This window comes from Pituophis catenifer, unplaced genomic scaffold, assembly GCF_029215685.1.
Source record: "Pituophis catenifer annectens isolate HBS135680 unplaced genomic scaffold, rPitCat1.0.hap2 SCAF_14, whole genome shotgun sequence".
NCBI lineage: Eukaryota > Metazoa > Chordata > Lepidosauria > Squamata > Colubridae > Pituophis > Pituophis catenifer.
Genome location: NW_027256894.1, coordinates 18,247,075 through 18,381,565, shown reverse-complemented (window position 1 = coordinate 18,381,565; position 134,491 = coordinate 18,247,075). Strand labels below are relative to the sequence as shown.

At 41.8% G+C, this 134,491-nt stretch overlaps 3 protein-coding genes across 5 annotated transcripts in view; all 3 read left to right on the top strand.

Annotated features, from left to right (window-relative positions):
* The first annotated feature begins 22,215 nt into the window (after positions 1 to 22,215).
* MYO5A (myosin VA) lies at positions 22,216 to 70,071 on the top strand. 3 transcript variants are annotated; one of them, XM_070953745.1, is made up of 38 exons: positions 22,216 to 22,292; positions 22,980 to 23,136; positions 25,112 to 25,255; positions 26,171 to 26,252; positions 27,053 to 27,160; positions 28,439 to 28,545; positions 29,461 to 29,726; positions 30,428 to 30,509; positions 30,777 to 30,917; positions 31,971 to 32,096; positions 32,453 to 32,536; positions 34,132 to 34,290; positions 35,621 to 35,718; positions 36,519 to 36,605; positions 36,700 to 36,808; positions 38,185 to 38,396; positions 40,645 to 40,801; positions 42,381 to 42,620; positions 43,458 to 43,706; positions 44,058 to 44,151; positions 44,336 to 44,484; positions 45,499 to 45,612; positions 46,450 to 46,593; positions 47,717 to 47,770; positions 48,946 to 49,173; positions 50,066 to 50,074; positions 51,094 to 51,194; positions 53,161 to 53,241; positions 56,842 to 57,040; positions 58,160 to 58,253; positions 60,744 to 60,890; positions 61,734 to 61,888; positions 63,209 to 63,298; positions 63,518 to 63,668; positions 63,990 to 64,272; positions 66,212 to 66,386; positions 68,604 to 68,684; positions 69,528 to 70,071. In XM_070953745.1, the coding sequence occupies exons 1-38, from the start codon at positions 22,231 to 22,233 to the stop codon at positions 69,678 to 69,680; spliced, it is 5,172 nt and encodes a 1,723-aa protein (XP_070809846.1). In that variant the 5' UTR covers positions 22,216 to 22,230; the 3' UTR covers positions 69,681 to 70,071. The 3 variants fall into 3 exon arrangements, with proteins under 3 accessions (XP_070809846.1, XP_070809845.1, XP_070809847.1); XM_070953744.1 differs by lacking the exon at positions 50,066 to 50,074; XM_070953746.1 differs by lacking the exon at positions 53,161 to 53,241.
* Positions 70,072 to 82,261: 12,190 nt separating this feature from the next.
* Positions 82,262 to 123,164, top strand: MYO5C (myosin VC). The gene is made up of 38 exons (XM_070953794.1): positions 82,262 to 82,404; positions 84,925 to 85,081; positions 85,860 to 86,003; positions 87,448 to 87,533; positions 88,577 to 88,680; positions 89,250 to 89,350; positions 90,514 to 90,779; positions 91,237 to 91,318; positions 92,175 to 92,315; positions 93,703 to 93,828; positions 94,759 to 94,842; positions 95,630 to 95,764; positions 96,497 to 96,594; positions 97,836 to 97,922; positions 98,400 to 98,511; positions 98,789 to 99,000; positions 99,556 to 99,721; positions 100,514 to 100,660; positions 100,750 to 100,914; positions 101,854 to 101,947; positions 102,586 to 102,649; positions 103,572 to 103,752; positions 104,267 to 104,360; positions 106,254 to 106,317; positions 106,421 to 106,501; positions 108,525 to 108,705; positions 110,608 to 110,701; positions 112,031 to 112,094; positions 113,052 to 113,214; positions 114,404 to 114,491; positions 114,606 to 114,704; positions 115,835 to 115,989; positions 116,285 to 116,374; positions 117,525 to 117,675; positions 118,847 to 119,129; positions 120,477 to 120,651; positions 121,396 to 121,476; positions 123,012 to 123,164. Exons 1-38 carry the CDS (start codon positions 82,277 to 82,279, stop codon positions 123,162 to 123,164), a joined length of 4,896 nt encoding a protein of 1,631 aa, XP_070809895.1. The 5' UTR covers positions 82,262 to 82,276.
* A 5,941-nt stretch (positions 123,165 to 129,105) lies between these two features.
* The window catches only part of GNB5 (G protein subunit beta 5), a 22,012-nt gene continuing 16,626 nt past the window's right edge, over positions 129,106 to 134,491 (top strand). The window contains exon 1 of the mRNA XM_070953489.1: positions 129,106 to 129,234. Within this exon, the coding sequence (XP_070809590.1) occupies positions 129,123 to 129,234 (112 nt within the window). The 5' untranslated portion in view covers positions 129,106 to 129,122. The remainder of the gene's footprint in view (positions 129,235 to 134,491) is intronic.

Sequence of the window (134,491 nt, the reverse complement as noted above, 5' to 3'; positions counted from 1 at the left end):
ACACCCTCTTTGTAGATACAATAACACATTGGGATCTGACGTACTTGTAATTTTGGTAAAATGAAGGTGCTGAATTCCACCTGCATAGCTAACCTTAGCTCTTTTAATTATTTGAATAGAAATATCTTCTATTTACAACCAGACGAATAGGGTCTATTCTGGTTGATAAAACGGCCAAGTTGAATGTAAACCAACTTTTACAAATTGGGGTTTGATAGACCTTACTAAACTTTTATGAGAGCTTCAGAATTTTTGGAAATGTGTGGGATGGGGGCCAATGTCATTAACTTGAGTATGAAAATATTACACTAAGGGAGAGCACTGTAGCTATCACGTTTCTGCTAAGAATCCAGTCACCTGGTTAATCTATTTGTAAACTCTCTTATTTTTTGGCCTAATCTATATTATGCTACTAAAATTCTCCTGTTTTCACCCTCCAGTTGGCTCAAATGGTTGGTTGTACCGGAAATTTTTTTGAATCAATGTACCTCAAATCTGCCAATTTAAAGAACGCATTAAAAATTGGGACCGGTTATGCCTATGGAATTGAAATTTCCAATGTTCACACCACTTTTATGTGCTGAGTTTTGGTGGTTGCAGCATCCCTTTCGTCATGTGATTATTATTTCAGATGCCCCCTGCTAGCTTTCTCGCAAGCAGAGTCAGTGGTCAGTAGAGGGGGTGTACATAAATGCACTAACGTGCCTATTGTCCCTGTCATTGTATTTTCTCCTTGTTCTCGTTTTTGTTTTGACAAATCCAATAAATAAATAATAAATGGGGAAGCCGGCAGAAAGTCAGAAGTGGCTTCCATTCCTGGTGTATTAATACCACAATTTCTGAATCAAGGTACCTCAAATCCGCTAGTTTAAAGGATGTAGAAAACATCCAAAAGCCATCGCTCCTAATGGAATCTATACAATGTTCACACCAGTTTTATTTGCAAACTTCTGGCCACTGCAGTGTCTCACAGTCACGATACACTTTTGAGATGACAGCATCCAACATCAGGGTAAAAAAAACCCAACAGCTTAATTATGCCTTGTGGAAAGGAGGAGGAGGTCATATAGTCAACAAATAAGACCAAACATCAGGAAGTGGTCACATCAGACTATTTTCTCTCAAAAGGATGACTCAGTGGGTCATAGGTTGTCTGGTCTTGCAATTTATTTTGTGGGCTTCACTAAGAAACCTAACAGGTGGACTTTGTTGGATTAAGATTAGTGGAAGCCCAGTCTTTTGTTGAGCACAAATTGGCCATGTGTACATAACATAACCACTCGTGCTTGGCTTGCTATACAACAGGGGACCTCAAACTTTTTAAACGGGGTCAATTCACGGTCCCTCAGACTGTTGGGGGCCTGGACCAGCTGGGTGGGTGTGGCTAGGTCATGTGACTGGGTGGGCGTGACTAGGTGGTCATGTGACTGGGTGGTCATGGCTAATTTAGCAGTCCATTAAACAATACATGCAGATTAAACTTTGTTATGCTCCTGGGGATGGAAAGCAGATTAGTGAAGAGATGTGGCTGCCTTGGAGTGAGTGTGTGAGAGCTTGTTTTTGGCCTCCTGGGGCCTCCATGCGTCCCGTTTTTGGCCGCCTCAGTCTCCAGAAGACAGGTGGGGGCCAGCGGGTAGGTGGGGTGATGTGGGCTGGGCAGCCTCGTGGTCCCGCGTGGGCCAGATTAATGGCTTCGGTGGGCCATGTTCGGCCTGCGGGCCATAGTTTGAGGACCCCTGCTATACAGTTTTACAGACCCAGCCTGTGAGATTGATTTATTCAAGATATTGTTCAAAAAAAAAAAAAAAAAAAGGACTGGCAGCAGGTGGCAGCACTTATCCATGACTGATCTTGAAAAGTAGGGTTGAGTTTGATGGCTACTTGGAGACTACATAACCCAGACAGCAACAGTAAGATGGGTGCATACGTATGTCTATGGCTTATTTCTTGATCCTGCTGAATATTTTCATAGGTTAATGAACTGAAGACTGGAGGAATCCCTGGTTTAGGATGATGGAGGAACCATCCCAACACAGGGATGTCTCAATCAGGTTTTTCAAGTAGTCCTCGACTTACCATCATTTATAACTCAGTTTAGTGTATCCTCATCGTCCCCCCCACCCCCCCAAATACAGGTAGTCCTCGACTTACAACCACAATTGAGGCCAACATTTCTGTTGTTATGCGGGACACTTAAGTGAGTTCTGCCTCATATTACAACCTTTCTTGCCACAGTTGTTAAATGAATCACTGCGGTTGGTGAGTTAGTAACCCGGTTGTTAAGTGAATCTGGCTTCTCCATTGGCTTTGCTTGTCAGGTCGCAAAAAAGGGGATCCCGTGACCTTGGGACACAGCAACGGTCAGAAATATGAACCAGTTGCTGAGCACCTGAATTTTAATCACATGATCCTGGGGATGCTACCAAGGTCATAACTCTGAAAAAACAGTCCCAAGTCAATTTTTTTAAGTGCCGTTGTAACTGAATGGTCACTAAATGAACAGTTGTAACTCAAGAACTACCTGTATTAAGGGCACGGGGCAGGAAGGACCCCCTCGCAGGCTGTCTCACTGGGTCTGATGGAAGATTTCTTTTCATTCTTGAGGAATTGAATAGAATAACAGAGTTGGAAGGGACCTGGGAGGTCTTCTAGTCCAACCCCCTGCTTAGGCAGGAAACCCTACACCACTTCAGACAAATGGTTATCCAACATCTTCTTAAAAACTTCCAGTGTTGGAGCATTTACAACTTCTGGAGGCAAGTTGTTCCACTGATTAATTGTTCTCACTGTCAAGAAATTTCTCCTTAGTTCTAAGTTGCTTCTCTCCTCGATTAGTTCCCACCCATTACTTCTTGTCTTGCCCTCAGGTGTTTTATTATTTATTTATTTATTGGTTCGATTTATATGCCGCCCTTCTCCGGACACTCAGGGCGGCTTACAATACCTTAAGCAATAGCCTTCATACTTTTTGTATATACCTGCTTAGTAGGGCTTTCGCCCCTCCCCCCCCAAGCGGTGTCCTTTTTTTAATACAAAGTCAGCTTACTGCCCCCACAATCCGGGTCCTCATTTTACCTACCTCAGAAGGATGGAAGGCTGAGTCAACCTTGAGCCTGGTGAGATTTTGAACTAGCAGTAATTGCAGGCAGCTGGTGCTACTTAACAGCACTTTAGTCTGCTGCGCCACCAAGGCTCTTTGGAGAATAGCTGGACTCCCTCTTCTTTGGGGCAGCCCCTCAAATATCCGAACAGTGCTATCATTGTCCCCCCTTAATCCTTCTTTTTTTTTTTAAAAAAAAATTGATTTATATGCCACCCTTCTCCGGAGACTCAGGGCGGCTTACAATGCGCTAAGCAATAGCCTTCATCCTTTTGTATATTTTATACAAAGTCAGCTTATTGCCCCCACAAACTGGGTCCTCATTTAACCTACCTTAGAAAGGATGGAAGGCTGAGTCAACCTTGAGCCTGGGGAGATTCGAACTTGCAGTCATTGCAGGCAGCAGATGTAAGTGGATGTTAATTAGTCTGCTGAGCCACCAGGCCCTCTTCATTAAACCAGACCCACCACCCAATTCCTCCAACCCTTCTTCCTATGTTCCACCCTCCAGCAACCCCCTCATCACCTTGCTTGCTCTTCCCTCCAAACCTTTTTTTGAATCCCTCCTTTCTCATGAAAGGTTCCCATTTTATGAGGGGGGGGTCGCTTCTCCAGCGCCCCCACCCAAAACGAACGAGGGAGGCTTCCCTGACCCCCCCTTTCCTCCTCCTTCCCCCCCCCTCCCCACCGCCCCTACGCGACCACCCTCTGCCTCTACCCGGAGAAAAGGGGGGGAAAAAAAGAGGGTCTCTCCATCCGCCCGGGGGACGGCGGCGCGCACGCTCGGGCGCCTCCGCCGGTACCCAGCATGCCTGACGAGGCGGAGGCAACGGCGGAGGGGCCGCCCGCACCTCCTCATCCTTCTCTCTCGGCGCATCTCAGGTAGCGACATGGCTGAGGGGAGCCAGTAAGCCGCCTAACCGACCGACCGACCGCCTCTCTCTCTCTTTCTATCTCCCTCCCTCACGTCCGCCCCGCCTTCGGCTCCTCCAGCCGGCCCCGAGGCCCGACCGACCTCGGGTTGGGGAAGACGGCGGCGGAGGCAGTGGAGGAGGAGGAGGAGGAGGAGGAGGAGGCGGCGGCTGCTCCTCCACCACCACCACCATGGCGGCCTCCGAGCTCTACACGAAGGTGAGGGCGCGCGCGCCCGCGCGGCAGGAGGAAACCAGGCCCTGCCCGGGTGACCGTTGGAGGTTGCCTGGCAACGCCGTGGGGGGGGGGGGCGCAGAGGGTGGGTGGGGGGGAAGAGCGCCCCCAAAGAGGTAGCTGCTGGCTCCCCTCTTTTTTTTTTGACTGGGGGGGGGTTTCTTTCTGAGGGGGGGCTTCTTGGCCGTAAGGAGGGAGCCCCCCCCTTCCCTTCTCTCCCCATCCTTGCTTGCATGCGGCATGGTTTCCTTGCTCTTGATGCCTCATTGAATAATACATATATTTTTATAATGGGCCTTCCTTGGTTTTTTTTTTTGTTTTTGTTTTTTTTGTTTCGTGTGGTGCCCAATTTTGGATTGCATATCCTCCTCCCCCCCTCCTCCATAAAACGCAAAGCATGGCAACCTGCCCCCCCCCCCTGCAGTAGCATCTTTCCGCCTGCATCTTAACTGCCTGTGTCCTCCATTTATTTTGCCTCCATCATTATCCCTGCTTCTCTCTCTCTCTTTTTGCATATCCGAATGCAAGGGGTTGGAGCATCCTTTTTATACCTTTTTTTTAAAAAAAAAAACTTATTTAAGGGCTTTCGCACCTGCATTTTGCAGTTTTGGCAGGCCCTTCCTCAAGATTCCTCTCCCTCCCTCAGAAGCGGTTGGGAATTTGAAATCGCTGCCCTAGAAAGATTTAAAAAATGCATCATTCTGTGCATTGGGAAAACTAGTTTTTTTTTTTTTTTTTTAATGATGGCAGTTTTAGGAGGAATAAAATCTGCTTCATCAGCCCATGGATGGAAAAGTGTCTTTTGTTTATAATAAGGCTTCTTTGAACTACCGGTTTTTCTGTTCTGCTACATAAGCGTGAATCATGTTTGATTTAATTGTGTTTGTTTATTTCCAGTACTTATAACGCGGCCTGCTCCCCAAGGACTCTGGGTGGTGTACTGTGCAATGTTTAATGAAAAGAAAAAACTGACATTAAAGAACTGCATCCAATTTAATAGAAAAACCCAAAATTAGCCACAAAAGAAAAGCAAAAATAGTACCCAAGACAGGCATGCATTGATAGTCACGTGGGACCAAAACTGTGTTCAATCAGCACTCAGTTGTTTCTGGAATTGCAGCAAGTTGGGAGCTCCAAATATTGCTGAAATGAAAATATTGGTCGACCATAAAGTGGGGGCTGTTTTAGAGAAAGCCTGCCTGGTGAACGCCACAGGGAAATGAAACTTTTGGGTTCTCTGAATAGCCAGGCTGGATGGGGAGATATATGTAATTTTGGCCTAATTGCAATGTCATTGTGATCTTTTTTTATTCTGTTCAGGAATAAGTTTTGTTGTCCTTGGTGGTAGAAGTAGGAATTTTAGTTTCTTAAGACTGTAAAACTAGTGATAATCTGTGTCTGGGAATGATGAATAAGAGATTGATGTTACTACCGATAAAAAAATATTTCACAACTACAAGGTTTTGATTTTTGTGCTATACATTGCTTGCTTGCTGTTATAATCTAGACAAATCTTAAAACAGAAATTATTTAAGCAGGTAAAACCTGCTTATTTCCTTTTTTTTTTTTTTTTGGAACTCCCCATTCTTTATTTCTGGGGGCAATTCTTTCTCTTGTTCCATATAGTTGAAGATGTAGATCTGTTTGTTGGAATAAGAAAATTACTTGGTCTGTAGGATGCTACAAAAAAAGTTAAGATGGCAGCTGTGATGGTCAGTGGCAGCTATGACTGTTTCTTTTATTCATACAGTATGAGAAATTAAAATGCATGAACAGTTAACTTTTCAAGAGGTGGATTTAGCGATGGCCCAGGGTTCTGTAACTTAAGATGCTGTGTTCATCTCTAGAGATTCTCAAATTTTTCTTAAACTCTTCTGTTAGTATTTTTGCTTTTCTTCATTTGCAGCTGTTTAGAGAATTGCAAAGCCTAAACAAATGGTAATGTAGAAATGGCAATTTGTTTTTTCTTTAGGGACGTATGTTACATTAATTAATTTTGGATTAGCATATTACAATTTAGTTAACTAGTGTACATCAGATCACTTTCTTTTTATTTTACTTGTTCCTTTGTGCCTTTTGAAAAGGATTTTTCTGGGGAGGTGCCTTTGAATCAGTCTTGACTCCTGGTAAACTGCCTGGACAAGTCCATGAGGTTTTTTTGGCAACATTTCTGGAAATGGCTTGTCATTGCCTTCTTCCTAGAGCTGGGAGGGAGTGACTGGCCCAAAGGCATCCAGTTGTTTCGTGCTCATATTTATCACAGTTAACTTTGCGCCTACAAGTTTACAACTCACATTTTGCCCAGTTTTTTATCTGGTGCCTTCGTCTACTACACTAAACTGGCTCATTTTGAAAAGTTAGGTTAACTCAATTCACAGGTCCTGAAGGATGCGCAACCTAATAAATTTTCCAATCACTTCATTTGCAGCGATGTTGCAGTCTTTTAGCTTGAATTGACTCCATTCATTAGCCAGCCAAGCTTTTGTTCTTTGAGTACATAAATTGGAACTAATGCAGTTCAACATAAAAAACAGGAACCACATCAAGTGAAAAATCCCCTAACTACTGTGGCAAGGCAACAAAATCCCTCTACTTGTGACATTGGCTTTCACTAAGTGACAGATGGTGCTGATCTGTGGGAAGTGGAATAGGGTGGTTTTATTTTGAAAATAAGGCAAGCCATTTAGCAATTAGATTAGATTAGATTAACAGAGTTGGAAGGGACCTTGTAGGTCATCTAGTCCAACCCGCCCCCCCGCCGCCCAAGCAAGAGACCTCACACTATTTCTGACAGATGGCAGTCCAGTCTCCTGGAAAGCTTCCAGTGCTGAAGCTCCCACAACTTCCGAAGGCAACTTCTGTTCCATTGGTTGATTGTTCTCACTGTCAGAAAATTTCTCCTTATTTCCAGGTTGAATCTCTCCTTGTTCAGTTTCCATCCATTATTCCTTGTCTGGCCTTCAGGTGCTTTGGAAAATAGCTTGACCCCCTCCTCTCTGTGGCAGCCCCTCAGATATTGCAACACTGCTATCATGTCTCCTCTGGTCCTTTTCTTCACTAGACAAGCCCTGCCCAGTTTGTCAACTGAATCAGTCTCTAATCAGAAGTCAGTGAGGTTTGCACCCAAGTACATGGGGGTGTGGTATAGATACCTTCTTTGATAACCCATGTAGATTAATTGTGTTAAGAAGTACTGGTATATGCAATCATATATTCTATTTCAAAGGATATTTTCAGATGCCTGTTAATTCACCGGTTAAGAGACATTGTGCAGCTAACATTTTTCTTTAATGGATTTTTTTATGGGGATAGTGGCTGGTGATATGCAGATGAAAGAAGCAGTAAGAAAATGGTTGTGAATGAGGCGGGATCAATATTTCTGTAGCCTGGAAGCATCCAAATCTTACAGGCCCTGGCCTAAGGACATTTGCATGGAAACTTTAATGAACTAAGATTCCTGATGGTCTGTAATTTAGAGCATCGCTACAACGGTGCAATGGATAAAAGCATTCAAAGCTTTAGGCGTTTATTTCTTTAACCAGATGTTTTAGCTCAGCTGACTAGTGTGGCCTATTTGTTTCAACAGAAGTTGCACATGTGCTTAAGATCTAAGATCAGATTTGGGAGATGGAAAATGTCAGAAATCAGCTAAATATTAATGATTAAGAGGAAAGCAGGACAGTTGTGGACAAAGGCGCTTTTGTTTAGTTTTCTCCAGTTCTTTCTCTTCTATTCCTCTGTCTCCAGGTATTGCAATGGTAATGATGGTGATGATGATAACGTTTTGAGACCATCTACCTCCCAAAAGGCTTTGGACAGCGGTACCCAGAAAAGACCAAATACAAAACATGTACATCTGGAAAACTAAAACAACCAAATATACCCCAAACCAATAAAAAACTAACAAAGGCTCAGTAATCTCAGACTTGGGTGCAGAGCCACATTTTAGCATCATAGCCTGAGAGAGTTATATAGCCTGCTATATAAAATTGCAACAGCCGGTAGGATAGAGACAAGCAGTTAGAGAAATGGGGTGCGAACACAGTTTAACAAATGTAAATGCAGTGTGTTGGTAGGCTAATAAGTTGAAGTTATAATTTCTTTCTAAAGGAAAAAAAACACACCCTTTCTATTCATTAAAGAAAGCCATGCAGACTAACCCTGGCATTTTGGTTGATAAAAATTTGTCTTAACTATGCGGTTTATTCCAAGGAAAGTATGATGAACATGGGCAGAGCTGACTTGATGAGAGGCAGCATTTTATTTATGAAGAAATCATCTTGCTTTACAGGGCATTTCATGGGAAATGTTTATTCATATATGCTGGGCAGACCAAAATCTGCAATTTCAAGAAATCAGCCCGGATGTACTGCCTTCCCTTTCACTGGAATTCTTTGGAACAAATATCCTCGTGTTTGTGAATATGTGCAAGCACATCTCAAGAGGTACACTTCCACAGATCAAGGCCTCATTTTAAAATACGTTAATTAGAGAAAACACCTAAACATTATGATTAGAGCCTCATGAAGTGATAGCAGTCCAGATAGTCCTTGATTTACAACAGTTCATTTAGTGACTGTTCAAAGTTACAACGGCACTGGAAAAAGTGACTGTTTTTCAAGGTTACAACCTCTGCAGCATCCCCATGGTCACGTGATCAAAATCCAGATGCTTGGCAACTGGTTCATATTTATGACCTTTGCTGTGTCCCAAGGCCACAGGATCCCCTTTTTTGTGACCGTCTGACAAGCAAAGCCAGTGGGGAAGCCAGATTCACTTAACAACCGGGTTACTAATTCACCAACTGCAGTGATTCACTTAACAACGGTGGCAGGCAAAACTCAACAAAGTTCTCAGCAGCAGAAATTTTGGACTCCGTTGTGGTCGTAAGTTGAAGACTACCTATAATGTCTTGCTCATATGGACATCTTCAGTGTTAACATATTTGCTGCAGACCAGGGGTCTCCAACTTTGGCAACTGTAAGACTTGTGGACTTCAACTCCCAGAGTTCCTCAGGCAGCTTTGCTTTGCTGGCTGAGGAATTCTGGGAGTTGAAATCCACAAGTCTTAAAGTTGCCAAAGTTGGAGACCCCTGCTGTAGAGAATCACAGCGTGAATGGGGAAGGTGTGAGCTCATCCATGACTTTGCCTAGGAAGTATATTGACTAGTTGATGCTCTGTGAAATGACAGCAGCTAGAATTTCTCATCTGTTGCATGACTGCCAAGAAGTGGGCCATTTATTTTTTTAACATGGTGCAGAGTAGGATGTGGAAACGTGTATTTTTACATGACAGTATGTTTGTTTTTTGTGCATAGATTATATCTGTGTAAAGATTCTCTTAAGAGTTTAAAGAGCCTATTTTTAAAAATCTAGTCTTGTAGCCTGTGTCAAACGCTTTGGCATTTCTATAAAAATACACATTAGCATTTATTTTTTTAAAATCTCTTGATCACCTCCAGCAAATTAATTTAGTTTGGGGTGTGGTAGGCGATTAATCGTTAACTGCTGAATAGACTCAACTATCAAAACTGTTTAACCACTCCCTTCTCCTTTTTGATGCAATCCGTCCTATGAATCAGTGCTTTGCAAGATGATTTGATACAGCGCTTTAAAGGAGATTGAAAAAGGGAAATTCCAATTTTTTTTTAATGTTCCCATGTATAGACTTACAAAAGTATAGGATGCTGAAGCCATGCATGTCTGATATTACCACCATGGTTATAGATATACATACCCTGTTTCCCCAAAAATAAGACATCCCCTGATAATAAGCCCAATCGGGCTTTTGAATGCATGCACTAAAATAAGCCCTCCCCAAAAATAAACCCACCCTGAAAATATTTAAACGCATGCACAGCTGGTTCACGCCATTTCCTCTGGTTAGGGTTAGGGAGACAAAGCTGGAAATCAGGTAAGACAACAAGAGGAGCCCCATTTTGCTCCACCGCCCCAAAATAATAAGACTCCCCGAAAATGAGGCCAAGCACTTATTTTGGAGTTCAAAAAAATATAAGACAGGGTCTTATTTTCAGTAGAAAATACGGTAGAAAAAAATTACCTGTAGAAACATGTACTCTGCTGCCACCAAAATATAGGTGAATAATAGCAACTATGTCTGTAGCCAACCTGGCCATCAGAAAGATATATTTACTTATAAAATATAGAAATACAATATATACACTGCTCAAAAAAATAAAGGGAACACAAGCAGAAGACATCCGAGATCTGAATGAATGAAATAGCCTTATTAAATACTTTGTTCGTTACATACAGTAATTTTGTGTTCCCTTTACTTGTTTGAGCAGTATGTCAACTACTGTTGATACAGTAGATTTAGGGGATGGCATCAGGGGTGGGGCTGCTGGGGGTTTGCAGGGGTTTGGGAGAACCTCTAGCTAAGATTCTGTGCAGTTTGGAGAATCCCCAAATCCCACTCCTGGCTGGCCCCGCCCACCCGTCCCCTCCCCTCCCAGGAGTCCCCACAAGGACTGTTTTGGATGCAGGTAAGTGCAGGGTGTGTGTGGAGGCTCGGGGAGGGCGAAAAACGGGCCTACTGGAAGTTTAGGAAGGCCAGAAACAGGCCCGTTTCCGGCCTCCAGAGCCTGGTGAGGCCGTTTTCACCCTTCCGGGGGCTCAAAAAAAGCCTCCAGAGCCTGGGGAGGGCAACCCCCCCCCCCCGCCATGGTGCAGGAGGCCGACTAAGCTACGCCCACTATGGCCACGCCCACCCAGCAACCAGGCAGAGAACCCCTTGCTAAAATTTTTGAAGCCCATCCCTGGGTGGCATGTGCGAGCAAGAAGCCAAGATTAAGGCAGGTTACTGAATATGAACACTTTAGCTATTAAATCTCACTGTTTCTAGGAGGGGGGAAGAACAAAAGTCTCAGTGCCGCCAACTTCATAGGAATGGTGGAAACAAATTACCGCTGGGAGCAATGTTTTTTTGAAGGTTAGCATTTGATGACTGTCACAAGACAGCGGGATTTTGCCATTCTTCCGAGAGGCACAAGAGAGCAAACACTCCGGCTTTTTGTGCTGGGGAACGTTTGGGAAGAACTCTTGGCAAGGAAAGGATCTGGCTGTCTGACAGTAGCTATCACTCAACTGATCCTTACGTAGCTTTGAGAGTGGCTAGCATCACTTTGTCCGCTAGAATCGGCTCAAACCCACATGGCTTACTAGAGGCCAGCACCGAGTAGTTCTTAACCCCATGTCTTGCTTACTAAGGTGACAATGATTGCTGCCCAGATTAGCAGAAGTTTGCATCACCGCGAATACTGGAAAACAGTGGATAGTTTGAACCATATGTACCTTCAAGTAAGTTAACCTTCTAATTGTTATGGATGGGATTTAGTGCTAGATCTCGTTATTCAGAGATCATAACCTCTTTGCCAAGGTGGCAGTCCTGTTTAAAGTTGCACAAGGAACTGGTTGATTCACTTGCAATGGATCGTACCCAGAGGGAATATAATAATGCATGTTATGGGAAAAGTACGGAGTATAGTTTTAATGGAAGAGAATAGTATATTTTGGTGTGCAAATTTAGCAACGAGTGTTCTAGAGATGAACTGTCTTTTTGTTGTTGTTTTTTGTTCTACCTATGGAAACTGACAATTTTGGAATAATTTTGGAATGATGTTTCCCAGTTTAGATTGGCAGAATCTAATGCTGTATGCAAGGATATTAATATACTCCGATTTTTCAGAAAATGATACTACATATTTAACTTTATATTAATGATAGAGGATGTTGTTTTTTCCAGTATTAATTTTGAATATGTCCTTGCCTCAAATTGCTACCCTGCAGTGCGTTAGCTCTAATTTTATGGGATTTTATGGGAGTTGCAGGAATTAAAGGCCGTGGGGAGCACCAGTTAGGGAAAAACTATATTACAATTTATTGCAAAGTAATTACTGTTGAATATAGTGGGACTTATTTACAGAGACACCCACTACTCTTATTATATCGTGGGTTTCTGTTCTGAATGCTTGATGAGGTTCCTGTTGCCCTGACAGCTACAGAGAAAATGTTGTGTCTTCAAACTGGACAACTTTCTAGTTGGACAACAAAGGAAGTTTTATTTGACAAAAGTTTTTGCCTAAAGATTCATGTGAGAAAATGTGATGAAAATGTAATCGTTCTTCTAATGTTTCTAACCTTGATCTGAGGGTAAAACTCTTCCTTCTAATGATTTATCATTTTTTTTTTACATCACATGCCTTGTTTTCTTCGTTGAAAATAAGGCAGTCCTGAATGCTCCCAGAATAAATTAATATCAGCGATGGGTGTTCTTAGCCTTAAAAAAGGGTTGCAGCTTACATTCTGATGTGACTTCCTTGGGGGGCTTCAGTTTTGCTTTTCCTATTGCCAATCTTCTAGATATAAGTCTTCAGTCTTCTTCCTGTAAAGTTGGCAAAGCAGTAAAACAAGTTTATTTAAAAAAAATAAAAAAATTTAGTCATGTAGAAATCTAACACGGTTTGCTGCCTGTATTTTTTTTCAGTAGAGGAAGGCTTTTTAAAACTACAGGTTGAAGTAGTACAGCGCACTCAACAATGTTTCCTGCCTGAGCAGGGGGTTGGACTAGAAGACCTCCCAAGGTCCCTTCCAACTCTGTTATTCTATTCTGTTCTATGTGAACAGAGAGATAGCTTAAAATTTTCCACCTCCTGCTGCAATAGTTTTCCGTTTGCAAGAAGACGGTGGGGTAGTGCTTTTTCTTCCTCCTTTTCTCTACTAAATTGTGGTACAGATTTGCTAATCTTCTGTCTTCCCGTTCTTGCAAATTTAGCAAGTTAGATATCTGAACCTTGCAATCTGAACCCAGGGTGTGCCATAATTGAAGGACAGCAACTCGGTTTCAGCCAGAATTGTGTTTTTATGCTTCTTTTTGAAATAGCACTTTGTCTTCTGGCGATGAACTGTCGCCTTCTCTACATTTATGCAATCAAACCTGAAAGGATAATCATAGTGCCCCATGATTATGCCAGGCCAACAATGCTGGCTGGGGAATTCTGGGAGCTGTAGTCCACACATATAAAAGTGGCTAAGGTTGAGAAACACTTGCCTTAACTTCTCTGTGCCACACTGGCTCCGTTGACATTTTTTTGCTGCCAGAGCAAAACTTGTCTCCTTTACTTCCTTAGCGTTCTTTGCCCTCAAATGGCCTAATTTCTATTAAATGTTCAAGAAGGCAGGTTCTGCCTTTGGAAGACTGAAGTTTATTGAGTCTAAAAAATGGTGGGGGTAGGGTTTGATAGCTGTGAGCATGTTACTACTACTTTACATATTGTATAAAATGATGCAGAGGTGGATCGTGTTGTGGAAATTATGTTTGGAAGGTGTAAAACAACATAATTTGGACAAAGGGGGCCAGAAACCGAGCTGAAATCGCGATAATAGTGCTGACAGGTGCTGGATCCAGTGGGCTTGATCCCCCCCAAAAAATTATTTATTTTTCATGTTGGAAAGAGACCTTCTCTGATTGCTAGAAGAAAGGGAGACATTGGCTGAAACCCAGGGAAAGCATTCCCAATGTATTCATTCGTGCTTAATTTGGTATGGAATGTTGTTATAATGCTGCTTTGGACTTGAGTAGCTGGTACTACTTGTAGTTGAGTAGCTGAGGATACATGACTGTTTTTCTAACAATAACGTTTCTGGATATGTCCTGATTTTATATGTTAACAATGTACCTAAATTATTGAGTACAAACGTAAATTTGTATTATTCAGTTGCATTTGTTACTAACGTTGCTTTTTTAAAATCCAAAATGATGTTTAAAAAAAATTAGCGATGCCCTTACACTCCTCCTGTGGGGGGTTTTTTTAGTTGATTTGCGAAGCGTATTGCACCCTGTTTTTGACAATTCTGAGTTTAAAAATACCTATTTTTACCACCACTGGTGCCTTTGAGAGATGCATGCCTCAAGTGAGTCTTATGATGCGAATGTTTTGGTGGATAGTTTGGTCTGGTGATTTGCTCATATGATCTTGAAACGCAAGAAAAAATTGCTTTAACACTCTTGTTGTTTCGGTGGAACAGAATCCTGCTGTCAGTCCTCCTTTTATCAAAATTTAATGAGTTTACAGTTGAAAAACTTCAAAGGCTGTCTCATCGTCTGGTTGTTCCAAGAGTTTGTAAGGTTCAGCGAAGAATACTAGATGCCATTTAATTATTTTTTTGGGGGAAATCCCTCTGTGTATTACTTATATCAAGTTATTCTTTCCATGAGATAACTTAAAGAGTTTTTCAAGCCTGTCTGATATTTCTGGCAATTATGAAATTGAAGTTCCTTGAAGTGACTTCTTAAACTTCTAGTGCAGAGGTCTTTAAACTTGGCAGCTTTAAGACTTATGGACTTCAACTCCCAGAATTCTCCAGCCAGCATAGCCAGCAACCAACATAGCTGGCTCGAGAATTCTGGGAGTTGAAGTCCAAAAGTCTTAAAGCTGCCAAGTTTAAAGACCTCTGTTGTAGTGGATGTTATTACCTTAAAACAAGGGTTTTTTTTTTTTCATTTTTTTCACTTTTTAAAGAAAAGTCTTCCAATTTTTTGAGGAGTAGATGATTTTCAGAGGAATAAATATTGGTTTTCTTTTCTATTGCAGACCAGATTAAAGTCTGAGGGAAAATCTGTGCTATTCAATGGCTATTTGGTCACGAACCACCTTGAGTTACAAGCATATAAAAATGGTAGGATAAAAGTAAAACAATATTAAAAATATTTCTACAACTATTTCTCAGGTTTTGAAGCAAATATTTCACGGATCCTTTGCAGGACATTGCTACCCAAGCAAGCTGCGTGCAGTATAGGCAACAATATATAAACCCAAGTTTGATTCTCTTAGGTGGCATTGGTTGAAATTCAGGTGAAAAAAGAGAACAATTACAACTCAGCCAACTCCTGCAGCTTAATTATTAAGAGGATTCTTTGCCGCGGTAGGAATATTAACGCAGGAACCCAGGTGATCAAACTCGCACACCGTGAGCATCTGTTAATGGCAGACCTTATTCCTTTAAATATCTCATGTAGTGGGCGCAGTGGGTTTTGGTTGTCTGGTTTCTATGGAGATGTGTTCCCTTGGTCCTTGTTGTTGCAACTGGTTGATGTCGTGGTTTTCCCAGCAGAGATGCACAAGATTCCAATGTTGTGGCATTAGAGCAGTGCTTCTCAACCTTGTCCACTTCAAGATGTGTGGACTTCAGCTCCCAGAATTCCCCAGCCACCATATGCTGGCTGGGGAATTCTGGGAATTGAAGTCCACACATCTTGAGGTAGCCAAGATTGAGAAACATTACCTTAGATTATTGGTGAGAATGGGATTGGCAATTAACATTAGCAATGGTCCAACAGAGCAGGACTTCGAGACAGAAATATAAGGCCCCACGTGCATTTTATTGTATTTATTTATTTATTTATTTATTTATTTATTTATTTATTTATTTATTTATTTGTTCGATTTATATGCCACCCTTCTCCGGAGACTCAGGGCGGCTTACAATGCGTTAAGCAATAGCCTTCATACTTTTGTATATACCTGCTTAGTAGGGCTTTCGCCCCCCACCCCCAAGCAGTGTTCTTTTTTTTATACAAAGTCAGCTTATTGCCCCCACAATCCGGGTCCTCATTTTACCTACCTCGGAAGGATGGAAGCTGAGTCAACCTTGAACCTGGTGAGATTTGAAGTCGCAATAATTGCAGGCAGCTGGCAGCTAAGTGCTATTTAATAGCATTTTAGTCCACTGCTCCATCAAGGCTCCTTATTCCCCCCCCCCCCCCGCTTTGTCCCAAAGGCTTTTGTGGCAAGTCATAATATGAATGTGGCAAGTCACCTTCTCTTAACATATTTATTTTTCTTTTGTCAACCAAAGATAAAATACATAACGGGAAAACTGTTTATGGAGATTCTCAGTCATCCAGGTTCATGGTTATCCCCAAGGTGCTTTTTCAACTTTCTGGTTTTTCTTTGAAGACTTTTCACTTCTCATCCAAGAAGCTTCTTCAGCTCTGACTGGATGGTGGGGAATGGAAGGGTTTATATTCCTTGCAGACAGCTGGTCATTTGCATCCTTTTAGAGTCATTGAGGCCACTTGGAGGTTTGTCTGTATCCTCAGGAAACAAGAAAATCCAGTTGTCTCTTGAAAAAGCACCTGTTGGAAGAAATATCCTTCTAGGTTCAGCTCCAAGTGGGGAAAAAGACACTAGAAACATGGAGACTGCTTGGAAAGGTGGTTTAATGGTGGACAGGATCACATGGTTTGAGTTCCTGAGCAGAAAAGGGGCCGAGATGCTGCGATTCCCTGGGTTTTATACCCTCTCTGGCTTTGAACTTCTGGGGCCCAGAAAAAGTATCCTGATTGGTTGTCAGACTTCCAGGGGGCGGGGGTCTTAGCTAGCCTTGCTGGCTGATGTAATCTCCCCAGGTGCCGTGTGGTGAGTTTCTGTTGCTAGATGGGTCCTATTGTGTTGCAGATGATGGTCCATTGACAAAGGTGGGGGGAGGCAGGAAGCTGCTTTGTCTTTAAAACATGTTTCTCCATTTCTCATCCAGGGAAATATAATATTCTGCCTTTTTAAATATTTCCTAAAATATTTCATTCTTCTAGGAGAGGGGTGGGTGCTAACTTTCTACACACCTTTGGAACAACTGTGACTTGGATGACTGAGAATCTCCATAGACAGTTTTCCTATTCTGTATTTTATCTTTGGTGACAAAAGAAAAACAACTACGTTAAAAAGAAAATGTGACTTGCCACATTCATATTCTTTTCCTAGGATTGTTAGATGTGATATTGATCCTATAGGTAGGTAAATAAGACTGCCTCGAATGCCAAGTACCGTAATTTGTAAAGTCTGTGTAGCCCATAGTAATTAAGCTTTGGGGGTTTTTTTAATGGCGCACAGCGAGCAGAAAATCTGTAACAGCATGATCTGCAATTTCTTTTAGAAAGGTTTTAAGTTCTTTGTTCCCTACTGCCGTTCTATGTTTCAAAATTCCCAGAAGGTTAAGACATATGCAGTAGTGGCGGATATCTGTAGCTCTGGTGTGCAATAAGGGTGAAGGTTTGTTCTCCGAGCTTGTGAATTGGTTTCCTAATGTTTCGTTACCAGGCTAGGCAACATCTTCAGCGGAATTTAGGGGATGTCAGTTTCAGTATTCCGAACTGGTTAAGACATATTTCAGTAAACCTGTACTATTCAGGTACTATTTTCCAAAGCCCCTGAGGGCAGGACAAAAAGCAATGGGTGGAAACTAATCAGTGAGGGAAGCAACTTAGAACTAAGGAGAAATTTCCTGACAGAACAATTAATCAGTGGAACAACTTGCCTCCAGAAGTTGTAAATGCTCCAACACTGGAAGTTTTTAAGAAGAGATTGGATAACCATTTGCTTGAAGTGGTGTAGGGTTTCCTGCCTAAGCAGGGGGTTGGACTAGAAGACCTCCAAGGTTCCTTCCAACTCTTGTTATTCTATCTATTTATCTATTTATCTATCTATCTATCTATCTATCTATCTATCTATCTATCTATTTAATTTATTATTCATATTTCTATGCCACCCACTCTCCAAGGACTCTGGGCGGCTTACATCAAAGACAGTATACTAAATAGCATATTGCCCCCAACAATCTGGGTCCTCATTTTACCCACCTCAGAAGGATGGAAGGCTGAGTCAACCTTGAGCCGGTGAGATTTGATCCGCTGATCTGAACTAGCAGTCAGCTAAAATAGCTGCAGTACTGCACTCTAACCACTGCGCCACCTCGGGTCTATTCCTTTCAGCTACAAAGAGTTTTAACATCCATTAATAAATAGAAAGAATGAAAGGTCTTGGATCTTCTTTTTAAAAATTATTTTTATTTGTACATTTTTCTTTAACATATATAAGTATTTAATAAACAGTATATTGTCTGGGTCATTTTATATATACATAATAATAGTGATGGCAATATTCTTTGCTTGTATATAATAGCATTCTTCCGATTTTTAATTTCTATTTTTATTATCTAGCCATTGGTAAAACAAATCTCAAGTTAAAAAATATTCTGTGTCGTCTTTATACTTTATCTTTAATGTTAACCTATCCATTTCCGCACAGTCTAATATTTTTTTGATTATATTTTCATCTGGAGGAGTTTCCTCATTTTTCCAATATTGTGCAATTCTTGCTGCCTTCAAAACATGCAATATTAAATATACCGTTTCCCCCAAAATAAGACATCCCCTGATAATAAGCCCAATCAGGCTTTTGAGTGCATGGCAATAAGGCCAAGCGCTTATTTCAGGGTTCAAAAGAATATAAGACAAGATCAAATTTTCAGGGAAACACGGTATATTCCCTTTATTATATATTTCTCGCGAAATACTTAAAAATATTTCTGGCTTTAAATCTTTATGTTGCTTTATCATTTTCTCTAGCCATGTATTTTATTTCTGTCCTTTTTTTTTCTTTTTTTTTTTTTGCCTTTTGTCTCAGAACTTCTGTGGGCTTTATCCTCCTACCTATCTTTGCTAATATTTGCTGGGGCTTTAACTGATTCACCTTTTGGATGGGGTGGATGTATTTCGTTGTGGACTTTACTTATCTACTATGCAGTCCAACACATTCTTGTTCAGTTTTTTTGCAAACTGAGTTTGAGGGGGAGATGTAACTCTGAGTTTGGTAAAAGAAAGATGGAATCTTTTAAAGGGATTTCTCTGGAAAATGAGGACCTAAAATGGAGTTTTGCCCAGCCAGTGGAGAGCCCAAATTTGGTATTAATTAAGGGAGAAAAAGATCAGAAATACATAATATTGACTTGAGAGAGGAGCTGCAAATGTTGGTTGGTAAGTGTGGTTATGCTCCTATTTTAAATTCCTTCAAAACCAGTTAACTGTTGTAATTGTTTTTTTTTGTTTTTTTTTAGTATGCGAGGATTTGGATACCTGATTCAGAACTAGTGTGGAAGTCGGCAGAACTTTTGAAAGATTATAAACCAGGAGACAAAGTCCTGCATCTTCGACTTGAGGATGGCAAGGTAATGTTAATTTTACCCTTATATTTAGTAAGGTTTGTTATACTTTGATTCTGAATTCTTTGGTTTTATGATATGACCCTATTTATTTGGAATTTGCATCACCTGCTACCAAAGTCTTCCAGTTGGCTTTAAAGTATCCCTAAAATAAAGTAAAATAAATAAAATAAAAACCATTAAAAGAGTACTTTATTAAAAGAGTACTACAGAGGAATTATTGAGACTCTCATCTGCACCTCTATAACTATCTGGTTTGGTTCTGCAAGTCAACAAGACAGACACAGACTTCAGAGGATAATTAGAACTGCGGAAAAAGCAATTGCTACAACCTGCCTTCCATGGAGGACCTGTATACTGCACAAGTCAAAAAGAGGGCTGTGAAAATATCTACAGACCCCTCGCATCCTGGACATAAACTGTTTCAGCTCCTACTCTCAAAACAAGGCTATAGAGCACTGCACACCAGAACAACTAGACACAAAAACAGTTTTTCCCCCGAACGCCATCACTCTGCTAAACAAATAATTCCCACAACACTGTCAAACTATCTACTAAGTCTGCATTACTATTAATCTTCTCATGATTCCTATCATTCATCTCCTCCCACTTATGACTATATGACTGTAACCTTGTTGTTGGTATCTTTAAGATTTATATTGACTGTTTCCCTATGACTATCATTAAGTGTTGTACCTTATGATTCTTGACGAATGTATCTTTTCTTTTATTTACTCTGAGAGCATATGCTCTCAGAGTAAATAAAAGAAAAGATACATTCGTATCTTTTCTTTTATGCACCAAGATAAATTCCTTATGTGTCCAATTGCACTTTGTCAATAAAGAATTTCTATTCTATTCTATTCTTTATGTACTACTACCTTGTTTCCCCAAAAATAAGACCCTGTCTTATATTTTTTTGAACCCTGAAATAAGCGCTTGGTCTTATTGCCATGCGCTCAAAAGCCCGATTGGGCTTATTATCAGGGGATGTCTTATTTTGGGGGAAACGGTATAAACCATAACAACCAACTTGAGAAAAACGTTTGTAAGCTGCTATAGAAAAACTTTATATCTTTAGGATCTCTTTCTTAGATGTGTGAATTAAAAGTTTCTTTTTAATTCACACACCTAAAGAACGTTGTGGAAAAAAAACTACAAAATGTTCTCCAAATGTAATTTATGTTATTTTTGTTAGGATATTGAATATAAACTTGATGCTAAATCTAAGGACCTACCACCCCTGCGAAATCCAGATATACTTGTGGGTGAAAATGACCTGACAGCACTCAGCTATCTTCATGAACCTGCTGTTCTCCACAATCTCAAAGTTCGATTTATAGACTCAAAACTCATTTATACATATTGTGGTAAGCACAGATCCTCTGAAGTCTCTCTCATGTTATTCCTCATTAGTGTTGGTAGGAAAGTGGCCCGTTCTAGGCCAAGAATAAAGAAAAATTGCAGTTCTGAAAAAAAATATATTTCTTTCACAACTATGGGGGCCTGAGTTTATTTTTAAAATCGTGAAACCTCTATGTCTTCGCTGGTTGCATAAAACCGCAATTATGCAATGATTGCGTTTTTCCAGTCTTGGCATGGGTTGGTATCAAGTAAGTTTGTAGAATAGACACGATAACTGTCACATATACTCAGGCATGAAGCTTACCTAAATTTGTAGATGCTATTTTAAACCTTTACTGCATGATTATTGAGCAAAGTCACATGACACATCTATGTTTTCAGTTGTTGGGATGATCTGTGCATGCAGTGTGTGTGCATCTGTGACACAGTTATAGATCTTTCATCAGTTTCTTGAAAGTTGGTGCAACAAGGGAAGTTCTTCTAAAAAATGGGAACATCTTAAAAATGCATGAGAATTAGGAAGAGATTTAAGCAGAGTTTGTTTAATAAACTTTCTATAATTTAACTAAGGTTTTCATATGCCTTTTCCCTTCTCTATAGATTACTATTCCCGTTCTGTTCTTTACAAGTCTTCTTGATTTGTCGTTTGTATTTCCAATAGCCAGTTTAGCCATTTCAATTCTTTCCTGCCTGGTCCTTTAGTTCCCTCTAGTGTTCATTAGCAACCTTCACCGAGCCTCCTCATATGGGTTTAGTTCTTTTTTAGTTATCTCTCTCTAGTATAATGATCTATATTTATATAGTATAATGAAAAACATACCTGTTTTTCAAATCTTACAGCAAAAATAATATTCCAAATCTCTCTGGTCTCCCAATCTGTTTAGAACTTAATCTTTTTGCTTTTTTGCAAACTGTATATTATTTTGAATTCTTAAAACCCCATTTAATTTTTTTTTTAAATTCAGAGAAAGTAAAATCAGGTATCTAATTAAATCCACTATTTTGAAGGTCTCGAATATCCATAAAGTCGTTAAATTGAACATTTCCAAATGTTTTTAGAAAGTGAGTTAGAGCTTAGAATCCTTACTAAAGTGTCCTTATCAAAGGCTCTGTTGGTGCTGAGAATATAGATTTTGGCTCCTGGCATTCAAATCCATGGGGAACTATTCTTTTATGGTCTCCTCGTGAGGAGTTGGCATTCAGAGCAGTTGTGGGTGATCTCCTGTTCACTCCATTGAAGGACTGGTCTGCCTGCCGGTCCTTCATTCTTTGTAATAGTCATTGCTCGCTCATGGAGATGTCTCTAGTCAACCATGACTCACACTGGAAGCCCAGTCTCCTACAGATGACCACTCAAATTACATTCTGTATGATATCAGCTACATCATTTAGCCCATGCACTGACAAAGTATAAGGGGAAATACTTAATTATTGTGGTGGTTGCAGTTTAACATGGGCGAAATCTTTCCTGAATTAATTCCACTGCTTTTCCCTGTCTTTGTTATTATTTTGTTTCAGGTATAGTTTTAGTTGCCATCAATCCTTACGAGCAGCTGCCTATCTATGGCGAAGACATCATCAATGCCTACAGTGGCCAAAATATGGGGGACATGGACCCCCACATCTTTGCTGTGGCTGAGGAGGCATACAAACAGATGGCCAGGTTTGTGGGATGGGGGTGTTGGCTTTTCACCAACTAGCTTTGTGGAACGAAGGGGGTTGTTGTCATGATAAATATAGTTGTTGTGGCCCGTCGGCTGCCAGCAGAGTTGGCAGCAGACTCAGACGAGGAGGAGGTGGAGGGAGAACCTGGGGCAGCTTCGGAGCCTTTGGAAGGCTCTGATAAGGAAACAGCATCAGAGGCAGAACCAGGGCCTTCCGTCCTCCCCCAGGTGGAGAGGCAGCTGTCTTCAGGGCCTGAGCTGAGTGACAGGGAGGAACAGAATGGGGCCCATCCCAGATGCGTGTATGCGCAGAAAGGAGAGGAGAGGAGAGCAAAGGAAAGCAATAAGCCGGTTCTCAGGGAGAGGCAGATGCAGACGATAACTAGCCCCTACCTGGCTGGTCATATCATCACCGCTACCGGCTCGGCGGAACCGGGAGGAACCCACCACTGCACATGACCACCTAGCCACACCCACTCAGTCACATGACCACCTAGCCACGCTCACCCAGCAGGTCCAGTTCCCCCAACAGTCTGAGGGACCGTGAATTGGCCCCCTGTTTAAAAATTTTGAGAACCCCTGAGTTATAGGGTTTCCTGCTTGAGCAGGGGGGGTTGGGCTAGAAGACCTCCAAGGTCCCTTTCCATCTCTGTTACTCTGTTAAATGATTTTTGCTTCTATTTCAGAGATGAACGGAACCAGTCCATCATTGTAAGTGGGGAATCAGGAGCCGGGAAAACCGTGTCTGCCAAGTATGCCATGAGATACTTTGCCACCGTGAGCGGGTCTGCAAGTGAAGCTAATGTTGAAGAGAAAGTGTTAGCTTCTAATCCTATAATGGAGGTAAGACCAAAATATGTTTTTTTTTAAAAAAAAAAAAACAACGAAAAATTAGAGAGCAATTTTGCCACTGGATGACTTGTTTCCCCTTTACTGCTTCAACCATACTGGATTGTATATCAGATAACTGATTTAAAATTTTAGGGGCTAACAGTTTGTGAAGGAAAACAGGAAAATGTTGAAAAATATAAGGAAAAAGAGAAATGGATGGGGAGGGAAAGGTTATATAATATATATATATATAAATAAATATATAAAGGATTTACATACACTAGCCTGAAGATGATAGATCTATATTAGTCTCCCAATAGGCAGCAAAATGCTAGCTTGCTGTCTGAAGACGCCTAAGATAGTGGATGTGATTTCACTGAGCTATGGCTAAAAACTTGGTTTACGGTAGGAAAATACTTGGCTGAAGAAAAATACATACATACATGCATACATACATATATACATACATACATAACATACATACATACATACATACATACATACATACATATATATATTCTCCCTGATGATATACATACCAGATGCAGAATATTCAGGAGATCTACTGACAAATCCAGCGTCCCCTTTTTCTTGAATGTTTCAAAATCTATTTTTTTTCTTGTTTTAAGCATTTCTTGAAACTCAAAACCAAAAGTGGAGGTGGCCCTAATGCAACTTTGTCAGTGGTGTTTTTGATGTATTCAGAGCTCAGGTAATTCTGCCTGGTTTGCTGTGCTGTGTGGAATTTGCAAGCAACTTCACTGAGTAACGATTAGTAAAAATGTATACTAACCAATAGGCATGCCGTGTGTGCATTTTCACTTTTCCTTCTAGGTGTATAAAGATTCCTGACCTGATAGGGCAGGGGTGAGCAACTATGGCAACTTTAAGACCTGCGGACTTCAACTCTCAAAAATCCTGAGCCATCATAATTTAAAACATGCATTAATATTTATTTTTTGACCCTATGCAAATCCCTTCACTACATCCCTGGTGATGTACAAATGCAATCATTGTTATCCTCCACCCTCAGTCTCCAACAAAACCTCTGATTCAATCTTAGAATGAAATAGCCCATGTTTGTGAGTGTAGGCTGCACTGTCACTAACATGCAGTTATTGTTAACAAAAATATATGGATGCATTTTCTGAAAGAAGGTCTGTTGGGGTAGTGTATACTTACCTTGTACACAGTTTTTAGTAAAACAATTCGTTGTGCCCACACAAAATAGATCTGCTTGTGTCTAGTAATATTGTATGCATGTGAATATGCTAACCGGAGACATGGTATAGATTACATTAGGGCAGGGGTCAGCAACCTGTGGCTCTGGAGCTGCATGTGGCTCTTTCATCCCTCTGCTGCGGTTCCCTGTCGCCGGTCGGCTCCACAATTGATAGGGCTTTTGGTTAGGACAGGTAGAGGAAAAAGGACGCCATACTAGGAGACTCTATGGTGGGGGAACCGGACTTCCCGGCGGCAGGGGAAAAAGGACGCCACGCTAGGAGACTCTGGTGGGAGGAACCGGACTTCTGAGCGGCAGGGGAAAAAGGACGTTGTGCTGGGGAGATTCCATGGTTGGGGGAATCAGACTTCCAGTCGGCAGGGGAAAAAGGATGTCGTGCTAGGAGACTCTCTGGGGGGGAGCCGAACTTCCGGTCAGCTCCAGAATTGAATGGGGGCTTCCGGTTAGGACCTTTGTGGCTCTTTGAGTGTTTAAGTGTGCCGACCCCTGAATTAGGGGTAGAGGCCTCGCTTTTAAATATGATTAAAAATTGGCAATTGTTAAAAGAATAATTCTCAAGCATGATGTAGTCTGTCTTTCTTTTTGGATATGCACATGTGTTCTCAGAAAACCCTAATCTTACAAGAGGCATCCTCATCCCATGTGTGTGAGAAAGAAGCATTTCTTAAGGTGCCGTTTATAATGGGACTGGTTTTTTTTTTTAAAAAAAAGTTTTCTGACCCTGTCCTCTTTCCTTCTCTACAGTCTATTGGCAACGCTAAAACCACAAGAAACGACAATAGCAGTCGCTTTGGGAAGTACATTGAAATCGGTTTTGATAAGCGGTATCGAATCACAGGGGCTAACATGAGAACTTACCTCCTAGAAAAATCGAGAGTGGTATTCCAGGTAAAGTGGATTCCACCTTATTTTGAAGTTGCATAATGGATGAGTTGGGGAATAAAACTTTGTATCTGATGGGTTACACCTGGAGTGGGATGTTGTTTGGTTTTCCTCACTGCAATCTAGAGTAGGAATGGTTAATTTAAGGAAGAAAGGTACCGTATTTTTCGGAATATAAGATGCACCTTTTTCCCCCCTAAAAGGGGGTGAAATTTTAGGTGCGTCTTATACACTGAATGTAGCCCTGCCCACCCACTGGCCCCCACCCTTTGGCCTCTGCCTCGCAGCAGTTACCGCCTTGCAAGCAAACAGCAAGAAAAAACAGCTCCTTTCAGCTTCAGCACAGCCTAATTAGCACAAGTTGATTGGATCGGCCTCCCAACTCTCAGCTGATTTGTTCTCAGCTGTTTTGCTCAGGGCTCTGCTGCTTGCTGCAAAGAGGTAAATTGCTGGAGCAGATTTTTTTTTTCCTTGTGCTAATCAAGCTATGCTGAAAACGAAAATGAAAGTAAAGCAGGCTGTTTGCTGTTTGCTGCAACGAGGCAAGATTGCTCAGAGGCAGATTTCTTTTTCTTCTTTTCCTCACCAAAAAAGGTAGGTGCGTCTTATACTCCGGTGCGTTTTATACTCCGGTGCGTCTTATACTCTGAAAAATACGGTATCTGTACATCTATTGTTCCGGAGGGAGTCTCAAGAACCAGTGGAAGAAATCAGAAGGGAGCAAATTATGGGTTGTTTTAGTCAAAACTTTCTCAGGATAGTACAGTATGTGTCATACAGAAATTCATCCATGGTATATACTATTTCTGTGTATGTATTTGTGTGTAATTCATTTGTTCCTGGAGACAGCTGTCTGTGTGGTTGCTAAGAGTCAGCACTGACGTGCTAGTTCATGTCAAATATAATCTGTTTGCATTAAAGGCGGAAGAAGAGAGAAATTACCATATCTTCTATCAGCTTTGTGCTTCTGCGGCATTGCCTGAATTTAAAGCTTTGCGGTTGGGTATGTAACGGTATCAGTTGTACCACATTTTGGCATTTACCGAAGTACTTTTATTATCTATTAATGACCATCTGTCTTCCATGTGCACCCAGTGCTATCATATTATCAACATTTTACCAGTAATAATTTAAGAGAAATCGTTATTTGCTTGATCCCTCTGACTGCATCGGATCTCTGATTTTGAACTTTGAACTTAAATTGGGTTTGATTCCAGGAGAGTCTAGTTTAATTTTTATTTTTTTTAATAATTTCAGCCTTCAAAGCAAGGGGCATAAATTCTTAATAATGAACAACTAGTCAATTTGCTTGGCTGCAGTTACTTGACTGTTGCATGAAAGTCGTAACAGCATTTTGAAGTGTGTTTTGTTATAAAAAATAATATTGTTTTTGGGCTGTTGGTTTTGAGCTCCGAGCTTGGCAATTGGGTTGCAAACGTTTTGTCGCCATTCGAGGAGACTTCGTCAGTGCGCTTTGAATTGTGCTGGTCAGAGGAGCACAATTCAAAGCGCACCGACGATGTCTTCTCGAATGGTGATAAAACATTTGCAAGCCAATTGCCAAGTTCGGAGCTCAAACCAACAGCCCTACCAACCAGTAGTGGGTTTCAAATCCTGTTGCTACCAGTTTGCTTGTGGGTGCACGTGCGCCCACACAGGCACGCAGCGCTTCTGCGCCTGCACAGAAGCATCCGGGCGGGTGGGCGGAGCCTCCAGCCACCGCTACCAGTAGCAACCCATCACTGTTACCAACCCAAGCTATTAATATTCAAGTACATTTCAATCTTGTTTTTGTTCAAATAGGGAATGCAGGCTATTTTCACTATACAAAACAAGGGGGAAGCCCAGTAATTGACGGAATTGATGACGCTAAGGAAATGCTTAACACTCGACGGGCTTGCACTCTTTTGGGTAAGCACGCAACTCTTCAAGTTGCTTCACTTAGGATAACTAACCCAATGTTGCATATTATTATTTGCAAAAAACCCCCCAAAACCTAAAAGGGTAAATAGCTGCTTAAGAGAAGGTTCCACTTACAGAGCATAATAGTTTGCAAAATGCAAATTGTTCTGGAGAGCTTGCTAACTACTATTTGACATCTCAAAGGCACCGAAGAGGAATGGAGGAGGAGCAGATGTCTGTTTCAGTGACAAATAGCTTGGCTTTCTGTGCAGCTGACTTTCTGAGAAAAACAAGATTTGAAGCACTGTAAGGCTGTCGTATTTATTGCTTGGTGCAAAACTCACAATTCTTTCACTAAGCGCATATGCCTTGTCGGTGGATAAAAATACGCAGTTATGAAAGTATTGGTGCATTGCTTTGAATTGTAAAAATGCTGCAGTGGTCTACTTTAATTATTCAAAAATGTGATGACATTAGCATAAAAACCATTTGTAAGAAGGCAAATATTAAAGGGGGGCTTATAAAGCAGAGACATCACCCTGCCAACAAAAGTGCGTATAGTCAAGGCTATGGTTTTCCCAGTTGCAATGTATGGCTGTGAAAGTTGGACCATGAGAAAGGCTGAGCGCCAAAGAATTGAGGCCATTCGAACTCTGGTGCTGGAGAAGACTCCTGCGAGTCCCTTGGACTGCAAGGCGATCCAACCAGTCAGTCCTAGAGGAGATCAACCCTGACTGACCGCTCTTTAGAAGGCCAAATCCTGAAGATGAAACTCAAAATACTTTGGCCACTTAATGAGAAGGAAGGACTCACTGGAGGCGAGCCTAATGTTGGGAAAGATTGAGGGCAAAAGAAGAAGGGGACGACAGAGATTGAGGTGTCTGGATGGAGTCACTGAAGCAGTCGGCATGAACTTAAATGGACTCCAGAGGATGGTAGAGGACAGGAAGGCCTGGAGGAACGCTGTCCATGGGGTCACGATGGGTCGGACATGACTTCGCAACTAACAATAACAACAAATGTAGATACATAGGAACATTTATAGTTTATAATGATAAAAAAAACCTGTTTGCATCTCTTGCAAGTGGGAGTCTGCAGTCTGAATACTGGATGTGGCTGTAAATTCTTGCCTTTTTGGTAAAAAAATAAAAGGGTGACCACCTCACTCAGTGATGAATTGTTACCTTATTATTAATTATACTTTGTATTGTTCTTGTTTAGGTACTTAATAGGTTGTTGTTAATCAAGGCAACTTTTTTTTTAAATCTTCCCTCCCCAATACAACAGGCATTGTTGATTCCTGTCAGATGGGAATTTTCCAAATCCTTGCTGCTATTCTTCACTTGGGCAATGTGTCCTTCACATCTCGAGATGCTGACAGCTGCACAATACCTGTAAGATCCAAAATACTTTAGATATTCTCGATCCTATTAATATTGCTAACCTCCCTACTCTTCCTTGTGTATTTGTGTGGTAGTTGTCTTGCCAAAATGGAGATAAGATAAGATGCATGTCCTCCATCTCTTCTATTTTTGTTTTCTTTTTAGATTCCTTCTCATTTTGCTTCAGAGTCCATCTTTCCAACTGGAAAGACTTTCTCTTTAAATCTAAGGCATGGTAGGGGGGGATTTTGAGTGGTGCGGTGGTCTAGGGGTGAAGTTCTCACCTCACAATCAGGAGGCTGTGAGTTCGATCCTAGGTAGAGGCAGATATTTCCCTCTCTGGGCACAATGAGAATATATTTGCTGAACAAAGCTCCGCACTGGCGACAGGAAGGGCACCCGGCCAATAAACACTAAGGTCCATTCTGACTCCACCCCATAAGGGATTATAGGTTTGTTAAAAGAAGAGGATGATGGTAAGGAGGGATTTTGGCTGTTTGAAAATATTTAGATGACTATGTCAGAGTGTAGGCAGCATAACTAGTATTATGAGATAATCCCAGGAGCAAAACACAGCACACAGAGCCTTTAGATAAATAACAGTGGTTTTATATACAGCTAAATATTTGCAGCCTTATACATGGTTAAATACCTTTATCATACAGCTACTGATACACAGAGAAGGAAACGCCCTCTAATGACTTCCCTTATATAGGCAGCTTCTTACCCAGCTTCTTAAAGTGGCAGTAACTCTGCTGCCTCAGTCCCATTGCATCAGCTTCCAGTTGCCTCCGCTTACAACCTCTCATCAGCTTACAGCTATTAACTTTTCATACCCTGACACTCCTCCCAGTTAAAGCTGTACATCTGATAATCTGAGGAATTGTTACGAATACATGTTGTTTTCAACTCTTATGGTCCTTGTAGCCTAAACACGAACCCCTCAGGATCTTCTGCGATCTCATGGGAGTGGAATATGAACAGATGTCGCACTGGCTTTGCCACAAAAAGCTTGCTACTGCCACAGAGACCTACATCAAGCCAATTTCCAAGCTGCAGGCTATCAATGCTAGAGATGCTCTTGCGAAGCATATCTACGCAAACCTTTTTACCTGGATTGTAGATCATGTGAACAAAGCTTTGCAGTCCACTGTGAAACAACATTCTTTCATTGGCGTATTGGACATTTATGGGTGAGTGGTTTCCGTCTCAGTATTTTCATCCAGTTTCGTACCATTGTAATGATTTCAAGTGGTATAGTAGAAAAATGATAGATTCAACCTTGAGCTATAACTATTTTCCTTCATTGATAGATTTATCTAAAACAATATCTTGAAGTTTCATAGAATCAGGTTACATAACAGACAAACAAAATAGCTTACATCGAGAAGAACTGTTTTTTTCCTCCCTGGAAGGAAGGTAGACATTGGGTAAATATTTTTTGTTTGTTTGTTTTTGTCTTGCCATTCCTTTCCATTTTAATACAGCTGAAATAATTTTTTTTAATCAAGTTTTATTGATTTTATTGATATTCACCTGCATATTTTTATGAACAGAGTATTGGCCATATCATATCTTATACAACTTATCATATCCAAATACATTTTACTTACAGTTTCTGCCAAAATCTCTTTCCAAGTTTTTTGATCATATCTTAATATTTCTATGTTTATTTATATAACAAACATCTTCATTCACCCTCAAATTCTAATTTCTCTTTTTTTTTACTCATATTTATTCTCTTTTATTTTTTAATTATTCATTCTTTATCCTAATACATTTAAACATGTATTCGGGACAGCTGAAATAATTCAGTTGAAGCTTTTACACGTCAGCCTTGCCACGGGTTCGTTGAATACTTGAAGATACGCTGAAAGTTGATTTTATTTTTCAGGTTTGAAACATTTGAGATCAACAGCTTTGAACAATTCTGTATAAATTACGCCAATGAGAAATTACAGCAGCAGTTCAATATGGTAAGTAAGAAACTTGGGTTTTTTGGTGTAATGCTCTCCACCCACGGCTTAATTATCCACTTAATAATCAGATTTTCTGGATTAGTGGTTCAGAAGAAAATCTTTATCATTTTCTAGAGGGATAGCTGTGTTAATCTGTTGCATCTGGCAAAACTGGCTGTCCGTTTCAATTTCTGTATCAGCGTTAAAGCCCCAGGAAAAAACACAAAATGCAAAGTCAGTACCGTAACCTTGCCCTGATGATCCATATTCCTCCCTCGCCCACAGCACGTCTTTAAGTTGGAGCAAGAAGAATACATGAGGGAACAAATTCCTTGGACCTTGATTGATTTCTACGACAATCAGCCCTGCATTAATCTCATCGAGGCCAAACTGGGAATTCTGGATTTGCTGGATGAGGAATGTAAGGTAGGTCAGTCCAGATTTCCCTGTAGAAGAATTTCCGCAGAAAAGCAAAGCAGAAAGAGTTAACCTGCAATTACTGCAGGTTCGAATCTCTCCAAGGCTCAAGGTTGACTCAGCCTTCCATCCTTTCTAAGGTAGGTAAATTGAGGACCCAGTTTATGGGGGCAATAAGCTGACTTTGTATAAATATACAAAAGGATGAAGGCTATTGCTGAGCACATTGTAAGCCGCAATCAATCAATCAATCAATCAATCAATCAATCAAATGAATAAATAAATAAATACCCATTTATATCCTCACCGGTTTAGTGAGATGTCTTTTTCATCTTGTTCGGCACAATTTGCCTGATGGTATGTTCCGTGAGTCGCGTGGCTCCTGCCAATCCACAGCTTCCATAAGCTTCCATTCCCATTATTTGAACGCAGTATGGGGATGACTCTCACCCTGGTCATCACTTCGTTACCCTCCTACCATCGGGAAGGAGATATAGAACCATAGCCAGCCGCACAAACAGGCTGAAGAACAGTTTTTATCCGTGGGCTGTCAGTCCCCTGAATGAGAAATAACATCATAACTACGTAGTATGATGGGACTGGAGGGCCGGCGCAATGTGTAACATGTTCACACTGGTGCAATAGGACTGGGTGTTTTGTTAATATGATTTATTGGGTTAGGGATTTGTTTGTCTTCACTGTGAGTTGTATTGTGTTGGGGGTGCTGCACTGAGGGAGCTCCACCAATCTCATTGTACCTATGTTGGGCAGTGACAATAAAAATTTGAATTTTGAATTTCAGTAGCTTGAGTTTTGCCCGGGGTCATTTCATGTGTCTCTTTTTACTAAACTCTCCGAGATAGAAAGGGGTGCACGGCTCCCCTTTGGGCAGCACTAAAAAGCCAATTAAAAATGTTACAAAATTCCTGCACAGGAAAAAAAGGGAATATCTCTTCCTTTCGCAAGGGCACCTTTTCTGTTACTACTGTTCACCCCCCCCCCCCCCGTGGCTGTGTTCCCACCAGAAATGTGAAGTCACCTCCCCCTCTTTCCCTTCTCTAGATGCCTAAAGGTTCAGACAACAGCTGGGCCCAGAAATTGTACAATACCCACTTAAATAAGACGGCACTTTTTGAGAAACCTCGATTGTCCAACAAAGCTTTTATAATTCAACACTTTGCAGATAAGGTAAAGGATTTTGTTTCCTGGGTGATGATGTGGATATTACTTTTTTCTTGTACTTGGCTTGGTCTATCAAAAGATCTTTTTGTAGTTGTTATTGGGAGGAATTCTTTAGGCAGAAAATATTTGACAAGCAATTCAACCAAGCGAGTATGCTTTGCGTTGAGTATGATGGCTTCCTTTATTAACTACCGCAGTCGGAAACATTGGCAAAGCTTACAGATTTAAATCTGAAATTGGAAATCTCATAAAACAGAAGACTTTTGTGCTTATCTGGGTATACCCTATCTTTCTGGGCCACTGATTCCATACTAATAATGCTATAACCATTGTTTGGTAAAATTGGATATTTGCATTTCCAGGTGGAGTACCAGTGCGAAGGATTTTTGGAAAAAAACAAAGATACTGTCTATGAAGAACAGATCAATGTTCTCAAATCAAGTAAGGTTAGTGTTGAAATGATCCTCCCTGCCACTTCACTTAACCATCACAATCCTATAAAGACTGAATTTTCGTCATCGTTTCTGATTTCAGCCCCTACAGAAGAGCAGGATGTATTCTAACCAGTTACAGCAATGAATAGGTACAATATGACAGTTTACTCCTTTCTGAACATATTATAGGAAACTTGAGAACATAATTAAAAATCAGAAAGGAAGCGTACTTTCCTCCTCCTTGTCTGATTTGGGTTACCTTTCTTGGAAGCTTACAGACTTCTAGGCATTTGAAAATAATTCTCTTCCCCTGTAATCTCTTCTTTAATGGAAAATTGTCCTGCTGTCAACTCGCAAAGCATCCCTGGCCTGTTCTCAAGTTGCCATAGGCAAGGGGGATTAAAACTTGGGCCACACATTTTCTGAATAGTTTTTATCCCAGAGCTATAATTGCACTCAACAATGAATTAAAAGGCCACCATCAGTGAGCTGTTGGACAGTTTTACTTGGTCTGTTGTGTGAATGTTTGGGTGGTTTAGGAGTGGAGAATTGTGGTGGGTGGGAGTGTGTTTGGGGATTGTTATGTGTGTTGGACTTGGTCTTTGGGTGTTAAATGAATTTCGTTGTATGGGTATACTGTGTATACACGTACAATGACAATAAAGTTATTTATTTATTTATTTAAACTGACAAAGCAGCATGGCAGCCAAAAACAAAAGCGCATTCCAGACATATCTCTCTCAAGGCTGTCTCCCAGGGTTACCCACAGCGGCTGAAGGGGAGTGATCACATGGACGCGAATGGGATTGATGACACCCTGGGGGGAGGAGGGAAACAGGGTCATGATTGGGGTGTAAATTACATGAGGTCAGAGTTGGCTTCACTTGGAATGTGCCAACATGAAGCTTCTAATAAATAACTAGATTTCTTTTGAAGCTTAGCTCAAGGCTCATGATTTAATTAAGGCATCTGTTGGAACCTGACACCTGTATTTCAGTGAAGGTGCCAATTTTTCTCACAATTCACAAGGCAAAAGAAAAAGGAGCGAGAAGTACTAGGTGTCAAACTTCACAACTGTTAGATTGAGCAACATATGGACAGTTTCTGCAGCATTTACTTGGTGGAAGAGCCTCTCTTGATCTGTTTGTGGCTGCATGATTGGAAATAACTTTTTGCTCTGATGTAAGCCTAAAAGATTAGGAATGTCATATCTGCAGCACGCTTGGAGTGAGTTAAGCAGTGTAGATAACTGCTCTGCAGGAACAGTGGAGAAGGTCTTGCATCACCAAGTTCTCCTTGTCAGTAAGCTTTACAGATGCTTCTAATTGGCCTCCGTGTGGCACAGGCTCCTGGGCCAGCTGCGCCATTGCTCTAATCTAGAAAAGGCCATTCTTACATTCTTGTGCTCATTTAAATCAACATGCTTTATAAAGCAAAGCTAAACTACCGTATTTTTTACAAGCATCTGGAAAGCAATAAAACCAACCCACGAAGGATAATCTCTTTTGCCTTTGGTTCCCCTTTTTATTACATTACCTCAGGGAAAAACTTTCTCTTTCCTAACTCAGAGGTGTCCTTTTTTAAACAAACTCTTGCGTCTGAATCAGTTTAAGATGCTGCCTGAGCTGTTTCGAGTGGAGAAGACCATCAGTCCCACCTCAGCCACACCATCCGGTCGTACCCCATTGTCTCGAGCGGCCGTGAAACCAGCCAAGTCAAAAATGGCCCAAGCAAGCAAGGAACATAAGAAAACCGTGGGGCATCAGGTAAAGGAAACATATCGTATTTTTTGGAATATAAGACACTCTGGAGTATAAGATGCACCAAGATTTCGAAGAGGAAAACAAGAAAAGATACAGTTTTTGGCCTCCACGGGTCGCGTTTTTGCCCTCCTCAACCCACAGGAGCACTCTGCAGGCTCCTTCCCCCCCTCCCCCCCAAAAGAGGGTGGAAAAGTTACCGAATACAGCCATTTGTATTATAAAATGGGCCTGTTTTTGGCCTCCCATGCGTTGCATTTTTGCCCTCCCCAGGCCCCAGGAGCACTCTGCAGGCCTCCCAAACCCTCTGTGCATCCCATTTTTGCGAAAAACGGGCCTGTTTTTGGCAAAAACGGGACGTGTAGGGCAGGTCTTTGGGAGGCCAAAAATGGCTGTATTTGGTATATAAGATGCACCAACATTTCCACCCTCTTTTGGGGGGAAAAAAGTGCATCTTATACTCCGAAAAGTACGGTATTGCATTTTTCTCTGCTCCGGGCTGTTTTTCTGGATTGTGCAGCCCCACATTACTCAGGGCTGTCCCTCGTGACAATGGAGGATGAGAGAAGAAACATTTTCTGTAACCTTTTGTGGAGAAATAGTGAAATTTTCCCCCCACAGTCTACTTCCACTTTTTAAAATGATCTTTCCTTGTCTATTAGTTTGCCACTGCAGATACACTTTCTAGTAAAGTCTTACAAAGAGCTCAATTAAGGGTTTAGGATTCAGGTAATCCTTGACTTAATGACTGCAATTGAGCCCAGAATTATGGTCGTAAGTTGTTGCAGTCGTTAAGTGGGTTATCACATTATCAGTTTACTGCTGGGTTTGTTAAGCGAGCACCATGATTGTTAAGCAGGTGTGGCAGTCATAAAGTGAACCTATTTTCCCCAGTGGGTGTTTTTTTGCCAGAAACAAAGGAAATGCTGTTTAAAAAAAAAAAACCCTACAGAAAACCATGGTCATGTGACCATGGGATGCTGTAAGGAGCTGCTTGTCAGGTGCCTAAAATTCAATCCTGTGGCCATGTGGGGCAGCCATGGGGCCATCAGGACTTCAAAAGTGGCTCATAAGTAGCTCTGGGGACGTCCGTCATAACTTCGAACAATCACTAAGCGAGGATTACCTGTACTTCTTGGACTATGACATAGGTCTGATCTGGATTTATTTCAGTGACGAATACAGATACAGACTGACTTAAAAAAAAAAAAGTAGAGTAGATGATTTGTCATTTATGTGAGAAATGGCTGCACGGAGAGGTTTCAGTCTAAAGAAAGAAAAAATGCGTCAGTGGCTTCCTTGTACATTTTTTCCCCCTTTTCGATCTTTCCTATAGTTCAGAAATTCTCTGCATCTCTTGATGGAGACCCTCAACGCCACGACTCCACATTACGTTCGGTGTATCAAACCAAATGACTTCAAGTTTCCATTTATGTAAGTTTGTGATGCTGTCGTATTTGCCCTCTGAACGTATATTGTGTGTTCCGACCCAGGCTTCCCCAAAAAGCACGAAGCAGAATCCTGGTCCCGACAAAACCCCTTTTGTTAAACAAACAGTGGATTCCTCTCATTCACCTTCAGCCAAGTCTTTCAAGGGAGAATTTACAGTCACAGACTTTACCTGGCTTGGAGAGCTGCCAGGTCGATATCTTCAAAACTTGGCAAGGAGCCTCGGAGAGTCACAAACCAATTAGGCGAACTACAAACTCCCTCCCGTTTCGCTCCTCTTTTATTCCCTCTGGCCATTCATCGTCCACCTGTGGCCTTATTCCCAAGTCGACCCTTGTTCTTTAGTTGTTCCCTTCGTCTGGCAACTTTGCGCATGCGCACACTGGGAACAGGCTACAGCAGTTCATCTGCTTCACTGATGTCTGACTCTGAAGGCAGCTGATAACTGGCATCCGGCCCTGGCCCTCTCTCTGCCTCCGATGCAGAGCCCTCATCAGAGCCTTCCCCAGACTCCAGGACTGGCCCATCTTCCTCCCCAACCTCCTCACTGTCCGAAGCTGCTGCCAGCTCCTCTGGCTGCTGGCGGGCCACAACATTGTGTTAGAGAAGAAAAAAAAACCCAAACATTTGCTCAACAAATCTCTGCTAGAGCCATTTGGGAAGTCAACTTATTTGCAAATTTTTGCTATTCTTTGGGCAACTCATCCTTTCCCTCACAATAAAAACTTCTGTTCTGTGATCACATTTGTGTCATGAATGACTCTGTACTGTGTGTTTGTATGTAGGTTTGATGAAAAGCGGACTGTACAACAGCTGAGAGCTTGCGGTGTGCTGGAGACAATCCGAATCAGTGCAGCTGGTTTCCCTTCAAGGTGAGCACATCACGCATCAGATGTGGGGGGGATACAGTTTGCATTTCGAAGGTCTTTTCTGATTGGCTAATGTCACCTTGCCTCTTGGAACCAGGTGGACCTATCAAGAATTCTTCAGCCGCTATCGTGTCCTGATGAAGCAGAAAGATGTCCTCAGTGACAGGAAACAGACATGCAAGAATGTCTTGGAAAAGCTGATTCTGGTAATGGATTTATGGTGCTTTAATGCCTGTAAAGTTAGCCCATGCTGGATGGATCCTTGTCATTTGAAGGATGAGCAGTAATGTGGTCTCCAGTCTCCTCTACCAATGTGCCTCTTAAGAAGAAGAAGAGCACAAGAAGCGGAGGACATTTTATCAGGAAAATACCGTATTTTTCAGAGTATAAGACGCACCTTTTCCCCCCCTAAAAGGGGGCGAAAATTTAGGTGCGTCTTATACACCAAATGTAGCCCTGCCCACCCACTGGCCCCCACCCTTTGGCCTCTGCCTCCCAGCAGTTTACATCCTTGCAAGCAAACAGCAAGAAAAAACAGCTCTTTTCAGCTTCAGCACAGCCTAGTTAGCACAAGTTGATTGGATCAGCCTCCCGACTCTCAGCTGATTTGCTCTCAGCTGTTTAGCGTAGAGCTCTGCTGCTTGCTGCAAAGAGATAAATTGCTGGAGCAGATTTTTTTTCCCCTTGTGCTAATTAAGCTATGCTGAAAACAAAACTGAAAGTAAAGCAGGCTGTTAGCTGTAACGAGGCAAAATTGCTCAGAGGCAGAGGGAGATTTCTTTTTCTTCTTTTCCTCACCAAAAAAGGTAGGTGCGTCTTATACTCCGGTGCGTCTTATACTCCGAAAAATACGGTAGCATCGTATGAAGACTTCTTCATCTTGATGCAAATGAGTTATCACACTTCCCCCCCAAAACTGCTTTCAGTTCCTGGGGAAAATGTTAGAACTGCAAATTAGAAAAATCCAATGTGTCGCGTGCAATCTGACCTTTGCCCGGGGTGTAGAAATCAAAGTACAATCAGAGACTTAACAAAGCAACCATATATATGTTTATGCAGAAATAGTTCCCTCCTCACGTTGAATTCAGTGGGGCTTGTCTCAGGTAAGCGCATATATAAGATTGAAAATCCATCCATCCCATGGCAGCTAAATGGGATGAAAAATCCTTTATATGTCCCATAGAGAAGATGAATTAATTTAGATTCCTAATTAAATCTTCCTTTTAAACTTTGACACTTTGGTATATTGATATACGTTTAACCCGCCTGCTTTTTGGGAAACTCCGCACGTGCTTAGAATGAATTCCCTAACATAGAGTGAATAATTAACACCCTCAATTTTCTTAACAATCTGAAATCATCACGACGTGTTAAGAAATAGAACGGCACAATCCAGCTGTTTTGATCCTTAAAAAAAAATATATTTTTTTAATATACTCTGCTGCTTCTGCATAACATCACCTTCATGATCTTGTAAGATACTTTTAATCCTTCTATTATTGAATCCGCTCTTGTCTTTTTATTTATATTGCAAAGTGGGTCAAGTTCCGATACTGATTAAACTTTTCTTTTCTGAAAATAGGACAAGGATAAGTACCAGTTTGGGAAGACAAAAATATTTTTCCGGGCTGGTCAAGTAGCTTATTTGGAAAAAATAAGGGCTGATAAACTGAGAGCGGCTTGCATCCGTATCCAAAAGACTATCAGGGGGTGGTTGATGCGAAAGAAGTACCTGCGCATGAGGAAGGCAGCCATCACCATTCAGAAATACGTCCGTGGATACCAGGCACGATGGTAAGCTGATCTTCCTTAGGATGGTGTGCTGTAAATAGTTTTGATAGAAGAGAATATATGTAGCTCAGGGTTGAACTGTGGGGTCCTTGGTGCTCTCTGAGCTTGCTTGTTTTCTTGTAGACGTTTCATTACCCAATTAGGTAATATCATCAGTGGTAGAAGGGAGTGGGGTTTGCTCTCTTTTTATATATTAGTAGCTTGTCCTGTCAGTATCGGTGGGAGTGATCTTGGTGGTTCCTTGATTAAGTTGTTGTTTATTGTTAGCTTGTTTGTGTCAGTTGGTAGTTCCTTGATTGGGGTACTGTTTACTTCTTGATTATTGATCTAGTGTAAATAATTCCTTGCTATCTGCTCAGTTTCCCTGAAAATAAGATTATTATAGGCTACATATTGAAAGGTAGGCCTGGGCCATTGGATATTTCAGAAGACACATGTGTTCTGTTTTATTTATTTATTTATTTATTTATTTATTTAATTAATTAATTAATTAATTAATTATTTAATTTCTATACCGCCCTTCTCCCGAAGGACTCAGGGCGGTGTACAGCCTAATTAAAACACAGACAATATTTAAAAATAATTAAAATTATTAAATAGTAGGCCCAATTTATAAAACCCCGAATTTAAAAACCCAATTTAAAACCAATTAAAATCTTTATATTGATAGCCCAGCCTGGCTATGTTTTTGCTGCCTGCTTGGAAAGCAAGAAGTTGTAGAATGCCCGGTGGAGCATAATACAGGGTAGATGAACTATTTTTTGTTTGATTAGGGGCATGAAAATTAGTTACACGCTTGGTGTAAACCGAAAAACACATAATGAAAACAGTATATTAATAGCTCCTAGTCATATGTATTGTCTTATGTTCAAGGGCTGCGAAGACTAATTCCTAACTGGGATGCAGAGATATTTCTTGAATGCCTTTGAAGTGTTTGGTTGGCCACTTTGACTGATGCCCAATTAGATGATTAGATGCTCTAATCGAACTGTCATCAGGATGCAATTCTCTGCTGCATCGTTGGCATTCCCCCAAAATAACGTGTGATTAGCCAGATTTTATCTAAAATAATTTCCTGAGTCTTTATACAAAATAAACTCGGAGAGAGAGAGTAGCATAGAACGCTAGATCCTTATCTTTCTTCTATTGTCAGTCCTCCTATGTGAACTATGAGCTAATTCCGCTTTATTATAAGGCTACATTAAGAGAAGCCTGCAAGTCTGAACTCACACACTTCCCATCACCATTTTAAACCATCTAATCAATTTGAGCAGGTCCATCCTAAGTTTCTTTCCCTGATCATTAAGTCCCTTCTCTTGTCTGGCTGTTTCCTAGGCAGCATCTCTTCTCTTCCTTCCCCGAGATCTTCCATACTTGCCATTATATTTATTCAGACTATATGCAGGGGTGGGCTTCAAAAATTTTAGCAAGGGGTTCTCTGCCTGGTTGCTGGGTGGGCATGGCCATGGTGGGTGTGGCCTAGTCGGCCTCCTGCACCATGGTGGGAGGGGGCGTTTTTGTCCTCGGGCTCTGGAGGCTTTCCTCGAGTCTCCAAGAGGGCAAAAACGGCCTCCCCAGGCTCCAGAGGTCCTCTGGTGGCCGGAAACGGGCCTGTTTCCTGAACTTCTGGTAGCCCTGTTTTTCACCCTCCACTTACCTGCATCCAAAATGGGCCATGTGGGGACTCCCGGCAGGAGTGGGGTGGGTGGGGCAGGGCCAGCCAGGAGTGGAATTTGTGGGTTCTCTGAACTGCACAGAATCTTAGCTAGAGGTTCTCCCGAACCCCCAGCAACCCTCTTGAAGAGATTGTAAAAAAAAAATGCTTTTAAAGCCTCTGACGATCCCAGCTGACTTGCCTGATCAGCAGAGGCTTCTTTTCCTTTTAAAAACATTTTTTCTATAACCTCTTTGGCCGAAGTGGTTGTAGAAAAAATGCTTTTAAAAGCCTCTGATGATTCCAGCTGAGTGGCACGATCATCTGAGCCTCTTTTTTTACTTTTAAAAGCATTTTTTCGGCCAAAGAGGTTGTAGAAAAAATGCTTTTAAAAATAAAAAAAAAGCCTCTGATGATTGCGCGGCTCAGCTGGGCAATGAGGGGGGGGGAGAGGAATTTTTGCTACTGGTTCTCCGAACCACCCGCCTCCATCGTTTCCAGGTTGGGCGATCCAGTCCGAACCTGGAGCATTTCACACCTGATTCCAATACAATAAATTAATTTCTGTTCCCCTCTCTCCCCCATTTTCTTGCTCAGCCTTGCAAAGTTCTTACGAAGAACCAAAGCTGCCATCATCATCCAGAAATTCCAGCGCATGGATGCTGCCCGAAAACGGTATCGGCACATCCGAGCAGCTACCATTACTCTCCAGTCGCACTTGCGAGGCTACATTGCCAGGAAGAAGTATCACAAGGTAAGGACAAGATCTTGGCTGCGATTTCGAATCCTCCCCAAAAGTTATGATCCCACAATACTTTCTTCCAGAATGCGGTAGAACGCATACGTGCTTTAATGTTATTTCTGTGGGTCCATTTCTCAAGATTGAGATCAGGGCCCTTGCAGACTCACAGAGAAGAAGATTAGTGGTGCAAAACTTTGCAAATTACGTATCCCATAATACATAATGTGCAAATCATATAACCTATAATAGATATTCTCTCTAATCCTTTTCCAATTTGTTCGGTATCCTTTGGGGTTAGCTGTTGACAAAAACATAGCTATACTCCTGACATACCGACATCCAGAATTATATTTAGTGGGTTTCAACACATTCTTATACCTCCTTATTTAAACCAACTCCCCTGTTTTGTAGTTGAATCTTATTCTGTAGGAGAAATTTCACCGTGTTCTGTTAGATTGCAAAAGCCTTTAAAAACTTCTGTTTCTGAATCTCTGTGGCTTTGCAAGAATTTCAAAGGTGGTTCAGTTGTGTTGACGGATCATGTCTTCTGACACATCCAAGGTGTTCCGGTAATTAAAGATGATTTTGTTCTGCATAGCGTATTCTTTGCCTGTGGAAGTTTTTGCAACAGCTGTCTTGTGATTATAAAAACTGGTATGGAAAATAATTACGGGGCCTGTAAGAAGAGTTGAATCACCTGCTCACCTGTTCGGAGGAGATTCCTAAATGAGATTCTGTTGGGAGGCTCACAGTTTCACAGGGATCTCCACTGTTCCAACTCTAGAGATGCTGTTTTGTAAACAAACGAACGCGCTTAGGAAAGTTTCTGATACTTGAATATTCTTTGGATTTGCTGGGATTATTTGTGTCAGCCTGAGGACCCACAGTAGCTGTCGAATCAAGGTATTTCTAGAGCATTTGAACAGAGCAATGACATAATTAACAGCTGGAAATATGCTGTTGTGCATCCTGGTATAACTCAAGCATAAGAAATAATATTCAGATGACGGGGCTTTAAACGTGAAAATAGAGAAAGGCTGGTTAATGTACTATTAGAAAGCAGCCTTGTCTAAATTGTTTTCCTGATATCCTGAACGAGAATGGCGTTCTTGGCCAGCAAATCAAAATTTGTGGTCACATGATGGATGAAGGATCTTGAATCTTTCCTAATAGCTATATTCCTTTTGGGAGTTTAAATGCTTTATATTGATTCTGAGTATTAGTTTCGTATGAGGTAGGAACAAACTAAAAATACCAAACTGATTTAATTTATCAACTTGAGTCGATCACTATTGGAACGAAGCAATATTTATTTGAGTTATTTATAAAATATGAATGTTTAGTCTATGACTTATGGCATGAATAATTTTATAATTTTAGCCTTGGGTGGCAAAGCAAGCTACCCCTATAAATTGGGAGGAAATATTGTTTCCTTCTTAGTTTTAGGGTTGTTGTTTTCTATTTTAATAACTTTTCGCTTAGCCACAACTCACTTTCGCTGTGCTGTCAATTAATTGTCCCCCGTAGCGAATGTCAATCAGAGATCTGAAATGCAGGGAAAGGATGCTCAACCTGTCTTTTAAATGCGCAGATGCTTTGGGAGCACAAGGCCACCATTATCCAAAAACATGTGCGCGGCTGGCTAGCTCGCTTGCGCTACCACCGGACTTTGAAGGCAATTATTTACCTGCAATGCTGCTTCCGGCGATTGATGGCCAAGAGGGAGCTGAAGAAGCTGAAGATAGAAGCTCGCTCAGTAGAGCACTACAAGAAACTCAACGTCGGCATGGAGAACAAGATTATGCAACTCCAGCGTAAAATTGACGACCAGGTAAAAGGATGGACAACTGTGGATTAAATGAGCCACGGTGGCATGGATGGATGGATGGATACATGGATGGGTGGGTGGGTGGATGGATACATGGATACATGGATGGACAGTCAGACAGGCAGAGATGGATGGATGGATGGATGGATACATGGATGGGTGGGTGGGTGGATGGATACATGGATACATGGATGGACAGTCAGACAGGCAGAGATGGATGGATGGATGGATGGATGGATGGATACATGAATGGATGGATGGATGGATACATGGATACATGGATGGATGGATGGATGGATGGATGGATGGATGGATGGATGGATACCTGGATGGACGGATGGATACATGGATGGACGGAAGGATATATGGATGGATGGATGGATGGATACATGGATGGACGGATGGATATATGGATGGATGGATACATGGATACATGTATGGACAGTCAGACAGGCAGGCAAGCAGAGATGGATGGATACATGGATGGACAGATGGATGGATGGATACATGGATGGACAGGCAAGCATAGATAGATAGATAGATAGATAGATAGATAGATAGATAGATAGTTACATACATACATACATACATACATACATACATACATACATAAAGAGACAGAGATGATAGAGATAGAGATATGTTTATTTCATACTCAAAAGGCAGACTTGATGGATCCCTAGGTCTTTTTCTGCCGTCAGATTTCTATGTTTCCAAACTGAAAAAATAGGGATGGGATGGTGCGCATCTCCTAAAAGGAGACAAGATGATCCATAAATATTTAGCCTGTATCTGTCGTCCTCTGATGATTGACCTGCACTCTTTGGGGTTTTTGTTCAGACACGAGACTCCAGGTCCCTGGTTGAGAAGCTAACTAGCTTAGAGGCAACTTACACTTCCGAGACGGAGAAGCTGCGGAATGACATAGAGAGGCTTCGGATGAGTGAAGAAGAGGCCAAGAATGCCACCAATCGCCTCATTAGCCTTCAAGAGGAGATCGGCAAGCTGCGGAAAGAGCTGGATCAGATCCAGACGGAGAAGAAAACGATCAAAGAAAAGGCGGATCTCTATAAACAGGAAACAGACAAGGTAAAATCGTTTTGTGTAAACAACTCCACTCGGCAGCGCAATAATTCTTGAGAGCAAACCTCCCTTTTGGTTCACATGGGACTTCACCTCACCCGCTCACTTCCCCAACCCAAATGCCATGCCCCCTCCTCCCCATTATTATGGCAGCCGATAGCAAGCATGCATCAAAGGAGAATCCCATGCTGGAGATTCGGCTGGCACACTGTCCTAGACTAAGTGGAATACTGTGTATACATAAGACTGTGATAACGATACCAGCAGCCTCATTATAAACTTAGCAACTAATTTAATTGGAATCATACAGAGAGAAACTTATGGCCAAAATATTACAAAACTTCTTTTTTTTTTTAGCTGGTGCTTGAACTAAAAGAGCAAAACACACTTCTTAAAAAGGAGAAAGATGACCTGAATAGCCGCATCCAAAACCAGGCCAAAGAAATTACAGGTAAGTTCAGCTCAGGAATTTACTGACTGGGTTTTTTAAAAAAACTAGTTTCTGTGTCTAAGTAGGCCTGTGGATCTGAATGTGGGAATGCTGGGAAATAGGGAAGGAATCCCCATTTCTCCCTTGTAGAGAGAAAGCAATGGGTGAAATCTTACTTTGATTTTTTTTTTCTTTTTGTTTGCAGAGGTCATGGAGAAAAAGCATCTCGAGGAGACAAAGCAACTGGACCTAGACCTGAACAACGAAAGGCAGAGGTATCAGAATCTGCTCCAAGAATTCAGCCGGTTGGAAGAGCGATATGATGACCTCAAGGATGAGATGAAGCTGATGGAGGTGAGTGGACCAGATGCCAAAATCAGTATCAGACTTGGGTTTGGGAACAGATGCTTTCCAATAGCTCCTGAGAAATGGGAATGGGCAAAGACGCACCTACCTTTTTTGGTGAGAAAAGCAAAAAAAAGAAATCTGCCTCTGCCTCTGCCTCCCAGCAATTTTGCCTCATTGCAGCAAACAGCCTGCTTTACTTTCATTTTCGTTTTCAGCATAGATTGATTGGCACAAGGGGAAAAAAAACTGCTCCCAGCTATTTCAGGCTGCAGGGATTGCCATTGCCTATTGCTGCGCGGGCCTCTGCTGCTTGCTGCAAGGAGCCGCCTTGAGTCTTCGGAGAAAGGCAGCATACAAGTTGAACAAATAAATAAAGAAATAAATAAATTGCTGGGAGGCAATTTAACCTCCTTGCAGCAAGCTGCAGAGGCCCGCGTAGCAATAGGCAGTGGCAATCCCTGCAGCTTGAAACAGCTGAGAGTCCGGAGGCCGATCCAAAGGACAGTCAACTTGTGCTAATTAGGCTGTGCTGAAGCTGAAATGGTCTGTTTCTTCTTGCTGTTTGCTACAAGGAGGTAAATTGCTGGGAAGCAGAGGCCAAAGGGTGGGGGCCAGTGGGTGGGCGGGGCTACATTTGGTGTATAAGACGCACCTTTTAGGGGGGAAAAGGTGGGTCTTATACTCAGAAAAATACGGTATATCTCTATAATCTATCTATCTATCTATCTATCTATCTATCTATCTACCTACCTACCTACCTACCTATCTATATTTCTATCTTTCTATCTTTCTTTCTCTCTCTCTCTCAATTAAATTGTGAACGTAGTGAATAAAGAGGGCATCCTGAATCTTCTTCCTTCTTGCTGCTTCTCCATCTACCTTTATTCATCAAAGACTCTTGGTTTTTCCTCTATAAGTTTTCTAAATTCTCTCTCCTTCAAGAGATGAAAGAATGAAAGTGCAGGAAACTTTTAGCCCATGGAAGCACCAAGTTAATGCTGGCGCTCATTCCCTTCCCAGACTATTTCCAAACCGGGGCACAAGAGAACGGATTCCACCCATAGCAGCAATGAATCAGAATATACTTACAGCTCTGAGTTCGCTGACGCTGAAGAGTTTCCAATGGGAACAGAGGTAGGGTTGGAAATTTTTTGTGATTTGTTTGTGAGTTTCCTTGGCTCAGGATGCAGATTTTGTCATCATCTCATCCGTTCTGGAGATCATTTTTGAATATCCAGAAATGTTCCATGTATTAATTGCGTGATGGCTGAGTCAGATTTTTAAACTGTGCTTTAGAAACTTCTCAATATTACAAAGAGACAAGAACTTGGTGTGTTCATAATTTGTATTGGAGTCTTAACTGTCAACCTGTTGTTTTTCTTTCCATAAAAATAAAGCAGAAAGCCATAGACAACCAAAGGTTGATTGTGGACCTTAAATTGTGAACTAGGTTTCATTTTTAAAAAAAGTTTTAGGACTGATACTTTTTAAATTAGAGTTGCCTGATCGGTAGAGGCTTTTTTTCTTTTAAATGCCTCTGACGATCCAAGCTGAGTTGCCTGATCGTCAGAGGCTAAAAAGCTTCTGCCGATCAGGCAACTCAGCTTGGATCGTCAGAGGCATTTAAAAGAAAAAAAAGGTTTTTCTTCTTTTAAAAGCCTCTGACGATCCCAGCTGAGCCGCGCGCTCATCAGCCGAAGAGGTTGTAGAAAAAATGCTTTTAAAAGTAAAAAAAAAAAAGCCTCTGATGATTGTGCGGCTCAGCTGGGCATGGGTGGGGGGGCAGGGATTTTTGCTACCGGTTCTCCAAACTACCCACCTTCATTGCTACTGGATCGGGCGATCGGGAGCATTTCACCCCTGCTTTCATCTTTTTCCTCATGGTAACAAACATCGTGTAGATCTGTCCCTCCTTCCTGTAGCTGGGAAACTTTCTGATCTCCACCTTTCCCCGTTTGCCCTGTAAATCAGGAACCGAGTGAGAAAAAGGCACCGTTGGACATGTCTCTCTTCCTCAAACTGCAAAAACGAGTGAAGGAGCTGGAGATGGAAAAGCAGTCCCTGCAGGATGAGCTAGAGAAGAAGGAAGACCAAGTTCTGCGGGCCAAGGCCAAGGTAAGGTGGAAAAGATCACCCATCTCCTAGTCCGGGTGATGGTGACAGTTGGGATCCCATGCCAGCAATGATATTCCATTCGGCAGGTGGAAGGTAGGTCCATGATTCTCTCCAGGGGAAAATTCCGAATTAAAAGAGAATATTTGAAGCTCAGGGTTGAAACGAAGGGTCCCCGTTGCTCTCTGAGCTTGACTGTTTTCTTGCAGACATTTCATTACCCAGCTTGGTAACATCATCAGTGCTAGAAGGGCTAGCATAAACCCCCCTCCATTCTAGCCCTGATGATGTTATCTAGCTGGGTAATGAAATGTCTGCAAGAAAACAACCAAGCACAGAGAGCACTAAAGAGTCCTCAAAATTCCAAAAGTAAGTAAGGAACATGCAAAGCAGAGCCTTGGTGGCGCAGCTGACTAAAGCACTGTTAAGTAACACCAGCTGCCTGCAATTACTGCAAGTTCAATTCTCACCAGGCTCAAGGTTGACTCAGCCTTCCATCCTTTCGAGGTAGGTAAAATGAGGACCCGGATTGTGAGGGCAATAAGCTGACTTTGTATAAAAAAAAAACACGGCTTACGGGGGGTGTGGGGTGTGAAAGCCCTACTAAGCAGGTATATACAAAAGTATGAAGGCTATTGCTTAACGCATTGTAAGCTGGCCTGAGTCTCCGGAAAAGGGCGGCATATAAATCAAACCGATAAATAAATAAATAAGCACAATTAGTGCTTTCTTGCAGTTGTCCACTCCTTAATTTTTGTTGGTTTGATCCATTGATGTTATAGAAGCAGGTCAGAATATTATTATTTTTTCTTACGGTGCTTTGTCTCATGACTTTACGAACTTTAAAAGATGTCTTAATCTAGTTTTTACCTGTTTTCTTAATGTTGTTGATACAGTCAGCAGAGCTACCAATGATGTTTTTAGTAATTGTAACCGTTTGAAAATCACTCGCCTTTTCTCTCTTGCCTGTAGAATTCAGTCCATTCTTAAAACCTTTAAACATTAAATAAACATTACTAATTATCTAAAAATGAATACATTGAAATATTCATTTCTTCTTGATAGGGTCTGCAATGTTCTGTTTCTAAACGTGCAATATTTTTGTTTCTGCTTTGAATTTTTCCAGGAGGAAGAAAGACCTCAGATGAGAGGAGCAGAACTGGAATACGAATCGCTTAAGGTTGTGAAAAGTATTGTATTTGGAATTCCTGAATCTTGTGCGTTACCCTCCCCAAAATAGGCTAACTTAGAAAAACAGATTTAAATGATATTTACTGAACTTTTTTAAAAAAATGTCCCAATGCTTCATCTACATACTATGGTATAAGCATATGTGGAAGTTGGAAGCCGGTAGTGATTTGGTCATTTTAATTATTAGCCTGAGACACACTCACAAAAGTACATGGAATTTGTGATCCATCCGTGGATCTGGAAGTGCCAACATTTCTAGACTACTTTTCCACTCTAGGCATGTTTAAAGTCGCTGTTTTTCAAACTTGGCAACTTTAAGATTCAACTCTGAGAATCCTGGCTGGCTGGAGAATTCTGGGAATTGAAGTCCGCACAGTTGAAGTTGCCAAGTTTGAAGTTGCCAAGTTTGAAAAACCCTGGTCTAAGTGTTTCCGCCCTGAATATTTTAACTGGTTGCCATTCCTTTAGTGGGGGGGAAACAGACAATACAAACACAAAGACAGGTCTCTTCTGACAGCCCACAAATTCATAGAGTTCTTTAATGGAAAGCCAGGGGTTTCCCTTGGATTAAAGTAGACCTTTGTTTGTGAAATATATAAAAGTCAGGCAGGGGTGGGATTCAGCCGGTTCGGGCAAATCGGATGTTAATTTTAATCTGGTTCGCTGAACCGGGATAGTTGCAGGGACTGGCTGACCCCCACCTACCCCACCCCTCCCGCGAGTCTCGACGTGGCCCGTTTTGGATGCCAGGTAAGTGTAGGGCCTGCACAGAGGCTCTGGGAGGGTGAAAAACGGGCATCCTGGAAGTCCCAGAAGTCCAGAAATGGGCCCGTTTCCGACCTCCAGAGCCCAGGGGAGGCCATTTTCACCCTCCCAGAGCCTCGAGGAAAGTCTCCAGAGCCTGGGGAGGGTGAAAATGACACACACACCCCGCCGTGGTGCAGGAAGCCGACTAGGCCATGCCCCCAGGGCCACACCTACCCAGCAACCGGCAGAGAACTGGTTGCTAAAATTTTTCAATCCCATCCCTGAGGTCGGGACATCTTTTATCAAACCCATCAGTAACTAAGATCGGCTTCTTTACCTTGATCTTGATTTCTCTTAGAACACTTGGCGAAGGAGGACAATTGTTTTTATTGTTTCCTCCCATCTTCTGCCCCGCAGCGTCAAGAGCTTGAGTCAGAGAATAAGAAACTAAAGAACGAATTGAACGAGTTGAGGAAGGCCCTGATGGAAAAGAGTGCTCCAGATGTCACGATGCCTGGTGCCCCAGCATACAGAGTCCTTTTGGACCAGATGACCTCTGTCAGTGAAGAGCTGGAGGTCCGCAAGGAGGAAGTTCTCATCCTGAGGTCTCAGCTGATGAGCCAGAAGGAGGCTGTGCCATTCAAGGTGGATCTAGAAACAAAACTGGTTGTATCATCCACGTTCATGTTAGGTAGTACGATGGCAGGTTACATTGCTTCTTTTCTCCCGAAGTACAATCCAGAATCAAACCAAATATTAGCATGGATTTTCTTCTGTAGCTTTTTAGTGGCGCAGGCTACGTGTGTAATCTCTTGCACTGCAGAAAGCTATTCCTTCTCACCATTGAGTAACCACTGCTCTTCATCAACTGTTGTATTAATTTATGGCATGTTAAAAGGGGGGGGCCAGCATGCTCAGTTCCTTACCATTTGGTTGCCACAGTCATCTGGAATGGCCTTTCTGAAGCTTTAGAGCAAGGATGTCCAACCTTGGTAACTTTGAAACCTGTGGAGTTCAACTCCTAGATTTCCCCAGCCAGTCATGCTGGCTGGGGAATTCTGGGAGTTGAAGTCCACAGGTCTTAAAAGTTGCCAAGACCCCCGTTTTAGCAATTTCCAACAAGAAACAATTTCCCTTGAAACGTGTTAGGATAGCTAACAGATCAAAAGAGCCTGGTTTAGCTCTGCAGACTAAAGCACCGTAATTAACATCCAGCTGCCTGCAATTACTGCAGGTTCGAATCTCCCCAGGCTCAAGGCTGACTCAGCCTTCCATCCTTTCTAAGGTAGGTAAACTGAGGACCCAGTTTGTGGGGGCAATAAGCTGACTTTGTATAAATATACAAAAGTATGAAGGCTATTGCTTAACACATTGTAAGCCGCCCTGAGTCTTCGGAGAAGGGCGGCATATAAATCAAATTAAAAAAAAAAAATGCTGATGCAGTTGCATTTATTCATCAATCAGCTTTAATTAATGAGCGTGTATGTTAGATAACTAGCCTGTTTCTTTATTTTCCTGCTTGCACACGGATTACCAGGATGATAAGGTAACGTTGCTGCAGATAATTTTATTTTTAATGCTGGAACCCTTGTAACCTGCCATGTGTCCATTTTAATGCATTCAAGCAAGCCACGGAATTGAGCCCATAAAAGTAACAAGGAATATTTTGATCTGCGGTACATTCTAGTTGTAGTATTTATTTATTTTTTTACTTTGGCAGTAGCTTTCCTAAAATAAAAACATCCAAAAGAAAAAGAAGGGGCTGTTATAGCCTTTTAGGTAAACAAGAAAGATCAGGTCCACACCCAAAGATTCAATTAAACTGATTTATTGCTCAAAGCCTATGCGCAGGAATCTTCTCAACTAATGGTCAATACCTGCTAAGAGTTAAGTAAGGGTCTGCAGCACTCGAGGGGGGAGGGGGTTGAACCAGGGGTGAAATCCAGCAGGTTCTAACAGGTTCTGGAGAACCGGTAGCGGAAATTTTGAGTAGTTCGGAGAACCAGCAAATACCACCTCTGGCTGGCCCCAGAGTGGGGTGGGAATGGAGATTCTGCAATATCCTTCCCTTGCCATGCCCACCAAGCCACGCCCACAGAACCGGTAGGGAAAAATTTTGGATTTCACCCCTGGGTTGAACTTAGTTCTCTTGTGACTACATAGGCATTCTAGGCTGATTCCTCCTTTTCACTCCACCCCCGGTTCTGCCATCTCTTCTCCTACATCAAGAAACTTTTTTTTTTTATTGTGTTGTTGTATCTGTCACAGCTTTGAAACAGCCCTGGGATATGTAATTGAGACAGAGTGCATGGCTTGGCCAGAGATCAGCTCGGGAAGTTCATGACACAATTAAGATTTGGACTCAAGCCACTTCTTGATGTTGCTCCAACCCACTTAGAGCAAATTGCTTTAGCAATTCCTCTGGAAGAGCAGCGTAGACAAGTCTTACATTAATGATAACTAAATAATGATTGTATCACAGTTTATTTGCTGCTGAGACAAGCCTGTACTTAAAGCATGTACTATTGAATCGTTCTCATTTGTTCTCCCATTGATTATTTCCAGAATACCATGACAGACTCTACAATTCTTCTGGAAGATGTTCAGAAGTTGAAGGACAAAGGAGAGATCGCTCAAGCTTATATTGGACTGAAGGAGACAAACAGGTACATGACTGAAAATCTTGAACTGTTGTCTCCCAACATTAATCATTATCTCTATTTTTTTCTCTCTCTCTGTCTTTCTATCCCTCCTCCTCCTCCTCCTCCTCCTCCTCCTCCTCCTCCTCCTCCTCCTCCTCCTCCTCCTCCTCCTCCTCCTCCTCCTCCTCCTCCTCCTCCTCCTCCTCCTCCTCCTTTCCACTCCTATGGGATGTACAGAACATTTCAATTGTTGAACTGCTTTGAATTTGAAAAGCCCCTTCTTGTATTTGAAACAGCGCATTTGGAAGTGCTTGTAACTTCAGATATAATAACCTGAGCCCTAAACCACTTCCAAAATTATCATAACAGCCCATCTTGAATATGGGAGAGCCGCTTCAAGCTCCAAACAGGGTATTTTGAATTCAAAACCTTTTAGACATCTCCAGCTTACTCCATAAATCTTGATTTTTTTTTAAACGTACACATTTTGGGTCCCTTAGTATGAATCTCTCTAAAGGGCAAGATGGTTTTAGTGCCTTCAGCTTTCATAGGAAAATAAATCTTAAATAAGCTTGAATTAGATGTTTGAAAAGCCTTTTGTGGTTTTGATACAACGTTCTGAAATTTGCTAAACCCTCGTATGAAAATACAGCTTAATTCTATGCCTTGGTTTTATCTCTCAGCATTGTTCTTATAAAGGGGGGGGGGGAACCCCCTTTTTAAAATACAAAATTGTTCCAGTGTTGGAAGGAAGCTGGTAGATAATGTAGGGCACTGGCACTTCCTCTTGCCAGTGCCCTACATACTTTAGTTGCAGTATCAGACCTGCCCTTAGGCAGAACAGCAGTGAAAATACTTTCTGATTGGCATCATTGCCCAGAAATATTACATTGGCCTCCTGTCACAGTGAATAAATAAATCTGAGAAGATTCTTCCCTTCCTCAGTTATTTGTGCTGTGTAAAATCCTTATCTGGATATAATGAGAATGTGGCTTATTTGTTTGGGTTTAATGAATCTGGAATAAAGCAGCCTTATCTGAACACATCTTATCATCTGGATTGCCCCCAGGTTAACTTTTACAACTGCATTACTTCTATAGTAATAGAAGCAATATACAGTAGTGGCCAAAATTGTGGAAACCTTTTGGGAAAAGTGTATTTTCTAAAACTAATAACACCACTTTTTTTTGGAGTGGTACCATAAAATTATATATCTATGGAAAGATAATTTAATCAAGAATGTAATGCAATAACTTTTATGAAGGATTTGCTTTTAGAACAGCAGTTACAGTATAAAGAAGAAAAGTAAAACACATAGAAAAAATGATATATACAAAAATTATCACCATGTCAGTTAATGCTTAGTTGGGTAACCTTTAGCATGAATTACGGCCTTACGACATCTTCCCATAGAGTGAACCAAGTCTTTTAGTATTGCAGCTGTCATAATGTGAAACCAAGATTGAAGGATTGCTTCTATTAACTGGGTTTGATTGCTGGGTCGCTTCTGACTAACAAGTTTCCTTAGTCGGCTCCATAGATTTTCAATTGGGTGAAGGTCTGGGCTATTCCCAGGCCATTCCAGCAGTGGAATAGGATTATCTTGAAACTCAAAAAAAAAAAAAAAAAAAGTGATGTTCTTAGCCATTAAACCTCAAAAATGCACTTTCCCCAAAAGCTTTCTACAATTTTGTCCACTACTGTATAGTTCTATATTCACATTGGAGCAAGTCCCAGTGAAATCAGTAGATTTAGTTAGGTATTAGGATCTTGGGGTTTGATTCTCAATAAATTTGTACAAGATTGGTTGAGTTAAACATCTTGGAATTATATTTACTGAGACCAAAAAAAGATACTTCTTTTTGTCCCCTAATTACACTCTTCCGCTTGCATTGTCCTTTTACTTAGCATGTCCCATCATTTCCATCACGTGTCCCTTTTATTTTTGTTTTTGTTTCTGCATTTAAAAAAAAAACATTTTGCTTGGAAGATCATCTCCTCAAGACTGTCATTTGCTGAACGAGGATGGCGAACTGTGGCTGGTATATGAAGGGCTAAAACAAGCCAACAGGTTACAAGATTTCTCAGGATGGGGGTGTTGTTCCTTTAATTTGCATTCTTTCTTGCTTTCTCGTGTCACTAACATGCTGTGGAGCTGCTTTTGGCAATTACATTCGATCCAAATATGTTTGTTAAAGGAAAAAAAAGAAGAGAATGCATTTATTTATGTGTTAACAAGAGTTATATACTGCTCAGATCAATATGGCTTTGGGCATCTAAGCCTCATATTAGAAAGAAGTCCAGTATTAGGATCGATGTCTCTAGGCTTCTCCTGGCATGTGTAAAAATTTAAAAAGTAGAGACAGAGTTCATTTATAAGTTGGAAACTTCATCAGGAAAGGACAAGTGAGGATATGATGGAAAGAAGTCCATCACAGCCAGTAAATGCAAAATCTGTCCATGCTTTCTGCTAGATGGGAAGAAGAGGACCAATTTTGTTGTTCTGGAATTTTTTGGAGTATAAGACACACTTTTTTCCCTCCTAAAAGAGGCTGAAAATTTGGGTGCGATTTATACTCCGGATGTAGCTTTTTTGAAGCTTTTTTCCAGCCCTAAGGAATTGCTAGATCTACCTCCGACTCTCAGCTGTGCTTTAGAAGCTTTTTTTCAGTGAAGCGATCTTCCCCGGCTCCCTCCTACTCTTAGCTGTGAAGTTTTTTTTCACCCCTAACGTGCTAGCGAGTGAAGCAATTTACCTCTGACTTTCAGCTGTGCTTTAGAAGCTTTTTTTCAGTGAAGTGATCTTCCGTGCTTTGCCTGCTCCCTCCGACTCTCAACTGTGAAGTTTTTTTCCAGCCCTAACGAGGCGCTAGCGAGTGAAGCGATCTCTGTGGTTTGCCTGCTTTTTTCATTGCTTCTCTCTCCAAAGATCAGCTGTGCTTTAGAAGCTGTTGTTTATCCCCAAGCAGGGGATAAAAAACAGCAAACTAATGTGCTGAAGCTGACCAGATGAAGGATGCTAGCCAGATGAATACTTGGTAGGCAGTTTTTTTTTTTCCTATTTTCCTCCCCAAAAACTAAGCTGCGTCTTATACTCCGGTGTGTCTTATACTCCGAAAAATACGGTAACACATTCTTCTCCTGTGGAATTTTGTTTCTTTATTTGGAAAGAATTTTTTTTTAGCTTGTTCCACTGGCTTCACTGTCTGGACGATTTCCATCAAAATATTTAATAGAGAACGGAGACAGAGGAACTACAGTACCTGCTACTACAATTTATGGGTATTAGGTGGGCCTATTTCTCAGAGAGTCCCTAAAATCTTGGTGTCAGCTAGAAAAGATGGCAAATCAAACTTTAAATATTGATTTCCCAAAAAGAATGCAGAGTCCAAAAACAGAAAGATAAAGTTCAAAACGCATAGTCCAGTACCTGTCCTAAGATTAGCAGGATGAAACATACGAATAAACCTATTATTTGCCTGTCACTTTAAGTCATTCCAAATAGCTATCCTGCAGACCATTTCCAAAAAATCAGATTCAGGCCATTTTGAAAATCATCTCAACGCAGTATGTGCACCCTGTTCTGTAAATAAAGCCACTGAATGCATCTACTTACTGGAGAATGGGGAAGTCAGTTTTTAAATATATGCCTATATTCTCTAAAGTGTTACTGTTTTGTGCTATTTTTGTAGTCGAGTGATAATGAAAGTTTCATTTTTAGCTCAGCTAAACAACACTCAAAATGCTTTTGCCAAGAATGCCAACTTAACCAGTCTCTTTCCTTTTCTTGTACTGCTAACAAAACATGTACATTTAACTGCATCTTTTTGTAAGTTTGCAAGAAGCTAACTTGGGTGGGGGGGTCTATGCTGCAGGGAAAGCAGTGGAGAGGTGGCTCTGCAGCTTCTTTGTTTCTTGTCCCCGTGCTCTAGAATTGCTAGAAGGTTCTAGAGCAAATGGCAAAGAAACGAAAGGTAAATTATCCACATTTACCTTCACGTGCTTAGTCGATGTAGCTCTTAGCTGATCTGCTTAGACATATTTAAACCCTGAAAGGCTGTGTCTGATTATAGATAGCCTAGTTGAGATATGCACCTGTTTGTAGGAAATGCAGTGCTAGCATTAATAATGATTGTTTATTTATTCTTTGTACGTATTTATTTATTCTTTTCCTCCCACAATTGACATAAGGTGAATCAATCATTGGTTCATCCGCCTAAGGTTGTGCAACAAATCAGTAGCACAGTATTTTTTTTCTTATTAGTTTCTTTAGGGCCTTTGGATCTGCAATAATACCCCTTTTAAAACCAAAGCTCTGAAAATTTTTCAAAGCCTATGATCCTTATGGATCATTTTTGCTTTTTTTTTTAAAAAAAAAATTTGGTTTATATGCCGCCCTTCTCCGGAGACTGAAGGCGGCTTACAATGCGCTAAGCAATAGCCTTCATCCTTTTGTATATTTATACAAAGTCAGTTTATTGCCCCGACAACTGGGTCCTCAATTTACCTACCTTAGAAAGGATGGAAGGCTGAGTCAACCTTGAGCCTGGCGAGATTCAAACCTGCAGTAATTGCAGGCAGCTGGTCTTAATAACGGTGCATTAGACCACTGTACTACCAAGGCTCTTTAGTTAGGATACTTCTGTTTCACTCCGAGCAGAATAATCCCGAAGAATAGGGACTGCTTAATAGATACGTTTTAACGGTAATAAATTTCATTGCCCCTTTTGCTTGTAGGAAACCAGTTATAGGTCTCTAAAGGGCTAGGGTTACTTAGTAATTCACTGGGGTTTAGGGACCAGCGTTAGTCTAAGATGTTAGGTGTTTGAGACAGAAAATCGAAATACTTTCTAGGTCTAGGATGATAAAAAATGTAGCAATAACCAAATTATATTTATTTTGAATAAACTTCAGCGTAGCTGGTATATGCAATCCTATTGACTAATTGTTAGAAATTGTGGATTTTCTGCCCTCCCAATAGCGCCCCATAGATTTCCCCCACACACACACACCTCAAATTGTCCTCTTTGCAGTAGATATGGCTGTAAGGCAGCATTTACAGCAGCCTTAAGCTTTGTGTGGAGTTCAGCACCTGGAATTGCTAGGAGGAGAATTCTTCTAGAAGCTTCTTACACTTGCTGAGATTGAGAAGCAGCTCTCCAGAAGGATCTACTGTACCTGCTCAATAGTTTTGTAGCTCAGCTACCTTGGAAAGAAAACCCGAACGCCCAAACAGGCTCATGCAGGATCAGCCATAATTCTGCTGCATGGGTGAAGCCACTCCAGCCAAGGTGCTTTTTCAAAAGGCAACTGGACTTCCTTTTTCCTTGAAGACGTTTCGCTTCTCAAAGAAGCTTCTTGGAAGACGTTCGGTGAAACGTCTTCGAGGAAAACCAAACTCCAGTTGACTTTTTTAAAAAAAAAAAAAAAAGCACCTTTGGGACAACCTGGATGAATCACAATTTCCATGGTCAAGTCAAGCAAAGTTTCAGCCTCAAGACACTCAAAAGGGTTTAAAGAGCGTTCTTCTGGTTTTCTTTCTCTCCTTGATCAACCGGTCGCCTACTCCTATCAGCAGCAATCGAAATGCCCAATCTGTGATGAGAAAGTCTTCTCTGCTTTTTCCTGACCTTTCTTTCTCTCTTGGCCTTCCTCAATTGGCTTCTTGTAGGCTTCTGGAAACTCAGCTGCAGGCTCAGAAGAGAAGCCACGAGAATGATCTGGAGGCCCTCCGTGGAGAGATCCAGAGTCTGAAGGAGGAGAATAACCGCCAGCAGCAGTTGCTGGCCCAGAACCTCCAGCTGCCCCCAGAAGCTCGGATCGAAGCCAGTCTGCAGCACGAAATCACCCGTCTGACCAATGAAAACCTGGTAAGGGCTTTTCATAACTCGGTAGTCCGAAAAAGCCAGCTGTACTTCCAAGGTTTCGGGGAAGAGGACAAAGAAAGGAGATTTGTTGAGGCCTTGAAGACCTAGCCATGGCTTTCCAAGCTGAACTTCAGGCCTCATTTTGAAGGATTGTGTTGGGTCTTCTGAGGTTCTTTTGTGTTTTGGAAGTTCTAAGGTAGGGGTGTCAAACTCACGGCATCACAGCAGTGTCATGTGACCTATCGGGACTTTTCCCTACCTTCGCTTAACCGGGCGTGGGTATGGCCAGCGCGTGATGTATGGGCCGTGGGCCAGGAGTTTGACAGCCCTGTTCTAAGGCCTTATGTAATTGTTCTCTTTTCTTTCTTTTTTTTTTTTTAAAAAAAGCACCAAATTAGATGTGTTTTCTGTTAGTTGCAACATGTACACGAATCCCAACAAAGCATCTGCAGCTCACTAATTTTCATGCCATACCTTGGAGGGAATCTTGGAGTACTTTCCCCCAAGCGATGACCCTCCAGAAGTCTTGGGAGGCTGCAGCATGCAGAATCCCCAGGAAGCACAGCTGGTTGTTGGGAAGATCAAGTGAGACGTGAGAAAATGGGCATAAGAGAGCATCCTTTTTAGTGAATTCTCTCTTATGGGTCTGCTTTTCCACTGCAATTTCCAGTGGAACATCACTAACCTTACGATTAAAAAAAATATGGAAAGGACCAGATTATTTTTGTCTCAGCAAATCTATCCAGAATAGGAGCAGGCCTGAAGTCTGCCAAATGTTCCTGAAGGTTTCATGATGACTACCAGGTGCTCCATTTCCTTAGCCCTGTGGGAGAGAAACTGCCAGAAACCAGTATACTGGATCTGTTGCATCTCTTGAACGAGGTCACACAAATCCTCTGTCATGCTGCATGCATTTCAGTCTCTCTCTCTTAAAAAGCAAGATTTTTATATAACATCTAGGCCGCGTGCAGGCTTACCAATATTAGCCAGATGGTGGCACTGCCTTCCAGCTGTCCCGAGTTTTCTCTTACGGCACTTAACAGCACCGGTTTCTGTTTTGTCTGTTGCTTTTCTGGTCCTTTTTAGCCTCTCACCCGTTTTGTCCTCAATTTTGTTGGGTAGGATTTATTGGAACAGATGGAGAAACAGGACAAGACGGTTCGGAAACTGAAAAAGCAGCTGAAAGTTTTCGCCAAAAAAATTGATGAGCTTGAAGGTATAGTATTTGCCTGCGGTCAAAGTGGTTTCTGCTTCTAAATATAAATACAGACGTACCGTATTTTTTGGAGTATAAGACATTTTTCCCCCTAAAAGAGGGTGAAAATTTGGGTGCATCTTATACACCGAATGTATCCAAAAATGTGAGGCATGGAGGAGGCGATGGTCTGCAGCAATCCCTACAGCCTGGAACAGCTGATTGGAGGTGTTCCGGAGCCGATCCACCTGCCAATCAGCTGCTCGTGTTGAATCAGGCTGCAATAATGTGCTGAAGCTGACCTGGCTGTTCGCTATTTGCTCCAAGGACTCACAGAGTTTGCAGCAACAAGCAAAACACAAGCAGAGGAGAGGAGTTTCAGTTTCAGTTATCAGTACAGCATGCAGCTTTAGAATAGTTGAGCTAAGCCACGCCCAGGCTCCTTGCTTTCTCCTTCCTTGTTGCTCACACAGCAAATACTGTTTCCAAACCGTCTCACACACTGACAGGACGCTAGCCAGATGAATACCCATGGATGCTGGTAAGCGGAGGCAGATTTTTTTTTCCTTATTTTCCTCCCCCAAAACTAAGGTGCATCTTATACTCTGAAAAATATGGTATTTTTCTATCTGTCTGAGGCAAGGATTTCTGAAGTTGCTCACGAAAAATACAGCGGCATTCTGTAATAATAATTAAGATTGGGTACATTGAAGGAGCTGCACAGGTTGTCCTAGGAGCTGTTTGCAAGCTGATTAGGAGAAGATAAACATTCAGCATATTTTTTTTACTTACCAGATTGTAGCATTGTCTTTGGTTTTTTTTTTTTCTTTTTTGCTAAACGTTCCTTGATCAGCACTCCCGTTCTCTTGAATTTCATTTATTAGAGGTTACAAAAGGAATATATGGAGTTTTGGATCTTTCCCCTGCAGCAGCTCCATAAGATAGAATTTCCAATAAAAGAGAGTATTTGTAGCTCAGGGTTAAGCTGTGGGATCCTCGGTGCTCTCCGACCTTGGTTATTTTCTTGGAGACGTTTCATTACCCAAGTAGGTAACATCATCAGTGCTAGAAGGGAGTGGGGAGCTAACCATCTCATGGCGAGATGGGCAGCAAACAAACTTACTAAATAAAAAAATAAATAAAACTAAATCTAATAAATACTGGCGCAAGAGAAAATGATGCTTTCCCAACTAATCCATCTTCGTAGAAGATCGGGCCTGGTGGCTCAGCAGACTAAAAGCATTGTGATTAACACCTGCTGTAATTACTGTAAGTTTGAATCTCACTAGGCTCAAGGTTGACTCAGCCTTCCATCCTTTCTAAGGTAGGTGAAATGAGGACCCAGATTGTGGGGGCAATAAACTGACTTTGTATAAATATACAAAAGGATGAAGGCTATTGCTGAGCACATTGTAAGCCGCCCTGAGTCTCCGGAGAAGGGCGGCATATAAATCAAATTAAAAAAAAAAAAAATCAGATGCCGTGTTTTGCCATCTAAGGCAATCTCATTAAACTGTTCCCAAGTTTAATGCTCGTGGTTTGCTTCATAACCCAGTCTGCATTCTTCACCTGATTGTATTTCGCCCTTCGTAAGGCATTTTCCCAACCACACACCCGAGGGGGAAAAATGCTCTCTTAAAAGATTACATTAAAGGAGTGGCCGAGAACAAATCATTGCCTTCCCTTTGCCACGCTAAATATAGCCTGCTGTGTTGGCTGTGCAAGTGTGTTTCAGCTCCTGAGTTCCTGAATTCAACAAGGTATGCGGGCAGACCAGGAAAATGTCAGAGCTATGTAGAAACTCTGGATTCAAGAAACTTTCTGTTATTGATCTGCTGCCGGTTAACCTTAGCGGTTTTTCCAGTTGCTGTGTGTTATATTTATTGTCCTAGACTGACACAAAGCCAGGTTAAGTTTCTGGCTGATCAGCATTCCAGAGCATATTTCTGATTTTAGCTCGCCTGGTGAGGGCATTCCTTTAGCACTTTTTTTTTTTAACAAAATGATTGTTTCCAAGATTTCCTTAAGAGGGTTTTATAGATCCATAGCCAAGCCTGCCTTCCTTCCTTCCTTCCTTCCTTCCTTCCTTCCTTCCTTCCTTCCTTCCTTCCTTCCTTCCTTCCTTCCCCCTTCCTTCCTTCCTCCCTCCCTCCCTTCCTTCGTTCCTTCTTTCGTTCCTTCGTTCCTTCCTTCTTTCTTTCTTTTCCTTCCTCCCTCCCTCCCTCCCTCCTGCGGACTTCAGCTCCCAGAATTCCCCAGAATTTCTGTCTGGGGAATTCTAGGAGTTGAAGTCAATGGTCTTAAAAAGTTGCCAAATTTGGACACACCTGTTGTAGAGCTTTACGGGTGGTTCATAAACAACATGTACTTTCTCAGCAACAAGCAAACCTCCTAATGGATTGTTACTAATTCATTAACTTTCAGGAAGAAAACTCACAGTTCAGTCAGTGCCATCTTTCTGGAGCAAATCTTTTGTTCACCTCCTGTTCCCTCTTCTTTTCCTTGATTTAGTGGGCCAGATGGAGAACATTTCACCTGGGCAAATCATTGATGAGCCCATACATCCTGTGAATATTCCAAGGAAGGAAAAAGACTTCCAAGGAATGTTGGAATACAAGAAAGAGGATGAACCCAAACTCGTTAAGAATCTTATTTTAGGTGAGAGGTCTTTCTGCTTATAAAATGCGCCGTGTGGTGGTTTTGCAAACATATGTCGCTTTTTTCCATTATGTACAATGTAGTTGTTAGTCTACTGCACAGCAGGTTCCCTTTTCTCCTTCAGTAGCTTTACGCTCTTCTGTTCTATAATAAGCCCAGATAATTTTTTAAAAAGTTGGCGACTGCACAATGGAAAACAAACTTGGAATAGAATCAATAGCATCCGTTTAAAAAGAACAGAGAAGTATTATTACTTGAAAATACTTTTTTTAAAAAATTTTTTTGCCTTTGAGTCAATCTTGGACAAGTTCTTGGCAGCTTTTTCAGAAGTGGGTTGCCATTGCTTCTCTCTTAGGGCTAAGAAGCACTGGCTGAGTGCCGCAATTGGCTTCTCGCCTACGGCAGGACAAGAATTCGTATTCTCCTAGTTGCCTTAAACCACTTCTGGCTCTTTGCCGTTTTATTAGGGCATTTTAAATACACTGATTCAATATATAGGGGGCGCAATGACTCAGAGCTTCGGTTCGAGACCCAAGTGCCGTGCAAAGGGTTGAGCTCCCGTCCCTTCCTCCAGCTCCTCCCCGCCTGGCAGTTCGAAAGTCTGCAAATGCGAATAGATAAATAGATACCACTTTTGGTGGGAAGGTAACAGTGTTCCGTGCGCCTTTGGCTGGCCAGATGACCACAGAAATGTCTTCGGACAATGCTGGCTCTTTGGCTAAGAAACAGAGATGAGCACTGCCCCTTAGGGTCAGACACAACTGGGACAGGGGAGATCTTTGCTTTTAAATACAACAGTCTATAAATCCCTGTGTTCCTCTTTGTGACTTCTTTCTCCCTCAGACCTGAAGCCTCGTGGAGTGGCAGTAAATCTCATCCCAGGGCTGCCAGCTTACATTTTGTTCATGTGTGTCCGCCATGCTGACTACCTTAACGATGATCAAAAAGTGAGGTCCTTGTTGACTTCTACGATTAACGGCATCAAAAAAATTTTGAAGGTCAGTTTACGGTTTCAATTGAAATGTCAGTCCGGAGTTGATTTAAAAATACTGTTGATGAGCTCTGTATCATACCTACTCCGTCATGAAAATGCGACAGGCATCTAAAGTATTTTTCTGTTAGAATAATAAAGGACAACTAGCCCAGTGGTGAAATCCAATTTTTTTTTCTACCGGTTCTGTGGGCGTGGCTTGGTGGGTGTGGTGTGACTTGGTGGGCGTGGCTGAGGAAGGATATTGCAAAATCCCCATTCCCTCCCCGCTCCGGGGGAAAGATACTGTAAAATCTCCATTCCCTCCCCACTCCAGGAGAAGGATATTCCCACCCCATTCCGGGGCCAGCCAGAGGTGGTATTTGCCAGTTCTCCGAACTACTCAAAATTTCCACTATCGCTTCTCCAGAACTTGTCAGAACCTGCTGGATTTCACCCCTTGAACTAGCCCCATCTCCATTTGTGACCCAGATTCCGTGATGCAGAAATTGATTCAAAGAGAGTCTCCACAAAGGTGTTTTTTTTTTTAAAAAAAAGGCAACTGGACTTTTGTTTTGCCTTGAAGACGTTTCGCCTCTCATCCAAGAAGCTTCTTCAATTCTGATTGAGACTTGTTGGATGAGAAGCGAAACGTCTTCGAGGCAAAACAAAAATCCAGTTGCCTTTTTTAAAAAAGCACCTTTGGGACAACCATGACCTGGATGACTTGAGAATCTCCATAGATAGTCAAAGAGAGGCACGCAGAATCCTATCTAGAATCTAATGCTATGTAGAAGTGCTGTAACTTTTGATTTCGCAAAAGAAATGTTCCGTTTTCAATAATTTTGCATTTTGAACTTCCTTTAGTGCACATTGCAAATAGAATAGGAATGGGAATGGAATAGGAATAGGAATAGGAATAGGAGTGGAATGGAATGGAATGGAATGGAATGGAATGGAATGGAATGGAATGGAATAGAATAGAATAGAATAGAATAGAATAGAATAGAATAGAATAGAATAGAATAGAATAGAATAGAATAGAATAGAATAGAATAGAATAGAATAGAATAGAATAGAATAGAATAACAAAGTTGGAAGGGACCTTGGAGGTCTCCTAGTCCAACCCCTGCTTAGGCAGGAAACCCTACACCACTTTAGACAAATGCTTATCCAATCTCTTCTTAAAAACCTCCAGTGTTGGAGCATTCACAACTACTGGAGGCAAGTTGTTCCACTGATTAATTGTTCTAACTGTCAGGAGATTTCTCCTTAGTTCTAGGTTGTTTCTCTCCTTGATTAAGTTTCCACCCTTTTCATTATTACTGTTCCGTATTTTTGCTTTTAGAAAAGAGGTGACGACTTTGAAACGGTCTCCTTCTGGCTGTCGAACACATGCCGATTTTTGCACTGTTTGAAGCAGTATAGCGGTGAAGAAGTAAGTTCTCCCTTTTGGTTTATTTCCGTCGGTGAACGCGCTTCAAAGGTTTGAAGTGGGAGTGACTGTCATTCCTCCAATAGGCTTAAAGAAAGTTAACCATACTGTTCTTCATTAAAAGGATTTTTTGAAAAGTCGTTATCCTCCTCGCCTGTTTGAATACGACAGCATAAAACACATTAATACAAACTTGGCTATTTTTTTTCCCTCTCCCTGCAGGGATTTATGAAACATAACACGTCTCGTCAGAACGAACATTGCCTGACTAATTTTGACCTTGCCGAGTACAGACAAGTATTAAGCGACTTGGCCATCCAAATTTACCAGCAACTCGTTCGAGTGCTAGAGAATATTTTGCAGCCAATGATTGGTAAGGCAAAACCGAACGACATGAGAGAATGTCCAGTGGATTTTTTTCCCCCTACGTAATTAAGAAAGTCATTTTCATCATTTGGATTGGTGAAGACTTGCCTGTTTCAGGAGATTCTTTATTTGCTTAGTATGTTTGCTTTCATTTTAGTTTGGGTTATGTTCTTGTGCCACAGTTGTTTTCTCGTCAATGGTGTTCTTACTTCCTTATTTTCAAAGCGCCATCACCGTTTATCCCTGTTTCTCTTGTGTTTTGTTTGTTTGTTTGTTTGTTTTCAGAAAGTGTTATTCCTCAGCTGAATTTATGACCTCCTTTCCTCAGTTTCAGGAATGCTGGAGCACGAAACCATCCAAGGTGTGTCCGGGGTGAAACCCACCGGCCTGCGCAAGAGAACCTCGAGCATCGCCGACGAAGGGACCTACACCTTGGATTCCATCATCCGTCAGCTGAACACCTTCCACTCCATCATGTGCCAGCACGGCATGGATCCTGAGCTGATCAAGCAAGTGGTCAAACAGATGTTCTACATCATTGGGGCCGTGACCCTCAACAACCTTCTGCTGCGAAAGGACATGTGCTCCTGGAGCAAAGGAATGCAGATAAGGTGGGGAGTCCTCTTTCGGAATTTTAAGTCCTTTGAGACACATTTCTTGGCTGAGCAGGGAGTTATTTCGAATCAGCTGATCGTTTCGTGTTCTTAACCCAAAGGTCTTACTGGGCTGTTTATCAAAGCAGGCAGGTCTCTAGCTGTGAAGGTTGGCCTCCATATTTCTATGCGGAATGAATGAATGATGCATGAATGAGTATTTCCGAAAGCATCCCTCGGATAAACAGTCACTAAACAGGGCAGTCAGTAAGCAAAGGCTGCCTGTAGTTTGAACTCTAACGTTACGCTCTAAATGGGATATCCTGCCAAATAACTTTCTTTTCATATGCTGATGAATAGAATAGAATAGAATAGAATAGAATAGAATAGAATAGAATAGAATAGAATAGAATAGAATAGAATAGAATAGAATAGAATTCTTTATTGGCCAAGTGTGATTGGACACACAAGGAATTTCTCAGTGTACATAAAAGGCAAGATACATTTGTCAAGAATCATAAGGTAAAACACTTAATGATAATCATAGGGAACAAATAAGCAATCAAATCATATTAGGAAACTGTCAATATAAATCGTAAGGATACCAGCAACAAGGTTACAGTCATAGTCATAAGTGGGAGGAGATGGGTGATAGGAACGATGAGAAGATTAATAGTAGTACAGACTTAGTAAATAACAACAACAGTCATTGATTACATTTAAACGCCGCCTGATTCTTGGCTGTTCTTGGTGACTTACAAATTGTTAGAAATGGGAAAAAAACCCCATAAAAGGATAGTGCGGGCAGGGAAAGCACACAAATAGTCTATTGACTAGCCCAGGGGTCAGCAACCTGTGGCTCTGGAGCCGCTTGTGGCTCTTTCACCTCTCTGCTGTGGCTTCCTGTCACTCAAAATATGTGTCACAACCGCCAATGTGCAACACCCGCTATCATGGGATTTATTGAGCTTTTCAACCCCCGGTAGGCCAACCATGGATAAATCCAAGAAAAGAAAAGCTTCAGAAGGAAATAGAGCGTTTAATTCAACTACGTATGCTAGTTTTGTGGCCACTTAAGAAATAGTCAGGCACGGGAAGGGTTTTGTGGCTCCCGGTGTTTTCTTTTCTGTGGGAAACGGGTCCAAATGGCTCTTTGAGTGCTTAAGGTTGCAGACCCGTGGACTAGCCTATTTAAAAATCAGAATTGCTAAACAGACTAGTATTTTTTTTTTTGTCTGAATCAAACCGTTTCCCCCGCTAACTATAAAAGAACACAAATCGATGGGAAAAAAATTCCCTCTATCAAATTTCACACCAGAAAAAGTAGGAATTAGGGAATTTTCCTTCCGTGTTTAGTCTTCTAAAGGTATTCTGAGCATTCTTGTCCACCACAAAGAGCTTCTGTTTCCCTCGTAACAAACATTTTTGTTAATAATTAACCGAGTACCTCTTGAAGGGCTACTGAGCAAGCATGCTTTTAAAAGAGCCTTGATAGTACAGTGGTTTAGTGCACCCTGTTATCTACGCTTTGCCCAAAAAGGTTGCAATTTCAAAGCACGATTGGCGCATGTGCTCCTCCTTGAAAAGCTGCAGATGGGAAACTGAGCCTTGGTAGTACAGTGGTCTAAAGCACCCTGTTATTAAGAACAGCTGCCTGCAATTACTGCAGGTTCGAATCTCGCCAAGGCTCAAGGTTGACTCAGCCTTCCATCCTTTCTAAGGTAGGTAAATTGAGGACCCAGTTTGTGGGGGCAATAAGATGACTTTGTATAAAATATACAAAAGTATGAAGGCTATTGCTTAACGCATTGTAAGCCGCCCTGAGTCCCCAGAGAAGGGCGGCATATAAATCAAATTAAAAAAAAAACAAAAAAACGATTTCCACTTAGGCAGGCTGACTTTAAAAAGTTGTTAAAGTTTTTGATTTTTTTCTCCCCCAAACACATCAAACCTGTAGGTACAATGTAAGCCAGCTGGAAGAATGGCTTCGTGACAAGAACCTGATGACCAGCGGTGCGAAGGAAACCCTGGAGCCCTTGATCCAGGCTGCTCAGCTGCTACAAGTGAAAAAGAAGACCGATGAGGACGCAGGGGCCATCTGCTCCATGTGCCACGCATTGACTACTGCACAGGTAACCCTCTTCTGGGACAAGAGCAAGAAAGAGGATGAGGGGGCTGGAGGCTAAAAGGTATGAAGAACGGTTGCAGGAACTCCGTATGTCTAGTTTAATGAAAAGAAGGACTAGGGGAGACAGGATAGCAGTCTTCCAATATCTCAGGGGCTGCCCCAAAGAAGAGGGAGTCAAGCTATTCTCCAAAGCACCTGAGGCCAGGACAAGAAGCAAAGGGTGGAAACTAATCAAGGAAAGAAGCAACTTAGAACTAAGGAGAAATTTCCCGACAGTGAGAACAATGAATCAGTGGAACAACTTGCCTCCAGAAGTTGTAAATGCTCCAACACTGGAAGTTTTTAAGAAGATGTTGGATTTGTCTGAAGTGGTGGATTAGGGGACTGGAGGCTAAAACCCATGGAGAACGGTTGCAGGAACTGGGTATGTCTAGTTTAATGAAAAGAAGGACTAGGGGAGACAATGAGAGCAGTCTTCCAATATCTCAGGGGCTGCCCCAAAGAAGAGGGAGTCAAGCTATTCTCCAAAGCACCTGAGGGCAGGACAAGAAGCAACGGGTGGAAACTAATCAAGGAGAGAAGCAACCTAGAACTAAGAAGAAATTTCCTGGCAGAACAAATTAATCAGTGGAACAGCTTGCCTCTAAAACAGTGTTTCTCAACCTTGGTAGCTTGAAGATGGGTGGACTACAACTCCCAGAATCCCCCAGCCAGCAACGCTGGCTGGGGGAATTCTGGGAGTTGAAGTCCACCCATCTTCAAGCTTCGAAGGTTGAGAAACACTGCTCTAGAAGTTATGGGTGATCCAATACTGGAGGTTTTTAAGAAGAGGTTTATTCTCTTCTTAAATGGATAACCATTTATCTGGAATGGTTTAGAGCAGGGGTGTCAAACTCGATTTCATTGAGGGCCACATCAGGGTTGTGTTTGATCTCGCGGGGGTGGGGGGGGGCAGGCTAAGCATGGCCAAGGTGGGTGTGGCCAGCTCGACGTCACTTGTGTTGGGGGCCCCTATGGTGGCCCAAGCACTCTGCCAGCAAAAATGGGATCCCGAGCTCTGTTTCGGCTGCGATGGCCTCCTGCAACCCTCTGCCAGTGAAAACGGAGCTTGGGAGAGTCGCACGTGGTCCTCCCAAGCTCCGTTTTCACTATCAGAGGCACTGCAGGCCAGTCCTTTGCTGTTTCCAGGGCTAGATCTAAGCACCCCGCGGGCCGGATCCAGCCCCCAGGCCTTGAGTTTGACAGTTCTAATTTAGACTTTCTTGCTTGAGCAGGAGGTTGGACTACAAGACCTCCAGGGTCCCTCCCAACTGTATTATTCTGTTACACCATCCTGGCTGAGTTGACTGCACATTTCACTTCCCTCTGCCCTTTTGCTTTTCTGGTGGAATTAGCGTTTACTGCTTGCTCAGCTCAGCAGGGTGAGCCATATAACAGTAACCGAGTTGGAAAGGACTTTGGAGGTCATCTAGTCCAACCCCCTGTACTAGGGATTCGAACTGCTGACCTTTCTGATCGACAAGCTCAGCGTCTTAGCCACTGAGCCACCTAGTCAGGTATAAAAATGCAACGATTGAAAAGGATTGAAAAGGAAGAAGCTTTGCAAACAGCTCTGCCAAATGTAGACGACATTGAAGAGAGAGACATTAAAAAACAACGATCTCCATTTTGTTTCCAGGATTTATTTCAAGGAAAAGAACAGAAAGATGCTCTTGGTTCTTTTAGAGGGAAGGATTTATTTTTTTAATCCTTCGGAATTGATGTCTATTTAGTATAATTTTGACCACTTGTGTTCCAATGTTGCTATCCGCTGAAACAGGGTAGACCCAGTGTTGGGATTCAGCTGGTTCCATCCGGTTCGGGCGAATCGATAGTGGCGGCTGCGGGAGGCTCCACCCACTCGCCCGGACATCATAACATCCCATTTCTGACCTCTACACATGCGCAGAAGGTCCTACGCATGCGTGGAGGTGGCACATGTGCTCACATTTGTGAACCGGTAGCAAAGTGAATACCACCCCTGGTATTTTTTTTTTTTTTAATTCCTACAAAGTGATTTAAGATTTCAGGCTGAATATAGATTTCATCTTAGTTAAGAGCGCTCCTATTGCAATCACGCCATGATTAATGTCTCCCGTGACTTAAGTTTTAAAACATTTGTTGGGGGTAAATAGCAGTAATCCGTTTATCTTCCGTTAATCTTCTTCTTTTTTCCTTTTAGATTGTGAAAGTGTTGAACTTATATACTCCCGTTAATGAGTTTGAAGAAAGAGTGTCTGTGTCTTTTATCCGGACAATACAGGTAAATTTTTTTTTGTCTCTTCTCACAGATTGCATCTTCTGATATTACCCTGTTTCCCCAAAAAGAAGACCCAGCAGGAAAATAAGCCTTAACATGATTTTTCAGGATACTCATAATATATGCCCTGCCCCCAAAATAGGCCCCAGTTAAGATCATCAGCCAGACGGACAAATTTTCGTTCCCTATTTCCCTGAAAATAAGACCTAACTGGAAAATAAGCTCTAATGCAGGGGTCTCCAATCTTGGCAACTTTCAGACTTGTGGACTTCAATTCCCAGAGTTCCTCAGCCAGCTTTTTTTTTTTGCTTTAATTTATAAGCCGCCCTTCTCCGGAGACTCAGGGCGGCTTACAATGCATTAAGCAATAGCCTTCATACTTTTGTATATTTATACAAAGTCAGCTTATTGCCCCCACAATCTGGAACCCCAATTGAGCCCCAGATTTCCGTTGCTAAGTGAGACCTTGGCTAAGTGAATTTTGGCCCATTTTATGACCTTCCTTGCCTCCGTTGTGACATGAATGACTGCAGTTCTTTAAATTAGTGACGCGGTTGTTAAGTGAATCCGGCTTCCCCATTGACTTGGCTTGTCAGAAGGTCGCAAAAGGGGGTCACGTGACCCCAGGACACTGCAGCCGTCATAAATATGAGCCAGTTGCCAAGCATCCGAATTTTGATCACATGACCATGGGGATGTTGCAACGGTCGTAAGTGAGAAGAAAGGCCATAACTCACTTTTTTCAGTGCCGTCGTAACTTCGAACGGTCGCTAAGAAAACTGTTGTAAGTCGAGGACTACCTCCATTTAAATAAGATGCTAACAAGGTCATTTCTTCTCTTTGCAGCTGCGTATGCGAGACAGGAAGGATTCTCCTCAACTCCTAATGGATGCTAAGCATATCTTCCCGGTCACTTTCCCGTTCAACCCTTCCTCTCTCGCATTAGAAACTATCCAGATCCCAGCGAGTTTGGGCCTAGGATTCATCACTCGGGTCTGAATCAAGAACCAGAGTTAAGCTGTCGACCATCAGTTTCTACTTACAATCTCTTTAACGATGAAAATAAATAAGAGTCAAAAGCCATGGGGAGGGTTGAGAAGGAATAGAGGGAAAAAGACTGGAAGGGAATCGTGTAGATGCTGTAAAATCGCATTGCCGAAACCCGGAATGCGTCACCATTCTCTCACCACCGGAAGCTGATAGAAACGCATTTGCGCATTTGTACAAATTCACTCGTCCCGTGCTGAGGCCTACCTAAAGCTTTTCAGGTTAAGAAAAAACATCAGTACACACCTTAATGTTTCTCCCACCTCCCACCCCCACTTGGTTGCAAGCTGTCTTATATTTGCATTGTAAACCAAAAACAGTCTGTGACTGATAAATCACGATGGGTTTTCTTTTTTTCCTTTCCACGTTAAGATTAAAAAAAAAAAATTATAATGTGCCTCTGGTGGCAAAAAAGAAAAGAGTGTGAAGAGGAGTATTTTCCGTTTTAACGGCTCTGAGAACCCCTCCCTATATTCTGTATTTCACACGTACACTTATTATTAATTTTTTTTTTTGGTAGAAAACAGTCACCAGATTGTTTCTGTGTCTCCACTGAGTGGAACGGTGTCATTCCAGTGCGATGGTAGTGAGTGTGTTACCTCCAATCCATAATGTGTTCCTGATTCTCGTGTTGGTCAGGAAGCTAAAGCTGAGGATTTGTTAAAGCTCCTTGTAAGATGTTTCAGCATATTAAAGTCACAAGTGATTTGCCAGTTATCGGGGAACAACCAGGAGCTAAAACCAGGTGCGATTTTCAGAGAAGGATGGAAATATTTAGGGGTAGCTTCTGTGTATGTGTGTATAAACACAGACACATATATACATATATAAATATATATATTTCAAAGACCTGAAAATTTAACAAGAGACGGGCAACATACAGTATCACTCATCAGGCATTTTGCCTGTACAAACCATAAAAACCATTGAAATAAATAGAAATAGTCATACTCTTAGAAAGCACCATTCATTAGGACAAGGTTAAATAAGTTTTTGTTTTAATAGGTTTCAACCTGAGAGATAATTGATCAAATCAGTTGATTGCCTCCCTATTTAAGTCAGTGTGTGGCATAAATGGCGAATTAATGAAAAATATTTTGATTTACATTCTGGTACAATAGAGCTGCTTATTAGTACTGTTTTCAAACCATATCACAATTGTTGCAGTCTGTGGTGTTCTTTTAAATGTACAATACTTTTTAAAGGAGCAGAAATGCAGGTTTATAAAATCACTGTAACTTTAATAGTCCGGTCTTTTAATAAGATTTATGCCAGTGTCAAGAACTGGAAACGATAATTTAAGCACAATCTCAGAAACTGGAACCCGTTTTCTAAAGTCAAAAGAACCAACCCAACAATATTATATTTTATATTTATTTATTGTTTTGGTATATGTTGCTTTTCATTTTTTTTATTTGCCGGATGTGTAATGAGAGAGTGTAATATTTATTTTGGAGGTTGGGGAAGAGGTTTTTTTTAATAGGGAAAGGGTTCATCTAAAATACACCTCAAACATTTAATCCTGGAAAAGAAGCTATTCCCCTACCATTAGCACCACTCCCAATCTTAGGATTTTCTTAAAAGCTTGCTCCACATTCATTTTTTTAAAAATGTAATGCTATCCCTGATTTGGACCCATTTTATTAAAAAAATAAAATAAAAAGGAAATATTCATGTTTTGTTTCCATGGGAACATTTCATTTGGACACATTATGAATATAATCTGATGAAAAGATTTTGCCGAAATCTCTCAGGCTGCAGATACAATAGTTGTCATGATTTTCTCCAGTGTGAAGCTGACATTTTGAAATATTTGTGGACCTTCACTTAAAAGTTCTCCAGGCTCCCTTAAAATAATAATAATAATAAATTAAAAAACCAGGTACGGTCAGTGATGATCAGAAATACAAAAGACGATATTACATATCCTAAGCCTGCCACGCGCAATATTTTAATTTATCCTAACAATTGAATTATGTTTATTACCAAACATATCTCTGCTGTAAATGCACATTATTAAAACGGTCTAGTACTGGACTTAATTTCTCTGTGCACCTAAAAGATGCTGTCACTTGAAACAGGTTTAAATAGGTTTTCATGTGCGAAAGAGATGTGACTGACAGGGACACTGTTGAGGTAAATAAAAGAGGCCTGATTTTGGGGGCCCTCCCCATTCTTTTTGTTTTGTTTTATTGTGGGAAGGGAAGCAAATGCTCTTTGATTTTTTTTTTTTAAAAAGAAATATTCAGGTACTCAAGTATTGCCTTTAATACATGTTCTTTATTTATGATACATTAATAGGTCTTTACTTGAAAATGTGCATTTTCTTTTATAACTGGCACTATGTTTACAAAAGTGACTAAGAGAGTATATGTCCCTCCTAGGATTACTTTAAAATGCTCTATTAAAAGATACACTTCCTCTGTGGCTCTAGCCAGTTGGGGCTTGATACCACAAAGGAGCTGAAAGTTGAGGTCCTAGAGTGGCCATTTCCACCCTAATGGTTTCCTACATGATCTGGACTTTATTCTCATAATCTCCCAGCCACAGGTGTAAACTAGTCAATTTCCTGTTTGTTGTGTGGTCAGTTTCTCTGTGTGTGGGTGTGTGCTGTGCAGTCAAACAATAGGTGTCCAAAACACCCTTCTTGGAGAAGGCGAAAATGCAAAAGAATAAGAGTTTTAACCAGTCATCTTTAGGGCAATAATGGAGCATCAAATAACGTTTCAGAGACTCTGAATCTGCTTTGCTGAACTGGTATCACCATTTGGCATCGGCAATTGGCCTGGGGGGGGTATTTCCCCCCCCCCAAAGTTTTACACTCACGCTCCCAGCGAGATTTGCCACACTAGTTGTGGATTATGAGAGTTCCTGTTCAGAATCTTAGATGGCTACTCAGATGGCAAAATACACTTAACTTCTCAACTCTCACTGGATTCTTAGCATTCTGTGCAACAGACACATCCAGATCTTGGCAGCTTTAAGACTTGTGGACTTCAACTCCCAGAATTCTCCAGCCAGTCATGCTGCATGGGGAATTCTGGGAGTTGGAAGTCCACAGGCCTTAAAATTGCCAAGGTTGGACATCCCTGCTGCATAATGAAAAGGCTGTAACAGAAATTATGTAAGGGGACAGCACTACTTTTAAAATCTAGCAGCCCAATTAATTTTCCCTCCAGGGTATCTTTCTACTGAGCCTCTAGAAGTACTGGAATCCTGCCTTTTCATTTCAACTGAATAATTGTTTTTTTCAAGAATTTGACAATTCCAAAAGCGATGATGAGATATATGGTTTTTAATTTTTCATTTTGTTTGTATAAAAGCCTTATTGTATCTTGTTTACTAATAAGAGTGATGAATGCCTGTTGGCATTATCCTCCGACTGCGTAATCTGATTAAATATATCTTTCTGTCACATTAAAACCGAATGCTGCTTTCCATGTTTTAAAGGAGTTCCGAGTTTAACTGTGCTCTGTAATTCATCCAACACTTTACATATCAGTATTTTACGTGCAATTTTTATGGGTCTAATATTTTACTGTTACATGCTAGAAAACCAGCTGTTTTCAAGTTAGAATTTGTAGCATCTAAAACAATTCGAGTTTTGCTTATTTTTGCCCTCCCTTTAAAACATGATCATGTTGTTTTAATGTGAAAGTGTTGCCCATCTCTTTTACTTTTAACTGCTATAATTTCCCGTCCTTCCCCCAAGTGTGCTTTTGAAATGTATAGACCCAAAATATTCCTCCAATATTACCTCATTAGGTTTCAGATAGTTTTTGCTTTTCTTCCAACTGCTCCTACAATTGTCATTTTGCAATTGGAAGAATGTTTCTCGCTTAGTCTGGAACAATTTTTGTTTTACGGAGTGTTGCAATCCTGGGCATCTTTTTAAAGCCCCCCAAGAAAATTGCAAGTAAGGATTAAATGCACTGTATTCAAAACACGCTTGCTTTGATCATACAGCTTTTTGCTTGCTTGCTTGTGCTGGACCTATTTGTTTTCAGTGCCCACCCCCAGAATATCCCAAGAGGGCTGGGGGCATTGATTTGTCTGTTTCCATGTGTACAAAGCTTTGTGCATCAGACATCGGTCGCAATAAATTTGCACTATTCATAATAGGTCTTTCCTGCTGATACAAAGGGGTCAGCTTTTGTGGGGCAGGTTGTCCCACAACATCCAATCTCACCCACAGCAGATTTTAGCAAAATAAACAATAATTTCAGGTCTACATACGGATACAGAGTATTCTCGATCCCAAATAATGTGGGTTTTTTTCTCAAAGCACACTCTTCAGTTAGTTTGCTGTCTCAACCTGCTGTATCTTTTTTTTTTCTCCCTTTTGAGACTTTCAAAACTGGACGCATTTCAACTGTTGATTTTCTTTTGTAATCGCTTGATCATTGTCCTTTTAAACTTGCAATTCCTTTTGAAGCAAAAACAACAGGGTTTGAGGTCTTTTACCCACTTAGGCGTAGATAGAAACCAAAATGTTAATCCGAATGACTTAAGCTTGGAATTGTCATGGTGTCTGACATAATTAATAAATGTATGCTTCATAAATGCTGTATCTTTAGAAGAAATGTCCAAATAAAAGGAAACACTAAAAAGTCTTTTATTTTTCAGTCTCTTGTATGAAAGGTTATCGTTGGAGGGATGAGATTCAGCAATCATGGAAGGCATTTCGGTATCCTATCCATTAACTCATCTCAATGTGCCTTGGCTCCAATAAATGGCTGCCCCTATGAAAATCGATCCTTTAAAGATGCTTTTAAAAAGTCCTATATTCCAAAATGCCATTGCTTGCATTGGATACCTGCATTCTCAACCTTGGTAGCTTGAAGATGGGTGGATTCAACTCCCAGAATCCCCCAGCCAGCAGCGCTGGCTGGGGGATTCTGGGAGTTGAATCCACCCATCTTCAAGCTACCAAGGTTGAGAAACACTGCGCTACAGGAACCAACACATTTGGTATCTGGAACATCTGAACTAATTTTGGATACTTGTTGGAACATCGGGAAATGATGGTTCTGGGCAATTCGAAAACGTGCATACTTTTTTATGCCAGTTTGCTGGGGAGTGGCGGGGGAGGTGATAGGCCAGCTTTGCTGAGAGGCCACTTGTCTTACGTACTGTATATTGGAAGCGGTGACCCTTTTGAGATCTGCATGCAACGAAATTTCATTTTAATGTACGCCGATTAGTGTACATTCAAAGCGACAATCAAGTCTGTCTACCATCTCTACATCCATATCTATCTACCTCTACATCCATGTCTGTCTGTCTCTCTCTCTACATGTCTGTCTGTCCATCCATCCATATCTATCTCTACATCCACGTCTGTCTATCATCTGTCTGTCTGTGTATCTGTCTGTCTGTCTACATTCATGTCTGTCTATCATCTGTCTGTCTCTACCTAGGTAGGTACCTAACCTATTATCTACCTATCTACCTACACACCCTACCCTACCTGTCTGTCTGTCTATCTTAGTGGTGAAATCCAAATATATTTACTACCGGTTCTGTGGGCGTGGCTTGGTGGGCATGGCAGGCGAAGGATATTGCAAAATCTCCATTCCCACCCCACTCAGGGGCCAGCCAGAGGTGGCATTTACCAGTTCTCTGAACTACTCAAAATTTCCACTACCGGTTCTCCAGAACCTGTCAGAACCTGCTGAATTTCACCCCTGATCTATCTATCTATCTATCTATCTATCTATCTATCTATCTATCTATCTATCTATCTATCTATCTATCTATCTATCTATCTATCTACCTACCTACCTACCTACCTACCTACCTACCTACCTACCCACCCACCTACCTACCTACCTACCTACCTACCTTATCTATCTACCTACCTACCTACCTACTACCTTACCTACCTACCTACCTTATCTATCTATCTATCTACCTACCTACCTACCTACCTACCTACCTACATCCATGTCTGTCTACATCTCTGTCTGTCTCTCTCTCTCTCTCTCTCTCCCTTCTTTCTCCATCCATCCATCTCTCCATCCATGTCTCTATCATCTGTCTGTCAATGTCTGTCTGTCTGTCTGTCTCTCTCCCCCTACCTATTATCTACCTACCTACCTACCTCTACATCCATATCTGCCCATCCACCCAACCTACGTATCCTCTCCTGCCCAGCTTCCCTTCGCTGAATTCCCAGCCGACCCCTCCCCTCTTTCCTTCTCCCCGGGCGTCCCGAGGGCAGCTCCCTCCTCGGAGGCGGCCAGCGAGGAGACAAACGTGGCGCTCCGGCTGGGAGGCGGCGGCGCGGAGCCCCACCTCCGGCCGGCGAGAGCGGAGCAGGCAGGGCGCGCACCTTCCCCGCCGCCGCGATGGCGCTGGCGCTGGCCGACCTCTACGCGCAGGTAGGAGGCAGAGGCGGCGCCGGGGGCTCCTGCGGCCGGTCCGCCTTGCGGGGAGCCCCGGCGGGGTCTCCTCGCTCAGCCCCGGGGAGGCTCCGGCTGCGGGCGCGGCTGCCTTCCCTGCCAGCTGGCGAGAAACGGGCAGAGGCCGGCGGGCGGGCGGGAGGGAAGGCGGGCGCCGCGCCGTCCGGCTCAGCCATCCGGGAGGAGGCGGGCGCCGCGGCAGGTGGGACGGAGCCGAGAGGACCGTTTGGAGCGGCGCTCGGCTGGACCGCTTAGCGGGGAGGGAGACCCCGGGCCCTCTCCCTCTCCCTTTTCTTTCTTTCTTTCTTTCTTTCTTTCTTTCTTTCTTTCTTTCTTTCTTTCTTTCTTTCTTTCTTTCTTTCTTTCTTTCTTTCTTTCTCTCTCCCCTCTCTCCCTCCCTCCTTCTTTCCTCGGTCTTCCTCCTTTCCCCCTTTTCTTTCTTTCTTTCTTTCTTTCTTTCTTTCTTTCTCCCCTCTCTCCCTCCCTCCTTCTTTCCTCCGTCTTCCTCCTTTCCCCCTTTTCTTTCTTTCTTTCTTTCTTTCTTTCTTTCTTTCTTTCTTTCTTTCTTTCTTTTTTCCTTTCTTTCTTTCTCCCCTCTCTCCCTTCCTTTTCTTTCTTTCTTTCTTTCTTCCTTTCTTTCTCCCTTCCTTTTCTTTCTTTCTTTCTCTCTCTCTCCCTTCCTTTTTTTCCTTCCTTTCTTTCTTTCTCCCTCTCCTTTCCTTCCTTCTCTTTCTTTCTTTCTCCCTTCTTTCCTTCTTTCTTTCCTTCCTTCCTTCCTTCCTTCTTTCTCTCTCTCTCTTTCTCCTTTCTTTCTTTCTTTCTTTCTTTCTTTCTTTCTTTCTTTCTTTCTTTCTTTCTTTTTCCCTTTCTTTCTCCCTTCTTTCCTTCTTTCTTTCCTTCCTTCCTTCTTTTTCTTTCTTTTATTCTCTCTCTCTCCCTTCCTTTTCTTTCTTTCTTTCTTTCTTTCTTTCTTTCTTTCTTTCTTTCTTTCTTTCTTTCTTTCTTTCTCTCTCCTTGCCCCCTCCCTCCCTCCCTCCCTCCTTCCTTCCTTCCTTTCTTCAATTTCCTCCTCCCCTTCCCTCTCCCCCCTCTCTTTCTTTCTTTTGCCACCATCCCTCTATCATCTCTATTTTCCAAACTTTTTCTTTTCCTGTGTTTTGTTTTGCTTTTTCCTTTTCAAGACCCTTCCTTTCCTGGGCATGAGGCCAGTGGGGTCCTAGACATGACTGGTCCAGGAAACCTTTTTCCAAAGTTGCTTCTTTCAGGAGCTGCAACAGACTGACTTGACTGGGCCCTTGAGTGGGCAGCCTCAGGGAAACATTCACACTACACCCTTCCCCTGTTTCCCAAATAAACCCATTTTTCTGGGTTTGCCCCTCCCTCCCCTCCCCCAATAAAATAACCAAATGTGCTGCTTTTTCCCACATGCTAAACCAGGGAGGGGAACACTTCTAACCAAGGTAGCCAGTCTTGATATGTTGTGTGAATCCATCTCCTTGGCTTTTTACCTGACTTGATTACACGTATTATGCAAATCTGGTTGTGGTTTAAAAAACTCTCTCGAAGCAATTTCAACCCTATCTAATTTCAACCATATCGTTTGGGGGGTGGCACAATCCCAGCAAACCTGAAGTTAAATTGTAGTGAAGCCAGTTGGCAAAATGACTGAACTCCAAAAGCCGTCTGCAGTCCTTTGTTGACTTACGGAGAGAAACTTTATCCCATAATACATTTTGCTAGTCTTTCCAGATTCCAGAGGTGCTACAGGCAGTCCTTGATTTACAACCTTTCATTGAGTGACTGTTTGAAATTACCACATTGAAAAAAGTGACTTCCGACAGTACTAACACAACTATTGTAGCAGTCCCCCTGGTCAGGTGATCGAAATTTGGGCACTTGGCAATCAGTATATATATTTATACAGCCATTTAACCAGTATATATGTTTTGCAGCATTCTTGTGTCATATGATTGCTCTTTGTTACTTATCGGACAGTATCTGTCCAGCAAGGTCAATGGGAGAAGCCAAATTCACTTCACAACTGTGTGATCTGCTTAACAGCTGAAGCGATTTGCTTAACAACCATGGCAAAAAAAAAAAAAAAACTAATGGAAAACTGGGTGTGACTTACTTAACAACTGCCTTGCTTAACAGCAGAAACTGTAGTCCTAATTTTGGTTGTAAGTTGAGGATCACCTGTAGAAAGGACCCACGGTGGTAGAGGCGCCAATCCCTCCTTGTGTACCTTGTGGATGCCTTTGGCAATTTATTGTGTGAGTCCAAAAGCATGAGTCATCTGCAGAATTCCTGTTACAGAATTACAGACTTAAAAGATCAGGAAGTCCTTTTGCAGGACCTTAGAAAATCCTTGTTAAAAAAAAAAAGAAAAAAGAACCCAGATGACCTCATGTTTGAAAGCTTCAATTGTGTACTTGCTGATTTTTGTATAGGATTGTGTATTTCTCCAGTTTCAAGACAGGTGTCATGTAACCATGCTGTAGTGCAGAGATCTTCAAATTTGGCAGCTATGCTGGCTGGAGAATTCTGGGAGTTGAAATCCACAACACTTAAAGCTGCCAAGTTTGAAGACCTCTGCTCTAGTGTACCAGTAGGACAGTTTGAATCTCTCGACTTTCTCCAGTCACTCAAGGAATTCTCCAGTTTGCGATGGCGAAAGGGGAAAGCTGGGTGTGAGTCAACATGAAAGTAAACCTGTTGTGTTTATTTGTGAGGCAGGTTCCCAGATCTGTAGGTGGCTCGTAATATTTGCAGATGGAGGCGCCTGGAAGAGTCTGCTTCAAGATCAGATCAAGTTAACATATGTGTCAAAACCATAAAGAGGAAGCCACCTTGTAGTGCAGGGTTTCAGCTCAAAAACCTCTTTTGTGCACAAATCCAAAGGTGCCATTTGTGCAAAGATAGCTCTCCATTCCTTTCAGCAAGTGGGCTGTGGACTTCAATCCCCAGAATTCTCTACCCCTTTGACTAGAGAATTCTGGGAGTGGAAGTCCACAGAGTCCATCCATTGATTTCTTTCACAATCATTGAAAGGCGAGCAAGGCCATCTCCATATTGGTTGGGATCATACGCAACATTGCAAGTGTGCGTCTGGTTTAGTACGGTGTTTTTTTTCAAACTTGCAATCTTTAAGGTGTGTGGACATCAACTGGCTGGGGAATTCTGGGAGTTGATTTCCGCACGTTGCCAACTTTGGGAAACACTCGTTTAGTGTATGGTATGAACCTAGCTATATGTACATTGCAGAGGTGGGTTTCAGCAGGTTCTGGCCGGTTCTGGAGAACCGGTAACGGAAATTTTGAGTAGTTCGGAGAACCAGTAAATGCCACCTCTGACTGGCTCTGCCCCCATCTATTCTCTGCCTCCCAAGTCCCAGCTGATTGGGAGGAAATGGGGATTTTACAGTATCCTTTCCCTGCCACGCCACCAAGCCACACCCACCAAGCAATGCCACGCCCACAAGCCACACCCACAGAAGTAAAAAAATTTTTGAAACCCACCACTGGTACATTGCAGATTAAACTTGGCACTTAACTAATATTTATTTCCAATATTGTCTAAGACTGTTTATTTTTATTTTTTTATTTTCTGGGCTCCAATATCACTGCAGATGGGGACTGCAGCCAAGAAATTAAAAGACGCTTGCTCCTGGGGAGGAAAGCTATGGCAAATCTAGACAGCATACTAAAAAGCAGAGACATCACCCTGCCAACAAAAATGCGTATAGTCAAGGCTATGGTTTTCCCGTTGCAATGTATGGCTGTGAAAGTTGGACCATAAGAAAGGCTGATACAATGATGTTTGAAGGGAAAAAGGCCTTTTCAACAATAGTAGACATATGAATTTATACATTCAAAAGCAAACTGTTCAAGTGGAAACTTTCAAAGTTTAATTCATATAGTATAGAATATTATAAGCCTCTAAACTTAAATGTTTAAAAGTTAATCTTAAAGATAAATACCTCTATCCCACTTCAAGTTAATGGATGTCAATGCCAAATTTCTCACAGTAGGAAAGCAACATTTTTAAAAATCCTATGCCCCCCCAAAAATCTATTTTTTGCAGCCTAGAAAATTCTGCTATATTGTCCTTTGGAACTCACTGCAACAAGATTCTTAAAAGCGAATTTAACAGCTGCAATTATGCATTATGGCAGGCAGTGTTTGCCATTTTCATTTTTGCTGATGCTACACTCATTTGTATTTGGGTTTAGCTTGTTTATTTGAGAACAAAATGAAGAGCTCATCAAATCTGTTAAGAATTAAGCCACCAAACACTCCATTGATGTTTGCATTTTTTTTCTTTTCTTGTAGTACAACAGAGTTTGGATCCCCGATGCTGAAGAAGTTTGGCAGTCTGCTGAAATTACAGCTAATTATAGGCCTGGAGACCATCTTCTTCACCTCCAGCTGGAAGACAGCACAGTGAGAATAAAGAATTGGTATTTCTAAACAGGCGGTGGTAGACTGGCAACACATAAAAATATTATTAAAATATTGGCTTATCCATTGGACCCAAGATACGCTTTGGTTGTAAAGATAGCAGATATATCTTCAGAATAAATAAAGAATACATGGTATTTTCCAAAGCAACAGAACAGGAAGCAATGGATGGAAACTAATCAAGCAGAGAACCAACCTCAGAACAGAATAGAATAACAGAGTTGGAAGGGACCTTGGAGGTCTTCTAGTCCACCCCATTGCTTAAGCAGAAACCCTATATAATTTCAGACAAATGGTTGCCCAATCTCTTCTTAAAAACTTGCAGTGTTGGAGCATTTGCAACTTCTGGAGGCAAGTTGTTCCACTGGTTAATTGTTCTAACTGTCAGAAAATTTCTCCTTAGTTCTAAGTTGCTTGTCTCCTTGATTAGTTTCCACCCATTGCTTCTTGTCCTGCCTTCAGGTGCTTTGGAGAATAGCGTGACTCCCTCTTCTCTGTGGCAGCCCCTCAAATATTGGAACACTGCTATCATGTCACCCCTAGTCCTTCTTTTCATTAAAGTAGACATACCCAATTCCTGCAGTGCTTTATTGTTTTTTACATTGTGGTGACCAAAACTGAATGCAGTATTCCAAGTGTAGTCTTACCAAAGCATTATAAAGTGGTATTAACACTTCATGTGATCCTGATTCTATCCCTCTGTTAATTCAGCCTAGGACTGTGTTGGCTGTTTTGGCAGCTGCAGCACACTGCTGGTTTATATTTAAGTGATTGTCCACTAAAACTCCAAGATCTCTCTCACAGTTACTTCTATTGGCCAGGTACCACCTATGCTATACCTGTATAGCTAGGTATAGAACAGGGGTCAGCAACCTTAAACATTCGAAGAGCCACAAAGGTCCTAACCGGAAGTCCCCATTCAATTCTGGAGCAGACCGGAAATCCGGTTCCCCCATCATAGTCTCCTCCTAGCACGGCATCCTTTTTCCTCTGCTGACCGGAAGTCCGGTTTCCCCACCATAGAGTCTCCTCCTAGCGTGGCATCCTTTTTCCTCTACCTGTCGTAACTGAAAGCCCTATCAATTGTGGAGCTGACCAGCAACAGGGAGCTGCAGCAGAGGGATGAAAGAGCCACATGCAGCTCCAGAGCCACAGGTTGCTCACCCCAGGTATAGAGCTAAGGAGAAATTTCCTAACAGTGAGAACAACTAATCAGTGGAACAACTTGCCTGCAGAGGTTGTGAATGCTCTAACACGGCAAGTTTTTAAGAAGAGATTGGGCAACCATTTGTTTGAAATGGGAGAGGGTTTCCTACTTGAGCAGGGGGTTGGAGTAGAAGGCCTCCAAAGTTCCTTCCAACTCTGTTATTCTGTACCTTGTAATATTATTTTTTTGCTTGGCTTACTCACAGGAGCTGGATTACCCTGTGGATCCTTCTGCTTTGCCACCTTTACGAAATCCGGACATTCTCGTTGGAGAAAATGACCTCACAGCCCTTAGCTACCTCCACGAACCGGCTGTTTTACACAACCTTAGAGTTCGCTTTGTGGAGTCCAGGCTGATCTACACCTATAGCGGTAAATACTATGGGTCGATCCACGTTGCATCTAGGATTCTGAAGAAAGCTCGGTGCAACTCTAAATTCTCTACTGTGTGTCATCCCCAGGGATAATTTTGGTCGCCATGAACCCCTACAAAGAGCTGCCAATTTATGGGGATGCCATCATTCATGCTTACAGTGGTCAAAATATGGGAGATATGGATCCCCATATCTTTGCGGTGGCGGAAGAGGCTTACAAACAAATGGCAAGGTACGTTTTGATCAGTGTCCTGGGATTAACCTTGGTGAAGATTGGCCCCTTCCTGCCTCTCCCTGTAAACTTTGAAGGACGTAGAAAGAGACTCTTAGAGTCCATAAGAGATTATGGAAGGAGGTGTAGGAGATGACTAGGCAGAGCCCAAAGGCGGGGTCAAACACTTCATCAGTATGGAATCCTTATGTAGTCACAAGTCCAGCCCCCTGTGAATTCTGTTGACTCTTATCTACCCTGTTTTCCCCAAAATAAGACATCCCCTGATAATAAGCCCAATCGGGTTTTTGAGCACATGGCAATAAGGCCAAGCGCTTATTTCAGGGTTCAAAAAAATATAAGACAGGGTCTTATTTTCGGGGAAACACGGAAGCACCAATTTGTCTTGACTGTTAGTACAGTAGTGTATAGGTAGCATATGCAGGTAATCCTCGAGTTCTGACCATAATTGAGCCCAACATTTATGTTGCTAAGTGAAACATTTGTTAAGTGAGTTTTGCCCCATTTTACCACCTTTCTTGCCACAATTGTTAAGTGGATCATTTCATTTGTTAAGTTGGTAACACAGTTGTTAAGTGAATCTGGATTCCCCATTGACTTTGCTTGTTCGGAAGGTCGCAAAATGCGATCACGGGACTCCAGGACACTGCAACCGTCATAAATATGAGTCAGTTGCCAAGTGTCTGGCAGCATCCCCACGTGAGACCGTGGGGATGCTGCAATGATTGTGTTGTGACCCTGGCCCTGGAGGCTGATTTATCTTCGCATGCTGAGTCGGAGGATGATATGGAGGAGGAGGAAGCTGTCACGAGCTATGTGCCGGAGGGGCCATCTTCACTGGTGAGTCAGCAAGAACTGACAGTTGCTGACGTGCCTCTGGAGCCCAGCCAAATTGAGGAGGAAACAGAGGCCGGTAACGACGAGGGGGAGCCCCTATTGGATGCAAGAGAGAGACGTAGGAGACATCGTAGAGAACAGCTATTGCCACATCCCAAGAGGTGTGGTCAGGAGACGTAGGGCCACACCCTACAAAGTATAAAAGGGGTGTGGCTGGACCAGAAAGGTGTGGTGAACAATTTGTTGGCATTTTGGATGCAGTGGATTTACAACTGTTGGTTTGGAGTTTTTTGATAAGAGTCTGCATTCCTGCATTAACCTGCTGGCCATCTGCCAAGACCTTTGGAACATTGCCTGGTAACTATTGGACTGATATACACTTTGGAAGAGAACTATTTATTAAAGGGCCAGCTTCATTCTCTTTAGCCTGCGTTTGTTCCTGCCGGGCTATTTGAGCCTCTGCAAGGCCACTCGTGGGAAGGGACAGAACAGATTGTAAGTGTGAAGAACAGTCATAAGTCACTTTTTCCAATGCCGTCGTAACTTTGAATGGTCACTAAATGAACTGTTGTAAGTCGACTACCTGTAACAACCTTTTTATGCTTTGAACTCAACTCCTGTTCCTGGTTACTTGTGCCTGACAGGAGATAAGAAAGAAATTAGTCTCTGATAGCCAAAAATCAGGAGCCTGGCGGCACATTTTCCAGATAACACAATTCATTAAAAGAGTCACCCTGTGGTTAGATGCAGCTCGCTCCACCAGGAGGGTTAGGGTTAAGGCCAGACCAGGAATAATGGATGAAAACTGATCAAGGAGAGATTCAACCTGGAAATGAGGAGAAATTTTCTGACAGGGAGAACAATCAACCAACCAAACTTGCCTTCAGAAATTGTGGGAGCTTCATCACCGGAAGCTTTCAAGAAGAGACATGACAGCCATCTGTCAGAAATGGATTAGGGTCTCCTGTTCGAACAGGGGGTTGGACTAGATGACCTACAAGATCCCTTCCAACTCTGTTATCCTGTATCGAGTCTCAAGTTCAAACAAGGGCAAAATAATATCTTCGGTCTTTTGAGGATGCTCTCTGGCAGATCCCAAAGGAACCGTTTGCAGAAATGAGGTTTTATCAGCACGATGGAGTGAGAGATGATGGCACTTACTTCCCAGCAGAAAGTTTGAGGTCATCCCAGGCTAACACAATGAGTTTTTCACACACGATAGCTGTGAATTGAAAAGGTACACCCGTCTCACACGTAACTTGGGTTTCCATAGCCAGCCTGCCTTCTGGTCCTTTATCGTTGTCTTTACCCCAATTTAAATCTCCTGTCAGTTCAGCTACTCCGTCTAGCCAATGAAATGAACGGCAGCTCACAAAACCTTCATGCCTAAAAGTTGTGGGGTTGGAAAAGACGCAACTAGGCTCTTGATTTAGAGTCAATAAAGTGATCACGCAAGCATTTTCATTGATTTCTTTTTTTTTTTTTTTTTGGAGCCCAGAACAATTTTTAAGATTTACGGTATATCAATCACACTGAAATATCTTTGTATCATGGTGATACCGCCTTAGACGAAGTTGGAATCTAATGTAAAAGAAACATAATGATATTTGAAGAATATATTTTCTAGCTTCCTTATTTTGATGATGATGATGATGATGATGATGATGTAATGATCTTCTCTAGGAACGACCGAAATCAATCAATTATTGTAAGTGGGGAATCAGGAGCTGGCAAAACAGTTTCTGCTCGATACGCCATGAGGTATTTTGCGACGGTCAGCAAATCCAGTAGCAACACTAAAGTTGAGGATAAAGTGTTGGCATGCAATCCGATAACTGAGGTAAATTATTTTATTATTAAATTTGTATCACATCTTTATTACTTTATAGGTGACTCAAGATGGCGAATGTACTAATATTCCTTCTTCCTCCTACCCTGTTTTTCCCCAAAATAAGACATCCCCTGATAATAAGCCCAATCGGGCTTTTGAGCGCATGGCAATAAGCAATCATTTCAGGGTTCAAAAAAATATAAGACAGGGTTTTATTTTCGGGGAAACACGGTATTTTCTTAACAATGACCCAGTGAGTTGGGTTGGGCTGAGAGAGAGTGATTGGCTCAAATTCTTCCAGCTGGTTTTCATGGCAGCGGCTGAACTAGAACTCACAGTGTCCTGATAATTTAGCCCAAAGTCACCGAGCCAGCTTTCATGCCAGAGGTGGGACTAGAATTCACCGTCTCCTGGTGTTTGGTCCAAAGACACCAGCTGGCTTTCATGCCTAAGGTGGGACTAAAACTCCATCTCCTGTTCATTGGCCCAATGTCACCTAGCCAGATTTTATGCCTAAAGTGGGACTAGAACTCACCGTCTCCTGGTCATTGGCCCAATGTCACCTAGTCACCTTTCATGCCTAAAGTGGGATTAGAACTCACCATCTCCTGGTGATTGGACCAATGTCACCCCGCAGGCTTTCATCTCTAAGGCAGGACTAGAACTCACCGTCTCCTGGTTTCTAAGCCAGCACCTTAACCAATAAACCAAACCTAAATGTTTCCTGACTGAATCATCTAATAGAAATAGCCACTTCCAATTTAAAACAATTTCATCTTTTGTGCAGGCGATTGGAAACGCTAAAACTACTCGCAACGACAACAGCAGTCGTTTTGGAAAATACATGGAAATCAGTTTTGATAAGAAGTACCAGATCATTGGGGCAAACATGAGAACATACCTGCTCGAAAAATCTAGAGTTGTTTTTCAGGTTAGTAAAAATTTACAGTGAAATCAGTGCGTTTCTACTAACTTCAGACCCAGCAATGTTTCTTGCCTTCTGGAGACGCTCTCAAGGTTTATGTCTAGCCAGCATAGTGCTCAGGAGCAATGTTGTTTCAGAGATGGCCTTAAAAAACTTGAAAAATCAAAACAAAACTTTATTTTTTGTTATAAGATTTCAAAATATCTGAATTTTGAGAAAAGTAGGAGGGGGAAAAATGTTTTTGTAAATGAATTGAATACCTTATTGATATATTAAGAGAATTTTTAAGGTCTGAATGCTTAATATTTGTTAATGGTTTTAAAACTCTTAGAGTTATTGGATTATATGCTACTTTGAGTCTATAAAAAGGGAGGTTGATGAAATTGTAAAAGGGGAGTTAAGGGGTCTTGGGAGCTATTAAATCATGCAGTTAGCTAGTTTATTTTAGCGAATGTTTGGTGAAATCTATGCCCTGTTTTTGTTCTGGGAAGTCGGGGGTGGGGGGTGGTGAGGAGGGGTTGAAGATTGAGTTTGGAGATGGATTATGGATTAATTTTTTTTTTCTTGATGATAGTTCGAATGATTGCTTATATTGTATACTTGTTTGATCATAAAATAAAACTTTAAAAAAAAACTTGAAAAATCAAAAGTTTTAAAAAACATTTTGTTCCTTCATATGAACAAAATAAGAATGAAAGAGAACAAAATTGCTTTGGGGGTTTCTAGCATTGTTCAGAGGCATTGTTATTAAAATAGAATAATTCAAGATGCTTCCTCTTGTTTTTCAGTGGAGAAGTGAAAAGCATTATTGGAGCAAGAGCTTTGGCTAAAGCTCAAAACCACTTTTGTCTGAGAGGCTAGCAGGTTGCACAATTTAGCAATTGGTTAAATTGGGGTGGGGCGCGGAATTTTAGAAGCTTCCCACTGCATTGCACACATCAGTTTCTGAATAACCCACATCAAAGAAACTTGGGCGGCCTTCTGTCTCTAAATTTTGAAATTATTTCAAGGTTGATTATTTATTGATACTCATTTTTTAAAAAAAAAATTCCAAAGGGTTAAAAGACAAATCAAAAGAAGGGAGGGAGGGAGGGAGGGAGGGAGGGAGGGAGGGAAGGAAGGAAGGAAGGAAGGAAAGAAGGAAGGAAGGAAGGAAGGAAGGAAGGAAGGAAGGAAGGAAGGAAGGAAGGAAGGAAGGAAGGAAGGAAGGTAGGTCAGACTCAAGAAATGAAAAAAGAGAAAGGGAAAAAAACCTATAAGAAATATAATGACTTCAGACCTTCTTTTCAGTTACAATTTTATAGTCCTTCCTTCCTCTTAGAAGCTTCCTCTTCAGCCCTTCATCTTTACATCTTTCTTAATCTTCAAATCCATAAATCAACATTTCATTTCTGTCAGCAAACCGTCCGAACTATTTCTAGTTTTATCTTTTTCTTCCTTTCATTTGCAGTCAGAAAATGAAAGAAATTATCACATATTCTATCAGCTGTGTGCATCGGCTCAGAGACCCGAATTTAAGCATCTTCAGCTGGGTATGTTACCTATCGCCTAACAGATTCATCTCTTTTATTGCTTTATTATATCAGTTTGGTGCGTAATTCACAGGGGAGGATTCCGTTCTTTGTTTGGGGGCATCTTTATAAGACTGAATGTTCTCATGTGGGCAGAACATGCTCCCAGTTTGGTAAACCTCACCAGGCTAATTATTAAAGGGATTCGTTAAAGCATCATAAGAGTTGTAAATAACCTTTTGAATTAGAAATCGATCGGAATCTTTAAGCAAAGCATTTTGGAGATGGGGAAGACTTATTGCGCATAATGGCTTAATGTTAACCCTGATTTCATAAACCCCACAATCCAGTAGTGAAATCTGAATCGGTTTACTACCAGTTCGCTGCCTGCGCATGCCCGCCATGCGCTAACACACATGCACAGTACACACCAAAAGGAGGCTTCGGAAGGTAAGTAGAACAGCTGGGAGGGAATCAGCTGTGGCACGCGAGCTTGGGAAACCTTTTTAAAAACTTTTTTAAAGCATTTTTTACTACCGGTTCTCAGAACCGGTAGTAAAAAATGCTTTAAAAAATTTAAAAAAAGGTTCTGACGATCACAGCTGTGGCACGCGATCATCGGAACCTTTTTTTTTTTTTAACTTTTTAAAGCATTTTTAACTACCCGTTCTGGAGAACCGGTAGTAAAAAATTGCTTAAAAAGTAAAAAAAAAAAGAAGTTCCGAAGATCAGCTGAGTGACGCGTGATTGTTGGAAATTTATTTTTTTTACTTTTTAAGCATTTTTTTTACTACCGGTTCTCTGAAACTGGTCGTTAAAAATGCTTTAAAAAGTAAAAAAAAAAAAAGTTCCAACAATCGCGCGTCGCTCAGGTGATCTTCAGAACTTTTTTTTTTACTTTTTTTTTTAACTACCGGTTTGGTGAACCAGTAGCATTTTTTAGCATTTTCTTCTTGGCTGAAGAGATTGCAGAAAAAATTCTTTTAAAAGCCTCTGACCCATTCCTAGGAGTCTGTTCCTCCATCGTCAGCATATCTGATTATGTGTTTGCTTTCCACCTGTAGCAAGTGCTGAAGAATTTAATTATACTAACATGGGTAGAAATACCACAATTGAAGGAGTGAATGACTGCGCCGACATGAAGGAAACTCAAAAAACTTTCAACCTGCTAGGTAAGATCTACCAAGTTAGTTGTTAAAAAAACAATTGAAAAATTCTAATATTTATGAAATGCTGTGGCTCCTTCAGTTTCTGATAGCTAGGCAAAAAATTGGCATGCTATCCGATGCATCCTTTTTAAGTACAAAAGGCAAAACTTTCCCTGTCAGTCGTCTCCTATTTTAGGGCACAGTGCTCATCTCTGTTTCTTGAGGAGGGAGCCCGCATTGCCCGAAGATATTTTCCATAGTCATGTGGCCAATTTAGCTGTATGCCAAAGGGACATGGAACACTGTTATCTTCCCACCAAAGTGGTACCTATTTATCTACTCACATTTGCTAGTTTCGAAATGCTAGGTGGGCAGGAGCAAGGAATGGGAACTCACCCCATTCCATGGTGCTCAGGTCTCGAACACCGGCTGTCAGCTTTCCAGTCTTTTAACTGCTGAACCAACATGCCCCATCCTTTTTAGGAGTCACTGAATTTAGGGGACGTCCATCAAATCACACTGTTAATGTAAAAAGGTATTTGTAATCTTAACATCAGAATGGAAGATCATTTTTTGCTCATTTTTCGCTGCAGGCCTGAAGGAAGACTTCCAGAAGGATGTTTTTAAAATACTCTCCGCTATTCTCCATTTAGGCAATGTGCAGATCAGTGCCGCTGGCGATGAAAGGTCGTCTGTTAATGTAAGATTTACTGGCAGAATGTTTTAATGAACAATGCAAGGTTTTGATATGTTTTTTTCCCTTAAATCCCTTAATCTTTGGCTTGTAGGTAGTATGGTACACTCAGCAGGAAGTACCTTGTTGGCTGGGGAATTCTGGAAGTTGAGGTCTATACGTTTTCAAATTACCAAGGTTGAGAAATATTGCTCTAATGATTTTCTCTGGCCCTTTACAAATCTAGAAGGAAAAATAAGCTAAATGTTAAATTCTGCAGAATTGGCACTCAGTTTCAGGATTGTAAAACCTTGGCATATTCTAAATCAGGGGTTGGCAACCTTAAGCACTCAAAGAGCCACAAAGGTCCTAACCGGAATGCCCCCCCCCCCCCGTTCAATTCTCGAGCTATTCCCCGACTATAGAGTCTCCTCCTAGTGCAGCATCCTTTTTTCCTCTGCCGACCAGAAGTACAGTTTCCCCCACATACACCATAGAGTCTCCTCCTAGCACAGCCTCTTTTTTCCTCTACCTGTCATAACCAAAAGCCCTATCAATTGTGGAGCTGACTGGCAACAGGGAGCTGCAGCAGAGGGATGAAAGAGCCACATGCGGCTCCGGAGCCGCAGATTGCTGACCCCTGTTCTAGATATTCTAGGACAGTGTTTCTTCATCTTGATGAATGGTGACCTAGTGGTGAAGGCACTGGCCTCCCAGTCAGAAGGTTGAGAGTTCAAACCTAAGTCAGATGTTTCTCTCCTAGGATGAAAAGAAAAAAAAAATCTGCTGTGAACTCCTTGTAGGTGTCAGGAAGGGCATCCAGCCAGTAAACACTCAGCTCCATTCAGTCATCCCTACTCTACCCTGAATTAAGGGATTACAGGGTTGTTAAAAAAAAGGGGGGGGGGGTTCTTCATCTTAGTAATTTTAAGATGAGAGGATTTCAACTCCCAGAATTCCCCAGACAGTCATGCTGGCTGGGGAATTCTGGGAGTTGGTCCACTCATTGTCAAATTGCTAAGGTTGAGAAACAATTCTAGGAAGTAGAACTGCAAAACCAGGATCTGTGGACTATCAAGCTACTCACTGCATGTTAAAAAAAATATATATTGCATTTTGAAGCTGTAGCAGTTTTGGTGATTGAAATGCCCAGTGACGATAGGTTTCTTCTTTCTGCTTCAAAGGTGGACGACAAACATCTTAATATATTTTGTGAACTCCTGGGAGTCGAAAGCGATAAAATAGCTCAGTGGCTTTGTCACAGGAAAATTATTACTACCTCTGAAACCGTAGTAAAGCCAATGACGAAACTCCAAGCTGTGAACGCTCGAGATGCTTTGGCCAAGAAGATTTATTCTCATCTTTTCGATTTCATTGTGGAAAAAATTAATAAGGCCTTGCATTTTTCAGGCAAACAACATAGCTTTATTGGTGTTCTGGACATTTATGGGTAAGGTGATCTATTTTTCAGAAGTAACCCAGCATGTTTTAAATCCTCTGTTGTACGAGTAGTCCTCAATTTACAACCATTCCCTTTAGTGACCATTCAAAATTACAGCTGTTTTCCACACTTATAACCACTGCAGTATTTCCCCATGGTCACGTGATCAAAACTCAGAGGTTCGGCAACTAGATAGATAGATAGAATAGATAGAATAGAATTCTTTATTGGCCAAGTGTGATTGGACACACAAGGAATTTCTCAGTGTACATAAGAGAAAAGATACATTTGTCAAGAATCATCTACAAATCTGTCATTCTAACATGATATAGTACAAGAATATTGTTAATATCTTTTGCCCCAAAGCAATTTTTCTGCATTGCCTCTCAAACACACTACAAAAAAGGATCATGTCATAGATTTATTTTCCAATCTAAACATCAAAACTTTCTACCATGTATTTCAGATTTGAAACCTTTGACCTGAATAGCTTTGAACAATTTTGCATCAACTATGCCAATGAAAAACTACAGCAACAATTCAACCTGGTATGATATTTTTTAACGGATGTCCGTTAGTTTGGATTAAAATTTGTCCTGAGTTGGTATTCCAGGAAAAAAAAAATTAACTTATTTTTGGCAGTAAAACTCAAAGCTAAAAATGTATTGGTGTGTAGAATTTTTAAAAGATCTGGTTCAGAGTTGCTTATAATTATTCTGCATGTAAAACAACTTCAGTGGCCATGATTATGGAAGTCTAATCCAGGCACGCTTTCACTTGGTTAACCTTAATCTCAAATGTAACATTCCTTTGAAATGCCTATCTTTATACAGCTTGATTATCTTGAGCTGGTGAGAAAGCAAGCAACTAAATCATCTTTGCATGTTCTAAATAGGACAATCTTCAGAAACCCCAATGAATATGTGCAAAGAGGCCATAACTCTTCAACCAGGTGGAGTGAAGAGAGATATATTGTAGATTCGTTTATTTCCACTGAAGAGGAAAAAAGTAAAATGTAATTTGGGAACTAGAATGGAATAGTAAGGTACATCAATAAATAGCTGAATAAGGAAGATGTGATTGTATGAAGAGTGTCGCTCAGAGGATGATGGAGAACATAAATCTTAAAATCTGGTATCTGTGATGGTTGAAAGTTGGGAAGATTATGAGGAACAGAGTCATTTCTTTGAGACTTGGACTGGATAAGTAAAATCTTTATATCCTCTCCAGCCTTACATTCAATCAGGATATTAGATTGGATAATTCTATCATGGTGTGGTTGATGTTTAAATATCTTTTCTCAAAAAGAATTCAGTATTGTTAAGCAGCACTTGAGTTTTGATGTGTGACTCATGAAACAACCGACGATATTTGTGAGATTAAATTGGCAATATCATTTTTTAGCATGTCTTTAAACTTGAACAAGAAGAATACATGAAGGAAAATATCCCATGGACGTTAATTGATTTTTATGACAATCAGCCTGTCATCGATCTGATTGAAGCTAAAATGGGCATTCTAGAACTTTTGGATGAAGAATGCTTGGTAAGTTTCAACGTCTTAATTTCACAAACCCAAATCTAACCTCCCATTTTTTATTTTTTATTTTGCTAATTTTCTTTAAAAATCCTTGCAAAAGGCAGTTTTGCAATTTCGCCATCTTAATGCTTTTTAGCCATATTAGCAAGACGCCTTGCCAACCCAAAATTCATCTTCATCGTTTCTGTCTCTTAAGCCTATTTATGCGGATGCCATTTCCCATCAAAGTAGGACACGAAATATACTTGAAACTGGCAACTCTGGAGTCTGTTAAGCAGAGATGCAGATATAGCCAATTTTGGAGAATTTGCATCTGAGCCAAAAAATGTCTTGGATTGATGAATCAAGCCAGAATCAAATGCTTTATTGCAGTGTGTGGAATCCTACTAACTGCATTTGGTAACTCCAGCTAAGCCTGATCAGTTCAGGATGTTGGTAGTGAAATGTAGCAGCAACAGGTGTTTCTTCCTGCGTGGAAGTTATCCACAAGTTATTTTGGGATATCGCAGTTGTGGCTCAGCCATTTAATAAATCATGACGACTATGAGAAGTCTGAATTCAGTCAGAGAGAAGGATAGAGGTGTTCGAGATTGCAACCCATCTGTTCTGACCTAGGCTTCCCAAGAGCACGAAGCAGACTCATCCCGATAAAACCCTTTTTACTTAATTTAAAGGGAATTCCTTTCAAACAAAGTCCCAGCCAACAGTCTTCCCAGAGATTTCACAACTACAGACCTTTATCAGAGTTGGAGAGCTGCCAAAGCCGATATCTTCCAAATGCTGGAGTAGACAATACTTGGCAAGAAGTCAGGAACAGATCTTTACTCTAATGAATTGATCTAATTGTCTCCTGCAAACTCCCTCCCCTTCGCTCCTCTTTATTCCCTATGGGAGGGGCCATTCACTGTCCACCTGTGGCTTTACTCCTGAGTCGGCCCTTGTTCCTTAGCTGTTCCCTTCTCCTAGCAGCTCTGCGCATGCGCACACTGGGAACAGGCTCCAGCTGTTCTTCTGTCTCACTGATGTCCGACTCTGAAGGCAGCTGATAACTGTCCGACGGCCCTGGCCCCAGCTCTACCTCTGATGCAGAGCCCTCGTCAAAGCCTTCCCCAGACTCCAGGACTGGCCCATGTTCCTCCCAAACCTCCTCACTGTCCGAATCTGCTGCCAGATCCACTGGCCGCTGGTGGACTACAACACTATCTTGCATTATAGAACAAAAAAGCTAAGATGGTTGTGTAGAAAAAGGAGGAGGGAGCACTGTACACAATCTTGTGTTGTATAGAAGAAGTGGGTCATTCAACCAACCAACCAACCACTTTGTTCGTTCAATAAGTATTTTCATTGGTCGCTTCTAATTTTAGATATGCCATGTTTGCTTTTTTCGAAACAGCTACCTCAAGGAACTGACGAAAATTGGCTCCAGAAGCTATATAATAATTTTATGAACAAGAACCCTCTCTTTGAAAAACCAAGAATGTCAAATACTTCTTTTATTATCCAGCACTTTGCTGACAAGGTAAGGTGCTCAATGTGAAAAGATATCAGGGTCCCAACGAAAGAAAACTCCAAGGCCAGGAGTTCCTCAAAGTTCCACTTTATTAGAGATGTCATATTGGCACATCTGGGAAAACCCAAATCTGAAAGCTTCCAGGTTTTCCCCATCCAAAAGAAAGTTTAAGCCCCTCCCACTCCCTCACAAGTCCATCACAAGGTCCAATCAAAGCACCGTCCCAACTGGAGATGTTTCTTAACCACTTCCCTCCAGGTGCAGGGCAAGACGGCCTTGACTCTCTGAGAAAAGAATGTTATTATGACTACATATCACCCCTGCTCCATACAATCCCCTCTCCCAGTTTCCCACAGTAGTAATTGTGGCAGGCCTGAAGGCCCAATGCAAAAGATGGCTTCCATTCCTGACAAAAGAAATGACACCTTTCTATTTCCTAGAATGAAACTTCATCCTTTGTCATGATTTATTCACCTATACGGAGTTAATAAAGTTTCATCCATCTCCACAGAAATGATGCTATTTCTGTAAACAAGGCCATGATTTAAAAGGAGTGAGTGACATGAGCTTCTGAAACAATTTTGCCAATGAGTTATTTTGATTTCTACAGAAGCTTCTCATTTTAGTCCAAACATGCTGTGGATTTTCTAAGATTACGATAGAACGTTTTATTTGGGAATGAAAGGAGAAGTTTGTAGATCTTCCTTCCTTCTGAAATTCATGCCCATATCTCCTTACAAGGAATTATCTAATTGTCTGTGATCCCTTGAAGATCTTGTTTGATCTGGTGGGGTCAGTCAGATTTTTAACTACAGGTTCTCCAAACTACTCAAAATGTCTGCTACCGGTTCTCCAGAACTGGTCAGAACCTGCTGAAACCCACCTCTGTATCTTCACTGCTCTGTGATTGATCATTGTTCCATAATCTTCCTTAAACAGGTAGAATATAAAAGTGAAGGATTTCTAGAAAAAAATCGGGACACTGTATATGAAGTACTGATTGATATCTTGAGAAACAGTAAGGTAAATATATTGTTTTATGATTCCACAATACTTTAGCTATTATAGTTTTGCTAAGCGCAACATTGCAAGATGTCTGGAAATGATCACAGCTAAACACCATCCTTTTTGGATGCTTAAACCTCAAACGGCACAAAACAGGGATGCCTCTGGCAATGTCTGGCCGGAACTGAATGTGTCCATCTGGTCAAGTCATTGTGAGCAGAAAGTTGGCTCCACCAAGCCCTGTGTCAGCCTTGCAAGGTAGACCAAACAGAAAGTAGGGCCAGATGAGCTAAGTCTTTGTTGTTGTTGTTAGTTGCAAAGTCATGGCTGACCCATCGCGACCCCTGGCCTTCCATCGTTCCCAGCATTAGGCTCTTCTCCAGTGAGTCCTTCCTTCTCATTAGGTGGCCAAAGTATTTGAGTTTCATCTTCAGGATCTTGGCCTTCTAAAGAGCAGTCAGGGCTGATCTCCTCTAGGACTGACCGGTTGGATCGCCTTGCAGTCCAAGGGACTCGCAGGAGTCTTCTCCAGCACCAGAGTTCAAAGGCCTCAATTCTTTGGCGCTCAGCCTTTCTTATGGTCCAACTTTCACAGCCATCCATTGCAACTAAGTCTACTTTATTGTAAAGTTGCATGAAGAGAATCTTGCAGGTCTGAAAATACATTTCTTCCCCCATTCGCTTGAAGGGCTGCTTAAAAAGTCACGGTATAAAAATTGCAACTTCGAACGGTTGTTAAATAAACAGTTATTGAATCGAAGACCACCTGTCGTGCTATCTAATTTTAATTTTCATCTCTTTGTAGTTTTGGCTCTTTGCCAACTTCTTCCAGGATGGCCCAGTACCTCTTTCCCCGTTCAGCTCTGCAATCAAAGTTAAGTCTGCAAAAACAGTGATTGTGGCACCTAACAAACAGTTCCGTGCAACTGTTGGAAGTAAGGTATTTTTGTTTTAGATTCAAGTTACCAAGTTTGATAAACAGTGAGATTTAAAAAAAAAAATGCATGCAGGATTGTTCAAGTTCTTGGATCTATTTTCTTACTTTGCCTTAAACAATCTTGGGCTGGGAAGGAATTTGGGGCTCAACTGAAGGGTTGAACAAAGTGGAGCTGAAAGCGGGAGGGGGCTAAAAGAGATATGACAGATGGACCCCCAAAACAGTGGTGGAATTCAAATTTTTTTACTACTGGTTCGGTGGGCATGGCTTGGTGAGCGTGGTGTGGCTTGGTGGGTATGGCAGGGGAAGGATACCGCAAAATCTCCATTCCCACCCCACTCCTGGGGGAAGGATACTGCAAAATCCCCATTCCCTCCCCACTTCTGGGGGAAGGATACTGCAAAATCCCCATTCCCTCCCCACTCCTGGGGGAAGGATATTGCAAAATCACCATTCCCTCGAATGGGGATTTGCCGGTTCTCCGAACTACTCAAAATTTTCGCTACCGGTTCTCCAGAACCTATCATAACCTGATGGATTTCACCCCTGCCCCCAAACCTCCATCCTCCAGGATCATTGAGTTTCTGTACACTCACTTGTTTCGACAATAAGGGCTGTCATTAGTATGAAGCTTGTAATAAATTAAACATATCTTCCATTCATAAACTAGCCGGAAAGATGTTGCTGTATTCTAAAAGTTCAAACAAACTTTTTTTTTTTTTTACTATATTTCAGTTTCGCAGTTCCTTATATTTATTAATGGAGACTCTTAATGCCACCACACCACATTATGTCCGATGCATAAAACCAAATGATCAAAAGTTAGCATTTGAGTGAGTATGAAAGAAAACGTTAGTTTAAATATATATTATATGAGTACGTATAGAATTTATAGATGATGTTGTGTCCCGCCAGCGGAGCTGGCAGCAGATTCGGACAGTGAGGAGGTTGGGGAGGAAGATGGGCCAGTCCTGGAGTCTGGGGAAGGCTCTGATGAGGGCTCTGCATCGGAGGCAGAGAGAGGGCCAGGGCCGGATGCCAGTTATCAGCTGCCTTCGGAGTCAGACATCAGTGAGGCAGACAAACAGCTGGAGCCTGTTCCCAGTGTGCGCATGCGCAGAGTTGCCAGACGAAGGGAACAGCTAAAGAACAAGGGTCGACTTGGGAGTAAGGCCACAGGTGGACGATGGATGGCCAGAGGGAATAAAAGAGGAGCGAAAGGGGAGGGGAGTTTCCAGGAGACAATTAGTTCGCTTAATTGGTTCATGACTCTCTAAGATTCCTTGCCAAGTTTTGAAGATATCGGCCTGGCAGCTCTCCAAGCCAGAAAGGTCTGTGACAGTAAATTCTCCCTTGAAACACTTTGCTGGATGTGAATAAGAAGAATTCACAGTAACTTAATAAAAAGGGTTTTTTGTTAGGACAAGGAGTCTGCTTCATGCTCTTAGGAAGCCTAGGTCAGAACAGATGTTTATGTGCCTGTTCTTAGGAAAATTCCTACGGAATACGATTCAAATTTAGAATAGTATGAGTTGAAAGTTCGTTTTATAAACGAGATGGCTAACTCCAAGGTTGCGAAACCCAGAGCAAAAGGTCCATTAAGGAACAGAAGGGCTGGAAGAAAAAAGCATCAGCATTAAATTATGGGGAAAAGAAAATTGTACCTTCATATTGATAGAAACGATCAATTGTACCTTATTTCTAATGTACATAAAGATGCTTATCTGGCTTTTAGCCAAGTTATGAATTTAATGCAACAGTGCTAAGGGTCCAGAAAATATTGACGGGGTCTTGTCAGCAAGCCCAACAACGTGATGGTATCTACTGTGAGCTATTATCTCCTCCACTGTGGCTCTCAACCTTCAAAGAATGGCACCTGGAATGTAAAAATGGTATATCCCTCCTTCACAAGAAAATAATTTATTTTACCATGGAATTCACAATCAACAATTTGCTCCTAGTTTGTTCCATATTGAAACCACTGAATGTGATATTTAGCTTATAAAAGGACAGGACACATTTGTCCTTCAATTGGGCAGAAATCAGTTGTTGTGCTTCTTTTCTTCTTCTTTAGATTTGACTCCAAAAGGGTGGTCCAGCAATTACGAGCATGTGGAGTGTTAGAAACCATTCGTATAAGCTCTCAGAGTTACCCATCAAGGTATGATGTGATACCTCTAGTGCAACCTTAAACCCTCAAAGAGCCATTTGGACCTGTTACCCACAGAAAAGAAAACACCGGGAGCCACAAAACCCTTTTGACCTCTAAACTCAAGATAACACTGCATATCGTTTTTTTTTACCTTTATGCTATGTATAAAAAACGATAGTGTGTTGCATTTATGAAATCAATGAACTGCTACAGAGGAAACAAATTTTTATTTCTCCATGCAACAAAAACATTTTGAACTCCGGAAAAAAAAAAAAGATGGGTCGAAAATCTCAATAAATCACGTGGGGGTGTCGCACATTGGTGGTTGTGACTCATATTTTGAGCGACACGGAGACACAGCAGAGGGATGAAAGAGCCACATGTGGCTCCAGAGCCCCAGGTTGCAGACCCCTGCTCTAGTGCTTCAAAAGGTTGACTTTCTCATCTCTTTGATTGACCAAGTCCAATGTTCTCCTCCTTTGACAGATGGACTTATATTGAGTTTTACAGCCGTTACAGCATTCTCATGTCTCAAAGTGAACTTTCTCTAACGGACAAGAAACACATTTGCAAGATGGTTTTGCAGCGGCTAATCCAGGTCAGGAGTTCTCTAACCATCCCTAGTTGTAGGAGGACAGAAGGAATGGCCACGAGACACTTTAAATGGCCATTTAGGTTGGCAAGCACCTAAAATATTATTATATGACCACGGAGGGTGTGTGTGTCTGGTTGATGTAACTTCCCAAACAGGTCATGAGCAGCTTTTGGGGAGATCCATCATAACTTTGAATAGTTACAAGTCAAGGATTACTTGTATAGCTGTCTATCTTCTCAGAGATGATTCTGATTTCTTTTTCTATTTTTTTTTCCTCCAGGATTCAAGTCAATATCAATTTGGCAGGACAAAGATTTTTTTTAGAGCAGGTCAGGTTGCCTATTTGGAAAAAGTGCGGTCAGATCGCCTTAGGCAAGCATGCATCATGGTTCAGAAGAACATCCGAGGTTGGCTTCAAAGGAAGAAGTTCCTCCGCATCAGACAAGCTGCGGTCATCATACAACAATACATCCGCGGACAGAGGACTGTACGGTATTTGCAAGGAGCAAGCGAACTGGTCCTTCATGGATTAATGGGAACCTTTCCAATGGACATATTTTGTAGCAAAATAAGCCATTGACTGGATTAGACGAGGGGTCTCCAAACTTGGCAACTTGACTTCAACTCCCAGAATTCCCCAGCTGGCTGGGGAATTCTGGGAGTTGAAGTCCACAAGTCTTTAAATTGCCAAGTTTGGAGACCCCCTTGGGTTAGATCCATGAGACAGATCCAAACCAGGGGTGAAATCCAACAGGTTCTGACAGGTTCTGGAGAACCGGCAGCGGAAATTTTGAGTAGTTCAGAGAACCGGCAAATACCATCTCTGGCTGGCCTCAGAGGGGTGGGAATGGAGATTTTGCAGTATCCTTCCCCTGCCACGCCTACCAAGCCACGCCTACCAAGCCACATCCACAGAACCAGTAGTAAAAAACTTTGGACTTCACCACTGAGCCAAACAATAATGGTTTGGATAGAAAGCACCTTCTTGAGGTGTCTTTAAGGAAGACTTTCACTTACTAAACCTCTTATTCCTTTTTTTTTCTCCAGGAAAGCTATAACTGCCAGAGCCCTGAAGGAAACCTGGGCTGCCATAGTTATCCAGAAATACAGCCGAGGATATTTAGTGCGTAGACTTTGCCAACTCATCCGTGTGGCTGCTTTGACGATCCAGGCCTTCACTCGAGGATTTCTAGCGAGGAAGAAATACAGGAAGGTAACAAACGGTCGAAACCGAGTTCACCAAGGACCCATCGTTGGTGTTTCGTATTTGTTATTCAGTAAGGAACATGGTTAAGGGGGCTTTGCTTCACAGCAGCTATGTTGCAATGCCTTAACAACATCCTGCAGAGGCAAGATGAGGGGGCCGCACAAGCCCCCATTGGTGCCTCATTTTGGGCCTGGAAAACCTCCTGCACCAACCTGAAAGCCAAAATGGGGTGCAGAGGGGTGGGGTGCATGCACACGGTGGCGCTTCCATTGCATTTTGGGGGTTTGGGCACATGTGCATGCATTCGCGCTCACACGTGTGCTTTGGGCACTTGGCACCAAAAGGTTAACCATCACTGGTATAGGGTTCCTGCCTGAGCGGGGGGTTGGACTAGAAGACCTCCAAGGTCCCTCCCAACTCTGTTATTCTGTTATTTTATTATGTGTGAGGTGAAGTGTAGCTGAGGAAGCGATAAATAAGAACATAATAGTGTACTCTTCATTTCCCATTGAAACTGCTATTGAAACTTACCTGTGTTTAGGATTTGGTGTGTTTTCCATACTGGAAAACAGTACTTCACTCACTTTACTTTTACCTTTACTTACTTTATCTTTACTCACTCCCTTTGTTACACTCTTTGCGGATGAATTTATTTACGATTTAAGCAAATTAGTCAACTATTCCCTGAACAGAGGGTTATTAGATGATGAGGCGTGCTGTCAGTTTGCTCACCCGCTCCGCGAGGGAGATGGCGGTTTCTAAATTTGATAAATAAATAAATGAAATTTTCTTATAAAGATGCTTGAAGAACAGAAAGCTTTAATCCTCCAGAAGTACGCTCGGGCATGGCTGGCCAGACGCCGATTCCAGAGCATTCGCCGTTTCGTCCTGAACATCCAGCTTTCGTACAGAGTCCAGCGGCTGCAGAAAAAACTGGAAGAACAGGTAGCTAAGAAGTCGCACCTTCATTCAAATAACTTCGTGTATTTTTATTGATCTTGCCTAATGGATGCTCTGATCCTGGTTTTTTTTAGAATAAGGAAAATCATAGTTTGTTGGAAAAGCTGACCATCCTTGCTTCAAGTCACTCCAGTGATATAGAGACCATTCAAAAACTTCAACAGAACCTTGAAAAATTAACCGGGCAGAGAAAAATATCTGAAGAAAATGAAAGGAAGAACAAGATGGGCTATGAAAAGGTGAGGCGTAAGAGAATGTAATTACCAGCAGGGCTGGGCTGCTGGGGGTTCACAGGGGTTGAGGAGAACCTCTAGCTAAGATTCTGTGCAGTTCAGAGAACCCCCAAATCCCACTCCTGGCTGGCCCCGCCCACCCGACTCCACCCCTCCCAGGAGTCCCCAAGTGGCCCATTTTGGATGCAAGTAAGTGCAGGGTGTGTGTGGAGGCTCGGGGAGGGCAAAAAAGGGGCCTACTGGAAGTTTGGGAAGGCTGGAAACGGGCCCATTTCTGGCCTCCAGAGGGCCTCTGGAGCCTGGGGAGGCCGATTTGACCCTCCCGGAGGCTCAAGGAAAGCCTCCGGAGCCAGGGAAGGGCAAAAACACTCCCCGCCCGTGGTGCAGGAGGCCGACTAGGCCACACCCACCATGGCCACGCCCACCCAGCAATCGGACAGAGAACCCCTTGCTAAAATTTTTGAAGCCCACCCGTGGTTACAACAGTTCGTTTAGTTCGTTCAAAGTTACAACAGCACCGAAAAATGTTGAGTTAGGACCATTTTTCATTCTTAACATCCATTGCAGCCTCCTCATGGTCATGTTATTAAAATTCAGACCCTGATTCATATTTATGACCATTGCAGTGTCCCGGGGGGGGTGTCATAGGATCCCCTTTTTTTGCAACCTTCTGACAAGCAAAGTCCACGGAGAAGCCAGATTCACTTAACAACCATACCACTAATTTAACTAGTGACTCACTTAACAACAGAAGGAAGAAAGGGCATAAAATGCGGCACAACTCACTTAACGAATGTCTCACTTAGCAACAGGAATTTTGGTCTCAATTGAGGTCGTAAGTCAAGGACTACCTGTATGATTCAGCCAACCCCGGAGAGAAAATAAATAGTTTTAAAATAAATGAATTTTCACATATTTTTTCCCTGCCTTATCTTCTCCTTATAGAGGGTCTCAGCCCTTGAAAATCACAACTTGGGGCTACGGGAAGAGAAGAAGAAGCTGGAAAAAGAACTTCAAAAGAAAACCGAGGAAATGAAAGGTAAGATTATTCTGAGAATTAGTTGCTACTTTGATCTTTTCATACTAGCTTCATAATAAGCAATAATATAAAGTAGAATTTACCAGCCAGGATCTTGAACAAAAGCACAGTTTTGGCATTGTGTGTTGAGTGAATCCTATCTTTCTGCCTTGCAGACTCTGGTTTATAGTTCTTATATTATGTGAATTAAGATTTAGGGCTTACAAAGCATGGTTAAGACCACTAGCCAGAAAATATAATAGCCAGTAATAAAGGAGCAAGAGATTTTTAAAAAAGAGATCAAAGGACACAATATTCACAATACCAATGTTCTTATAACCATGCTTTTTAAAAAATTAATATGATCTTGGCATTCATCTAAACAAATGCCTTTGTCCATGATAGTTGGCAGATATATTAGTATAACTGGAAGGCAACAACTTTAATGCTTTAATATTAAATTCACTTTATGATAAGTACAGATTTGGCTTTTTAGAAAATTGTAATGTCTCTCCCATCTATTGTAGACTGCTATGTACACTTACTTCATATAAAATTAAACTTTCTAAGCTTTGTGTGATAGTCTTTAAAATGACATCTGGCTTAATTTTAATTATGCTATTCTTAGGTTTTTCTTTAAATGTGTTATCTTTCTTCAGATAAACTGGATAATTTGACGAAGCAGTTATTCTCTGACGTTCAAAAAGAGGAAAGGCAACGAATGTATGGAATTTAACTTCTTTTTTCAAATTGCCATTTTCTTAAAGAGTATTGGTTTTCTTGTTTGCAAAGGAAGTGAATAATTTTTTTAAAAAAGCAAAGAAGTATTAATTTAAGTAGGGCGTATAAGCAGGAAGTATACATACTCCGTTCTAAAAATACAGGGTCAATCCTGAAAAAAAAATAGCATTGACTCTCCAGCCGTGGGAAAGTTTGCAAAGAATAATTGGGCTGTTTTATATGAGCTTTTCGCACAACCCTATTTAGAAAATAGAAAATTTAGAAATTAAGAGCATTGAACAAGGCCTGCTGTTATAGTTCCAGATCTCCAGGGGGAGCAATCACAATACAACTTTTTGTGATTTCTGGAATGACCTTGTAATCCTGTGGAGAAAGTCTATTTGCCAACATCTTAATAATTATATGAGCTTTGTGCCTTCAGTCTCATATTGTTAGAATAAGGCAGCTCCTTGGATTTCCAAAGGATTGTCATTTAAAAATGGTGGTTTTTTTCTTTCTTTTTTCAAAGTTACTGGCATATACATCAGTGTTTCTCAACTTTAGCAAATTTAAAATGTATGAAGTTCGACTCCCAGAATTCCCCAGCCAGCAGGAGGAATTCTGGGAGTTGAAGTCCATGCATCAAAGTTCCCAACGTTGAGAAACATATGATACACATCTTCTGATTAAAATATGGCTGCTGAAAGAAAAGGAGTGAAAGTTATACTTGTGTAATGCTGCTGCTTTATTGTTTCTGTTCTTTTATTATCAACTTTTTTTTAAAAAAATCATATATTTCACCTTGTTGTTATATGCCATAAACAGATATACAAGAGAGAGATTGCAGATCTGTAATTGACTTGTGTCTTAGACGTGTAGAATTCTATTCCTAGAAAAATGAGGATGTCCTTCTGAATCTTTATAGAATATTGGAGAAAAATTTCCAGAGCCAAAAACAAGATTATGAAAAAAGGATAGAGTCACTCAATGCAGAAATAATGCTTCTCAAAGAGGAAAACGCTCAGCTGCAAAATTGGATTCAAGAAATGCAACAAGCTCAGGACGGCTTAAAAACAGAAATAGAGGAGCTTTCAAACCAAATAAAGGTAGGATAAGAAATGAAGAAATGAAGAAATGATTAAGAATCTCCATAGACATAAGAAATGAAATAGATGGATATTAATTTGGGATTGTTTCTTACTTTATTCAAATTCCTGGTTTCATAGGCTGTGCACTGTTACTCTTATATGTTTATTGTTATATTCATATGCTGCACATTTTATTCTTATTTTCGCTACTCTTTCCCTACGCTTCCTACCTAAAGAGTGCAGAGAACAGCAACAAAGATGATTAGGGGGCTGGAGGCTAAAACATACAATGAAGCATTGCAGGAACTGGGTGTATCTAGTTTAATATTCTACTCTACTCTACTCTACTCTATTCTGTTCTACTCTATTCTATTCTCTAGACCCAATTAATCCTAAAACTTAAACGTAATTCCAAATTACTGGCTGTCATTTTATCTTTGGGATTGTGGCTATTGTAGTATTGTCCGTTTTGCCTCATTATTTGCATCTCATTGAACGATGTCTCGTTTCTATCAATGTTTAATGAACTCAGACAATCCCTGAATTGCGAAAAGAAATAGATTTCCTTCAGACTCAGAAACTGGATGCGGAGAAACAACTACAATTCCAGAAGCGTGAAATGAGAGGTAATTGGAAAACATCACTCATTCCCATAATTAAAATGTGCCGGCAAATGGATTTCACAGTCCAAGTGCTATAATTATATAGCCTTCCGTTTTGAACTCATCTGTGGACATTTATACGATGACTCTGGAAATACAGAGGCATTGAGCACAAAAAAGAGGGAAATGAAGGGGTTGAAACTGAGAGAATTAATCAGCAAAACGTCAAAATCAGCATTTCTCAAGACTATTTCCTGAACCAATAAACTGAATTAGTGGGATATACAGTAGTGGCCAAAATTGTGGAAACCTTTTGGGAAAAGTGTATTTTCTAAAACTAGCTAATAACACCACTATTTTTTTTTTTTTGGAGTAGTACCCTAAAATTATATATCAATGGAAAGATAATTTAATCAAGAATGTAATGCGATCACTTTTATGAAGGATTTGCTATTAGAATAGCAGTTACAGTATAAAGAAGAAAAGTGAAGCACGTAGAAAAAACAAGATATACAAAAATTATCACCATAGAAAAAAACGAGACATACAAACATTATCAGCATGTCAATTAATATTTAGTTGGGTAATCTTTAGCATGAACGATAGCCTTACAACGTCTTCCCATGGAATGAACCAAGTCTTTTAGCTCTGCAGCTGTTATAATGTGAAACCAAGATTGAATGATGGTTTCTATTAACTGGGTTTGATTGCTGGGTCGCTTCTGACTAACCAGTTTCTTGAGTCGGCTCCATAGATTTTCAATTGGGTGAAGGTCTGGGCTATTCCCAGGCCATTCCAGCAGTGGAATAGGATTATCTTGAAACTCCAAAAAAAAAAAAAAGTGGTGTTATTAGCCATCAAACCACGAAAATATACTTTCCCCAAAAGGTTTCCACAACTTTGGCCACTATTGTAAAACACTTTCAGTGTGATTACTTTGTGATGGACATGGTGGGACCATTTGTAGATCGTAGATGTTCTTAGTTACAGCAGCTTTTTCCAACGTGATCTCTTCTTCACGTGATGGGAGTCCAACTCCCAAAATTCCTTAGACCAGTGTTCCTCAATCGTGGCCATTTTAAGATGTGTGGACTTCAACCCCCAGAATTCCCCAACCAGCATGCAATGGAAATGGAAGGCAATGGTAATAGAGTCCAGGAAAGCAATTCCAATAAAATATGGAAGGCAGAAACTAGATGAAGCTGATTCGTAGCTATCAAGTAAAACTGTTTTGAAGAAAAAATTCCAATTTTCTCCTCAATTGTTTTTATTGGGTATAGTTAAGGGTTTTTCAATGGGTGAAACAAAATTGATATTGTACATGGTGACAGCAGCTAGGTTATTGATTGGTCAATATTGGAAAAGGGTTGTTTTGCCTACTATTGAAGAATGGACTTTGAAGGTGGCCAGTTTTGCAGAAATGGCGAAGATATCAGCATACTTAAAAGCCCGGACTCAAGAGACTTATGCGTGGGAGTGGAAGAAATGGATAGATTATGTGCAGAATAAATACCAAACTAGGAAGTATCAGATAGCTTTTAGTTGAATGTTGTGTAGAAATGTATAGTATATATGGGGTAGAATAGTTCAATGTTATGTAGAAATGTATAGTACACAGGGGGGAGATTAGAAGGGCGGTAAAGTATGATATAATATGATGTGGATTTGGATTTCACCTTGGGGAAGTCATGGGGGGAGGGGAGGGTTAGGGACGGTTAGGGAGGGAAAGGGGGGGAAATGGGAAAATGTGTATTTGTAAAACTTTTTCAATAAAAAAAAAAACTTGATCAGTGAAGCAAACAATGGGTTGCAAGCAAACCCAGATGTGCAGTCATCATTAGGACTACGTGGTCAAAGTAGAAAGCCAACATCCTTGCAACTTTTCTTTTTCTCTCTCTCTCTCTCTCTCTCATTTAGAGAAGATGTCCGAGATTACAAAGCAACTCCTGGAAAGTTATGACTTTACAGACGTGAGGAGCAGGTACTGGTCTGTTTGGGTTGGCTTTCCAGAATGCAGCAGCTTCCAGTTCTTCCTTCACGGATCTTTCTCCCAACCTCCCCTGTCCTTTCTGCCTTATAAACAGGTTGTCTCCTGAAGACTTGCAACATTTGAATGAAGATGGCGAACTCTGGTTTGCCTACGAGGGCTTGAAAAAAGCTACACGGTGAGCTGTATTTTCATTGGTTTGGGATATAGCCAATCTTCCGGTTACTGCCGCACATGTACATGTGCTGATCAGCTGACTGGCAAGCATGGTCATGCCGGAAAATGGAAGACCAGCTTTTCCGGTTTCTGGCACTGCCGCACAAAAGCCAGCTGATTGTCGTGTGCGCATTTCATTTTATTAAATTTGTATACCGCCCTACTCCCGAAGGACTCAGGGCGGTGAACAGCCATAAAATAAAACATATAAATACAAAATTTAAAATAGAGATAAAACAAATTAAATAAATTTGGCTGAACCATTTTAAAACCCCAATAATTTAAAACCAAATTTAAAATTCCCATTTAAAAGAGGAAAAGTTTAGGTCAGGCCGGCTTGCTGGAATAGGAACGTCTTAAGCGTGCGACGGAAGGTACGCAGATCCGGAATCCTCCGTATCTCGGGGGGGAGCTCGTTTCAGATCGTAGGTGCCCTCACAGAGAAGGCTCTCCCCCTGGGGGCCGCCAGTCGACATTGTTTGGCCGACGGCACCCGGAGGAGCCCCTCTCTATGGGAGCGTACTGGTCGGTGGGAGGCTATTGGTGGTAGCAGGCGGTCCTGTAAATAGCCAGGTCCTAAGCATGCATGCCAGAAACCCAAAAGAGGAACGGGTGATGCCATGCACGCCAGGTGACATGGCTCCGCGTGCCACTTCGGACACGCGTGCCATAGGTTTGCCATCACGGAGCTATACCATGGATGCCTTAATTTGGATTTTTGCACTGAGCAAGGGAGTTCAATTCTATGGCCTAAATAGCTCCTTCCAATCTTATTGTTTCAATATACTGTACTATTTCCTATCCTTGTTGCATATCAAGATGCAGATGTTGTTAATTTCAACTCTCACCAGCCCCAGTTAAAATTACTAGTGGTCAAGAAAGTTGAGTCTTCAAACTTGTGTAAGTCTCCATATTTCCAGATGTAGAGGTTCCTCAACATCAGGGATCTCCAAAGTTGGCAACTTTAAGACTTGTGGACTTCAACTCCCAGTGTTGGCTGGCTGAGGAATTCTGGGAGTTGAAGTCCACAAGTCTTAAAGTTGCCAACTTTGGAGATCCCTGCTCAACATGATAATAGTTTAATTGCTGGGATTCCTACTGTTTAGATCCAACTATCTTGGCCCAAAAGCCATCTAGAACTAATGAAACTACACCTTCTAGTATTGCAAATTAGCCTTGAGAGTTGCCAGCTTAGTCTTTCTGGATGACCAATTGAAGATGGCTGAAGCTTAATTAACAAAAGAAGTGATCCATTCTTCTGCACACATGTTACGGAAGGGAATAAGCTTGAATTGAATGCTTTTCTTAAACAATGTTCCTTTTATTTAATAGACTGTTGAAAGCAGAGTGCAGATAAAGTGGAAAAGAAACAAGAAAAGGGAAAGGGAAAAGAGATTTACAAGCTGTATAAAACTAAGTAAAAATGTTGAAGTAACATTACATTAGACTGGATACAAAAGTGATCAAAACCATTATTAGTGTCAAGTCAGTATTCAGTAACCAGCAAAGGTGTAATAAGAATCATGTCAGAATTACAATTGGCGTAAATTTCTATCTAATTAAAAAGTACTATCCTTATTAGCAGGTCATTTTTTTTCCTGGATTGGTGCCCAATACCTTTTTTTTTCTGGATTTCTTTTGCTCTTGGCAAAGACAAGCATTGTATTATTACAACTATCCAGGGGTGAAATCCAGCAGGTTCTGACAGGTTCTGGAGAACCGGTAGCGGAAATTTTGAGTAGTTCAGAGAACCGGCAGATACCACCTCTGGCTGGCCCCAGAGTGGGGTGAGAATGTGGATTTTGCAGTATCCTTCCCTTGGAGTGGGGAGGGAATGGAGATTTTGCAGTATCCTTCCCTTGCTATGCCCACCAAGCCACGCCCACCAAGCCATGCCCACAGGACCGGTAGTTAAAAAAATTTGAATTTCACCACTGCGACTATCCTGTTTGTTATACGCTCTTTTATTGTTGTCCTTCCTCCAGAGTTTTGGAAAAACATTTCCAGGACCAGAAGGAGAACTACGAAAGGGAGATAGATGAACTGAATGCTAAAATAAACCATCTGATTCAAGAAATCACCCACCTACAGAAACTCTTCAGGGAGGAAAACAACACCAATGAATATATCCGTCTCCAAATTGCCAGGCTAACCTCAGAGAACATGGTGAGGTCTGTTATAGAACTTAGAAATCTCTTCTAGAACCAAATGGCTTCCAAATCGAAACAGGTAAGCAGATAGCAAAACCAGGCATAGCTACAGGTAGTCCTCAAACTTACAATCACCGCTGGGACCAGGATTTCCATTGCCAACATTCGTGGCAGTTAAGTGAGTCGCGTCCTATTTCATGACCATTTTTTGGTGAATTTAAGTGAATTTAAGTGAATCGCAGCAGCTGTTATCGTTCCAAAGATGCTTTTTCAAGACCTGGATAGTGCAAATGGCACCTGTAGTCTGCAGTTTCTCTGGAAATTCGTTCCTACTCCTGTACCATTCGAAGGAGGGGTGAAATCCAGCAGGTTCTGACAGGTTCTGGAGAACCGGTAGCGGAAATTTTGAGCAGTTCGGAGAACCGGCAAATACTACCTCTGGCTGGCCCCAGAGTCGGGTGGGAATGGAGATTTTGTAATATCTTTTCCCCAGGAGTGGGGTGGGAATGGGGATTTTGCAGTATCCTTCCCCTGGAGTGGGGCGGGAATGGAGATTTTGCAGTATCCTTCCCCTGCCACGCCCACCAAGCCACACCACGCCCACCAAGCCATGCCCACAGAACCGGTAGTAAAAAAAAATTGGATTTCACCACTGATTCGAAGGATGTTCACCCCAAAAGTGCATAGCTTAAATGTCTGTGGAGATTCTCAGTCATCGTTCACAGGAACCGGTTGCAAATCGCTTTCCTCAAGGCTGTTGTAACTTCAAGTAGTTGCTAAACCAAAGATTGTAAGTTGAGGGCTACCTGTATTACAAAATTGGCCTGCAGATCTTGCATGCAAGCATGTTGCCTGTTTTTTAACCGTCGGCTCCCAAGCTGCTGGCTTGATTTTGTGAGATCGATCAATCAGTCAATCAGAATAGACCTGGAAGGGACCTTGGAGGTCTTCTAGTCCAACCCCCTGCTCAAACAGGAGACCCTATAGCATTTCAGTAGAAGTTACTCAGTAAAGAAGGGTAACTAGGAACTTCATAGGCACTGAATCAAGACCTACTACGACCTTCTGCAAAGTAAACAGTGTTGAGACTGCTTATTGAACCATAGAGTAACCATAGGCATCTCCAAAACAGGATTTATGGTGCATATCAATATCATCTTTGCTTCAAAGAAAGTGAATAATAGTTACTGGAGAAAGCCATTTTTATTTTGATGTTGTTGTTATAATCTACACAGTATGTATAAATGCAAAAACCACTCACGCATTAATCACAAAATCTCCAGAACCATAAAGCCTACAAGCTTGAAATTTGCCACGTATGTTCCTCTTGGCTTCTAGGTGCTCACTAAGAAAGGATTTTTCAAAATGACCATCAGAGCATTAGTATTTCCTATGCTATTATTAATACGCTCTGATGCTAAGGAGTTGTACCCCCCCTCCCCACCTCAAAAGAAACCTGTTCCAAATGCAAAAAACAAGCAGAGGAGAGGAGTTTCAGTTTTACTTTCACAGCAGCAAGCAGCTTTACTACAGAACAGTTGAGCTAAGCCACGCCCAGCCTCCTTCCTGTCTCCTTCTTGCTCACACAGCAAATACTGTTTGAGTTTCCGAACACCCCTCAACTCTCTCACACACTGACAGGATGCTAGCCAGATGAATACCGATGGATGCTGCAGGCTGAGACATTCTATTCCCGCTTCCCCTCTGTTCCAACTGCCAGTTGCATTATAATAACACACTCTGATGCTATGGAGTTACACCTTCTACATTAAGTTTCAGGCTGCAAGTGTCAATTTATCAAGCCCGAGCACATAGTTTTGTAGCGAAGCACCGGTGTCCAGCTAGTAATAATAATAAAAATAGAGGAATGACATAGTTATCCGATTCTTCCCTCCCCTTATTCCTTTTTTGGTTGAAGATGATGCCGGACCTTAAACTGCAGGTTTCTGAACTTCAGAAGCAGAAACTGGATCTTGAGAATCGTCTTCAAGATGAATTTACCAAGAAAAACGGTAATTTGCACAATGGGGAGAACATTTTTTTTTGCCACGGATGTTCTACTCTGGTGAGACGAGAATCGGGTCGAAGGTTTGTGCATAAGCTCAGTCACAGTTTTAATTTCTGGCATTCTCACTTCATAGAAGACAGGATACTATCTTGCATGTCATGTCAATCCCTCCCTCTCCACCCAAGAGCCAGAATGGTTGGAGGAAAAGGTCCTGATCTAAAAGAGGGAGTCCTGAATTCAAGTCCTCTTTAGGCATGGAAGGTGGCCAGATGAGTTTTGTGTTGGTTAATCTTTTAACCCAAGAGGTGAAATTGAAAAATATCTAGCAACTTTCATTGGACCAGATTATAGTCTGTAACATTCAACAAAGAGGACTTCATCGTTCATCCTGCAGTGGGTTGATTTGACTTTATAATCTGAGAGAGAGGGGGGAGGGAAGGAAAGGGAGAGAGAGGGAGGGAGGGAGAGAAGGAAAGAAAGAGAGAGAGAAGGAAAGAAAGAGAAGGAAAGAGAGAGGGAGGGAAGGAAAGAGAGAGAGAAGGAAAGAGAGAGGAAGGGAGACAGAGAGAGGGAGAGAAGGAAAGAGAGAAGGAAAGAGAGAAAGAAGGAAAGAATAGGAGAGAAAGAGAGAGAGGGAAAGAGAATGAAAGAAAGAGAGAAGGAAGGAGTGCGAGAGAGAAGGAAAGAGTGGGAGAGAAAGAGAGAGGGAAAGAGAAGGAAAGAGAGAGAGAGAAGGAAAGAAAGAGAAGGAAAGAGAGAGGGAGGGAAGGAAAGAGAAAGGGAGAAAGAGAGAGGGAAAGAAAGAAAGAAAGAGAAGGAAAGAGAGAGAGAAGGAAAGAGAGAGGGAGGGAGGGAGGGAGGGAGGTTTCTCATTTCGCCTATCGTTAAAAAAAGAGAGCTATTATTGGAAGACTTTTTATTCTAGATAATCTTCATGTTTTATTAGGCTTTAAAACTCTGCCATCCATAAACTGCTGCCTAGTAACAGCCAGCGGTGGATGATAGGCTGCACTTTAGAAAGACTTAATTATTCATGTTCTGTGAAATTGTTTTCTCTGTTTAATGTGAGGTCGTATTATATATGGCAAATCTTGCTGCATCGTTCATATTATGTATCGGAAGGCCTGTTGGATGAACTTTGCAAATTTTTAGGTTACTTTTCCTCATCTTTGTCTCCTTTCTTTTCCTGTATTGTTCCATTATTCTTCCTGGATCCCATTCAGCCTCTCTTTAAATATTCTAGCATGTAAAAATATGATTGCTATCATCATATCCAAGATATTAAACTCTAATGCGAGCTCGCGGATTAAAACGCTTGTCTTTATTGTTGAAGAGAAAACGGAAGACACGAAAAGTTGGACACCTCAAAACCCAGACGAGGAGCGCTCACAAAAACAGTAAGGAGACGTCAATCTAAAAAAGAAATAAAGATGACTTATTATTAATTATAATAATAAATATTAGTGATTGGGCCATGTGACTCTAGATTTATCCGGACATTGAACTTTAGAAGCAGTAGTTTTGTAAAATGATTGAACTAACCACAGATTCCTATATTAATTATAGGTTCTGGCTTCAGAAAAATTCTGAATTTTAGCTAGGCTGCATGGGGTTGAGGTTGTTTAATTTGGCAATCTAAAATACGGTTGGTTCCTTTGTGTTCCTTTGTGTTGTGTAAACACAACAGTCACCACTTCTTTACCCTCCTACCATCGGGAAGGAGATATAGAAGTATAGCCAGCCGCACAAACAGACTGAAGAACAGTTTTTATCCGTGGGCTGTCAGACTCCTGAATGAGAAATAACATCATAACTACATAGTATGATGGGACTGCACGGCCGGGGCAACGTGTAACGTGTTCACACTGGTGCAGTAGGACTGGATGTTTTGTTAATACAATTTATTGTCTTAGGGATTTTCTGTCTTCACTGTGAGTTATATTGGGTTGGTGTCAGAGGTGGGTTTCAGCAGGTTCTGACCTGTTCTGGAGAACCGGAAGCGGAAATTTTGAGTAGTTCAGAGAACCGGTAGTAAAAATTCTGGCCCCGCCCCCATCTATTCTCTGCCTCCCGAGTCCCAGCTGATCGGGAGGAAATGGGGACTTTGCAGTAACCTTCCCCTGGAGTGGGGTGGAAATGGAAATGGAGATTTTACAGTATCTTTCCCCTGCCATGCCCACCAAGCCATGCCCACCAAGCCAGGCCACGCCCACCAAGCCACACCCACAGAACCAATAGTGTGGTTGGTGTGTGTGTGTGCGTGCACTGAAGAACCTCCACCAATCTCATTGTACATATGTTGTGCACTGACAATAAAGGTTATTCTTATTCTTATTCTTATTTATGCTTTTCAGAGCCTCGCCACTTCGAAAGGACATTTCCACTAAAGGAAAGACGGTATCCATGTTTCCAGAGTTTCAGAGGGACGGGGACCATCTGGAGAAGCCGTCTGAAAGAGCAAATGGGACTGGAAGCAAAATATGGCAGGATGTGGCATATCTCACCATGGAAAACACAGTAAGGAAGACCCAGAAGCTCGGAAACGTTTATTATAAGTCAGCTGGGATCGTCAGAGGCTTTTTAAAGCATTTTTTTACAACCTCTTTGGCCGAAGAGGTTGTAGAAAAAATGGTTTTAAAAGTTAAAAAAAAAAAAGTTGGCTACACCCACTCAGTCATATTACACCCCCCCCAAGCCACGCCCTCAGAACCGGTAGTAACAAATTCCCATTGCTTCTTATTTATTTATTTATTTATTTATTTTATTAGATTTATATACCGCCCTACTCCTGCAGGACTCAGGGCAGTGAACAGCCAGATAAAAGACATAAATTACAAAATTTAAAAACAGCATAAAATCTGATTAAATAATTTGGCCCGTGACAATTTAAACAACCCTAATGTTTTTAAGACAAATTTAAAATTCATCATTTGAATTAAAAAGGGAAAAGAAAAAGTTAGGCCAGGCCGGCCAGTTGAAATAGGAAAGTCTTGAGAGCGCGGCGAAAGGTGATTAGATCCGAGATCCTCCGTATCTCCGGGGGGAGCTCGTTCCAGATCGTAGGTGCCCCCACAGAGAAGGCTCTCCCCCTGGGGGCTGCCAGTCAACACTGTTTGGCCGACGGCACCCGGAGGAGCCCCTCTCTGTGGGAGCATACTGGCCGGTGGGAGGCTATTGGTGGCAGCAGGCGGTCCCGTAAATAACCAGGTCCTAAGCCATGGAGCGCTCTAAAGGTGGTGACCAAAACCTTGAAGCGCACCTGGAAGACCACCGGGAGCCAGTGCAGCTCGCGCAGGAGAGGTGTTACATGGGAACGCCATGTCGCTCCCATTACCACCCGCGTGGCCGCACTCTGCGCCAGTTGGAGCCTCTGGGTGCTCCTCAAGGGGAGCCCCATGTAGAGAGAGAGCATTACAGTAGTCCTACCCTCGATCATAAACAAGTTCAGTTATATTAACTACTTCCTTTTAAACATGGATTTAATTGACGAAATATCTATCAACTTGAGATGAAGGCTTGCCAAAATTCAGCCTCTACTCTGTTGGTACTCCATGTTAGAAAGAAAGTGGCTTTCTAACACTTGCTATTGGTCAGTAGCCAACCCAAATATTGGATACAGGAGACAGTTGAGAGAAATGCCATTCCTGGAACCGACAAAGGCCGTTTTAATGTGCGTTTTTCTTCCCCGACCCCGCTGACATCCTAGGATCTAGAAGAAGAGCTGGATAAGAAAGACAGGCTGATAAAGAAACTTCAAGATCAGATCAGAACCCTTAAAAAATCCATTGAGACAGGTAAGAATTTTTCACGCCTCACACTTCTTATTTTAAAATTCAATTTTGTGGCACTTTTGGGTCGAGGTGGTTTTTTTTCCCCCCTGGAAGTAACTATGTTTTGATACTGAACAGGCAATGAAGAATCCCCGACTTCTGTGCTGAGGGAATACCTGGGGATGTTGCAGTATAGAAAGGAGGATGAAGCAAAAATCGCTCAAAATCTGATCCTTGGTACGTCCGTAACATTTTGCATTTCCGTTAAAGTAAACCTAGGCAAAACCCAGCCCAAGACGTTAATGTTATTAAAGACTTTGGGCTGTGATCGGTCCTTACATTTTTCCTCTTCCTTCTTGTGGTCTACCTTTTAAAGGCATGTGATATTTGTGTAGTGGGGAGGGGTCTCCTGTCTGTGTTTTTTCCTATAACTACTCTATAAACTGTTCATTCTTCAAGCTTAAACCCTTGGAAGACTCCAGAATCCTGAATTTCCTTATTCTTCTCTGATCTACCAGTACTGTAAGTCACATCTGAAAAACAATCAAATTCTTACTGAGAGTTTTCCCCTTCCTTCCTTCCTTCCTTCCTTCCTTCCTTCCTTCCTTCCTTCCTTCCTTCCTTCCACCTTTCCTCCCTCCCTTCCTCTCCTCCCTTTCTTCCTCCTTTCCTTCCTTCCTTCCTCTCTTTCCTTCCTTCCTTCTTTGCTCCTTTCCTCCCTCCCTCCCTTTCATTTCTCCTTCCATTTCTCCTTCCTTCCTTCCATCCTTTTTTCCTCCCTCCCTTCCTTCTTCCCTCCCTCCCTTCCATTTCTCCTTCCTTCTTTCCTCCCTTCCTCCCTCCCTTTCATTTCTCCTTCCATTTCTCCTTCCTTCCTTCCATCCATCCATCCTTCTTTCCTCCCTCCCTTTCTTCCTTCCCCCTTCCTTCCATTTCTCCTTCCTTCCTTCCATCCTTTTTCTTCCCTCCCTCCCTCCCTTCCTTCCATTTCTCCTTCCATTTCTCCTTCCTTCCTTTCATCCTTCTTTCCTGCCTGCCTGCCTGCCTGCCTCCCTCCCTCCCTTCCATTTCTCCTTCCTTCCATCCTTCTTTCCTCCCTCCCTCCCTTCTCTGAACAGTGTTCACCAAGCATGGAGACCTTGCAAACCTACAACTTTGAGCAACTTAATGGTCAGGAGGATAGTAGTTCAACAATACTTGGGTCGGGGCGTAGCACAGTTTTTCCAAACCTGTCTCAAATAGCAAATAAAAAATAATAAAAATAAAAAGCTCCAGACAATCTCATCGAAGGCAGCCTTTCCCTGAAAAAGCTCTAAACCTCTTTTAGTGCCCATTAAATCCTAAATTTAATTTTGGTATTCCTGCAGATCTGAAACCCCGTGGAGTGGTCGTTAATATGATTCCTGGCTTGCCAGCTCATATCCTCTTTATGTGCGTAAGATATGCGGATTATTTGAACGACGACAGCATGCTGAAGTCGTTTATGAACATGGCCATCAATGGCATAAAGCAAGTCATTAAGGTAAGGATCACTTGAGCAGTGATTTGGGCTATTCCCAGGCCATTCCAGCAGTGGAATAGGATTATCTTGAAACTCCCCCCCCACCCCCCGCAAAAAAGTGGTCTTATTAGCCATCAAACCTCAAAAATACACTTCTCCCAAAAAGGTTTTCCACAATTTTGGCCACTACTGTACACTCAGAATTGGGACGAGGATTTCTGTTGCTAAGCAAGACGGTTGTTAAGTGAGTTGCACCCATGTTTTTTTTTTTTTAATTTGTGCATATAAAATTAAAGAAAAGTATACCGTTATTTAGGAACATGCCGAAGACTTTGAGATGTTATCCTTCTGGCTTTCCAATACCTGTCATTTTCTTAACTGTCTGAAGCAGTACAGTGGGGAAGAGGTAAGATTATCTTCATCGTAGGCTTGTCTTTATGAACAGTTTAATGCACTATCCTGGTATTCTGTTGGTCGGCTGAAAAGAACCACTTCTATAAATTAGATTGTTGTGCTCGCCATCCTGTGTTCATAGCACTTTGCTAGCCATGTGCCTTGTCCCCATAAACTGGGTGCCAAGGTATTCAAGTTGGTACTTCATTAATCTCTGTCTCTGCCAACGGCGATATTTCCTGCCAGTTTATGAACTAAGGAAAAGGGGTAGGACAACCTGTTCTTACAGGCTGAAGTCAGTGGTGGGTTTAATTTTTTTTTCACTACCGGTTCTGTGGACGTGGCTTGGTGGGCATGGCATGGCTTGGTGGGCGTGGCAGGGGAAGGATATTGTAAAATCTCCATTCCCTCCGCACTCCAGGGGAAGGTTACTGCAAAATCCCCATTTCCTCCTGATCAGCTGGGACTCGGAAGGCAGAGAATAGATGGGGGCGGGGCCAGTCAGAGGTGGTATTTACCGGTTCTCCGAACTACTCAAAATTTCTGCTGCCGGTTCTCCAGAACTGGTCAGAACCTGCTGAAACCCACCTCTGGCTGAAGTGTCACCTCTGATCATACCATAGAAGAGATCACCTGTCTTGGCCAGGTGATAAGAGAGGCAGAATCCTGTGCCATATATTTCTATTTTTATTTTTTCCCTTCTAATTGGGATAGGAAGTTGCCAACATAAGCAAGACAAAGCTGCTGTTTTCAGGGATTGGGAACAATTTAACACCACTCAATTTGTGGACAGGAGATTTTGCAGTCTTATGTAAAGAAATTGTGGCTTTGCTTAATTTCTCTTGAAGTGTAAGAAATTTAATTTTAACTTATGGTGATATCTATCCTCTCCCCCACCCCCTTAGCTATTTCTAGGTATTTGGAAATGTCTTAGAAATAGCATACTTTAACTCCTGAATTGCACAGTTGGTGTTCACCAAAATGCACTTAAATTTAAGAATTCTGCAGAAGAACAAAACAATCCCTAATATTTTCCAATAAAATTAAGCGGAATGACTGGCTCTGTAATTTGTTTAAAAGCTCTGTGTTCTAGTCTGATAAATGTATAATTTGTTTGTGATCTTAATTGCCCTATGTTGATAATGCTGCAATTGACTTTCCAGGAATTCATGAAGCACAACACACCGCAACAAAATAAGAACAATCTGATCCACTTTGATCTCTCCGAATACAGGCAGGTCCTTAGCGATCTGGCCATTCGTATATATCATCAGTTTATCGGTGTAATGGAGACCAGTATTCAGCCAATGATAGGTAAGGAGTTAGATCGACAGTAGTGATAATAGGTTTCATAAAGCCCCTCTGTCAGAGTTCAAAAACCGTTGTAAAATGCGGTCAGGTGACAGGACCCCAACTGGAACTGTATGATAACTCCCTTTTTATAGGTACGTAGGTTGTAACTTTGGATGGTCATTAAGTGGCTGAGTGGTCAAGGACCACTTGTAATGATAACCCAAATATTTGAGCAGTCACAGAAAATATTTTTCTGGCATTTCCATGATTCAGTTATTTAGTAGCCTTCCTTCCTTCCTTCCTTCCTTCCTTTCCCCTTTATCCATTTTCCTTCCTTCCCTCCTTCCCTTTATCCATTTTCCTTCCTTCTTTCCTTCCTTCCTTCCTTCCTCCTTTATCCATTTTCCTTCCTTCCTTCCTTCCTTCCTTCCTTCCTTCCTTCCTTCCTTCCTTCCTTCCTTCCTTCCTCCCTCTCTCCCTCCTTCCCTTTCTTTCTTTCTTTCTTTCTTTCTTTTTCTTTCTTTCTTTCTTTTTTTCCCTTCGTTCCTTCATTCCTAACTTCAGTTCACCACCTTATGTGAATGACTGGGCTGCGTAACTGGCCCAAAGTCACCCAGTGAACCTCCGCGATTGAGGAAGTCCTACACCCCTAACCACTGCACCACACTGCCTGATGGACAGACCACAGAGGTTCACACGCAGAGCTGCCCTAGAGATCTCGACGGTTGTACACCGAGCCAAAAACCAACATCAACAAATTCTGATAGGGATCTTGTTCTCAAAAACAACTTTCCTAGAGCACTTAGAAAATGCGTATTTTGGTCATTAACTGAAAGTCACCTCCGCGAATTTGAATCCAGCCATCCCGTTTTGAATAATTGATTTACTGATCAAAAGATTGCTTAGGCTGCTAGGGCAAATGGAGACGCTGTCCATTAAAAGAAAAAAAAAAAACAACCTGCCTGGCTTTTATCTCCATTTTTAGCATCCCTGAATGACAGGATGCTGAAAACCAGTTCCTGAGGAAGCATCCTACTCGGTTTTTTTTCTGGCGTAATCAGAATAAGGAGGATGATATTTTAAGCACGGGTAGCAGATTTCAACCCACGTTTCTTTTCCAAAGCTAAACGAAATCCTTATTATTTTACTTTTTTTTTTTTTTGCTCGCTTGCTTCCTGTTATCTTTCTACAGTGCCAGGAATGCTGGAATATGAAAGTCTTCAGGGGATTTCGGGCTTAAAACCGACCGGATTTCGCAAACGTTCTTCTAGCATTGATGACACAGATGCTTACACTATGACCTCCATCTTGCAACAGCTCAGCTATTTTTACACAACCATGTGTCAGAATGGCTTAGACCCGGAACTTTTAAAACAAGCTGTGAGGCAGCTTTTCTTTCTGATCGGAGCAGTTACCCTGAATAGTCTCTTTCTTCGGAAAGACATGTGCTCTTGCAGAAAGGGAATGCAAATAAGGTAAACCTGGGTTTTGAATAATAATAATAATAATAATAATAATAATAATAATAATAATAATAATAATAATAATAATATATTATATTATATATATATATATATATATATATATATATATATATATATATATATATATATATGTAGGTCTTTGGTTATTCGGGTCTTCTCCCACGTAAAATTGGAAGTGTCTTGGCGACGTTTCGACGAAGTCTCATTCGTCATCTTCAGGCTGGTGTTCTCGGCTTCGTGCTTCCAGGAGCAATGCAATTCCAGAAGCCGAGAACACCAGCCTGAAGATGACGAATGAGACTTCATCAAAACGTCGCCAAGACACTTCCAATTTTACGTGGGAGAAGACCCGAATAACCAAAGACCTACAAAACCAAACACCCGCGAAAACCTGAGAAAACATATATATATATATATATATATATATATATATATATATATATATATATATATATATATATATATATATATATATATTATAATATTATAATAATATTATAAATAATAATGTGGAAAAAGAAATCGTGTGTTGTCCCGATTGTAATTGGAGCCCTTGGAGCAATACCCAAAGGGCTACCCCGCTATTTAGAAATTCTAAATTTGCCGGACTTGAACATTTTGACTCTACAAAAAACCACCTTACTCGGAACAGCTTACATCCTCCGACGATACCTTAAGAGTTCCTAGGTCCTTGGTTAGGACTCGAGCTGCTGAGCTATTAACCAGCCTCAAAGGCTGTGAATCTCACTAAAGATTAACCAATAAATAATAATAATAATTAAAAAAAAATAATCAGACTGGGTTGATTATTATTTGGCCTCCTAGTTGGCCTCCTGCACCACGATGGGGGGAGGGGGCATTTTTGCTCCGGAGGCTTTCCTTGAGCCTCCGGGAGGGTGAAAATGGCCTCCCCAGGCTCTGGAGGCCCTCTAGAGGCTGGAAACTGGCCCATTTTTGGCCTTCCTGAACTTATGGTAGGCCCATTTTTCGCCCTTCCCGAGCCTCGGTGCATGCCCTGCACTTACCTTCATACAAAACAGGCCACATAGGGACTCCTGGGAGGGGAGGGGAGGGGTGGGCGGGGCCAGCCAAAAGTGGGATTTGGTGGTTCTCCGAACTGCACAGAATCTTAGCTAGAGGTTCTCCCGAACCCCTGCGAACCCCCAGCAGCTCCACCCCTGGATGCAAGCAACATGCCAAACCACGGTCCCTCCGGTCCACGGAAAAACCTCTCCATGGAATTGTTCCCTGGTCCCCAAAAGGTTGGAGGGGAGGCACTGTTTTAAATTTAAAAGGATGTTTTAAATAAAATGGCCATTTTCTGCTTCATCCTCTCAGGTGCAACATCAGCTACCTCGAAGAATGGCTGAAGGAGAAGAACCTGCAGAGCAGTTCTTCAAAGGAGACGTTGGAGCCTCTTTCGCAAGCCGCCTGGCTTCTTCAAGTCAAAAAGATCACGGAGGAAGATGCCAAAGAGATCTCGGAGCACTGCACAACCCTCTCGGCTGTGCAGGTAGTGAATTCATAAAGGAGAATATTTGGGGCTCGGGGTTGAAATGAAGGGGTCCTCGGTGCTGTCTGAGCTTGGTTGTTTTGTGGCAGACATTTCTTTACCCAGCTAGGTGACATCATCAGTGCTAGAAGGGAGAGAGGTTTGTGGAGTGGAGGAGGAGATGGGCTCCTTAGGGCTTCCTTGATCTTCCCATCATCAGACTCCTGCTGGCTCTCTTCTAGATGACTTTAAGTGCAGTTTTATTGACTATAAATATTCTATTTTAGGAGGGATTGTATCGTATATTTGTGTTAGTTCTATATTTTTGATAGTCAATTAAATCCATATTCTATTCTGTTCTGTTTATTATTATATTATTACGCTACTCTACTCTACTCCTACTCTACTCCTACTCTACTCCTCTACTCTACTCTTCTCCTACTCTACTCTACTCTACTCTATTCCTACTCTACTACTCTACTCTACTCTTCTCCTACTCCACTCTATTCTATTCCTACTCTACTACTCTAGTCTACTCTAGTTTACTCTACTCTTCTCCTACTCTACTCTACTCTATTCCTACTCTACTACTCTAGTCTACTTTAGTCTACTCTACTCTTCTCCTACTCTACTCTACTCTATTCCTACTCTACTCCTACTCTACTCTATTCTACTCCTAGTTTAGTCTAGTTTAGTCTAGTGCAGTTTTATTTCCTGTTCAGACTGCAGTTTGCAGATCTTAATTTATTTTAATCCTCCCCACAGATAGTAAAAATCCTCAATTCCTACACTCCCATTGATGATTTTGAGAAAAGGATAGCTCCATCCTTTGTTCGTAAAGTACAGGTATGATTTTAACTGCAATACTCTTTATTCTCCCCCCCCCCACCCGGGTATTTTTGGATTTTTAAGTTTTTAAATGCCAAACCTCTTGAGACCTCTTCTGTTTGAAAAGTAGCATGTAAATCAAGGAAATAGATAAAAAAAAAAAATTAAAACCTGCCCTAATATAATAAATGACTTTCTGTAGCACAGTGGTGGTGAATCTATGGCACGCATGCCAGAGGTGGCAGTCACTATGGGCAAGTGCGCTGTCGCCCCAGCTCAGCTCCATCGCATTTCTCCTGCAGGGGGGAGAGAGGGAGGTAGGGAAAGAGAGAGAGAGAAAGAGAGGGGGGGGGATGGAAAGAGAGAGAGAGGGAGGGAAAGAGAGGGGGGAAGAGAGAAACGAGGGAAAGAGAGAAACGATATTGTTGCTAAACGTAATATTTCAAAAGCAGAAAAAAAAATGAAGGCATAAAAGTGCATTTATCACGTTTTTCTTAGAACAATTAGCTGAACTCTTCCTTGCTTATCATCATCATCATTTATTTATTTATTTATTGTTTATTTATTGGTTCGATTTATATGCCGCCCTTCTCCGGAGACTCAGGGCGGCTTACAATGCGTTAAGCAATAGCCTTCATACTTTCGTATATACCTGCTTAGTAGGGCTTTCCCCCCCCCCCCCAGCGGTGTTCTTTTTTAAAGCGCTCCATGGCATAGGACCCGGGTACCTTCGAGACCGACTTCTGCCACCAATAGCCTCCCACCGGCCAGTTCGCTCCCACAGAGAGGGTCTCCTCAGGGTGCCATCGGCCAAGTTATGTCGGCTGGCGACACCCAGGGGGAGGGCCTTCTCTGTGGGAGCCCCTGCCCTGTGGAATGAACTGCCCCCAGAAATATGTAAGATCTCCGACCTCCGGGCATTTCGTTGTGCACTCAAGACCCTGTTGTTCCGCCAGGCTGGGCTATCAACATAACAATTTTAAATTGGGTTTTAAATTCCTGGGGTTTTAAATTGAGCCGAATTCATTTAATAATTTTAAACTATTTTAATTGATGTTTGTCTTGTGTTTTTAAATAGGCTGTACACCGCCCTGAGTCCTTCGGGAGAAGGGCGGTATAGAAATAAAATTATTATTATTATTATTATTATTATTATTATTATTATTATTATTATTATTATTATTATTTTATACAAAGTCAGCTTATTGCCCCCACAAACCGGGTCCTCATTTTACCTACCTGGAAAGGCTGAGTCAACCTTGAGCCTGGTGAGATTTGAACTTGCAGCAATTGCAGGCAGCTGGTGCTACTTAACAGCACTTTAGTCTGCTGCACCACCAAGGCTCTTATTTTAGGGAGTAAAACCTCATTATTCAGGTTAAATTGCCGTGTTGGCAGTTTGCGATAAATAAGTGTGTTTTGGGTTGCAGTTTGGGTACTCGGTCTCTAAAAGGTTCTCCATCGGTGCTGTAGGAGGACGCATCCATATATAACTGCTTGGACCCGTGTATGCATGCTGGCAACTGTTAACCTTCTCTTTATTCTAATTTCAGGGAATGCTGAACAACAGACAGAATTCCACCCAACTGATGCATGATACCAAATACCTCTTTCAAGTAACATTCCCCTTTACACCTTCACTACATCCGCTGGAAATGATAGAAATCCCCAGCAGTTTCAAACTGGGCTTCCTCACTAGAATATAGTTGCAAGAACTAATGCAACGAGCAAATGCAGACTGTTCGGTGATGCTTCCATATCGGCGTAAATCTTCCGACGACGATCCCTACGTTTGCAGCACTGATGATGTTACCTAGTTCGGTAATCAAACGTCTGCAAGAAAACTTACTGAGCTCAGAGAGCACCAAGGACTCCACTGTAAAGCTTTTTGAAAATGGGCATTAAGTCTGGGGGAGCAATATGGACTTTAGAATGTAAGAAATGGAATACTGCATATTTTGTTATTCTGCCTTTAGGCTAGCGTTTCTTAAACCTTAGCAACTTTAAGGTATGCGGACTTCAACTCCCAGAATTCTGACGGGCTGGGAGAATTCTGGGAGTTGAAGTCCACGCTTCTTCAAGTTGCTACGTTTGAGAAACACTGCTCTAGATTCTTCCATATTGTATCAAGACCTACCTAATTTTAATTTATAATTAAATACATTTATAAATACGTTTATAATGAAGGACTTTTTCTGTAATGAAGCACTAAGGAAGAGCTTATTTTAACCTATAGCATTTGAAGTGCAGCTTCTAGAATTGCACCGTTGTAAATATACGGACTCAGACAGGAGTTTTGTTAGATCTTTCGTTTGTGCGTGGCGTGTGTATAATGATAGACGGTGCCACAGATGAAATGACAATATTCCACTGGATATTGTGTCAAGTCATTGCCACACCGATAAGCTAACTTCCTACTTAGCTTTTTCTAGGTCATCCAAAATTGGTTCAATGTGCATCTGTTACAACTTTCATCATTCAAAAAAAAAGAATTAATCCTTTGTATATGACAATGGAGGCAAGAAATTTATAGGCACAACGGTAGAAAGATAAACATTTCCCACAACTCAAGCGTGGAATTTGAAATGAATGGAATTGGTAGTGATGGCAAACTTGATTATTTTGATAAAAGAGAAAAGTATATTCAGTTTTGCTTCTACGGTGGTACATTGGTACTTATCCTTAATTGGTTCCGGGTAGAGTGTGATGAATACCAAAAACAATGACTACCAAATAATCTTTTCCCATAAGGAATAATGTAGTGAGCCACAAGGCAGCTGACCCTGACGAGTTCTAGCTGGTGTGTTGAATACCAAACAAACGATGAGTACTGGGACAAAATTTTCACATCAAAATGTGTTGAGTACCAATTTTGATGAGTTTCACTGTACTTGGAGACCATTTATGGGCTTCTTGCTTGAGAAAAATGAAAATGAAGGATTGATTTTAGGGCTCGATGATTTGTTATGATTATAGAACTATTGTGGATTGTTATTCTTGCTAGTCACGAATACTTATATACGGTACATGTATAGGGCATATTTTTTATGTTCACGTTTAAACAAGAGTAAGTGGTGTTTATGATATATAATTCTAATGCTATTTGATTGTTTAATTTGTATACTTTTATACAATGTGTCATTGTTTTAACTTAAGAGTAAGAAGTTACTTTATATTTGTATCTATGTTGAAGAAACTCTGAAGTCAATTCCTTTTTTCTTGTCACTTTTAAACCTTTCCCCCTTTTTGATCTCCTCTCCCCTAATTTTTCCTTTTCTGTTATTTTGTAAATTCATCTTTTTTTTTTTTTGAAATTTAATAAAGTTCACTTTAAAAAATGTACTTACAATTCTTCGAAGCAGAGGTGGGTTTCAGCAGGTTCTGACCAGTTCTGGAGAACCGGTAGCAGAAATTTTGAGTAGTTGAGAGAACCAGTAGTAAAAATTCTGATTGGCCCCACTCCCATCTATTCTCTGCCTCCTGAGTCCCAGCTGATTGGGAGGAAATGGGATTTTGCAGTAAACTTCCCCTGGATTGGGATGGGAATGGAAATTTTACAGTATCCTTCCCCTGCCACCCACCAAGCCATACCATGCCCACCAAGCCACACGCACAGAACCGATAGTAAAAAAAATGGAAACCCACCAGTGTTTCGAAGGTGAAAAAACAGCAGAGAGAAGGTTTCCCCCCTTAGCCTCCTTTTCATACCTAAGTTACAAACTTTTCTGCATTGCATTGATGATGTTTTCACTCCAGGTGAAACACAAAGTACCTTAATTCAAGAGCTCCCATTTCCTAGAATTTTCTTTTAACTGTCTCAACCAATTGCAAGTCTCTGGAACTTCAAGCAGCATTACAAGGTCCTTCTATATACGATGCAGGGTTGCTAAATCCCTCTAAGTAGATTAAATCAGCCTTAAATTCTTCCTTCTGCCTTATAAATAGCCCACTGATTAGCTTGTTGCTTTCCTAACACTTCAAGGTATCGCTGTGGGTGAAAAAAGGTAAGAAATACCCTTACTGTATTGGATTACAAGCCCAAATTATCTATAGAGTAATGCTGAAATGTTTTGTTTTGTTTTTTTAAATAAAGTCTGCTTTGTTTTCAGTTGGTTTTGGTATCTTACTTGTTTAGGCAAACCTTCTCAAAATGGCTTAAAATAAAAACATTACGTACAAGGATTTTAAAAGGGTTGCCAGAAGAAGAAATGAACTTGAATACCTACAAAATAAAACCAATGTTTTCATAAGACTTGTTTAACTCGCTGTGTATTTATACCTGGTCAATTGTTTAGTTAAATTTGTGTTTTCTTTATTTTTTAAAAAAAATTATTTTTAATTGTACCCTGCCTAGAATCCCATTCATGAGGTGGACAGCTATATAGATTTGATAAATAAAATAGAAATAGTTGGTTCACTTTCATTTCTCCTACTATAAATTCTTTAGTCTTTCTTAGGCATCAGCAAATGGCTGCAGTTTTGTGTATTAACAGAACAAAGTTATAAGTGAGTGAAAAAAAGGTGCAAAGAAAGAAATAGAGGGAAAAAAGGAAAGAGAAAGAAAGAAAAAGTAATAGAGAGACTGCTTCCGACCTTCACAGCAATTATTAGTACATTTATTCCTCTCTCTCTAAAATGACAACATAATGGGACGCGATGGCTCAGTGGCTAAGACAGCTGAGTTTGTCGATCGGAAGGTTGGCAGTTCAGCGGTTCGAATCCCTAGTGCCGCATAATGGGGTGAGCTCCCATTACTTGTCCCAGCTTCTGCCAACCTAGCAGTTCGAAAGCATGTAAAAAATGCAAGTAGAAAAAATAGGGACCACCTTTGGTGGGAAGGTAACAGCGTTCCATGCGCCTTTGGCGTTGAGTCATGCCGGCCACATGACCATGGAGACGTCTTCGGACAGCGCTGGCTCTTCGGCTTTGAAACGGAGATGAGCACCGCCCCCTAGAGTTGGGAACGACTAGCACATATGTACGAGGGGAACCTTTACTGTTACCTAAAATGACAACATAATTTCCTTCGTACCATAGTCTGTCCTTTCTAATCATCAAACCCCTCCATCACGTTCATTTTATTTTCTTTTTTTCAGCAAAAAGGCCATAAGGGATTTCCAATCACTAATAAATGTATTATCTAATCAGCCAACTTCCCGTTTATCTGTTATTTATTTTTAAGTCGGGAAGAAAGACATTCCTGTCACTTCCGCTCTTGTCTCTTTCAGCTACCTGCAAAGATGTGCGATCAAACCTTCGCAGCCAGTATTTTTGGGCCGTGCGACATTTGTACCAAAGAGAAGGTTCTTCAACAAATATACTGCAAATCGGAGAAACGCAGCTGTTGTGGGCTATGCGTGAAACAGGTAAGGGCCTGCAAAGATCGGAAGGCTGTTTGGGGGGGAATCTCCTGGACTAGTGTGGTGTCCCTTGTAGGTGGTGGCACCCCCATCTTCACTCTCCTACCGTCATCCTGCTAGCGGAGTGGGTTGAAACGAGGGGTCCTTGGTGGTCCCTGAGCTTGCTCGTTTTCTTCAAGACCTTTCATGACCCAAAGTAGGGAACAGCATCAGTGCAGAGTCATAGTGTAGGGCAAGGGGTCCTCAAACTCAAACCAGAAGACCTCTGGTGTAGGGAGTGGTAGTCCTGGGGTGCATCTGGAGGGCCTGCCTTTTTAAGAACCAGGAGGACTTGCCCTCCAAATTCTGGGTAGTTCTTGCCAGATGCCAATAGCTCTGTTGTGAGTGATTTCTAAAAAAATTTAAAAAAAAAGTTTTTTAATTAATATAATTCAATATTTAAAAAACAATGGACATGGTTTGACATCTCTGGTTTCTAAGAGACAGAGAGAGAGGGAGAGGGAGAGGGAGAGGGAGAGGGAGAGGGAGAGGGAGAGGGAGAGAGAGAGAGAGAGAGAGAGAGAGAGAGAGAGAGAGAGAGAGAGAGAGAGAGAGAATACATAATGAGAAAAGAAGGATTAGGGGAGACATGATAGCAGGGTTCCGATATCTCAGGGGCTGCCACAAAGAAGAGGGAGTCCAGCTATTCTCCAAAGCACCTGAGGGCAGGACAAGAAGTAACGGGTGGAAACTCATCAAGGAGAGAAGCAACCTAGAACTAAGGAGAAATTTCCTGATAGAACAAATTAATCAGTGGAACGACTTGCCTCCAGAAGTTGCGAACGCTCCAACACTGGGAGTTTTTAAGAAGAGACTGGATAACCATTTGTCTGAAGTGGTACAGGGTTTCCTGCCTAAGCAGGGGGTTGGACCAGAAGACTTCCAAGGCAGTGATGAAATCCAATTTTTTTTACTACCTGTTCTGTGGGCGTGGTTTGGTGGGCATGGCTAGGGGAAGGATACTGCAATATCTCCATTCCCACCCCACTCCAGGGGAAGGATATACTGTAAAATTCCCATTTCCTCCCTACTCCTGGGGGGTGGGGGAGGCTATTGCAAAATCTCCATTCCCACCCCACTCGGGGGCCGGCCAGAGATGCCATTTGCTGGTTCTCCCAACAGCTCAAAAATTTCCCGCTACCGGTTCGCTCTCCGAACTACTCAAAACTTCCGCTACCGGTTCTCCAGAACCTGTCAGAACCTGCAGGTTTTCACCCCCCTCCTCCAAGGTACCTTCTAACCCTGTTATTCTATTTAACAGCTGAGATATTTGTTTAGCTGCAATATATATATATATATATATATATATATATATATATATATATATATATATATATGTAGGTCTTTGGTTATTCGGGTCTTCTCCCACGTAAAATTGGAAGTGTCTTGGCGACGTTTTGACGAAGTCTCATTCGTCATCTTCAGGCTGGTGTTCTCGGCTTCGTGCTTCCAGGAGCAATGAAGTCGAGAACACCAGCCTGAAGATGACGAATGAGACTTCGTGGAAACGTCGCCAAGACACTTCCAATTTTACGTGGGAGAAGACCCGAATAACCAAAGACCTACATACAAACACCCGCGAAAACCTGAGAAAACATATATATATATATATATATACGAAGAAGTAAGAAAATTGATACTATGCCTTTACAGGGAGGAGATGGGTGTGGCCTACTGATGAAAGCTAACGAGCTAGAAAGGGATCTATTTAGGTCTCCCACCTAGCAGTGAGAGCTTGCTAGGTGTTAGAAAAGAAAAAAGCCCAGAACCGAGTAGATGAGATTCTACTGAGCTGGAGCTACAAAAAAACCTTGGCTACGTAGGGAAAACCTGGCTAGAAGAAAAACACACATAGAACCTATGAAGAAGTAAGAAAATTTATATATATATATATATATATATATATATTATAAAAATAATATAATTATAAAAATATTATATATATATATCTTTATATATTATATATATATATATATATAAAAGGAATCTCAAAATCGGGTAGCGGCCACCTGGGCTCCCCAAGATTTCGACCCCTTCTGCGCGGGGCTTCCACCCACCCATCCTCCATCCATCGGTGGATGCCGCGAGAGAAGGCTGCCCCGGCTCGGCTCGGGCTCGGCTCGGCGGGGGCGGTGGCTCCTCCTACCAGCCCTCCCTCCCCTCCCCTCCCCTCCCTCCCCTTCTCCATCCTCCCCTCCCCATCCCTGGCTGGCTGGCTGGCTCCCTTGCGCGCTCTTCTCCTCCTCTCTTCCCCTTCTGGCCAAGATGGCAACCGAGGGGCTCCAGGAGAAGGAGAGCCTGGCCGGGCTGAAAACCGAGGCGGAGAGTCTGAAGGGCAAGCTGGAAGAGGAGAGGGCCAAGCTGCACGATGTGGAACGTGAGTCGGGGCCGGGCTGGGCGAGCTGCGCCCCCGGGCATCGCCGGAGGGAGGGAAGGAGCCAGCCGGGCGCAGCTCCTGCGAGGCTCTTGCAACCCCGGGGCGGGGGGCAGCAGGGAAAGGGTCCCTCGGGGGCAGCCCCGGGCGGGGAAGGGGCGCCGCCCCAGGGCATGCAACCCACCCTCTGCACGGGCGGCTGGCGTAAACAACGGGCACCGCTGGGCGGAGACGCCGGAGAGATGCCCAGCCAGCCCAAAGCAGCGGCGGGCCAAGAGGGAATTGGGGAGGGGGGCGTCCCTTGGGTCATGGGTGGGTGGGGGGAGAGGCAATGGAGAGACCCCCCCTCTTCTCCTGCCTGCCTGCCTGCTTTTTTTTTTTTTTTTTTTTTTGCACCTCCTGCCCTTCTCTTCCTGCCAGCCAGCGAAATGGGCACCGGTGCCCTAGAAACATTCCCAGCCGTCCCCATTTGCAACCTGGCGCCCTCCAGAAGGGGGAATTGGGGAGGGGGGCGTCCCTTTGGTCATTGGGGGGGGCAAGGCAATGGAGAGACCCCCCTCTTCTCCTGCCTGCTTTTTTTTTGTACCCTGCCTCCTGCCCTCTGCCCTTCTCTTCCTGCCAGCCAGCGAAATGGGCACCTGTGCCCTAGAAACATTCCCAGCCGTCCCCATTTGCAACCTGGCGCCCTCCAGAAGGGGGAATTGGGGAGGGGGGGCGTCCCTTTGGTCATTGGGGGGGGCAAGGCAATGGAGAGACCCCCCTCTTCTCCTGCCTGCTTTTTTTTTGTACCCTGCCTCCTGCCCTCTGCCCTTCTCTTCCTGCCAGCCAGCGAAATGGGCACCTGTGCCCTAGAAACATTCCCAGCCGTCCCCATTTGCAACCTGGCGCCCTCCAGAAGGGCCTGGACTGGACCCTGTCTCTCCCCTCCAGGAATCTGGGCAGCTCAGTAAGGGTTGGTGTGGGGAGCTAACTAGGTTTGGACAGGCCTGGGGTGCAAGCTGCTGTTTTTTGGGCTGGGGGTGGGGTGGGGGGGTCGCCTTAGAATCAATCCTCCGGGCACCCCTGGATTTAGGAGTTTGGAGTTCTTGTTGGTTGGCTTGGATCTGCTGGTACCCAGATCCAAAAAAAAACAACAAACCACTTCGAACTTGGCTGGAGTTTAACAGTTGTCATCCCTATGCTTGCATAATTCGAAGGTTTTGGGTGGAAAAACCGGAACCTATTTGAATTGTAATGTATTTAAAAAATATATGCTCCATTCCATCCGTTATAAATTATCCCTCCGTGGATAAATTAACATTTGAGTTAAAAGATAAGGTAGACTCAAAATACTACACTGGTCTGACGGGATAAAGGTTTTTAAACTGGGTTTTGATAGGGGTTTTAAAATGATTTTAGTTGGGTGTTTTAAATTCAGCCAATGATTGAATTATTTTAATTAAGTTTTTAAATTTGTGCTGTATATTGTTTTTACCATGGCTGTTCACCGCCCTGAGTCCTTCGGCAGAAGGGCGGTATATAAATATAACTAACTAACTAATAACTAACTACACGGCGTGGAATAGATGGTACGATTGGATAATTGTGTCTTGTGAGCCGCCCTGCGTCTTCAGAGAGAGACAGCATATAAATTGAATTAATTAAATTCACTTAAATTCAATTCAAAAGAAAGGAGGGTAAATGTAAAATTTTGTAAGGCAATAAAATTAACAAACAGGCACCTTCAACAAGATAAAGGATGTGATAAAGTTACAAAGTCACATTCTACATTTTTTTTTCTTTTCTTCCTTTTCTTTTTTGTTTTGTTTTGTTTTTCTATTTTTTGTTGTGAGTAAGTAATGCTGCTCGGATTAATATAAATGTATTCTGTATATACTCGATATGGTATTTTATCTTTTTAAGTTTAATAAAGTTTGTTTTTAATAATAACAATAATAATAAAAAATATGCTGTCCAACTACAGTGATTTTGGACAACAGAATAACTATCAGAGTTAGAAGTCTTCTAATTCACCCCTCTGCTCGAGCAGGAAACCCTCTGCCAGTGGTTCTTCACCACGGAACCCCTTTAAATACCTTTTGTGGCCACAGATCCTCAAGATTTAAGATTTAACCACAGATTGAGAATCACAAATGCCGTTTCGGACAAATGGACGGTAAAAATAGATTAAATTGTGTCTCACTGCCTTCTCTAAGAACTGCATGGGCTTTCATTTTTATCGCCACCCGCAGTCCAGTGAGAGGTGCTAGGTTGAGCAGAGCGGACTTCCCTACCCATCTTCCTTGACTCATCCCCTCCAGATGTGTCCAGCACCAACTCTCCAATCCTTAGCCAGCTGTGGCTGAGAGTTGACCAACATATCTGGAGGGCACAGACCTGTAAAAGGTGGACAGCTCACCTCACAGGGTTGTTGGGATGAAGAAAATAGGAGAAGGAGTATTATATGTCTCCATCAGCTTGAATTATTTATAATAAAGGCAGGATTTAAAAAAAAAAAATCTTTAAAAAAATCTCAGAATTCCCCAGCTAGCATTTTGACTTCAATTCCTAGAGTTTGCTATGCTCAGGCAATGCATTTTATTTTTCTCTTTTAAATGCTTGACTTCCTTGGGCTGTTAAACAATTCGGATGCATGGAGCACTTTGAGGACTTGTCTCGCATTCAGGGCATTCCAGCCAAAAGAAAGGAAAAAGAAGGTTTAAGAGAAGTTTATTACGGTCCCCTTTGTTGCGTTCATTTCTCTTTCCCGGTGAAATAAATGCATTTCACTGATATTTTTTATCTTCCAAGAACGCTGAGATTTCTAGAGGTCTTTGGCCTTGAATAATGGGGACAAAACCCACCGAGTCCTGCAAGGCATGGTGCAATAGTGGGTTTCAATTTAGTTTGTTACTGGTTCGCTACCAATTCGCATGTGCAGAAGCGTCTGGGGGTGGGGTGGGCGGAGTCTCCCACCGCTACCAGTTCGCCTGATCTGGGACGAACTGGTAGCAACCCACCACTGGCCTGGTGAACCTTTTTTTCCCAGAGTGGAAAATAATTGTGAAAAGAAAGTGAATGTCTTAAAAATTCCTGACCTGTTCACCAGTATTTGGCTTTTCCAGCAGATGGGAATTACTGTAGCTTTTCCTGCCTGCAAGAAGATCTACTTCTCTTATTCCAAAAATCTAAAACGAGAAAGCTTCTTCGGGATGCTAGCGGTTGCTTTCTGAACGGCCAATCCATCACCGTGAGGATTAAAGAGGCAGAAATGGGTTGCTTGAATGGTAGCCAAATAAGCCATAAGGCACTGCTCGTCAGTACTGGGTTCAGGAGTCCTGCCAAAAAAATAACCCTGCCAGCAAAGACAGAGACCGGTGGTGGTAGTTCAAAGTCTGTTTGGCCCTGTAAGTGCTCTGCAAAAGAGGAATCTGTCCTGGAACTTGTCAAGGATGCGTTTGGGAGCAAAACAAGCCTGCTTACAAAAAATACTTCTGAATTCAACTTTTTTTTTTTTTTTGCTGGCCTTCTCTTTGGAAGCGTTGTGGAAGGCAGAATGAAATTTTTCAATCGGCTTTTGAAATGGATTGTCGATGTTTGTGTGGATGGTCGTTGCTTCTTTAACTGCAGTTTTAAGAAGATTTGATGTGGTTTTAATGGGGCTCCCCCAGGGTGGATTTGATTTAAATCGAGTTGATTTAAATCACAATTTAAATCATGATTTAAATCACTAGTAAAAAGGCTTGATTTAAATCAACTCGATTTAAATCATAATTTTTAAAGAGCAACTGTCATCTCTGCTACTCCTTTGACCCACTGTTGACTCACCGATAGTCCCAGTATTGCAGAATATACAGCCTCATGCTACATAACTAAGCTCCATTTCATGCTGAATAAACTAAATTATTTATGTATCTTAAATAGAAAACTATTTTACGATAGATTTTTACACCAAAAGTTTTTTATTAAAATAAATTCGATTTAAATCAAAAAAATCTGATTTTTTTGATTTTTTTTTTAAAAATCATTGATTTTTATCCACCCTGGGCTCCCCCTTTTTTTAGGACGAGAGTTGATGCTTTTTAAGGAAGCTTATTCTCTTCCTAGTAGAGAGGATTGCTCCTAAAAGACAGCATTTTACCAGTAGTGAAATATTAATAAAGGTGACTATGTTGGTTTAGGATAGGGGTCTCAACATTTGGCAACTTTAAGACCTGTCGACTTTTAACTCCCAGAATTATTCTCTTAAACCAGACCTGTGGACTTTCAACTCCCAGAATTCCCCAGCTGGCATGGCCAGCTGGGGAATTCTGGGAATTAAAGTCCACAAGTCTTAAAATTGCCAAGTTGGGAGACTCCTGATTTAGGAGCATAAATGATGCAACATAAAAGAACCAGTCATTTCCAGAATTCCAACGAGGTTGGTTGTCCAAAGAGAGCTGTAGAATTTGAAAAATTGGACATGGTGGGATTTTGTTGGACCTAATAAAATATTGCCCAAAGATCTGTAATAAGTAAATATGAATCTACTTTCTGAAATGCAATGGGCATAAAAGTTCCTAGAAATCCCTCAAGTCCTTTCCCTTCAAATTTGCAATATTCTTCTGCACAGCGGGACGGATGGACCATGTTTCCTGCTTTTATAAAATAGCAAGTCCACATACAACGTGAGAAATACACAGAGGACCTCACAGATAATTCTAAGCGTCTCCCAAAACTTTAGTTTTCAATTAACACAAAAAGGAGAAAGAAGGAACTAAGGGGGAAAAAACGATGCCCACTCCATTATCAACTCAGTGGGTGACTCGGAGCTACCACCGTCGCTCCTCTATCCACCCTATTTCACAGGTTTGTGGAGGTTATAAAATGGAAAGGTGAGAGAACAGTCAACCTGACCCTCTTTTAGATGAATGTGTGAATAAATGTGTGAATAAATAAAATGAATAGCGCTTCTACTTCTGGAGGTTGGAAATTGCGAGAAAACAACCCTTGTGGAATTCCACCTTCGCTTAGAAGTAAGCTTGTTCTTATTCTCTGGTGCTGCTGTGGCCAAGAGATGATGAGTTGATGATCAACGGTAGACTAAGTTCATTCTTCATTCCTGGTTAGATTTCCATAATTCCCAGTCAAAGGTCATTCTGACTAGAGATTAAGAATCCTAAAATCCAAACATACCTAGAGAATATCTGTGATCGTCTGAGGAGTGAGGGGATGGTTTTGGGGGTTTTGATTTACTGAGGGAAAACCCGGACCTCTCAGATTCGGGTTTTCCCAGATGGGC

Excerpts from the sequence above, each read along its gene's own strand:
- MYO5A (XM_070953745.1), top strand. The coding sequence starts at position 22,231 with ATGGGGGACATGGACCCCCACATCTTTGCTGTGGCTGAGGAGGCATAC. Across the intron at positions 43,707-44,057 it reads ATAAACAGGAAACAGACAAG|CTGGTGCTTGAACTAAAAGA; the intron begins GTAAAATCGTTT and ends TTTTTTTTTTAG. Across the intron at positions 57,041-58,159 it reads GTCTGACCAATGAAAACCTG|GATTTATTGGAACAGATGGA; the intron begins GTAAGGGCTTTT and ends TTTGTTGGGTAG.
- MYO5C (XM_070953794.1), top strand. The coding sequence starts at position 82,277 with ATGAACCCCTACAAAGAGCTGCCAATTTATGGGGATGCCATCATTCAT. Across the intron at positions 98,512-98,788 it reads TTTTGCAGCGGCTAATCCAG|GATTCAAGTCAATATCAATT; the intron begins GTCAGGAGTTCT and ends TTTTTCCTCCAG. Across the intron at positions 103,753-104,266 it reads AGCTTTCAAACCAAATAAAG|ACAATCCCTGAATTGCGAAA; the intron begins GTAGGATAAGAA and ends TAATGAACTCAG.